Source organism: Nelumbo lutea, chromosome 3 (assembly GCF_056320005.1).
Source record: "Nelumbo lutea isolate HS-2025 chromosome 3, American lotus-T2T, whole genome shotgun sequence".
NCBI lineage: Eukaryota > Viridiplantae > Streptophyta > Magnoliopsida > Proteales > Nelumbonaceae > Nelumbo > Nelumbo lutea.
This window is the reverse complement of record NC_142686.1, coordinates 11103392-11228819: the sequence shown is the minus strand read 5'-3', so window position 1 is coordinate 11228819 and position 125428 is coordinate 11103392. Positions and strand designations below refer to the sequence as shown.

Below are 125428 nucleotides of genomic sequence, written 5' to 3'. Positions count from 1 at the left end.
TCCCACTATATGTTTCGTATACGGTTTTATACACCTTACATTTTTTCCCTGCTCGTTAATTAATAATTAATTAATCGCTGGTCGAAATTTAATATTTAAAACAAATCTCTAAAGACCTCTTGCTTCCAGAACTTTAATTAAATTAAATTGTTACCAAACAAAACAACCAATATCTTATCAATTAATTTTTAAACCACAAGCGCCGGGATTTCTTTCTTTCTTTCTTTCTATTTTTTCTTTAAGATTTGCGTAAAAGTTTCAAACTCCAATGAATTGCAAAATTAGACAACTAAAATATCATAAAGACGCTCTTCTAAAAACATAAGCAACTTCTCCTTTAGCAGGATTTTATAAAAATTTGATCAGTCTTCCACTTTGCACATTGATGTGGAACAGATCATGGGAATCTCTATTCTGACCAAGATAACTTAAAAAAAATAAAAAAAGATATCGGATCCATTTAGTTTGGTTTAAGGTCAGAATCCAAATCAAAATCTTTTAGAATTTGAAATCTGAATGGTTTATCGCCATAATATGTTTGATTTAGATAGAAATCAGAATGAAAATTGAAATCAATTAGAATGGGATTTCATTATCAAGGGAGAGGGAGGAAATGACCATTCCCTCAAACCGAATGAGGTTCTGATTCCGCCCAACCAAACAATTTTCAAGGAATCATTCAATCTATCAGGTTTCAACTACAGACAATCGCTGGTTCATTCATACATTTATTAAAATTTAATTAATTACAATAATGACAGCAAGGATAAAACACTAGATCACTTGATCGAATTAAGAACCATTTAACGTTTTAACCTAAAAGCTTAAGTTCTTAGATGAGGGTCTGAATGGATTTTCTTCTCTAACAAATTTTTTCATTATTTGCCAAGTTGATCATGATTTTTAGTCCTTGTCTTAACAACAACCGGACCGTCAAGACTGATGAGATCAGTTCAGGGTCGCAGTAGACAAACCGGTAGTTACTGGGTTGTCTGCAGGCCAGACCTCTTGAGTCTTGTCTGCATCTGCAACAGAGAGGCCCACCCCCCATGAAATGCTAGCTAGACAAACGGAATTTCCTTGTTCATCTCCATTCTTTATGTTTATCGTTGGATTATGCGCAAAGCTGGATTGATTAATTGAGTACGAAGAGTGATCGAGCTGATCCCGAAGATCTTTGACTCCTGTAAATCTGCTGTTCACTCGATGCAGTTTGGCTGTATTATTGAATTTTATTTTGGTTCTGATTCACGAGTAAAACTTCCGCCCATAAATGTCGGTCTACGCAGCCATGTGAAAATGCTGGACATCTTTGGGTTAACAGGTTGAAATATCAAGGGAGGGATTGAGGGGAGATGACTCCCATTAATATTAAATGAATGCTCTCTTAAACTCTTCCCAGTAATATTTAACCAAAGACGTTATTTTTCAATGGTTGGAATTCACAAGTGGCTAGTATTCCACTCCTTTTGTTCATTAATTGTAGCACTGTGCCCTGAGGGGGCAACATAACCCCAATTGTTAATTTCTTGGCTTTAGCATTTTCATCAAACCCCCACCAAACAACATGGCTTTTTTTTTTTTTTTTTTCCTTTTTGGTTTTTCTCTTGTGGGGTGTTTTAATTTGATGTGATCTTGTTGAGGAAGATAACGTTCTTCCCTTTAAAATAAAAACCACAAAGTTATGTGATTTTCTTAGGATGTTAGACTATGATGAGTGATGACGACTATGATGATGGCCAACCCCAAATGAACATTTGAATCGACCACAAATGAAAGAGAAATAAGGCACTGATCATAGACCAATATTTATATTAATGAGGAAGATAATGATGGTGATGGTGATGGTGATATTAATTTATAAATATATTATAAAAAGATTAAAACCCAATTAATGCCTCTTCATTTTAGTTGATCCGTCGTGTCCCACAAGGTCAATGCTCCACAACCTCCACTCTACCTAGATTTATTACAACTTTTAGAATTCTGCATTCTTGACCAAACTGGAATAGCAGCTAGAGAGTATTCTACTATTCTTATGAGAATGGTCTGGTTTCAAGTCAGTTAAGTCAAAAGTTTTCAAGGTGAAGTAGTCTGATGGTTCTGTCTAACTAAAGTAGTTGGTACACAACAGACTCCATTGCTGTCTATCACAAATGCTCCATTCTTGTGAGCGATGATGACTGAATGGGTCAAGGATTTTTAGCCTTGGATGGTTTGGATGGCTGGGCTACAATTAAATTCAAGAGCTGGCTTGGCCACTCCTTGTTACAGTTTGTTCACCAAACAATTAATTGTTGCAGTCTACAATGGTACCAAGTGGGTGGAGTGGAGGTAGATTTCTTTTTTCAGTTTCTTTCTTTCCCTTTTCTCTAGTAACACTTTTGAGTTTTAGCACACATTTGCTGACCTAAAATTAATGAACGGCAGATCCATGACCTCTTCTTTATGCAATGACAATGGGGCTTTCTGAGTTTCTGTCTCTTATTTTCTACATACCAAATTAATCAAACACGGCCTTAAAACCATTTTTAAGCAACAATGAATGATCAAGACTCTAGGGCCTGTTTGGTTTACAGGAGTAAGGTTTTGGAACTGGAATGGAAATGGGTCATTCCAATCCCAACTGTTTGGTTGGATAGAATTAAAATCCCATTCTGAAATATCATTCCCCCTTTGAGTCAATGGTCATTCCCTCCCTCTCCCTTGGAAATGAATTCTCATTCTAACTGATTTCAATCCCCATTCTGATTCTTATTTGAACCAAATAGATTATGGGAATAGATCATTCTGATTCTGGTTTCAATTCTGAAGGATTTCGAGTCCAATGAAAATGAAAACCAAATTGATCCTAACTTTGAAAATTAGAAAGTTATTCATTTTGGCAAAAAATTGAGAGATTCTTAGGTACTAAACCCCGTGATTCCATATAAAATATCCTCATGGTGGAGGTCTTGATTGCTTTGCTTTAGCATATGTAGATAATCTTTAGGGTTGATTACGTTCAAAACTACTCTGTTTCATAGTGTGGTCTGGTCTCATATTAGATTAGCGATACCACTTAATAATTCTATACAGCATGGACTATAGTATTTTGAATCGCATTAAAATGGCAAGTGTAGGGCACCACATACGCACTTTATTAAGTGTAGGGCCTGCAAAAAGACAGCTCGTCATTTGAAATGAATGAATTATGGGTGAAGCCAGTCCACTTTTCAAATAGTAGTTGGACACAATGAGTTGGCCATTAAGATCATATCACATTCCTCATCCCTTGTGGGGACTAGCTGCCCCTTTACTAGTCTTTTTTTAGACAGAGAAGATAATAGTGGACTACTGAACTAAAGTGTGGCAGAAGCTAGCATTCAGACTTTGGCCTATCCAAGTGATTTCATCAGTTCACCACTCATCTGTTTTCTCTTTCCTTTTTTGGAAAATTGATCCTTCACACAGCTAAGGCTCTTCCAATTTATTGAAATGGTTTGCTATAAATCAATTCCCTCCAATACAATACAAGAGGTAGATAGAGGGAAATTATCTGCTTCTCATGGATAGTTTAACTTATCTTGGTGCAATATGATATGATAAAATCATGGAAGGCTTATCTTAATGCATTCCCTGGAAGTTAATTTGCAAAATAATCCCAAATCAAATAATTAAAAGAAGCCATCTAATTAAGCATGATTTTTTTTTTTTGGGGGGGGGGGGGGGGAGGGGGCATGGCATAGCTATTACATTGGTAAACATTAGACAGGTGGCAAGTTAAGGGAACCATAGATATTTATCCTGTTCCCCAGACCAGTCCCAAGGCAGGGTCCCTTGTCACTTCTGAAATCACCATCTCTCTTCTATAGTATCCACAGTAGCATGTTTAACAATTATCGTCTCAATAAGAAACAGGTATACTTCATTAGGGAACTTTTTGAGGTGGGCCTCATCTTCTGCACATGGGTCGTGTCTTCAGACATTAGGATTTGTATATCATCAATATGGGCCGGGCCTATATACTAAATTATATAGGGGCTTAAGATGATGTTCCATCCCATCTCATTCATTAAGATAAAGCTATGTAATACAAAGCAGAGAAGAACAGTTGTGGAAATGGCACAACAATGTATGCAACAAGTTGGTAAAAGCTTAAACCTTTCCAAGAAAGATGACCCACTGTGCCCCATTTGATCGCACATCAATTTGTACGAAAGTTGCAGTGGACATGACCATAAACAACCTTCAGTGGAAGGCTTAGATGAATCTTTCAAACAACTGGAGACTTATAAAGTGAGATGATCGCCATTTCGTTGCTGAGAAGATTAAGTTCAGTAAGGAACAGGTGAAGGAATCATCCAGCACTTGAATATATAAATGAAAGGAACAAGTTCAGTAACTCTAGTCGATCGACCTAAATGCTTACACTGCTACTGTATGTCATTAGTACTTATCTCATTTTCAATAATGTGGCTTGGTCTCCAGTCTAAACATTTTTTATGAATGCGAACTTGGTTGAGTGAACTGGATCAATCGAGTCCCAAGTGATAATTTGGAGTGTTTCAATGACTCAACAAGAAGCAAGGGACCGACCATTTGAATTATTGAATTGGCTCTCTCTCTCTCTCTCTCTCTCTCTTTCTCTCTCTAAGATACACACAACACATGCCTTCTTCCCCATCATTCTCAACCTTATCTTTCCCTTACCCCTCTCCATGACTCCATCCCTATCTCACCCACACACCCACACCCATGCCATTGGTCCACAACCGGACATACTGTAAACAAAGGATGAGAACAGGCAGCGACTGTAAACGTCATATATGACAATGCATATAAAAAAACATATTGATTATTGAGTTATTATAATTGTTTTGGTGCAATGAAATTGCCTATGGGCTTTATCTAGGGCTCAGAGGTGTATTTTGGGCCGAGTATTGAGGATGGACCTGGTCTATCACTATATTCATTGTGCTCTGAACTCTGTCCTTAACATTCTATTCAACATCCTCACCACCCGTACCCGTTAGGTAGATGCGTGTTGTTTTCTTATCATTTTCCACGTCACTCTGCATCATTCTATTTTTGGATTGGTCCGGATTGTGTGTTGCGACGATCCTGGACCTACCACTCTGCATCATTCTATCTTTTGGATGAATCTCTACAAATGCACAAATCAGAAATCAATCGATAACATAAATTTTATACTTATGGCACGAAGTTGGTAGGAAGTAATCCAGATAAATGTCACATGACTATACAGGCACTCTCCACACCTTGTGCATGTCAATTAGTCCACATCACACCTTTTGGTAATCATCAATTCACACCGCACCACTCTTCACAATTGTTATGAACTATGAACAAAATTGTATAGAGAGAAACTATCTACACCCATATGGGTAAGAATTGCAACGGGGTAGAGCGGGGCTGGGTTTTGCCTGTCCTATACCTTACCCCAAATTGGAATTCCTCGCCCCGTCCCTGCCCCACCCAGGTCATTCTTACTTGTATACTTATAAATTTATTTGTTTTTTTGAAACCTAGAACTATTTTATATTATGTAATATAATATACATTAACATATATTAACAATTTTATATGTATTATGTTATATAATATAGTCAGGGCAGGGTGGACAAATACTGCCCCTAACCCCTAGAGTTTTGGGTTTTCCCCAAACTCGCCCCAAACCTTGAATTGTGGTAAAAAAAACCCACCCCAACTGGGGTGGAGCCCCACGGGAACGGATCAAATTGCCATCTCTACAGGGCATTATACAAGTACCACACTTATTGATTCTATACATCTCACGTACAATTTGTGACATACATGGTTGATTATTGATGAATGCAGATTTGACTCTCCATTGACATCATGACACATGGCATCTCAGAACAGCTGGATGACACCCCGACATCACCTAGGTGATCATTGGCCTTAGCCAAAATGATGGAGTCCCAACTAGCGACCTACTTGCCCTTGCCGCCGACTTGGAAACTTGCCTCCTCCAACCTGGTGACCTGCCTTTGCCGCTGACCTGGCGACTTGCCTCCGCCATTGACCTAGCAACCTGCCTCCGCCAACCTGGCGACTTGTCTCTGCCGCCGACCTAACAACATGCCTCTACCGACCTGGCGACCTACGTTTGCCATCGACTTAGCGACCTAACTCAGGCACCGTGGCGTACACGGCTAGCAGCACCTCATCCAGGGCCGACCTATCAATACCGATTGAAGTGACCTCGATGTGAGGAGCAACCTCCCTTGAGGACTTTCCAACCTAATTGAGGTACAGTAGAAACCTGCGAGATGTGCTCGCCGACCAACTTTGCATGCATCCCATCACTCCCAGGACTCTCGGAAGTCAATTCTCACATTGAATGTTTCAGAGAAAACCGAGTAAGGTTCAAGGATTGGCCTATGTGCACAACTACCTCTGAAGACTTCGGACCAGTTAAGCACGTCTTCCTAGAGATCTCGGATAGGGTGCGTGATGCCCACACCAAACAATGCCTATACAAAGGCCTTACCTCCAACCTCAGAAAGTAGATGCGCAATTTATCTCTCACAATTCTCTATCTTGTTTTTAGTTCTCTCAAAAAATCTCCAACTCATTGACTTAAACATCAAAGTGCCCACCCCGAGTAAAGCAACTCGAGCATTCTGACACTAGTTCCTTGCAGGTAGCCTTAATAAGTTATATAGCTCATCACCATTCAGCTAGGCATCCGAGCCACCTTCCAGCTACGAACCATTTAGCTAGGCGTCCAAGCCACATTCGAGGTAGTGACTGTTCAACTAGACATCCAAGCCACATTCTAGGGAGAAAAATAGAAATTTTATTTCATTTAAATTTAAATGATACAAAGCATGCAATGGTTGGATAAATGAAATATGAAAATTGGAAAATGGAATAAAATAATACAATATAGTTATAAATTGAAAATAAAAAATTATGCTATTAAAAATATCAAATAAATTAAATAAAATTAAAACAAAGTTTACAATAATTTGAAAAAAAAATGCTATACAACTATTGAGTATACAAAAAATATTGGCTTCATCATTTTCTCCTATTGTCATTGACTTTAATCATCTGTTCAGGTGAAACATCAGTGTAGTGCCATGCTCTCATTTGTCTTGTAATTTATCTTCAACATCCAACCAATCTTTAAAACAGATGCACATCTCTAGACTTTCATAATTCATATAGCTTATTTTGTTGTCCAACACCCTAGTACCTACATTAAAACAAGACTTCGATTGAATTGTAGACACTGGACAAAAGGTGTAAAATGTGCCATGTTGGGGTTGGCCCAGCACGACCCACGGCCCAAGCTTGTGTAGGCCCTGGGTCGGGCGAGTTGCAAGTTGTACTGGGCTAGGCCACATGCCGGGCCTTGGGCGTGGGCCGAACTAAGCTAAACTGGTTTTTTGTTTTTTGTTTTTTTAACATTTTTTTTTATTTTTTTTATTTATTTGCTAAGTAAAACTAAAATATTTAACTTTCATTTGGAAACTATTTGAAAAAAATAAGAAATCTAACAAGGAAATGAAAAAAAAAATACTTAACCAAATAAGAGGTCAAAGAGATAAAGACTCAAAGTGAATAACAAATTGGAATTTTATTTCATTTAAATTTGAATGATACAAAGCATACAATGGTTGGATTAATGAAATATGAAATTTGGAAAATAGAATAAATTAATAAAATATAAATAATACAGTATAGTTACAAATTGAAAATAAAAAATTACGTTATTAAAAAATTAAAACAAAATTAAAACAAAATTTACAAAAATTTGAAAAAAAAATCTATAAAATTATTGAGTATACAAAAAATATTGGCTTCATCATTTTCTCCTATTGTTCTCGACTTTGATCATCTGCTTCATGTGAAACATCAGGTGTAGTGTCATGCCCTCCTTTGTCTTGTAATCTATATTCAACATCCAACCAATATTTAAAGCATATGCACATCTCTAGACTTCCATCATTGATACAACTTATGTTGTCATCCAATATCCTAGTAGATTATGTGTCTGCACTAAAATATGTGCCATGCCTTGTTTTAGTACCTACACTTAAACAATACTTCGATAGAACTGAAAACACTGGAGGGGTTAATAGATTATGTGCCATGGTGGCAAGAACTGGACAATTTTTTGCATGTTCACTCCATTAGGCTAAAATATCAAAACTATTTATTCCCTTTGAGGTGAAGGAAGAATCACCTAAAGTAGACAAAATTGCTTATAAATAAAAATTAAGTTCAATAAATGAACTTGTTTTTGAGGCGGTGGATTTTTGCCTCTTACTTATTAAATACAAAATTTTTCTTCCACTACTGGACTCAAGTTTAGAAGTGGAAAAATGCAGTTGTACAAGTTGTAGAATTTTTATTATTTCCTATTATTTTAGATTCATATAAACTATACATTTCAAACAATAAACTATTAATTTCCTCTCTTTTTTATTTCAAATTTCAATATTCATATTTTCACAATATGTTTCAAGTAAAATATTTAAACCATCTTTCCTAATCCTAGGATATAATATTGTAGTTAAGCAATAAAGAAGAAAAATGTTCTTCCAATATTTTTTAAATTTATTTTCCATTATTTCAATAATACTTTTAAATTATGAATTCTTTTTATACTTTGCAAAACAATCACTAATCATCATTAATTGATAATCTAAATTACAACTATTTGGATAATAAATGTCTGATAATTTAGTAGTTTCTTCATAAAAATATTTTAAAAAATCTCTTATAGAAATTGCCATTTCCTAGTTTTCTTCAAATATAACATTAGTAGGCATTTTTGTAATATAAAAACCACTAAGAATTTGTTTGTGGGAAATACAACTTTTTAACATAGTATTCCATCTATGTTTAACATATAATAAAAAACGTTTATATTTTAAACCATGATTTTTACATAAATATTTAAATTCTTGTTTTCTTGTTCTAAAACTTTTAATGTATATAATACAATTTCTAATTTTAGAATTATGAGTATAAATAATATTTAAAGCATCATGAATATATAAATTTAAGATGTGACATGCACATCTTATATGAAATAGTTTACCGTTTAAACATGATTTTAATTGAGTTTTTAAAATATTTGTTGCTAAATCATTGTTACTATCATTATCAAAACCAATATAAAATAATTTATTGTCAATTCCATAAGCATGCAAAGTATTTAAAAATACTTGTAGCAATAGCTGGGCCAACATCTAGCCATTTAAGCCTAGTAAAACTTAAAATTCTTTTATTTTAAATCTAATTTTCATCAAAAAATGATTGGTAACACAAATATAACTTATGTTAAATTTAGAAGTCCAAATATCAGAAGTAATTTCATTTTAGAATTAAAATTTTATAACATATAAATTAAATTTTATTTATATAAATAAAAAAAAATTAAAGCATATAATCTAATAGTATTCCTAGAAACTTTTTTAAATTGTGGATTTACTGAATTACATAACTATTTTTCAAGTTTAGTATCTTCAGCATGCACAATGTATTTTGTTAATTCTTGTCTCATTTTTTATTGAGAATATTTAAAAGTACTAACCCCCCCTGCCCAATTTGTGTTTGCATTGTTTCTCTCCCTTATTCTTCTTCTTCCTCATGGGTGAGCAAATGTCCACCCAAATGGCCAGTACCACCCTTGCTACAATAGGTAAATTCTTTTATACATTTTTAGAAAACAACTATTTTTTCCCTTCCCTTGAACCTCTTATACTTTAAATATTTTCCAAACCCGACTAATCAACTTAGTGGCATTCTTTTTCTTTCTCATAGTCTCAGTACTAGGGGTGGAAGTTCCATCAATATCAATAGCATACATATCGGTGTTAACACTACCATGCTGCGATTGAATATTGTCAACATTGAATGCATTGGGGAATTGGTTTCAGGAGAAGCCAATCATTCTTTTAATTCTGAAAAAAACAAAAATTAATTTAATTACACTTACCCGGATTGCCAGTTCAGAATCTTAGCTTGATTTCAATGGTTGAAGACTTTCAATTCCAAGAGTCAAAGCCTCCCAAATTGCTAACTTGAGATATTTGATTTGTTAAGCAAGCATTCTTCTTATTGAAACTTCAATGAAGTTAAGAATTAGAGAATCAAATAATGTATGAGAGATTGAGAGATTAAGACTTGAGAGAGTATGAGAACTATTGATGAGAATGGTGGAGGATAGAGCTATTTATAGGAATTGAAAATAATTAAATTACCCAAAATACCCTAAAACCTAACCATTTTTTAGTTGTTGGGAGGAGTATTTTGGTCATTGTAAAGTTTTTTATCACTTTACCTAAAATGCCCTCAAACTAGTTGCTATATAGTTGTTGGGGTCATTTGTGTCATTCTTTCTCCACCTAATACCAAAATACATAAATGCCCCACCTATATAGCTATTTACTCAGTTCAATTTTCAGTTTGGTTTGCTTTTAAGATTCTAAAATTCTCGGTTTTCGATTTTTGGTTTGGTTTGAGAAAAGAATGCAACCCGAAAACCAAATTAACCAAATATACACATATATTTATATTTTAATTATAAATATTCATATTAATATTAGCATTAATATATATATATATTAACATTACTATTTATATTAATAATAATATATAATATATATTTTAATTATAAATGTTGTTATATTTTAATAACAATCATTAATATAAATATAAACTATATTTATATTTTAACCAGATGAGTTAACAGAATTAAAACCGAACCAGACCGATTTAAATTCGATATGTCAGGGCGGTGCCTGCTGCTGTGCGGCCTATTGCCTATGACTGCGCCGCAGTGCACTGCCGGATGGTGTGTTCATAATATTACACCCCCTCCTGGACAATGAGCTTGTCCTCAAGCTCGAATTCCAGATACATGGCTTGGAACTCTACCAATGGGTCAAACGGCTGCACACTATCTCTTAGTCCACCAACAGTAGGAACAACAGGGACTGCCCCGTAGCTCAATCCATAAAGCTGGTTTAGTCCACATGGCTCAAATCTAGAAGGCATGAGTAGGATGTCTGCACCAATAGTTATTCGATGGGCCATTTTCATAGAGAAACCAACCCAACCCCTGACTTTGTCATGGTGTTGATGCTCAGAATGTTTGAGAAGTTGTTCCCGGTCAGGTCTCCCAATGACCAACATGACTAGTTGCACATCCTGGTCCACCATCCAAGGAATGGACTCAGCAACGAGATCAACACCCTTCTGATGGTCAAGCCTGCCAATGGACCTAATAAGAGGAACATTCTCTTGAAGAGGAAGACCAAGCTCCATTTGTAGAGCTGCTTCGCATTGAGGCTTGCTAATCTGAGGAATCTGAGTAATTGTTGTAGCCATCCGATTCCAGGTAAGCATCTAACTGTGGGTTCCCTTTGTTTGCATCAATCCCATTTAGGTTGGTGAAAGTGATCTTCATTTAGTCTCTTGTTAACATCAGTCTTAGAAGAAGTCTTAGAAGAGATGAGCTCAACTATTGATTCATATGATCTAAAGTCTGTGTCAGATTTGCCTGCACCTTTTCGTTCAACTTTTGGTTTCAGGTGCTATTCCCAATCAATTGTATTTTATCACCTTCACATTGGATCATACAAATAATCTGTTATTTTGGTCATGTATTGTTTTCTGAAAATCATTTGCAAATGTGTATTTGGACTAAAGGGAATTTCCTGCATAATAATAAAAATTGAATAATCTTTTTATTTCAAATAACATAGGTTAGGTGCATTTTCTTTGAAACCAAATCTATGGTGGGCCCAAACTTTATAACACAAGGAAACGCCTTCGTATTCTGATCCCTTTAGACTTCTATGGCATTATTTGTCCAATTGAAATGTGGTTTTCGTCCTTTGTATTCTTGTCAGTACCAATTATATATAGCTAATGGTGTAAGCTAAATAGATGATAACTATGTAAGAATTTAATTGCTAACTTGGCTCTGGCAAAACATCAGTTCCAGCTTTAAAATATTAATATTCTATGTATTTCATTTTGGCTTGAATTTGAACTGATTTGGCATCACTCTTAGATGTGGTGATATCGAGAAGCATTGCAGCTGCATTATGATAACAAATGGTTACTGCAAATGCAAGATGCTCATGTTGAATTGAAATTCACAGAGATTCAAATGTTTGAATTAATATGGGTTTGTTTCTTCTGCATGCAGATATTTTAATTCATTGCAGAGTGAGTGCTTCTCTAGATGTTATCTCTCTGACATAAACATGGTCATTTCAGCACCAACTGGTAGTGGTAAAACGGTCTTATTTGAACTGTGCATTTTGAGGCCCCTCTCAAAGGAAGGAGAGTTCATTCATATAAAGGGAACTATCAAAACAGTACGTTAACTACCTCTAGATTCCTTAAGACTCAAACGTCCATAATCAAGCCCTTTTTCAATCAAGTTTTTCATTTAAGAGTTCTTGATATTTTATTCTATTGATTCTGATCATGTCTAAACTAAATGTTCTCAAGGTAACTCTAAATCCCAGTTTTGGTGCATTTATCCATATTACATGTTGATAACCGATCTCGATTAGTATTTAGTACCTTCTAATTGACATAGAACAGTTTACATCTTGAGTCTTTGAACGTGCATGCTTGAGGGGAAATCTATGCCTTTCTGCCTGGTATTTTATTTCATTGATAAAATATATTCCCTTACAAAGACTGACACCCTCTTTCATTTGCTTGAATGTTGCAAAAAAAGATCTATATAGCTCCATCACAGGCCTTGGTACAAGAGAAGCTCCGGGATTGGAACCAGAAGCTTGGTTCATGGGGGGGTCAATTGTTTGGAGCTTACAGGTGACAGCGATTCTTATAACATAAGAAATATACAAGAAGCAGATATTATTCTAACTACTCCCGAGGTAAATAATTGGGGATTTTGCCCTTTTTTACTAACTTGTCATCTGCTTGAATTTTATGTCCTGCTACGGCATGGCTTATCATTTGCACAGAAGTTTGATGCAGTGACTCGGTACCGTATAAGAGATGGTGGCTTGAGCTTTTTCAGTGATATAGCACTTGTGCTTATTGATGAAGTTCACTTGTTAAGTGACACACGTGGTGCTGCTTTGGAAGCAATTGTTAGTAGAATAAAGATGCTTGCATGCAACCCCGAAATGAAATCAAGTCCTTTGGCCCATGTTCGCTTCCTTGCTGTTTCTGCCACTATCCCAAATATTGAAGACCTTGGTAAATTTTATATTCGGTAAAATTTAAGTGTTTGTAACAAAAATAGCATGGGGTATATTGTATTACTTCATCTGAAATAATCAAAACTTCATACATTTTGAGTGTTTCTTGCCCCATATTGATCTCTGCAGCTGAATGGCTTATGGTTCCAGTGCATGGGATCAAAAGGTACTCTTTGATCTTGACGTTGTCATGCTGACTAATCACAATTCTTGGTTCTTCACTGCAGAGCCCATTTAATTTTTATTTTATCCTTCTAACACCTCTTTGCAGATTTGGAGAAGAAATGAGGCCTGTTAAATTGACTACCAAAGTATTTGGTATGCATAGAACCTTTACTTTTCCTTCCTAAAGAATTTGCTTCTGCTTAGTGGTGTTGCTCCATTATACTAATAATTTGCAACAAGCTACAATGATAAGAAAAGATTATAGTTAGTTCTAAGAAGTGTCTCAGAGGGTGTGTGAACCTCACAACTGGGATCAAGGAAAAGGACTCCAGTTGCAGCCTCATCTGAAATCCCTCATGTTAACCCCTCAAAGTCTGAAATGTATTTGATGGGCAGGCATGATGAACTATTAAACTATTACTCATTTTATATCCAGGTTATGCACTTTATAGATTAACTGGAAAAATGATTTTTGTCTCAGAAACTGAAAAAATAAAACCACTACTCATTTGCATTAATTTGTTCATATTAGTTCTTCATTTGTTATTTTCAACACAACTAGGGCTAAGTAGACTCCATACTCCATAGGGCAGTCTATCTCACATGTTTTCTCTTCTAGGCATTGAGAATTTCAAAACCATCAGGTACTTACAGTTCTTTCCCCATGATTTCTTTGTGACAATTTGTTGAAACACAAATCCACAATTTCTGTTAGATTTTTATATGAATTTATTACAACATAATTTAATTTCAAAGTTTGATGTAACAAAAAAGTAAATTTTGTAGTTGCAGTACTTTCTTCCTCCTAATTTAGTGGGCAGACTTTTGATGTGACATGACAACCAACTACAGTATGAGATCCTTTTTCCCTTGTTTAAATGAATGATTGTCCTGAACGACTGAACCTTGCTGCCTTTTGAAAACTATTTACCACTCTAATTTAAATTTAAATGAACGATCGTGAGGATAAAATTAAAACGGAATTACCTTTTCTTTCTTTTGTTAGTTTCTTCCCTCTTGAAATTCTTATTGATAGTACTATACAAACATCGGCTATGTTTGGATAGACTTCTAGTTTTGTACTTTAATAGTACTAAAGTACAAGGTACATAAAATTCTTTTACTTTGGTATTTTTGCTTTGAAAACCATTTGGGTAAAAAATTTTGTATACTTTCCAGAACAGAACTAAGAACCATTTCCTATTTGGTTAAAGCACATTAACAATCATGTGATTCAGTTGTTAAGTCAGTAATGGGAATGTCAAAAAGCAGGGAAATAACAGTTCGTTGACAGAGCTACATCAAGGAATCCATTAAACACATGAAGTGGGTTCCTTTCAGATCAGAGATCGAATAGGTAGAGTGCATAGCTATAACAGGAAAGGAGGAAATAGCAAGAGCTTTTGTGGATCACTTTAAATCCATATATGATAGCCCAAGAAGAGAGAGAGAAGATATTCCTGACTTTGATTGGCAATTGGAATACAAAGATCTGATGGCTGAGCTAGAAAAAGAATTTTGAGACCCAAGCAATACAAAATGCTGTGTTTTCAATGGAAAGATCTAAAGCCCCAGGCCCAAATGGATTCACGGTGGCCTTTTACCAAGATTGCTGGGACATTATTGGTGGTGACTTAATGGAGGTTTTCTCTAAATTCTTTGAGAGAGGTAAGATCAATTCAGGAGTCAATGTTGCTTTTATAGCTTTGATTCCTAAAAAGGCAAATGCAAGTCACCCAAAGGATTTTAGGCCCATAAGCCTAAGTGGTAGTATGTATAAGGTAATCTCAAAGGTTTTAGCAGAGAAAATCAAAAAGGTGCTACAATCTATGATTTCTCCAAACCAAGGAGCGTTTGTGTCAGGAAGACAAATTATTGATCAGATCCTTATTGCCAATGAATGTGTGGATTATAGAAAAAAGACACAGAGAAAAGGGGTTAATTTGCAAACTAGACTTGGAAAAGGCCTATGATTTGGTGGATTGGGGATTTTTGCTTTAACTGTTGAGAGTTAGAGGATTTGGAGAGAGGTGGTGTAATTGGGTTAAGGGTTGTATCTCTTCTTGCCACTACCCCATCTTGGTTAATGGGGTAGCCAGGGATTTTTTTCCCTACAAAGAGAGGACTAAGACAAGAGGACCCTCTCTCCCCTTTCCTTTTCACTCTAATAGTGGATGTTTTGAGTGTTCAAATCTCTATAGTTGATGCTATAAACTTGGTTAGAGGGTGGAGAGTATAGAGGGAGGAAATAATTTTTACCCACCTTCAATTTGTTGATGATTTGATCCTATTTTGTGAAGGAGACCCAGAGGAGAAACCTAAAGTTTCTAGTAGAGGACTTTGAAAAGGTCTTCAACTTGAGTGTAAATTGGATTAAAAGTTGTGTAGCTGGAGTTAATAAACAATAAGCAAAGGTGGCATTTTTGGCTAGATCTCTAGGTTGTGAGATAAGTGATTGGCCCCTAAAATACGTAGGTTTACCATTGGAGGGAACCTGAGGTTAGAAAGTTTTTGGTACCCAATGTTGGAGAGATTCTCTAAGAGGTTAGCAGGATGGAAAAGAAACTACATTTCTTCAGGGGGTAAAATCACTTTAATTAAGTCAACACTAATGTTAACAGCTGTTATTTTTTCCTATGTATAGTACCACAGGGGTACTATTGTACTTTTGCTCCTTTTTTATTTTAGTTGTTGTCGCCCTAGTATATATATTAAAAAGCTGCACCGCCAACGGTAATCTTTTTGCTCTCAGTTCTCTCTTCTCTCTTCTTCTCTCTCTTTTCTCTCTTCTTTCATTCTTCTCTCCTGCATAATATGGTATCAGAGCAGGACAACCAGATCTGAAAGGAGAAGTCGAGCAAACAGTCTTTTTTCTTCTTTGCACCAGATTTCTAGATCTGCCGCCCTCATCTGCTGTTCAGCTGATTGAAGATCTCACACATTGAAATAACCTTTCTCTCCTACCTTTTTTTTCTGGTCGTGTGCCAGGGCAGAACCTGTACTAGGTTTGCCGATTGGATGTGAGGTGATTAGCACCTCTTTCTTTCCTTTTTTGTGGGGTCGATTGATCCTTGTGAAACTGTAGGTCGTGAGGACCTTTTTTGTGCTGCAACAGTAGCTTTTATGGTGAACTGTGAGTCAGAAAGTGACCAGTACCTCTTGTGTGCTGCAACAACAGCTTTTATGGTGAACTGAAGGTTAGAAAGTGACCAGTACCTGCTGTAACAGTAGTCCTGTTGATGCGTATGTCAAGAGATGACCTGTATGCACTGTGGCAACACTAGTGTTGAACTAGTAAGTCAAGGGATGACCTGTTAGTGCTGTAACAGCACCTGTAACAACACTTTAAGGCTGTGTACTCCATTTAAGAGTTGTTTTTTAATCTGAAATCATGACTGGTGAAGATTCTGCTACATCCAGTGTTTCCTCAATGCTGAATGGAATGAGTGGGGGTGTGGACCTATCCTTTCCCATGGTTGTTATCCCTCTTGAAGGTTTAAATTATTTAGAGTGGTCAAGAGGGATCAAGCTGTACATCACTGCAAGGGGAAAGATAGGTTATATTAATGGGAGAATCAAAGAACCACATTCTGGGAGTGCTGAATATGACAGATGGAACTAGGAAAACAGCATGGTCATGTATTGGCTTTTAGTATCTATGCAACCTCAAATAAGAAGGAAATTCATGTGGGCTGAAGCGGCAAATGAGATATGGGAACAAGCAAAATCAACATATTCGGAACTGCGACACTATGCAAAAATCTACCAACTACAGGCAAAATCGTCTACTTGTAAACAAGAAGAGAGGTGTCTATCCGTGTACTACTTAGACTTGACCTCTGTCTGGAAGGAGTTAGATCATTATCAGAGTGTGGATTGAAAGTGTGATGTAGATGCAAAATTGTACAAAAAACTCGTCTCCCAACAGAGAGTGTTTGCTTTCTTACATGGTTTAAACCCTACATAATAATCTATTAGAGTCCAGATCCTAGGTAGCAAGGATCTTCCATCAGTTCAGGAAATTTATGCTCTTGTACAATCAGAAGAAAGCAGAAGGAATTTGATGAACAGTTCTGGAGGAGATGCAGTTGTGTTGGTAGCGAAAGGGAGTATTACTACCGGTGGGGGAAATACTTCTAGGAAGGTAGATCTTCAAAAAAAGATGGATGACAAGGACAAATTGTGGTGTACTCATCGCCAGGAACCCCGACACACCCGAGACACATGCTGGGATCTTCATGGGAAGCCGAAATGGGCTCAAGATCTGAATAAGAAGCAAGGTTGAAATATGAATAAAAAGTCAGGACAGCAAGGTACAAGAAAACACACTATGGCAAACATGGCTACTTAGGAGAATCAGCCCCCCATTCATACTGTGACTCAGACACATTCATCTGGATCTGACCCAAGGGAGGATATTATAAATTCCTTCTGTGACCATTTAGAGCTCTATGGTAGAGCAATTCGTCAGATGGATGCTCCTCCCTCAACTTCATTCGCGTCTACATCAGGTAACTCTGCCACAACTTTCCATGTTGCTTCTCATAACCCTGACACTCCCTGGATCATTGATTTTGGAGCGTCAAAACACATGACTAGTACGTCCTCTTACTTTCAAACCTATCACCTTCTTTCTGGAAGAGACAAGGTGAGACTTGCTGATGGATCATATACTACCATAGCTTGTCAAGGAACCATTTCTCTCCCTCTCGGCCTTACCCTCTCTGATGTTTTACATGTTCCGAAATTTCCCATTAATTTGTTCTCTGTTAGTAGTATTACTAATTCCTTAAACTGCTCAGTGACCTTTTTCCCTTATTGTGTGATCCAGGATCTGGCCTCGAGGAGGACGATTGGTAGAGGATGTATGGTTGATGGACTTTACATGCTGGAGAATAAGGCTGGTTTTCAAGTCACAGAGTCTAAGAGCCAGTCCTATAAGAGTCAAGTTTATTTATGGCATTGTCGTCTTGGTCATTTATCTTTTGAGTCTTTGAAAGTGGTGTTTCTAGAATTGTTCAAGTTAATGTCCGTTTCAGATTTCTCTTGTCAAACTTGTCAATTGAGTAAACAGTGTAGAACTCATTTTCTTTCAAAAATAATAAATCTGAATTTCCTTTTCACATTGTTCATTCTTATGTGTAGGGCCCTGTTACTTTACCATTTGAGAGTGGTTACAATTATTTTATTACCATTATCGATGATTATTCTAGATATACATGGGTATATCCCATGCCAACCAGGGATGAAGTACCAAAAATTATCCAAGATTTTCAGCAGATGGTCTTCACCCAATTTCAAACTGAAATCCAAATTTTTTAGTCAGATAATGCCAAAGAGTATTTTCATAGTGATCTCACGGAATTTTTTGTGTCATGTGGTTCACTTCACCGTAGCTCTTGTGCTCGAATGCCACAACAAAATGGTGTTGCTGAAAGAAAGAACTGACACCTCCTTGAAATGGCCCGGGGTTTACTACTCTATATGAATGTCCCAAAATGCTTTTGGCTTGAAGCTGTCCTTTGTGCTACCTACCTCATCAATCGTATGCCCTCTCGTTAGATAGAGTACAAAGCCCCACATCAGCTTCTCTTTCCTAAGGCCCTCCTTCTTCCCATTCCTCCTCGTGTGTTTGGGTGTCGTTGCTTTGTCCAAAATTTGTCTCCCACTCGTGGGAAATTGGATCCTCGTGCTATTCCTTGCATATTCCTGGGGTACTCCTTCACTCAGAAGGGATACTGTTGTTTTTATCCTATTTCTCGGAAATTCTATGTTTCCATGGATGTCTCTTTCTTTGAGAGTGAGCCTTTTTTCCCTGTTTCTCCTCAAGGGGAGAGTAGGAATGAGGAGAAACTGGTTCGGCTCCCTCCTCTTCTTGATCCTCCTCCTTTTTGTGTCTTCTTCCGTCGTCACAAAGACCAACCAAATTCAAGAGCTGTGAAGAATCCAGAAGCTATACCTCCAGTGCCATTAAAATCTTCGGGGGTGGATCATACTCACTCAGGTATCTTGGTTCCCATTGATGTCCCTGACCCCATTGCAATTGATACCTCTGTTGCTAATGACCTTGACCTTCCTATTGCTCACAGGAAAGGTGTTAGATCGTGCACCACTAAACACCCCGTGTCCCACTTTGTTTCCTATGAAAACATTTCACCCTCTTTTCGAGCCTTTCTCACATCCATTGACAGTGTCCCTATCCTTAAGAATGTGGCAGAAGCTCTTTCAGTACTTGAATGGACAGATGCTATAAAGGAAGGAATTAATGCCCTTCATAAAAATGGCACATGGGAACTTGTAGATCTTCCTAAGGGAAAGGATCCGGTTGGATGTAAATGGGTGTTCACAGTCAAACATAGGGCTGATGGCACGGTGGAGAGGTATAAAGCTCGTCTAGTGGCAAAGGGGTTTACACAAGTGTACGGAGTTGATTATGCAGAGACTTTTGCACCCGTTGCCAAGATGAACTCCATTAGAGTTCTATTCTCTCTTGCTGCTAACCTTGATTGGGATCTACATTAGCTTGATATCAAGAATGCCTTCTTGAATGGTGACCTTGAAGAGGAAGTTTACATGATACAACCCCATGGTTTTCAGGCTCAAGGCAATGAACAAAAGGTGTGCAGGTTGAAGAAGTCTTTATACGGGCTGAAACAATCACCGAGAGTCTGGTTCAACAGATTCCATGTAGCGGTTCAGAAGAAAGGATACAAGCAATGTCAATCTGATCACACATTGTTGTGAAAAGAGGAGAAGGTAAAATTGATACTTTGATAGTATATGCTGATGATATAATTATCATTGGCGACTGGAAGGATGAAATCCAAAAGTTGAGGAGTTTTCTTGCCACACAGTTTGAAGTAAAGGATCTAGCTCCTCTAAGATACTTCCTAGGAATTGAATTTGCCCGCTCAAAAAGGGGTATCTTCGTTTCCCAAAGGAAGTATGTCCTAGATTTACTCTAGGATACAAGAAAAATGGGAGTGAAGCCAGTTGATTCCCCCATTGATCCTAACCATAAATTAGGTGACAGCCAAGGTGAACCTACCAAGGATGTGAAACAGTTTCAGAGACTTATAGGGAGATTGCTATATCTTTCTATGACCTGCCCAGACATTGCTTATGCAGTTGGTGTCCTTAGCCAGTTCATGCATGCCCCTATGACCACTCATCTTGAAGCAGCAAAAAGAATCCTCCGATACCTTAAAAGGTTTCCAAGTGCTGGCTTGTTGTTTCAAAGGCACAAGCACTTGAAAGTTGAAGTGTATACTGATGTAGATTGGGCATGATCCCTAAATGACAGAAAGTCAACTAGTGGCTACTGTACCTTCATAGGAGGAAATCTAGTTACCTGGAGAAGCAAAAAGCAAAGTGTGGTGGCTAGATCTAGTGCTGAAGCTGAATATCAAGCAATGACTCATGGAGTGGCTGAAATTATGTGGATAAAGAATCTGTTGAGTGAGTTGGGTTTTCCAGTGGACAGACTTATGACCCTATTTTGTGATAACAAAGCAGCCATAAACATTGCTGCTAACCCTGTGCTACATAATAGAACTAAACACATCGAAGTCGACAAGCATTTTATCAGAGTGAAAGTTATCATAGGAGAAGTGTGTACTCCCTATGTTAGCTCTGAGGATCAACTTGCAGACATCTTTACAAAAGGATTACACCACTCAAGACATCATGGTTTATGTGACAAGTTGGGCATGATTGACATCTATGTCCCAACTTGAGGGGGAGTGTTATCAACTCTTATTTTTTCCTATATATAGTACTGCAGGGGTACTATTGTACTTTTGCTCCTTTTTTATTTTAATTGTTGTCACCCTAGTATATATATTAAAAAGCTGCGCTGCCAACAGTAATCTTTTTGCTCTCAGTTCTCTCTTCTCTCTTCTTCTCTCTCTTTTCTCTCTTCTTTCATTCTTCTCTCCTGCATAACAACTAACAAACCTGCTTGTGTACTTTTTGTCTACCTTCAAAATGCCTGTTAAGATTGCGGACCAGATTGAAAAAATAATGAGAGATTTTCTTTGGGAACCTAGTGATTCTAAAAAGGATCATAGGGTAAAGTGGGAAGTGGTGTCTAGAAAGAAAGACAAAGAGGGGTTGGGGATTGGCAGTATAGATTAAGAAGCACAGCATTGCTAGGCAAATGGTTGTGGAGATTTCCCAAGGGCTTCTCGCTCTACCCCATGGAAAGACATTGTTGGTGTACTGCCTGTTTTCTCACCTTTCATAAGGTATGATGCTTGCGTAAGTAATAAGGTACTCTTTTGGGAGGACACTTGGACCGGGGACTCTCCCATCAAGGATGGTTTACCAATCATCTATTCCCTTAGAAAAAGTTTCAAGTTATTTCTTCCTTTCGTTTCTCTGAGGACTTTTGGGATCTGGGACTAAGGAGAGGTTTGAGGGACTCAGAAGTGGTATTGGCAGATGATCTTTTTTTATTTACTCCGTTCAGTTTTCCTGGGCCCTTCTTGTCCTGATAGTAGAATTTGGACTGAAAACCTCTTCAGGCTGTTTCTCTTGCTCTTCCTTTTTCAACACTCTGGTGCCCCCTATAAACCTATCTACTTCCTGCAAGTTTTCGGCTGTTAATGGCGATTCCAGCAAAGTAGTAGTGGCGACAATTGACCATGCTTCCAGCAACAATTCCTGGTGGTTGGTGATCAGAGATAGGTGGCGACAGAGCAAGTTGAACAGCAGGAGGTAGGGCCGTGGCTTGAAGACGACAGTCAAAGGAAGAGTCTTCAGTCGAGGGGTTTTATCTAAGGGTGGTCACATGTGACCACCGTTCACACGAAAATGGAAGCACAATTTTGCCAAAAGCATTAAGTAATAAAAGCTAACTTCGTGCTTTTAAAAAGTATGAAAGCATAAGTACAAAGTATGCAATCTAAATGATATGTAGTGCTTTTTGTACTTTCGTATTTTCAAAAGTACTTTGTAAAAGTCTATCCAAACAGGGCGTTAGGCTTTCTCTATTTATTGATATATGCTGTGCTTGTGTCTAATTTGTTTAGTGAATTAAACTTGTAGGTTATGCTCCTACCAAGAATGACTTCTTATTTGAAAAGGTATTTGGTTACCTTAGGTTGGTTTGTTTTGCTTTCTATATTCAGTGTTTTGGATCCTCTTAAACCCTATTTTCATTTATCAAAAATAATTCTTTGATTTCTACTTCCAAGTACTATGTAGATTCTTAGTCATAAATGGAAAATTGAAATTCTGATTGGATGATCCCTGGGTTCATTGTTCAGCGTCTTCAAAACTTCATTTTTGGTAAGCAGGGATCACATATCTTACTGTAATGTAGATCCAATCTCCCCTCTTTTACCTCTTTTTACACTCTCTTACTTTCATCTTAAAATGTTTGAAAATAATCTGATGCTGAGATTTGGTTTGAAGACATTCTTATGCAACACTCAAGAGGAAAATCTGCCTTGATTTTCTGCTCCACCAGAAAAGGAGCACAAGAAGCTGCACTCCGTCTCTCTCAGATGGCAATGGACTTAGGCCATTCAAATCCATTCATAAAATACAAAGAACAACAGGAGAGGCTAAGAGAAGCTTCTCTAGCATGCAGTGACAAGCAACTTCAATCATGTATTCTTTATGGTGGTATGTTCTTGGCTTACTATTCAATATTGTCCTTTCTCTTTTCAATCATGTTTTCTTTTATCTAATTTTCTTTGTCATCTTAGGCTAGCTGCTTGATCCTGGAGTATCTACTGATAACACTTGGAAATGGGCTTTATAATATTTTATCTTGTTCTTCTTCTTATTAGCTAGTTGTTGTTGCAGTTAGTTATCACAATGGTGGACTTTGCTTAAAAGATCGCAACCGAATTGAAGGTCTTTTTCTTAGTGGTGATCTTCAAATTCTGTGCACTACAAATACTCTAGCACATGGGATAAACTTACCAGCATATACAGTAGTCATTAAATCAACACAATACTAGTAAGTCAAAGTGTTGAACTCTATTCATATTTGGAGTTTAATTCTTCTGAATTATAATGATCAAAGAGTACCATAAGTGACATCATGTTTAGACACTAAAAAATTTTTTCCCTTGTTCAGCAACAAGGAGAAAGGCCTTTATGTGGAATATGATAGGTCCATGATACTACAGGTATGCCATATCACAGTCTTCGGGTTCAGTTAAAATAGATTTCTTTCCTTGCATTAGGAATATAGTGGAACTCCTTGCATATCCATTCCTAAAATTTGGAAATAAGATAAAATTATTTGGTCCAATGTATTCATGTAAGTCTTTCTCTTTGACTAAGCAACTGATAGCTATGGTTAATTCCTTTTTGTAATATATCCTGCATCTTATATATTTAGTTTTTCCGTATAGTCTGTGCTTTGTTATTTACATGAACGTATAAATGGAATATAGATGCAAGTGGAGTCCAGCACTGTCAGAATGGAATTTCTTGCATATAATTTTATTTTGAGAAATGGTAAAATTTGAATTAATGAAGGAAATGCATTCCTCAGAACATCAGAGAAAGGCCACAGAGGTGCCAGATGGAACAGCCCATCAATAACAAAGTATTGAAAGAATTGTTCCATAGGATTTGAAAAATACATGGAACATGTATAAGAGCCTTTAAGAACTAATACACAAAATATATACATGCATTCCTTGGTATTCTTGCACAATTAATCCTTCTTTTAAAGATGAATCAACTATTTGGAACCTGCAGATGTGTGGAAGGGCAGGTCGCCCACCATTCGAGGATACTGGCATGGTTATAATAATGACAAGGAGAGAAACAGTAATTTGTTCACTCTATTCTTTGTAGTTAAGACATTTTCTTCAAAATTGGTCTTATTTTTCTTAAAGTTAATCCTTGTTTCTATATACAACCCCTTTGCTTCACTCTATGAATCCTTATTTTTAATTTCAGGTTTATTTGTATGAGAATCTCTTGAATGGGTGTGAAATGGTAGAATCTCGGTATGCCCTTGGCTTTATTTTCCTGGATATGCTTGGTGGCTGGGGCTTTGTGTCATGTTAATATTATTGATGTAATGTTATTGTGTTCAAAATAGATTGCTATCATGTATCACGGAGCATCTAATTGCAGAAATAGTTCAGCTAACTATCTCTGACATAACTCGGGCCATTGAGTGGATGAAGTATTCCTATTTGTATGTGAATGAAAAAGGCATGTGTTCATTGGAATCATTTTAAAGATTTCACATGGGTATTCTTTCCCTGTCCAAGCATGTATCTTATGCTCTGCTGTATATTAGAACCCTGAGAATTATGCTGTTAAGAAAGGGATTCCCAGTGAACGTCTAGAGAAGCACATGCATGGTAACCTTGTATACTCTCTTAAAAGTTCTTGGCTTTTTTTTTTTTTTTTGTATTTTGCCAAATTGATTAATTTCATACAAATTTATAGAGATATGTGTGAAGAATATTAATGAGCTGTCAAGACATGACAGATGAATATGGTTTTCTCTTGAAGCCGCTAGGTATCTTGAGCTTATAATAGTACGGTCATTATTTTCATGATTTATAATAATGTCATTAATTTTTTATCTGAGCTTTTTGCCATTCTTTGTTTTCACTAATTCAGAACCTGGAAAGCTGATGGCAAAATACTATCTGAAATTTGACACAATGAAACACATTATAGAAGCTCCTGAAAGCTGTAGTATGGAAGATGCACTTCACATTCACATTCCAGTTAGGGATTGTTCAGCTAGGCATCGAGTCACCTGGCAGCCGGGAGCTACCAAAACGCACATCATCAATTATGAATAAAAAATCATAATTTAATCCAAAAATAATTTGAAATAATAATGGATAAATAAATATAAAATAAATATATTTGTCATTAATGTCAATTATTAGAAGATAAAATGTATATTATGTGAATTTATGTAATAGTATAAAACCACTTTGATGGATAAAAATGGTGATAAAAATAATTAAAAATGGTTCAGTGTTTAGAAAAATTATGATAATATTATCTTCAGCAATAAATAATTTAAAAACAAATTTAATTATAAATAAAAATATGTTAAAAGATCACAAAAATGAGGGTGATTGGACTGGTGCAACACAAATGCATTACACTGAAATCCTTCTCACAAACTGTCCACGCCATGGTGTGGCCCATCCATGGTAAAATGCGGTTGCCGATAAACAGAAATGTGGTTTGTCCTTGTCCTGTTGTCCATGCTATTTTGTGGGCAGGAACGGTCCACATGAAACCAAACGCCCCATTCTGTGATGAACAGCACAGTATCAAACACCCCCATTAGTTTCCTTTCCCTTCCTTTCGGATATTGGTGGAGGTCCAGGTAATTTTTATAGATGATTTAATGTCCAGTTTGCTTAACCTTCTTTTGTTGTTGTTTTGCATTTGTCCTCAGTCGGGCTTTACTCGCTGTATATAATTAGAAGAGTGATACCTAACATTTTGGCACAATTAGATTTGTCCTCTAGATGACAAGCTATGGCCTCGGACTCAAATTTTCGTTGATGTTGAACAGTAGAGCGAAGCATTTGAGCTCTTAGCGAGAAGATTGATGGACTACACCTACACCTGATTGATAAGAAAATGTAAAAGATATAACCATATTTCATTTTCTAGCTCTTTTATCTTTTGAATTTAATTTTATAAAATAAACTTATCCATCAAATAAACACTGGCCTTTGGTTGGTACTTGGTAGCAGTATGAACAAAATCCCTTGGACAAGGGAAAGCAGAAAGCTTTCTTGGGTAGCAAGTGATACAGACGTTGTAAAAAGGAAATTCCTTAACCGGGGAATGGGGACATGCTTAAACTAATCTCATCCAAATCAGAAAGTAAACACATTCATACCAAAACCCCGGATTCAAGTTTAGGATTTGGATAGCTGGGTGCCCCCCAAAAGCCAAGGTTGGGGTTAGAGCCAAATAAATAATTAAAGAATGTAAAATACGTAAAGCATATTTGAATGTGATTCTGTCAGTCAGGGGACTGAATTGCCCCCATCTGTGAAGAAGACAAAACATCGGAAATTTCAATTATATAAAGCTGGTGGACTTGAGCAATCGATGTCCATCCAGTATCCACTGTTTCATGTTTGTAATAGCATGAAGATGAATCTTCCTTTTTACAAAATTATTTATTCCTAATTTAATTACCAGTAACTCATTTGATAGTTGTTACTCGTGGTCATGACTCATGACTGGCCTCATCCTTATCCAGTCATCCTGAATCAGGCAAGGTTCAAAATATCAATATGCTGGTAGGGGCGTATGGGGTAATATTGATACTTTTTTTTTTGAAATTGGTTCAGAGGGGCCGTTTTATGGCTCCACCCTTGAACCGGTCAAAACTTTGATACACCCACTGTAAAAGCATATCGGAAAGGTCTCGAAACGATACGTATCAGCTGATACCTGTTGATACTTTGAACCTTGGAAACAAGTGAGGATGGCAATGCCATTCTTAATTTCTCCTAGTTCCACATAGACCAAAATACAATGTGACTGGTCCCTACGAGTTTTGGTCAAATACTAACAACTCCCTTGACTTTCACCTAGCATTTAATGTTTCATTCTACCCTTTTTTGGTAAAAAAATTATTATTCTAGGGATAAGTAGACTGCACTCCACTCAGAAATCTGAAATTACAGCCCTCTCCTAGTCTATTAGTAGACCCCCTATAAAGTATAAACTACATCCTGCCGGTAAATTTGGCATCCATCCACAGTCATGATTCATCCCACCTCTACGGTGGGGTTAAGATTTCTGAAGTGGACTGAACAATAAAAAGAGTTCGGATCTCCTATCCACGAGAACCATGCCCATGTCTACCCACAACACACTACCCCCATGAATTGGGAACATCTCCCCCTGCATAATACTATACAGAGGATGAGAAGTTCTCCATGTGTGGCTGCGATAAACATGGGCAGAATTCTCGTGGACAGGAGATCCGGACTCCAATCCTGCCCACGTCTACCCACACCACACTACCCCCCATGAATTGGGAACATCTCCCCATACATAATACTATGCATAGAATGAGATATTCTCCATATGTAGTTGTGATAAACATGGGCAGGAAATCTGAACTCCAATAAGAGTTTGGATCTACCCACGTCCTCCCACAACACACTACCCCCGTGAATTAGAAACACCTCCCCTGCATAATACTATGCACTATGCAGAGAATGAGATGTTCTCCATGTATGGCTACGATAAACATGGGCAGGAACGATTATTTTCACCACATACGTTCATAAATAAGTGTGCTTGTATAAATTATTACCAAACAGAAAAATAAAACTATAACTTTACCAGTAATGGTTGGCAGTCAAAGAGGGTATAAGTTGTTAGGTAAAGTCGAGGGTAGATACATCAAACACATGTACCAGTAATTCAGTAGTATTTTATTTTATTACTTCAAAGTTCAGAACTCAGAGATCAGATCCACTCCAGACCAGCCTACCGTCGACACTCGACAGATAAGGCTCAATTAATGCGCGTCCAGGGTAAGAATATATGCGCTCTCTCTCTCTCTCTCTTTCTCTCTGACAATGATACCTCCCAGTTAAACCTTCAAGAGATCCTACTTTATATACATTTTCGCATGACCAAACAAGACTCGTTACGGACTTCCCATGTTAATTTAAAAAAAAAAAAAAAAATCGCATGTGGATGTGGATCAAGTATCAAAAGAGTGGCAGTAGCCATGGGCGCATGGCAAATTGACAATAACATGCCCCATACAGAACAAAATACAAAACCGAGAGTGGTAGGTAGAGCTAAACTTGTTTCCCTACTCCAGAGTTCAAACTTAACAAAGTTCATTTCACCCATTTGGATTTACAGGGAATTAGAAATAATAAGATTAACAAATTTATTCTGATGCATGCTGTAATACTAAAATGGCCGGATCGTTACACTTACACCATTTCCGCTTACCACTTGACCAATATAAAGAAAAGGAAAAATGGAAGGTAGAAGAAGAGATAAATAGTCCACCAATCCCCCAGCCTCCACCCTCTCTCGGTCTCTCCCCCAATAGATATTGGGCAGAAGAAGAGATAAATAGGACCAATCACCCATTCACCAGTCCCAGAGATCACACCGAAGGGAAGAACTTGTTGAGGTTAAAGGGCAGGGAATAGAATTCCTCACTTCTTGTATCCGTCTTGAAGGACCGGAATTTGTCCCACCAATGCAGCCCCCTGTCCTTCCTGGTTGAACTGTCTTTGTGCATTGTGATGTCCAAGAACAATGCCAACAACCCCGCTACAAATGCTTCCGATGAGAAGGGCACATTAATCATGTCGTTGAACTGCAAAATGAGGCACATTTTGTTAAGTGGATCCACTACCAACTACCAAGTACCAAGTCCCAAGCCGGCATGTGAATCAATTAACTGATTTCAGATTAAGAGACATAAGTTGAGGTGTTTCTATGTTCTGCCATACCCATCTAGCTCCTGTGTGAACTGGGCCATAACCATTTACTGCCGTGTACTCGTTGAAGTATTGAGGCACCGACAAACCCAAGAAAACAGAAAAACCTAATATGAACTTCGTTCTAAAGCTGTTGAGATTGCAGAACTGTAGGAAGCTTAAACCTACTGAACCTGCTCATGACAAAATATAACCATGACATTAGTTAATCTCGTCTAAACAAATTTATCCCATGAGAACAAAGGGTGCCAAGTTTTCTCAACACAACGTACCCACATAAGCAAAGAACACACAATAGAAGGCTGCAATGATTGGTGCAGGAATTGAAGCAAACACTGCTCCAAATTTTCCTACATAGAACCTGCTGTCAGAACTCAAACACTTATAAAATTGCAGAAAATGATGATTATTTGCGAGTGCAAGGCCAACTCTAACTCACCAAGCACTGAAAAGAATAGCATAAATCCAGCCGATATTTGGATCACCCTTCTGCTACCAACACGTGTCAAAGCTAACAAACCAGCATTCTCACTGCAGAAGACGGTGGATTCCTCATGTCTGTCAGAAAACTTTATATAAAAAGTACAACGCTCATAAAGCACAAAAGTTTTCCTCAAATCTTACGGAGACACAGAAGATCCATTTACAGTTCCAAATATGCCAGAGAAGAGAATTCCTACGCCCTGAATCAGAAAGAAACCAACTCAGCCAACAAGTACAATATCCAACTATAGTTAAATCATGAACGATTGGCTGCACCATGCACCATGGAAGTTCATGTTGCCTTCTGATATTGTACACATCACCACAAGCAGCACAATCAGTGAAAACCTCTTTGATTGATTATAGCCTATTTTATTGTTACAGACAATGCATGAAATCTCCTAATATCAATGAAAAGATTTACTTGCCATCTGGATATTATATACAGATTGTTCCAGTTTGATGAAGGATTTACTAGTATGATTATTTGGGAATGGCAACTGACAAGATTAATGAATGAACTGCTCATATGAAAGGTATAGGGAAAAAGTTTCACTGGATCTGTTCTACTAGATGCTTCATGTTCTTTACATCCTGCTTTTTTTATCAATACTTCACATCCCAGCTTTTATTAACTTGTTTATTTGTGTATTTCTTCTCTCCCTCTCTGAAGTTGGGGGCAGGGGTACAGGGATGAGGGATGTAATGCCTGGATTAAAACCCACCATCCTGTTCTTGCAAAGCAGGGAAAAATACTGTGTCTCAAATCCTGCTGAGTTTATATGTACTATAAAGAAATAGATGGACATGACACCTATAAGCATTTTTTAGGGCAAGATGTACACTTTTAACCATTATTACCTGCCAGCCAACTCCACGGCTGAGAATAGAAGGTGGTAAAGGAGTTGCACTTGCATACCTTGACACTGCAATGAAAGTACCAGTTGACTGCATCGATAACAAATTATTTGTAAGCAACTAACAAACGCTGAAAAGACCAAATAATATTTTTTTAATCAGTAAAGATTAAATAATAATTTATTATATCTGACAAACTATTAGATAACAACTTATTGTGCATTTGCAGCACATATTACAATACCCACATTGGAGCATGTCCCAGCTAACCCAACAAGCTGTAGTTACTTGCAAGCCAGAGGAAACCTAATGTGTATTTTTCTGTTGAAAATGTGGGAAATCTAAAGGGTGAGGGTGAATGTCATGTAGAACAATTGTTTCCTTTTTATCAACTTAATGATGTAACATAGGCAAGGGAACCAGGAAAATAATTAAAAAGAAATTCTGCTCCGTCTAGAAAGAAGGGAATGCTCACTTTACACTTGATGAAAGAGCCACATTGCCAATGTTTGAGAGAATCTTAAACTTTTCATGATATTGTCCATGTGGCTTTGTTATTTATTGTTGAAAAGAACATTTTCTCCTTTCTAAAATGAATGCAAAATGAACTTAAAAATGATAGGGAGGTAGAAGAGTTCCAACCAAAATAAAAAGCGGGAGATAAATTAAAATTCTCAAGACACCACATGATTATAATCATTGTTGAGAAAAGTAGACCTCGACAAGGGCCACAAATGAAGCCATCATCATGGCAAATGCTTCTCCTGCATCAAATGTAGGTGCTCCCCACTGGAATGGGTATGGAACTCTTATCCTGCATTTGTAAACCACATAAATCACATCCAAATAACAATTTGTACACATTTATATGAATTTATTGCTATAGCTGCCACCACATGATTATTGTGTAAACTAAAACATCAATAATTTATACTGCCTAAGCATTGGATAAACAAAGCATTTCTTTTTAACTTTTATAGATCTAGCAATAAAATGTGCACGCAATTTTCCATGATAAAGCAACAACTAAAATGGACAAGGACTAAAGAGAACCAAAAGCTTGCCAAGAATACATGAAACACTAGTAATGTCAAGAGAAATGTCCATGTAGATCATGGTTTTTAAAACCGAACCGGTCAGGGGTCCGGTTACTGGGTTGAACGGTCCGACCGTTTCGAACCGAACACTTGGCCCGTTCTGACAAAAAATAAAAAAGTTCAAAAAAATAAAAAACAGTCAAAACCATTTGAACGGTTAACTGCCCGGTTCAGCGGTTCACTGACCAAAATCAACGGTTTTGGGGGGGAAACAGACCAGTTCCCACTTTTTACGGTCCGATCATCCAGTCCGGTCCGGTTTTGAAAACCATGGTGTAGATAGACATACATACGTGGAACACATCTACCTTAATAACATTGAAGAAGCTGATTCTGAGAATCACTTAGGCAATTATTGTGAAATAGAAGCAGAGTTTTTCTCATTGATACAATACATAACCACTTTTTCAAAGAATCATACCATGTGGTTTCGATATGCAAACTGCATAAATAAACCAAGTAGCAATCCAAAATAACGCTCCCATCCTGTTTTGATTAATCAATAGTTGTTACATTATTTACTAACATATGCTATGGTGCATACAGTTTCAAGTATACCACTGGTTGATGACAAGGAATTACAAACAAAGCTAACCAGTTATCTTAATCCAAACCCAGAGAAGTAGCATCCAGTTTTCATGGCATGCAAACACTATACAGGAAAACTAAATATAATGACTACAAAATGGTGATATTACTGAAAGTCTTACCATGGAGCAGATTCCACAAGCCCTGAACGATCAGTGCGACAACTAGATTGAGTCTTTGGTGGTGCATTCTTATAGGCCCCACCTACAGTGAGGAGGTGAGCGTACACCCACACAATTATAACTGAGAAAATAACAGCAAAGCGATCGAAAACATGCCTCGTGCGAATCACATGGGGTATATACTGCAAATAAGCATTGAACATTAATGCTATTTATGTAAAAGAATCCTCCAGGGAGAAAATGAAGCATTAGTAATCAGTTTGAACTTTGCACCAAATAAGTAAAACTGGCAAGTTGCTACATGATACGACTACAATTGCTACAAGTTTCTAATAAGGAAAATCCAAGGATAATACCTGTGAGAATACTACTAGCAGGATGAGTTGTGGCAGACCAATCTCCACGCATTTAGCAACCTAAAGATCAAGGAAATAATGATCATTAAAGGCCATTTCGTACCGATGAAGGTGAGCTTAAAAATAGTAATTTAGAAACATCATAAGCTAAGGTGAAACATCATTTTTCTGGAAAGAGTGAAAATACAAGACATGGTATGAACATTGGCATGAAAGGAATCATTTTTAACTCTCCTTTATTCCAGTTCTAAAGTTCTTCCAAAATGCTTACCCCAGGAAAACCAAGCTCGTAGAGACCAAATCCAGCTAAAGCTACCAAAGGTACAGCTGAAAGTGGACTTATGAACCTGGGCAAACAAAATAAGACAATTATGAGATTAACAAACATAAATTTCAGAAGCTCTAATGGAATTTTGCAGTGACAAGCAAGTATTTGAAATTCAGTTGTTTTATGCCTATCTTTTGGAGACAAAATTTAGTTGACTACAGAAGATATTGGATGAGTCGGTGCAAAAATTGTCATGAAAAGCCATGGGACCCATGCTGACTTGGAGCAACTTCTTCAGTGCAATGCACCACTAAACCAAAAGGAATTGTGGTTTGAATGATAAACATACACCTTCAAGTTCAGTGCATTGCACCATTAACACATAAAAGGCCCAATTAAGTCATATGGTCAGCATTAAAACAACATTTATATCTTCTAAATTCTAATACCCTAGAGTAACCTTGTGATATTACGCCAAAGACCACTGAAACCAATAACAATCTGAAGTGTTGATGCAACAATAAGGGCCCCTTGGATTCCCCTCATGATCCGCTCAAATTTCTGCAGCAGCATTGGAAGACAGATCCCATGGTTAGAACAAAATATACATAAATGTTGACAGTTTGACATACTAAAGTGGTAGTGGAATCATAATACCTCATGGGGATCCACAATACCACTATATCGACCTGCCAAAATTATTGAAATGGTCGGTACCACAAAGGTATAAGATCCCCCAATGACAGCAGGTAATCGGGTCCCAAACAATGTTTGGGCAAGTGTGTTCAAACCAGCAACAAAAAGCAGTGTCTGAATCACCTTTGCTTTCTCCTCCTAAGAACAACAATAGTGCAGATAGCAAAGATTAGAAAAACCTGTAGAAAACACCAAGAAAATTATTTTGTAGATATGTATGCGTGAGCTTACATTTCCTCCACCCATCTGCGGAACAAGAGCAGTGGGAATGATAACTGTTGTGCCCAGCATAACAAGGTAATGTTGGAAACCAAGGAGGATGGCTTCGGCTGTATTAGAATACTAAAGAATGTAAATAATAGAAAAAAAGGTTCTCCAGAACTAAAACTAACACAAGAGTAGCAGAATTCAACTCCCCCCCCCCCCCCCCCAAAAAAAAAAAAATATCCGAATCAATGTAAATCCTATAAACATAAGAAAATTCATCGAGATGAAACAAATACAATATGTGATTCCAACACAGAACAAGAAGAAGTAAACCAGGAAAAGGCAAAGGAGCCACTAAACTTTACAGATAGCCAACAATAGTAAGTAAAGAGACCAAAATAATCAACCATAAATGGAAAATACATCAGGTACCAATCCAACCATAAACAAAAGTTACAAAACATGACAAAAGAAAAGCAGATATGAGTCTCAGGCTAGCAGCAACGATATACATTACCAAAGAAAACAAAAATGAAAAAGATACCAGTATCATACAGTGCGGAAAGTACAAGATTAGTAGAAGTTTTATCAAAAAAGAAGAAAATAACAACATAACTACACAAGGGGGGAGAGACTCACGCCACGGAGGCGGACTTGTGATACAGTAAGAAATATTCGGCAGCTGATCCTTCACCGGATGTGGATGCAACTCGTCCTGTTTCGGCGGCGGCGCCGCTCCTCCACCACCACCTCCAGCCATGATTTATCCTCCTCCCCTTCTTCTTCTTCTCTTCCTCTATAAATAACGAGCAATCAACCTCCACACACTACAAAAGCTAAATATCAAGACAACCCAAAGCCCAAATCTCTCAGAGGCCGACAAAGAAAGGCAAATAGATAGCACCCATAAATCTCATTCTCTTCTTAGTTACCACTCCTACATAAACCAACTTAAAGCTAAAAGTTTACCAGAGTAGAGAGAAGGAAAGACTGAAATGCAAACGGAAACTCAGACACCTAAAGAAGAAAACAAAGGAACCGGAGAACAATCAAGAGGAAAAATATCAAATGGCAGGCATTGGAGTTAAAAACCCCTGCAACAACACCGTCTTGAAGTTCACCGAAAAAAGAAGAGAGGAAAAGATGCAAAAAAGGTTTTACAGCCTAAAACTTACTCCAGAAACCGAGAGAATAGAGTGAGAAAAGGCGAGAGAAATGACCAAAAGCGAGAAAGAAACCAAAATTACCTCCCTTCAACCTAAGGAATTTCTAATTATAATCATTAAAAAATGAATTAATAATTAAGTTTTAATTTCCTTTGCTTTCACTGTGCATAAAGATAAAAGATATAAGCATCAAAACCGTCGCCTTCAGCAATCTTACAATTCATAAGCTCGAATTTTTTATTTTCTCAAAAATAAATACTCGGAACTGATACATTAAAATAAAACAAATGAAAAAAGAAAAGATGTAAGAGCTCTGTTCTGTTTCACACCGAGACAGAGAGGATAAAGGGTAGTTTTCACACTCCTTTCAAGTGCAATCAAGATTTTGATTTTTGAAGAAAAATATATAAAAAAAAAAAACGACAACCCAACCGACACACTTTTTTCTTCCCTCCCTCCTCGCTGTCTCCTAACTATTCTGTTAGACTCAATTTACTGTTGCAGAGTTGGTTGTAAGTAACAAATAAAGAGCAGCTGAGCTCTGAGCCTCTGAGTAGGAAATCCCGTTTGTCAATAATACTACTAATAATAAAATAGTCATTAAATAACGAGTAATGTTTCAAAAATGGTAAAAAAAAAAAAGCTTTTTTTTCGTATAGAATTAAAATCTTTATATTACAAATTTACAGGAGAGAGCCCAACAACAACAAAGCAGAACGAGACAAACAGAAACCTGCTTGGTAGAACATTTTAGGGGGTATGCGAGATGAGATTAACTGAACGTACGAGCTGTTTAGCATTCTGTGGAACCAATGACAATGCCCCACGTCATTGATAAATACATGGGCCCCGGTTATTTAATCCGAAATTATACCCTAAGGGCTTTGATCAACGGTTCGAAATAAAATATCAATGTTTTCATCCCATTGTTAGACTTAGACTCCCATGATCGAACCGATTGAACCGTCTCCTAATCTCTTTTTATGGGTTCAGCTTTTCTAAACTCTACAAATTGACAGAAAAAAAAAATCATTTGGTGAAAATCCATTTGCCCCAAGCGATTAAACCGTTGATCTGTTCAACCTCCTAATTGGGTCATGGTTTACACACTGCATGTGTAGCAAAGTTTTTAGAGGACACAAGTGTGTGCTCAGTTGTCATATTGAGATGGTCTTGCTAACTTCTTAAAATCTACTTCTTTCAAAGAGTTGGAGGCACCGTGTTTGGTTCAATTTTTAATTTTTAAAACACCAATATATATCGTCTAATTGGTTACCACTTTTATGACATCTTTCCATTGATTATAATTTTTTTCGGTATCATGTGTTTACATCTGCACCCCACGCCTCGCAACCAATCCCGGCTGTGTATTGAGAATATCTCCTAATGACAAATTTAGAAGATGTTTCCAATGCACATTGAGATGTGTTGTAAGATGTTTTAGGGGCACGCTAAGTGAACTCTATGTATTATTGGTAACTATAGTTGAACCCCAACATGTATAAAAAGAAGTTAATGAAGACTAAAGGTGGCGTTTCATAAATTTGAAGTCTGATGTTTGAATAGTTAAAAAGTTATTATTTAGGTTTAGAAATCTGAAAAGAAGTAGAAATGGTTCTATGCTTTATGGAGGTTATGAAAAAGATAAGATCATTTGAGTTTGAACAATTCTCCAACATCTGAAATTGTGAAGTTTACTATTTTACCTTTAGAAATAGACTATTTGATAATATTATAAACAATAAAAGGACTATTAAATAAAAATAGTATTTTATTAATATTAAATAAATTATTATTATCATTGTTAAATAGATGACAATGATAAGGGCACTAATGTCATTTTAACATGTCTAAAATGAGTTTGATTCTGATAGACATAAAACTAGGTCTTACCAAATTCAAATATGAATTTGTGGCATTTGAAAAACAAAGATTATAGATCTTAGATGTCTGAAAAGTGTTTACCAAATTAAAATGCACTTCATCTGGTTATGTCAAAGTTAGGGGTGGACACGTATCAAGCTTTTCAGGAGTTGTTTGAGCTTGAGTCATGAAAACTTGATTTGTCTCAGTCTAAAATGAGTTTTAAGCCAAACTTGAGACCAGTATATAGTGAGATGACCCTAAATAGATTACTTTTAAGCTCAAAAAGAATATCTTTCAGTTCTCTACCTACATTTTATTTGTACGAAAGTCCTATCAGGCTTTAAAAAATTGCCTCAATACAAAACAAAAAACACTTATATGAGAAAAATGAAAACATTGAATTATTAATATTATGTTAATTGTGGAAACCAGCAAAGCAATTGGTGGTGGGACATATGATAGGGGTGACATTGATTGTGGGATTGAATATGTGGTCATACTACTAGTCCCTGTTGGGGATCTGCTTGCTATACATGGCTCCTGTTGCTATGTACAAACCCGCTGTACATGATGATGCAATGCAATCAGTATATACACATCTATTATATCGTGTACTGAGTATGATTGCATGTGCAAAAGCTGAGAATATTATGGTGTATCAGATCAGATGGATTGCTTACGTGGCAAATGAAAACCACTTGTCCAACTAGATTAGTCTTAAGTCTCGCGCATATATAAGGGTACCCTATGCTCAGTACCATTAGCATGAATACCGATCAGGACCAAAACTAGCCACTTATTTTTGCACGCAAAAGCCTAGAGTCTAGCCCCTAATATTAATAGAGATTGGATCTGTTATTCACACATGTCTCTTCACACGCATATCATACCTCTTATCAATGGAATATCTCCCCTACTAATAAATTATTATTTATAAGAGATGTTCCTATGATGTATCTGTGAGGTGTCCATATGTGAGGAATAGATCCTATTCCATATTAATATATATATATATATATATATATATATGGCGCCTCACACCGATCTCACAGGTGCATCCCACCATATAGGGGAGATGAGCCTATGAGGTCATTGTGAGAAGTGCTCCGCGAAGAACAAATCCCAATTCAAGAGTGTATGGGATGGGACCTACACCTACCTGAAATTAAGGTGCCAAAGCCAAACTAGGATTGGTTACAACGTTATAACAAATTAAAGTAACGAAACATACCCACAGTCCCACCTTGGTAGTGGAAGACTTGTAGCATTTGTACCTGTGGGCAATGTTCAAAGTATTTATACGATATGAGTTTGATCATGTCGTATGGGTACTTAGAAATGGTCAAAACACTTGTTTTTTTTTTTTAACTTTGGTTTTTTGGAAAGATTATAAACTGTTTTTTATTATTACAAAAATGGGGGCCCAAAACCCCTGGAAACAGGCGTTTTGGACGATATCATTTGTAAAAAATATGATAAGATATATCCGATACGAAACATATCATATCATGCGTGTGGAGTTCGATTCAGGAGATCAAATTAGACTTAAACATAATTAATTTCCATTTATTTATGTAGAAGAGAAAGATTAATGTCACTGGGACATACATCAATATAACCTTTTGAAGACCTTTTCAATTTTTTTTTTATTAATTTATGTTATAAAACAGAATTAGATTTAACTAGTAGCTAAAGGATATCAACCAACTATCTAATTTGAATTAAGAAACAACATGAATTTAGTACTAGCTAGGCTGGGCCCATTTCTTTCTATATAGATTTTTACTATGAATTAAAATTTAACACCTTCGGTGACGCTAGACCACGGTCCGCACTAACATTGCATATGGGTGATTAATCTATGTTATTAGAATCGACAATAATCTGGTTTAATGTTATGCTTATCTTAGCTAGAATAAAGTTCTTTTATAATTGTGATATTTAATTAGGACAAGTTAATTATATACTAAAAAATATTTTTGAACACAAACAATCAATCAGTGATAAAGGGATCGATGTAAATTCGATAAAGATCACTAACCAACCAACCAACTAGCTAGTGATTTATCACCACCACTGAATGCAAACATTTCAAGAGATTATAGCCTTTTGATTTTTTGGTCAGATTATAACAATAGTTCTGATGATAAGGATTGCCATACAAGGGTTATAGCTAGAGTGCCTCTAAGTCAAATTAAAAACAAAGCGTCCACTCCATTTGAAACCGTATGCAATTTCCCTTTCCTTTCCTTCTCTACATTTATTACACAAGTTTAATTAAGTTGTTCGTCCTTGTTTTACTCTTTTTGAGATACCGAGATGGTGCGATAATTGACAACGCTCCAATGCATCCACTGGTGGTGGCAAATTTGTCCACGGCATTTGGTTGTTAGGCCATTGAATGTCACACATTACCTAACAGCTGTCGGCACAATTCCATGTATGGTGCCATTTGTCCTCTCGTTTTTTTTTTTTTTCTCTTTTCAGCTTATAAGGAAATTACTATTCACAAAATACGTACTCACGATACAAAACAAGTTGCTACAATCAACAGAAAAGGTCAAGATAAAGTGACAAGTGGATATTGAAACGTTGATAAAACAAAAAATAATTAATAACCACTGAACACTGGAAGGAGAGTAAATTAACGCGCAGGAAGGTTTATTATATGCCCTTAGCGTTAACATTTATTTATTATTATTATTTAACTAATTTTAATTGTTCCATTTTTAAAGCCAACATATTAGAGGAAATAAATATGTAAAAAACTGTGTGCATTTGGATGAATTATAAAAAGGGTGAAGGTCAGAATTGACAAGGACATAGATCCACAGTCATCTGATGAATTCTGAAAAGAAAAGTTGGTGGTCAAATAAGCATAAAATCCACAGTTACTATCATTATGTATGGTATTATGAAACAGAGTTTAGTTTATTATTATTTTTTTCTCTTCCTATTTATGGAATTTGAGACCTTCTCTTTTTCATCTACAACTATTACAATTGATCTCCTCATTCTTTTTTTGTGTCCCCACTCTTTATTTCTCACCCAAGGCTTTGTATATCAAACCTAGTTTTTAATTCTTTCTCACGTACATGGACCCTCTACTCTAATTAAGTGTTCATCACTTCAACTTTTATTTTCTCTTTATCAAAGATTACACGTGTGAGATTTAACACGGATCCCATAATCCATATATATATATATATATATATGAACATGGAATAGTTGAAATTTGGAGGTAAATAAGGACCAATCATGGATTTTATTTTATATTAATATTATTAATAAAGGGGAGCGGGGGAGGTTGGAGCAGCGTCCAGTCCAAAGAAAAGAACAAAAGAGTAACGTGGGTGTTGCTTTCACTCCTTTACACCACACCCCATGCCCACCCACCCCCACGTGGAGGGCCCACTCTAGGCATAAAAGCCCTGTGGGCTGTGCGGCTTCTTCCTTCCTTCCTCCACTCCCTCCCTCCCTTCCTAAGCTATCTCATCACTCATCACGGATTGTGGGGAGGAGATTTTGGGATTTGAGTATTTGAAATTTGGTGTCCGTTCAACTTTCATTCATTCTCCCAAAAAATAAATAAATAAATAAAAACTTTCATTCATTCTCTTTCTCTCCTGCTCTCTCCCTCTCTCTTTCTTCTAAATTCTAATTCAGGTGCAATTTAACGCTCAGACCACTTCCACATCGTTGAATGATTGACCAACTCCCTCTATCCAAAAAATTAAAATAAACTTCACACCTTTTCAGGATCATCATATACTGTTTGATCACATGTGGAACCCCATTTGGTTCCAAAGTATTTGGCATCTTTATATTGATCATTGGATCCATCCATCTCTAAGACCAGTACACCCCACTCGATTTTAATTTCTGAGTTCATCAGGGTCAAGATGTTGACTTTGCCTGCTGAGTGGACACACAAGCCCATGATATCTCACAGACCATTCCACACGTTCCAAACTCCAAAGCATGGATTCGGTTGTGTGACTGTGAGGGCATGTTGATACTAATAAACACATTTTGTATAATTTCAATGCATTGGAAAGATCAAAAGATTGGTACTATGGTTTCAACTTCTATATCGAATGGCTTCTTTTCTTTTCTTTTCTTTTTTTTTTCTTTTATAAATATGTAAACAAGAGGTGGAATAAATTAAGATGTAAGAATATCAAATGAGGAGAAGCTGAAGTTGGGCCCTAAAGAGCTCCCACATGCATGTCGGCCACTCAGCAATTTGTTCATGTGCCTTGTTTTTGTGTTTGCCACAAAAACAAGAAATGCTCTTCTTACTTCTAAGCCAAACACAAATATAAATTCAATTCAATTAAAACAAAAGAAAACTCAATATGTGAACATGGGGAATTCCACTGGAAAGGAAATTCTCTCCATCTGATCAACACCCACTCCATCTCTGATCTTAATTTCATTTAATTGGTGGTTGACATATAATAATAACATAAGATGGAGGTGAATTGGAAAAGTGTATTAGTAGAGCCTTCTAAAGAGAGAAATCTTGATTTAATTATTTAATTTAATTTACTGTGGAAGGAAAGGAAAGAGCACTGCATGAAGGAGGAATAAAGATAAACCCAAAAAAAAAAAAGAAAAAAAGATTAATTATTAATTAGGTGGTCAGTTTCATGGACGCTTGTGTGGAAGGGCAAGGGATTCACCTAAAAGACTAAAAGTGACTCCCCTCCACCTTCCCAATCAAATCAAATCATAGATCCAAACTATTCACTTGGCGAGACCTTTTGAAAGAGGCGTTTCAGCTCACAGTATGTATATATTAACATCCATCGATACGATGGATCAACCTTTTTCTACTTTCTTATTCTTGTTATTATCATTATTATTTATCTAAAAATGTGGGCCACTGGGGCTTTAAAGCCCTCTATTAATTTGAGCCTACCAAATGATTTTAAGGCTCAGTTTAAAACGAGTACAGATATGTACATGCACAATGCAAATGTATACAAATTGCTAAATTAATGAAAATTGAGAATAGATTGGATTGACAGAGTAGTTATATATCCACGGAATACATGCAATACAAAGGTATAAGATCATTGAGGACGGTGGAACTTCTTTTCTTCCGTGTCAATTATTAATACCTTTACAACCTTTTTTTTTTTTTTTTTTTCTTTTTGAAAGGTTGTAGTGTTTTAGAGAGAGAGAGAACACTTAGAGAAGACGGGAACATAAGACAAAAGGATATCAGTAACCATATGATTTGTAGACATTTCTTCCACCGTTAGTTCAAATGAATATGGTCAAAATATGTAATTGCAATTTGTAACCAACCCATCATTTTTTGTCCGTTTATCTCTTAAACTCTTTTTCTGGCTTCAGTCTATCTCTTAACTGGAATTCAGGATAAGTACAAGTATGAGAATAATAATCATAAATATTTTTATTTTATTATTATTATTATTATTATTATTTATGGTGGTCATCATCATGTTCTGAGTTTTGTTGCAAACAAGGTTTTGATTGCAAAATAACTCTCGTTTTAAACCGTATACAAGTGCAACTCTGATTTACTTTGAAAGAATTAAGCTCTCCCACTAGACACAAATGGCAAATGGCTTTTATTTGTGCAACTGCTCTTGGCAGTATTGCTCTTTTTATCTTCTTTCTTCTTAATATTTTAGTAGTAGGTGGGGTGGGCTTGGCTGGAATTTTCTTTTGACAATTGGGAATGAAACACAACAAAGTAATAGATGATATCCAGAGCCACTAGAACCATCTTTTTTTTTTTCTTTTGTCATAACCATATATCCTCAAATAATACAAGATATTGGTGGAGGGAACCTTCTATTCTGCATTAATGATAGTTGCTTTCAACATTAATTTTAGTTGTCCATCATGAAAAATGTTTTTATTGCTTTTTCAAATGGGGTTCACTGTTTAAACTTAACTAAGCTCACAGTATTATGTCTTCTATTATTTTGCATGGTTGTAATTGGTGAGAGCTTTGTGATGGATGATGATCATCTCCATTCCACCTACGTACGACCATCTGGCTTGACATTCAACTCTCAAATAACTAAGGTCTCGTTTGATGTGTCTTTTGTGCGTTCTTATATGTCTTACAGATCATGATTCGGTCTTTTTTCGTTTGTTTTACGATAGATTTAGCCACCAAAAGTTGATGCATCGAAACGATGCAAAAAGCCTAAATTGGATGATTTTTGAGAAGCTCTGAATGGAGGTTTTATGTTTATTTTATTCAGGGGTTTGAACCTACAGCTACAGGGCGTCCCCCATTAGAATGAAGTCCTTCTGACCCTTGAAGCAACAACTCGATGACTGTGTTTCCAGTGATTGAACAATTTGAACTGATCAGATATAAATATAACAGATACGATTCTGAATCTGATTCTCCTTTTTCTTTTGCTTTTTTTTCTTTCCCTTCCCTCTGGAGTTTTCACTCCAAAATGAAACAGTGAGATGAAAGATCCCTCCCAATTCATCAGCAGCTTTATTCTGAGCATAGTGCAGTTCAGTCAGGACACCAAAAACGAAAGCACATTCATTATTCTTCTTCATCAGCCTCAAGGGAAGACACTGGAATTGCTTAGTATTGAAAAGAAAAACAGCAAAAGGAAAGAGGAGACATTAAATGCTCAGCACAGCAACTGACATCGATTAAAATCAAGTCCGACACCCATCTGTGTATATAATCTGTACATCTTTACTATAACTTAATGCAATATTGTTAGTGCGTCATCCTGTTCCTGTTCAAACTTCAAAGCCGGAATGGCTAGTCGCTTTGATTTGATGTTAATGGAATTGGGGTGTTCATCATTTCGTTGCCAAGATGCAGGGAAAGTCCATGTCTTTTCTCTTCTCATGGCTGAAGCAATAACTACTTGCAAACGTTGAGAATTGAGAATATACTGATAACGAGGTGATTGCAGCGTTGCAAAGGAAAGGGAAGAGATGGGCTTTGTTATTATTCTCGTCTTTCATTTACACTTTACAGCCTTTGGAGTCTTGCTTTATTATTAGTGTTGGTAGGGATGATAATGGTGCTGGCCACTTGTTGAGTTGAGGCCATCGATAGGGTCAGACTTCCATACCTTTACTTTCTTGAATTCTAGTTGTTTCTGCTCCTTTTAGTCCCCTTTTATATAATGCTTAAAGCTTGAATTACCAGAAAGAAAAAGGGAAAAAAGAATACCTGAAACCATATTCTTTTTGAAGCCTGAAAAGACCAAATTCATTGATAAACTCACAGTAATACTCAGAAAAAAGTCACGGCAAAGTCAAAAGAAAACAGAGAGATAAACAGTCATTTATTTTACCTATTTAAGACCATTACATTACTGATTCACGACCCCCTTTTGTTTGTTTAGGTTGCATTTGGAGGAGTTTCAGTTCAGGGTTTGTGTTTAATTTCAAAGTTCATAAGTACAGGACCCCAACTTTGAGCTTTATGCTTTGGGGCTTAAAAGTATTTTGGCACAGGTTATAATGTTTTCACTTTTCAAAAGCAACTCTTCTTAAACTTTTAAAGCACTTTTGGCTCAATTCCAGAAGTTCAGAAGCGAAAACGCTTACCCAAATAGTGCCTTAATTATCTCAATATTGATAAATTTGTAAATTGTGTGTTAATTTTGTAAAATCTAAATAACTTGTTCGCTCTCAATTGATATAACAAATCCCTTGTGTCCCAAAATGGTAAGGGAAAAAAGATGTGGGCATACATCACATATTCACATTGAAAGATTTCTTCATAATGGTGAAGTAGAGAACCTCCTACACTACTACATGCCCTACTTACTTTAACCATGTGGAGGAATCATGCAGACAATTCAGAGTTCAGACCATTCATAGAATATCCTCTGAATTGATCATGCATTTAATTCTGCAATCCAATCCACACTAACCCTATTTCAATCCTAGATTGATTAGTTAATAATAACCTTCTTAATTTTTAATGTTTAATTAAAAATATTTCCATTAAAGAAAGCTTGTCTAGAACACATGACTTGTCCTTTATAGGTGAGTTTCATGTTTATTATTAAAAAATTATAAATTAGAATGGTTAGTCATCAATACAAGGTACGATATAGCGATGATATTTTGACTTTGGGATTAATTGAACATGTGGCCGATCTAGTGAGTCATCTATCTGATGGATGGTCTGAATCTTCCGTCCATGTGGCAAAAATAGGAGGTATCATGTGGGAAAGCTCCATCCTTGAAATTTTATTTAACTTCATACGTACATGTCATACATGTTATGTACCTAATACCTCATCACAGCTAGAATAATGCCTTAGTGATCTCCATACATATGCAGGGAATCAATGTCTTTGTTCATTCGAGTTTGGATTTACATGAAAGTGATATCACCAACACCATACACCAACCATGTCTGTGTAGGTCAGGGCCGAAATTGGCTGATTCCTCAGTGATCCACATTTTAGACCAAGATTCAAAGTATCAAACGGATCCATATTTGAACGAGTGTTTTCTGTTCTGTTTTTTTGGGCTTTACATGGCTGTTAAAAGCATAGCGTCCACGAAGCCAAACGTGGGCCTGGTTAGATCTACAACACAGGGCCCAGGCTGATAATCAAGGCCTCCAAATTCAAGCAACCTTAGATGGAAGATAGAACTGTTCTGGACCTTGGGTCCAGCAGTAGCAAGTCTATTGGTTATTTGGTTTCTTGCCTTTTCGATTCAATTGGCCAAACTGTTCTGGACCTTGGGTCAAACACTTGATCTGGACCTTCGGCTAACTAGAAAGTTGATGTAGGAGTATGGTTCAAAGTATCGGTTCGATATGTCCGATATGAGACGTATTGTATCGTATCTTCTGAAAAAGATACAGTTTAAAATGCCTGTTTTCAGGTGTTTCGGACCTCCAATTTTTTTAATAATAAAAAATATGCTAAAAGCTTCCCAAAAAACCAAAATGTTAAAAAAAAAAAAAACTAAAGATTTAGCTGTTTCTAAGTACCGATACGATACGACCAAAACTCATATTGTATCGATACTTTGAACCTTATGTAGGAGTTGTTTTGAATTTAGACTTCGGGTTTCTGTTGCAAAATGCATGTATATGTAGGATGCCATTGATAGGCGTGAAAATGCAAAGTAAAAGTTAAGATGGTGTCCAGTCTATTCGTTTCAAGACCCCAAATAGCTATGACCAACATTGATAGGCCTTCTTGTGCCATTTTCATATATAAATCCAGGTCGGAGGATCCCAAATCTAATATATCCAAATTCACTCTCTTAATTAACAGCAGTGTCCATCCTGAACAGATCAAATTTATATACTAAATTTCTTATGCTGTTAGGGAGCCGTGAGAAAACATGAAAGGGCTAAAGTAATTCTTTTTGAGGTTCAAATTTAAAATTTCAAGAAACTATGTCTTAATAATTCCCAAGGGAGAGAAGAGTTCTTCTTTTTACCTAGTTGTCATTTCAACACATGGTTATGATTTACTTTATGGTACGCCAAAAGAAGGAAAAGAAAAACAGTCAACAGTTGGTTTATTATATGGAGAAGTAAAAGGGCATCGGATGACTTATTATCAACCCTCAACCAAGAGTCAGATAAAAAATTTGGCTTCTTGAATTATTTTATGAGCTATCCTATTCCCATGGCAACCTACAGCGTAGGTAGGGTGTCAATTGGATTGGATTTGGTCCAATTCGGTCTAGTCTGATATGAATCCACCATTTATATGTATGTTATTATCTTCTATTAATGGATTGGATATTGGCTCAATCCAATATAAATTTATTATTGACGGACCAGGTCCATTCTGATATGTTATGTTGGTCTGTCCAGTTTGTCCAAATTCAATATATTTTATTGGTCTGTCCAAATGGATTTTGACTTGGATGGACCGGTCCATTGGCACCCCTAAGTGTAGGTGTTGTTAGACTAATGTGAATAGTTTTGTTTTTGTTAAAAACAAAAACAAGAATTGTTAAAAACATATAAATACAGAGATGTTTTTGATGTACAGCTGCAAAAATTATAAAGTGGGTGAGATCACATCAGCGCCCCACAAACGCTCCACATGCACATCTCAAAGTGCATTGGAAAAAAATCTTCCATATTTGTCATTGGTAAATATTCTCAATGTACAGTTGAGATGTGTTGTGACACATTGTAGGGCACACCCTGTGCGGTGCCGGTGTGAACTTGAAGTGGGTGTGAGTACCTATTTTATGAAGAGCAAATCCGAATTCATGAAAAACATAAGGACAAATAAACCTCAATACAGTAAAAGAAAAACTTAATTAGCATAACATCTCTCAAGTCTAAATATAGTTATTCATATGAAGCGTATTAGTCTGGAGAGGACCAGGCTCTTCAAAACCCAGTATTGAGATAGTCCAGGTTTTAGTGGACCAGGCATTCTAACAATCCGGCCCAATCAAACCAGTCCAAGCCTGTTGATACTGAGCTCACTTTTCTCATGTCTAATAAGCAAGGTTTTAAAAAATGATCTAGAATTAGAATCGTTTTGGCCATCGGTTTTTAGGTCAATGGTTCAATTGTCTGATTTGAATAGATGGTTTGTTCCAACTTACAAAAAAAAATAATTAATTAAAATAAGTCAAAACTATTGAATGGATCAAATGGGTCAACAGTTCAATAGCCCAGATCAGTAGGTCATTGACCAAATCAATGGTGTTTTTTTTTTTTTTCAAAAGACCAGGTTAAGGTTAAAAAGGAGTAAGTTGTCTAGACAATTCTCGAGCCAAACAGTCCAACCATCAGAATCAACGTGGTTTGAAAACACTCCTAATTTAAGTATTGTTCTGCTTTCGTCATCCATTACATCCTTGTATGCTATTGGTTCTGATTTATTTATATCATAAGACGCCCTTCTTAATTTGCTGACTGGAGACCCTGAAATTCAGGTGCACGATCAGACGAGCCCATGTTACCCACTTACCCCTGGACCATGGCGTGGGAGACTAGGACTAGCCAGGCCTTAATTTCTAAGCATCCTACCTAGTCTCGTAGCAATAGCATAACTTTTCAATTAGGGGTGCATTCTACAATGTGAATGTTTTTTTTTTTTTTTGTTTTTATTTGTTTTTAGAATTGTCATATCAGCAAAAAAAATAAATAAATAAAGACTGTTTTTTTTTCAAAAGAAAAAACAAGTTGATTTTGTTTTAAAATTAATATATGTTTTTGGAATAAAAAATAATATTGATTTTTAAAGCAAAAACAATTTTTTAGTATAGAAATTATATGATTTATGTGGAACAGGAAGTTGAATAATCAGATGAAAACATATTTTTGAAATCAGATTCAAGAACTTGTTTTTTATTTCAGTTTTGAAAATTAAAACAGACACAACCAAGAACATGTTTTTTGTGTTTTTGTTTTGAGAAATGACTTATTTTCAAATTAAATAATTTTGATTTGCTTTTGAAACCGGCAACAAGAAAAACAATTCATGTAATAGAATGTCCCCTAAATCTTCATCCATGCGATCATTCATTTGAAGCAAATCCTAATAAATGCCCTCGCCTCGATTAATTTGCCCCAAGTTTCGCTAAAAAATGTAAAGTAGGTTGGGCCATATAAACTAGGACTTCTCCATTTTATTTGGTGGGTAAAAAGGGTTAGTGGGTTGTAATTAAATTCGTAGACCGAATCTAAATTCCTTAACTAATAATGGTTAGTTTTTTTTTCCTTTTTTTATTATTTGCCTTCTACAATGGAGTTCAAATCAGCCCCCACAAGATAGCTCCCCACAATGTCCCACAACACATCCCCGCTGTGGGGAACAATCTTGTGGGGGGCTGATTTGGTCTCTCTACGAGCATAAATTTGACTCTAAATTAAAGTGTTGGATTTGGATTATTGAAAGGGTTTGACCACACTAAGTAGAACGAGTAACGTTTGGTCACTCGATCCTTTAATTATTAGGCATCGGTTTCAATTCCATTCTTCAGCTCATGGGCTGGGCCCTTGTCTTTAAGGTCCTGATGCGTGAAAATAGACGCGCACATGTGAAGCATTTCTGTAATAATTGGGAAGAGAAAAATATGGGTCAGACTAGTCCAAAACTAACAATGCATGAAGTTAGCGTCAACTATATCAAGGTTCATTTCATAATTAGTAGTCTCATTATTTTGAGCCACCCCATTACCTGACAAAAGGGAGACTTGAAAAAGAGAGAAGGGGTCTCTTTACACACATAGGGGAGGGGGTAAAAGGCATAAGCCTATATAACCATACATTAGGGGTGAGCAAATGCATAGGTTTTATTCGGAATTCAATGGAATCAATCTTGAATTGATCCTACCCAATCTTTAGTTTGGGTAGAGTCTGGTTTCAAATCCTTGGAACCGATCTGGAGGGTTGGCCTTGGTAGAACCGGCCTTCGGACTGAACTTGACTTGAAATAAACCCCAAAATATTTTTAATGATATGAAGATTTGAACCCAAACACTCATGTTACAGAAGTCATGATCTCACTTGACCATTGAGTTAAGTGATTTGACCATTTGTTTTTATTATAATATTTGAATATGTATAATAAATAATATAAAAGGTAATATTTACAAAATTTAAATTATATTAACAAATTTTGAACCATATATTAATATATTATGATAATCTACATATTAAATTATTCAATTCAATCAATAAAGACAATATAAGTGTAAGTACGGTGGTAAGGCAATAGAGAATGGTATTCTTGAAAGACAAAGATGGGGTTGGTCTCGAGTCAAAGTTATGAGTAGGCTTAAATCTCTAGAGAGAGAAGATTAGGGAGTTTTCGGCTAGGGAATTGTGAGGGTTTTTGTGTGTTTTGCGGCTTGTATCTTCTCCCTTTTATAGAAGAGATCCCAAGACTTTAGAGAGAAGAGTCCAAAAGAGATCTTTTCCCATTAGGGAAGGGGATCTTAGATCATCTCATGTCAACCATCAAGTAAACTCCATTGGGGTTTCACCAGGTGTCTAATGAGATCTTTTAGGAATAAAGTTTCATTTTCCCTGAGGATTATTGCATAACATGGGTTGGCTACATCCCTTCATGGGTTCTCTTGTGGCCATGTGTTAGGGACAAAATTTTAGTCGACTGACGTGTTTAGGTATCTTAGTAGCCATCCTTGAGACACCTTGTTATAACTTGTTGTGACTGCAAGAAGTGTAAATTGCCTATGAATAGGTGTTTAAGCGTTAGTCACTTGAACAATGCCCATCATTTTCCATAGGTGTGTGACATTGTTCTATGATTATCACACTTTTTGACTATCATTTTATGCTTATCGCAAGTCCTAGATGACATTTTATTCTCATCTCAAGTGCATGACCCTTGCATTGCCTTTGTAAAGTGTTATTGTGTTGTTGCAAAGTTATCTTAGTCGTTTTGGTACCCTAAACATTATCTATCGTCTTGCCCAACTTGACTGTAGCATTCTTCCCGTCTAGGGTTTCTCCATACAATTCTTATCTATGATTTCTTCTATGATCCTCATGTTATTGACTTACATATACTTACAATAAGTTTTAAACTATATATTATCACTATTGAAAATCAAGTTTTTAAAGGCCAGGTTTCCCCTTTTTTTTTCCTTTTCTTTTTTTTTTTTTTTGAAATGGGAGAGTAAAAAAATAACAAGTTTCACAGGTAAGCCTTGGAACCAACCCCAAATTAAACCATTAAGGCTAGAACCAACCCTAGAACCGACCTTCACAAGATAGGTTCCAGTTCCAAAAACCTGGAACCGACCCCTATAAGGTAGGTTCCAAGTTCTGCCATGGAACCAAATTGAACCTACCCATGCTCACCCCTACCACACATGGGACTAGGCATTGGTCAAGTCGTAGAGGGCCTCTGATTAGAGACATTTTAAAGGGCATTTGTGGTGCAGCAAAATAACAATTGGAGCCCAAGCCCCAAGTTGAAGCTAAAATTGCTCCCGTTGGACCAGATATTGCACCCCCATCTTTGTATAAGGTTTGGCTTATCTATTTTGAAACAAAAAATCTTAGACCATTTAGGGGATTTCCCATGAAATTGACCCCATTGAGTGGGTTTGATTTCAATCTTTTCTTGGAATAAAAAAAAACATCAATACATTCTTCAATATGAATTGATCCTCGTTATCTAAGCGGGTTTAATTCTTAAATACAGATATACTTGTATGATTAATAACCAGTATAGATTGGGAAGAGGTTTCTATCAGTCCAACTGGTGAGTGGTGTAATCTCTATACGTACATATTCCCTGATTATCTCTATATTTACCGAAATCCAATGTTAACCCAAGTATGAAGTGCTGTAACTGGAAATGGATCCGACAGTTTCAGCAGTAGCTCTAGCAATATCTGTGGCACTGAACTCCAAGTAGAAAATCTGCTTAGCTGACCTGCTCCCCAATCAAGTCCAAGCCCACAACAAGAAATGACAACCCTTGAAACAGCAAGAAATAGAAATGCACACCATGAGCTGATAATAGGCTTCTTGCAGATGCAGTGAGTAGAAGAAAAGCAAGCGCAAGCTCCTTTCTGTAGAGCTTGTTTCTCTTACTTGCAAGAGGGACCTTGTTGGTTTCCTTTAATTTGTTCAACAATGTCAAACCAGATTCAGAAGCCCTCCTTTGTAGGTGCTTTTCATTCAGAGTTTGTAATTCCTTTTCAGCCACTGCTAATAAACCAGACTCTGATGATCTCCCAGTCTTTTTAGTCACAACCCATTCATAAGCACTTCCCAATTGAAACAGACCTGAAACCATGGCACTGAACTTTGTCACGGACATGGTGTTCTCAAACAGAAGGTATGGTACTATGAAAGGGAAAGACTTGGGGGCTGGGAGAATGTTCAGAAAGGACATGAAAATGGGAACATAACAGATCACCCAAGTGGGCAGTTCAGCCTCTGGTATAAACATTGTCAGTGGCAGGATAATGCAAAACAAGGTGAAGGAGTAGAAGGGAAGAATCAGTTTCCTTAGAAGGAAGAAGAGAAATATCAAGTTGGCCTTCTTCCCAATAGATATCTGCACCAACACAAAAATAATTTGATCAGAATTTTATCTTCTGGCTTTTAAAGTTAAAGATGGTTTTCAAATGTAATGAAAACGAGAAAACCTTGGAAGTTATAATACTGGGAAGACATAATCGAAAGAGCTGCATAGGACCCGAATGCCAACGGTGCTGTTGTTTCTTGTATGCTTCATAAGATTCAGGTAGTTCACAGAGTACCTTGACATCATTGAGGAAGATGAACTTCCAACCATTGAGGTGAGCCCGAACTGCGATATCCATATCCTCAACGGTGGTTCTCTCAAGCCAACCTCCAGAGTCCACAAGAGCTTTGATTCTCCACACTCCTGCAGTTCCGTTGAAGCCAAAGAAGTTGAGGAAGAGTCCATTAACCTGCTGCTCCACCTCAAAGTGGAAGCATAGGTTGATGTTTTGGAGCCTTGTAAGCAAGTTCTCATCCTTGTTCACAAAACACCACCGAGCCTGGACAAGACCTAGCTCAGGATTGCCCTGGAGCGACAGTAGTCACAATTTAATCAGCATGTGTCCATTGGTAAGACCACAAAGATGGGAATTGCTTATCATGTATTAATTACCTTGAAGTGAGGAATTGTTTTCTTAAGGAAATCTGGATTTGGCTGGAAATCTGCATCAAATATGGCAACAAACTCGTAATTCTTGATGTAGTCACAGGCCATGGCTGACTTGAGGTTGCCGGCTTTATACCCAGTCCTGATGAATCTGTGTCTGTAAACTATTTTAACCCCTTTCTGGTTCCACGAGTTAACTTCTTCTTTAATTAGAAGCTGTACAGTCTCTTCATCAGAATCATCTAGGACTTGAATTAGGAGTCGATCCCTTGGCCAGTCCAATTGACAAGCAGCAGAAATGGATTGTGCGTATACCTACATGTGATACAAACCTCATCAGTTCTTCAGTAAGCAATTTCAGAAGATGGCATAGAAGACAACTTGTAAAGGAAACAAGAAAGTGAGCAACCAAAAAAAATGTACAGCAGGAATCCTAAAATAAGAGGATTCCTGGACTTCACCTTAAAGAGGTTTATAGTTGAAAGATTTGTAGAGACACACTCACCTATAAAAGTGAAAAGGTCAAGGTTGACAAGCCCGCAAGCATGTTGCAAGGAGATTTAAATGAACTATCATTCGAAAAGGACAAGTTTATAATGCACTCTAATTTGAAAAACAAAGATTTGAAGTTGGTGGAACTCAAACTACTGTTCTATAATACACCACTGTTTGAAACTGAAAGTAAATGTTCACTGTTGAAAGACGCACCCAGAAGTTTATTGCAAACTCCAGGATACAGTATATTTCTGTATGGGGGTTCTAGATTTTAAAGGTAACAGATTTTCGAATTCATTCAAAGTTCTCTAATTGGAAGTCTTTTTCCTCTTAATCTGATTCCTTCTGTCTAGAACAGAAAACCAACCAAAGGACAGCAAAACTCACCAGATTTTACTTATATTACATCTATGAGATCATAAACTAGACAAATATACACTGAACCAACAAATGCTTTTCAGAAGAAAATTTTAGGAATGCAATTTGGATTAGTTTTCTTACCTCTCTCTCATTGCACATGGGAATCTGAACAAGAACCATAGGAAAACCAGAAGGGTCCTCAACGCCAAATGCATCTACTTCTACCGTGGGCTTTAACTTGTTATATTTAATCCAGAAACACCCGATACAGAGAAGTAGTCGATCGAGTGATTGAACCATGAAAAGTAAAATGCAGAATTTTGAAAGCGCCATAACCAGGGGAGCAATATAATCAGCTCTGAAAGACAACCAAGCCAGGTAAGACCAATGCACGATTCCCTGAACCTCCAATGATTGAATCAGACCCAAATCCCAGCCATTGAGATAGGCAAACAGTTCCAAGAGGAGAGCTGCCACTGAAACAGCAAGAAAAGCTCTGATAAACCTCAACAACCTTCCCCTGTTCTTAGGCTCTTCTGTTCTTCTCAAGAAGACGATTCGTTTGTTAGCAGTAGCAAGCTTTATCCAGAAAGTTGTGGCTAACCAGCAAAGGCAAGAAGCAGCTCTGTGAGCTCGGAGGAGAAGAACCCACGTAAACTGCTTAGTGTTTTTAGCCTTTGCTTTTTCTGGAAATACTGATGAAGAACGACCATCGATCTCCATTACAGAGAAGCTGTTGGGATTCTCCATTGTTACTACAAGTGAGCAAGGAGCCATCTCTTCAAGAGAAGTACCAAATATAAAGAACTGAATGACTTTCTTTACGAAACAACAGCTGTAGAGCAGATAATGTAATCTAGAGTATAAACCGAGCCTGAAACATCATTATCCCTGAGAGACATACGAGTGGATGTGGGTTAAAATTTCTGTACATATTTGATCTTGGAGAACAAGTAATAGAAAGGAAAGGGTGAAATTAGTTACAAGATTCCCGCAGAGAAAATAAAAAACAAAGATAAGTCCATCATTTCGTTGGAATCTGGATTTTGAACTTTGAGAGAGAGAGAGAGAGAGAGAGAGAGAGAGAGAGATTGTCAAATGGGTGGCCGAGGAACTGGTTAACTGAAACATCAAAGCTTCAAGGGAAAAGAAAAAAGAAGGCCTGAAAAGAGCTGAAACTTGAAAGCAAGAGAGTACAAAATAACCTCGTCTGCTGGGCTTATGCTTACCGTTGAGACTTGAGAGGCAAGTGAAAAAGCTAGCTAGTGCGTAGCTTCTTGTTCACTCTCCCAGTGTTGAGAAATGGAAGGTCCCATTTCATCCATTGGTATTTATATAAGTACAGAACTGAGGGAAGTGGCAGCAAGATGGAGATACAGCCAAATTACAGATATCAATCAATCCCCTTCCCCTCAAAGGCCCAAACAATACCCTGAATACTGTTGCTAACTATCGAGATTTCCAATACCATGAGTGGGCCCCATATGTGAGGTTCCGCTTTTAAGTTTTAACCATAGGATACAACAAGGTGGTTATGGACGTTAACGGTTGGAAAGATTCTAGTCTCACTCACGTGAGTAGGTCCCTCGTCAATATGCAGGAAAATGGTAAATAATCTGTGGGAACTGCCACTCCACCCTTTGCTTTTTGAAACCTACGTTTGGCATTCCTTATTAAAAGAATTTATTTCTTTTTTGCAGTTAAAATGCCCCTGTTAATACTAAGTTTTTAACTGCAAAAATGAGATAAGTTCTTAAAATAAGAAATGCGAAATGCAGCCTAAGTTGAATAAAAAGTATATCTTCTTTTAGAATGCACCACTGTTTTGGTTGAATGGATGGGCCTAAGGCACCATTTGGCAAGAGCGCAAAGACAAATATATAGAGACCATTCAAATGAAAGTTGGTTTAATTTTGCATTGATAAATTTACTTTCTTACCAATTGATTTTTTGTTGTGACATGTACAAACACAAATCCCAAAGACTGGAGTAGATCATTTTAACATTGATCAACTTTGAGTGTAAAGGTTGGATGCAAAATTGCAAACATTGTTCTCAATTTGATTGTAAACATGTCTTGGAATCTGTATTTTCTGTTACTGCCAAGACACAAATGCATTCTTGATAAATGTATATATACATTTAGGCTCTTTCCAAATGGAGGCTAAGGACTATTTACAAAAAAAATGTATATATACGTTAATATGCCTACGATCTCAAAGATTCTGAAATGGAACCATTATGGCCATCGATTTTCAGGTTGATGGTCCGATTGCCCGGTTTGAATGGACGGCCCATTTTGACAAAAAATTTAATTAAAAATAAAAAAATGGACAAAAACCATTAAACGAGTGGACGGTTCAACCACCTGGGTCAATGGATTGTTGACTTTTTCAATGGCTTTTTGTCAAAGACCGAATTTGGAGTAAAAGGGAATTGGTTGCCTGGATAACTCCCGGGCTGAATGGTCCAACCGTCCAGATCAACGGTGGTTCAAAAACCATGCCTAAAATATCATTTCTATTAGATGGTTACTCAAAAAATGGTGAAACAAGCACTAATGGTAAAGCAGTAGAATACTTAGCTTGACTAGAATGAAAACCGTTACATGGGCAAGGATAAAAGCAATCAATTTCTTATTAACCAGATGGGGTCTGATGTTGTTCTGCGATGGTTATTTATGTACTTATGTACCCTAGCAACTATGCATTGAGCGTACACACTGGCACAAGAGAGAGGATAAGGCTTGAGTTTGGGTGTGAATGAAGTTGTTTTGGGCTTAGACGTTTGGTACTGTCACATGGGATGATGGGATGAGAGGGATTCCTGTCCTACTACAACTCCCAAGTGATCAACTGCCCCAGCCTTGTCTGTACATCTCCTGCTCTCAGATACTCAGCTTGATGTATGAATTATGATAATGTACTCAGTATATAAACTTGTCTTTGTACCCCACATAGGAATTCTTTGCCCATCTCCAATATGACATACACGAGCATTGATCACGATCGTTGAAAGCCAATATTCAATGCTGATCATCGATCAACGAAGTTTTTTGTCAAATGAGAAGCCCACAGAAGACAGACCTTTGCTGGATTAAAGGTGTCTCAATAAAATGACTAGGCATTGTGAAATTTTGAGTTATGACCTACCATGTTAGTCGGCCTACATAGCTGTACAGTCAACATTGATTGGCCATGTCTGATACGTGTACAGAGTCCAAGTCGAAACAGGTTTTACATCGGAGAGGAATAAGGGGTGGGTACAGAGTAGGGTTGATAACAAAACATTGCTGCCACATTCACACAGTCGTACATCGGATTCTAGCCAGTAATGCGTTGTGATCAGCATATTCATATCTAGACTCTTTTATTCACCTGAGATCCGCTGATGTTATCCAATAATTATCACAGAGAAGTTGCATTTACACAGGTTTGATTTCATAACTACATATTCGAAGGGACACCAAGTGACCATCTCAATTCAACTATGATGCAGATTGCCAATGGCGCCATTCCCCTGTAAGAATGACGGGTCATAGTTGTACTGTGACCTGCTGTTGCTGGTGAATTATCAAATTCATGGGTGGTTTTTGACTATTTACAGCCTTTTTTTCTTTTGCTGCTTGCTGCACTCTAGCATTATTTACCTAGTATACACATTTGTCTATTTGGACCATGGGCATCACAAAGACAAATAAACTCTAAGTCCCATGGTAACTCAATAACAGATAAGACACGACCATCAAAAGCTTCGTGAGTTGACTTCAAGATAGAAATGACGATATCTAATATTTTGATCCATCAGCACATCAAGATGAACAGTTTGATTGCCAACTAGTGGCAAGAGACATACGGCCTTGAATTTGATCAATAGGCATATGGGTCACATGTATATGACATTTATATCATATGAAGAATGGCCCATGGGAAATATATCTCTATAGGTCATTCATGATCCATCATCACCATTGGATTTTGGAAACAAATACATTGCCCATGAAGTCGGATGCCTTGACTTTATTTGTTTTGTTCCTGATGGCCTTATCCATTCTCCTACAGCCTTTTCAGCCATGCAATGGGAATATTTCAATGCAATGTCATTAAGGCTATTCCAACCGGCCTTGCATTGACCGAAGCTGAGTTCTGAATCAATTGGCAAGTGGTCCGATTCGATTTGATAATGTCCTAATAATAATCGCCGCCTCACTTATGGTTGTATGGTTGCTAATTTAGGGGTCATTTGGCAAGTCTTTTTTGAAAAATGTTTTGGAAGCTTTGACAAGCAAAAGATTATATGAATTTTTTGCATCAAAATCTTACTAACTTGAAAACCGTTTGGTTAAAACGTGTCTTTCTGCATGAAGATGAATTGAAAAAAAGACAAAAAACTCTATTTCAAATTTCTTAAAAATAGTCCAAAACGGGTTTCTCGTATCTTTTCAAGGCTATAACTTTTGGTGGCTAAATCTTTTTCCCAACAAAAAAAAAATGCTGAACTTCTAAAAAACCAACAGCACACGTAAAAAGACACGCCAAACAAGGCCTTATTTAAACAACCAAGATATGCCCGACCAGACCTTAATATCAAAATTCACACCCGCGCACACGAAAAGAGGAAAAAATTTTCCGTATGTCACAACCATTAAGGTTATCTTATTCATGTAAAACTTGCCCCATTCAACCCAGTTGCATGTTGGTACACCATGTGCATTTAGCTTGTCCAATTCCAATGATTTCAATTTAAGTTAGTTTGCCTTGGTGAAAATGGGAATTGATTTACTTTTAACAAGCAAACTCAGGTCAGACTAGTTTGTACAGTCAAGGCGAATTGGTGCAAGGATGTTCAACATGAAAACAAATATGGATAAACTTTGCATAATCCATATTCTTGTTCCTTTCAATTGGTAGATGAGGGTCCATAGTATGCTGCGGCTTAGTCTTTTGACGGTCGGTATCGGTGGCTGAAAGAACATGACCATATGAGCAGTGGAGCATATAACCTCAGGAATGGAAACCATGCATATGATATAACAATAAAACTGAAACTGACAATTGGAGGAACACAGCAAGTTATATCACTGGTTGATTTTAACCCACACCGGCATCCCACCATCACCATGGACCGTTGCCACCGCAATGTTTTATTCATTTCATGAAAGTGCTGAGTGGTCTGTAGTCTAGATCAAAGTGGGTAAAGGGCATTGTCAACCAGATGAACAAAGCCAATGTTCAAAATCTAACAAAAACAAGGCACATGGGAGAATGGCAATTAGACAACATAATTCAAGATCCCGCACATGCATGGAAGCCGAGCACATCAGACAATGTTAAAGGGTGGATGGGTTAAGGAAAACGGAAGGCAGGTAGGCTACTAACAAAATGCCCCAGATGGATAGAGCATGAGTGCATGACAACTAAGCCCGTGGATTCTGCGCCCAAGGTCTGCCATGGCCAAAGCTTGGTGAGAAGTAGCACTCTCTACCACGAAAAACAAGTTCACAGATCTCAGGGACCAACTTTTTTCTGAAATAAGCCAAAAACATTCTGCAAGTAAGTACATCGTTTCAAGTTCTGGACATTATTACTGGCTCAAACCTGTGTTAGCCACCTGGACAAGTTAAAGAGAAAAGCAGACCAATACCGCATTTTTTATTTTCATTTCGGCATACAATTTTGGTAGCTATAGCACATTCAATATGTTCACTTATTGTTTCAGGAAAAGTTGGGATCAGGGGGCGGCTACACTTATCATGGATAATTAGCCCAAGGACTAAGGCTATCAACTTTACCTGGTCATCTCATCATCCAAGTTCGAGTTCAAAATTGGATCCACTTAAACTGGATTTGGATCTAAAAATGTTCATTTTAGCTGATAATTCCACTAGGGAAACCTAAACAACTGCAATCTATAACAACCTCTCCATCTAGCACCTACAATATGAGTGCGCAATAAGACATGTTTTTCCCTCCTTTTGTTTGCGTTTTATGAAAACCTACCTGTTAACAAGGTCAGAAAAGCCTTGCATGAGTCCCCAGGCAATATACTACAATCTGTCATATTCAGAACAGAAGGAGCAAAACAAAAGGAAAGAATAAATAAATTTATGCAAAAAAAAAAGTGACTTGGTGCATATTGTATACAGTTTATGACTGAATAAAAGGTTGCTTAGCAATTTTTTTCTTCTGAGGTAAACTTTGTTTACAAGCAAAAATACCCGGCCAGCACAGCACATACCTCAAGGCACAATGACCAAATCATATGAAATCTAGTATGACTTGTAGTGGAGAGATATCATCATTGACCATGACCATGGGATTGAAATCACTTCCTTTCTAACTCAAGCTACAAATTGGTAAAGAAAGGAAAATTTCTCATCAACGTTTACTCACATTAAAAGATTCAATGTCAGTTCATTGTCAATAAGCCTCACTATTTTCTTTGCTCGCACATTGGCAACATGGGTTGCTCCACTAACATTTTCAGGGAGATATGGACGGCTAACTCACACTTCGTTTGTCACAATTATGACAGTTTTTCCCAGTGAAATGGAAGCCTGATCATAAAAGGGAGATTGCATAACCAGAATGCATGGGTTTGATAGAAAGGATGCACATGTTAAGCTTAAGTGGGTAAAGTGAATGTCTATTTCATGCATAGACGTTAAGACTCATCTTCAACCTGCGAGAAAATGAAAAATGATATATATGAATAAACAAATGCAAGGTAATCATGAAGTCATGGTTTTTTTCTGATAAAACAATATCCCAGAAGGAAGACATGCACCTTCAATACAAAATTCATTTTATTCCTAGTTAAGTTGCATACTATAAATACCCCCAAGGGAATGAGAAGTAATATCAGCAGTAAAACAGAGATCACAAATCTTGATAGACTTTTGTCCCTTTCTGAAAAACTTATCAAGCACATTCCAGGGACCCTCTTCTAAACTAAATGGACCATAGAACTACTACAAAGGTGGAAAAAAGTTTGGTTGAGTCACAAAATGCCCAACCCAACAAACTCCAAATTCAGACGAGGTTAGAAATAGCCAAATTGAAATTTACTAAATTCAATTATGAAAGAGACAGCCCCAACCCTAACCAATTGACTGATCCTTTGTGGATATCCTACACCCAAGATTGTAAAACAACAAAATCTCAAAAAAAAGGAAAAGAAATGCCTACTATAAAAGGAAGAAAATAATTAGAAATTCAGAAGAGACAAGAAAAATAATTATATACTTAAAAACTGCACCTTGCTGGTACAAATGGCAAACCCCTGATTTCTAATTGTGTTGATTAGTTGACGGAGCCAGAGCCAGAGCCAGACACTATCTATCTGGTCCAAACCATACACAGGCCCTACTAATCAGGAATAAAACATTTCCTCCTTAAATGTAAGAGAGCCCAGAATTCCACTTTGACATATTAAGGTGTGCTACATTTATAATGTGCAAAGGTTCCACTAATGTGTCTGTGAACAAATGTCCTAAAACCATTATCTTACTGATTCAGAGCAAGAGCATAACAGGCGGCACCTTAGCTTCATCAGAGTAAAAACAAACCATTTCATTTCAAAACCTTAATCCAGTCCTCTATACGTAAAAAATTGAATTATGTTGTGGTAGTTCACACCCCCCCCCTTGTGAGTGTCTTATATGTGTAAGATATGGGATATGGATACCACCCCCTCATGTTATTCAAATCTATTGCTTTGTGAGCTTCACAGGCAACAGTCATCATTATAATTCTTTTCAAAGATCATAATTAAATTCCAAAAGAAATTTACAATCAAATGAAATTAATCCATATGAAGCATTTTTAGGAAAATATCAGAGAGAGATTTCTAGAGGTCCCTTTTTTTGTTGTTGTAAATTAATCGGTATTCTAGGAGTAGACAACTTTCTGTTTTTCTAATTGAATGTTCCAACAAAGAAATGTTACATTGGTATCCTTAACAGTTAGCACATCAGTTGATGGATCCTTTTATGAAAAGTCTCAGACATGATATTGATATGATAGAGGTTTTAATCATGCTTACCCCCTTTCCTTTTGGTACTTCTCTCCTGTGTAGTTCATCATCTTTCAAATGGGATTTTATCATAGTACATATTTGTGATTAACTTTCAATTTATCACAAGTATTAACTGACCAAATTGTTGTTATGGAATAGAAAAAAGGATGACAACATCAATTGAAAGACCAAATGCCTATATAAAAGAGTGAAATAGTTACTCGCACGCATGTGTCTGTATATTATTCATGCCACGTAAAAAAGAAACTAAAAAATGCTTATTTTCTACTATCAAATTCTAATTGTCTAGTGTTCAATACATTATAATAATCAAGATATTTTTGGTAGGATCCATTAAATCATCTCTCAAGTGTCCAGAAAGTAAGGCACGTAATAAATTTTTAACCAAATGATTAATGTCTTTAACTGAGATGAAACTTAGATTTATAAAATATTGTGTGGAATCAACCCAATAATAGTTCCAAGATGGAAGTGTCCCACTCAGCTATTCAGGTCTAGCAGGTGAAGGGATGTCTTTTAGGGATGAACTTCTTGCCCTTCTCCAAGGATTAAAATTGACACACTTATCCATCTGGACTGATGTGATTGTTGAAAGAGACTGCCAGGTGGTAAATGGATGGCTATCATTATGCACACAAGGCCTTGGGCCCTTACATTCATGATAAAGAAAGAATAGGATTTCGTGCATGAACTACTTGTTTGAGTGGACTCCCAGATCAGCCAACATCTTTGCTGTTGCCGACTCTTTAACAAAGACAGGTGGGTAGAGATGAGCCATTTTATGAGGGCACCAGGTCTGGGACCCAAATTTTTTGATCAGAAAAAGGTTGACAGAAATTTTATTAATAATAGAAGAAGGCATGCTTAGAGCTAGCTAGCAAGACCCAAAATACAGTCATGAAAACCCAAAAGACAGCTCCATGTTACAATTGTCTGCTTGCCAAGTCAGGGGCCCAGTAGAACATTATTCCCTTCCCATGCAGAGAGTCAACCATGGACTCTACACTCCTAGGGATCCATTTACATGAAATGTTCAAAGTAGTTGAAAGAGATTCTGCTTCCATCATGTGGAGGGAACTGATCTATCACCCCTTAGCCGGCCAATTACAACTCCAGAACCCCTTCCAGTTCCATTTCGTAAGTTTCCAAGGTTACCAAGGTTGCATCCATCAAAATTAAGCTCGACTTTACGCATTGCAGGTGGTTCCCAATCTTGATGGACACTCATGAGATGAAAGAGGAGGAGAAATGCTGCCATTCCCTCAAGATGTTATCCAAGTCAAAATGCCTGAATTTCTCTTGTTTTCTGCCAACTTACCACTCTGGCTGAAAATAGATATACCACCCTCTCAGCAAGTTACGGTTTTCTCTAAATATTCTTAAGTTCCTTTGTTCCCATATTATTCAAAGGGTAGCTGCTCTGAAACACCTCCACGTGACCTTACCTCTTTTTCTTTTTTAATCAGTAAAAAGGAGATTTCATTAATATCAAGATCAAATATTACAATTAGGTGGGGGTTTTTTGCACCCTAGAGCAACTTTTTCATTTATAATTTTTCCCAAAACATTTTGTGCCTAGCTGCCCCTTGTTTAGCCAAGACATCCGCCATCCCATTTGCTGATCTTCTCACCCATTTAAGACAACATCCATCTCCCTTGTTATGCTTTCTATTTCTCGAAAAGTATGTCTATAGATCAATGAGATTTGGAAGCTACATCTTGTCCATAAAATGACCACGTGATCTTACCTCTTCTCCTTGGGCGGGTTGGGGAGGGGAAGAAAATTGGGTCAAGAACAAGCTTAACATCTGCAGGGAGTAGCTGCCTAACACCACATAAAGACAGGAAATGCTCACAAATTCAAGAGAAGCTCAGGACCCAACTTGTAAATTTGCTTTCTATTGAGGGATTATCAGCCTTTGGCTAACTTTTTGATGGTTCCCTGCATACCAATCTCCTTTAAGTATCAGCGGTTTTCCCTCTCTTTCTTTGACCATAGTAGTAAAATTCTGATTGATGTTGCTGATAAAAAAAGGTTGTTCCAAATTACCTCTCAATTGTCTTCCATGTTTATGACATGGAACATCCATTTAGGTCTCTACCCCCTTCTCTGCAAGTAGACATAACTACTTACCCACACTCTTGTATCTTTTCACATACAAAATATTGTTGTTTTTCCCTTTTTTTTTAATTTTTTTCTGAACCTCTGTCTCTCTCTCTCTCACATTTTTGTGGATGCTTTTGGTTGCGACTTCAACTAGGAGAAAGACTAACTCATCAAAAGGAACTAGGCAAACTACATATAAGTTTCTCAATTTTTATAAAGGCCATTACTTGGGTGGAAGCCAAGGTGACAAGGTGCTTCCCTATAGCCTATCTTTGCCTTTACACAAGGTACTCCTCTAATGCAGCAGCATGTGCTTGGTTATATTAGTTTGGAAGCCCAGCCAGAAAGAAGGATATGAAAGGAAGGAAGATATAGCGTGGAAAATAAGGATCTCATAGAATTCCATGGGAGGAAAATTGATGAAAACCTCACAGGTGATCAGTCTTACCAGATTTCTTATCTTCTTTTATTGTAAGGGGCATCTCTAGAATCTCTAATGAGTCAAGTTGAATGATATTTACCTACGGGCTTTTAAAAATAGAAGGGTCAACTTAAAAAGAAAAAGAAAACAGAAAACATTTACCATTCTAAACATACCTAGGGGGAACAGAACAAACGAATGAACCATCCAACAAACAAGCCAACCACCCTCCCAAGAAGTCCACCTCTGATCAACCTGACAGACCAGAAAACGACTGAACCAGCAAAGAAACTAGTCACCAGCAGACTACCCACCCACCTCCCCATTTCTCCTTCCTCCTCTAAATCTTGTGGACTTTACCTTTTGCTCAAAAAAATCATTAGGAAGTTGTCTAATCTCCTTGGGAGCATTTACAGGAACCATCTCACCAGCATGCTCCACTTCTTATGCTGCAATTTTTTTTCCAGCCAGCTAAGCTCTAGCTCTTTGTTCCAATTCTCTTTAAGTTGAGAGAGACAACCCTTCTCCCCCATGAGAATTGTAATCAAGCAGATCGGTCTTTTTCAGTTTCAAATAAGATAGGTTAATCAAAGATGGATAAGAAAGGGCATACCTAAGGACCTCGAAAAATAACCTAAATGCTAGAAATGTATAAATAATCTTCCACTTGTTGTAAAAGTTGGTGGCCTTGGAGCTGAGGTTCTCTCATGGTTCAAAGTATCGATATGCTCAATACACAAAAAATTGCATATTGGGTGTTTCAAACAGCTAAAACATATAGTTAGAAAATAATCAAGGTTCAAGAATTGAGTCAGGATATCTGCAATAGGGGTATTAACCTTTACAAGTGGTCAGATGTCCTGGTTTCATGAATTTAGCGTATAGAGGACCAAAAAATACAATATGCTATGCCAAACCAGTGTTTTAAAAGCGAGACACATAATCAAAGTACTTTAAAAAGTCTATTAGCTTAATGGTTAGAGTGTCGTGTTTTTAACATGAAGGTCAAACCTTGTATTTTCAAGTAATTATCAAAAAATAACCTTGTATGTTCAAGTCCTACACAATAAAATGTCCATATATTTCCTAAAAGTTTTTTGAGAGAAGATAACTTCTATTAGAAAAAGAAAGAGGAGTACATGAGATGATGTACAACAGAAAAAGCAAGCAAACTCCTTAAAGATTACAAAGGCATGGTCTGATCACATCCCTAGGAATCCAAAAAGGACTACAGACATGGTAGAAAGGATATCTCTAGCCTCTGCCAGTTAGCTAGCCTCCATGGATAAACGCCCTTTGCTCTTAGCCACTTGATTGTATTTGCAAAATCACCTTCAATGGCTAAGGTTGAGCTGCCCAGTTCTCTAAATATTCGAATCCCAGAGAGAACTGCCAAGACCTCAGCCTTGGTAGAAAATGTGATCCCAATTGAGCCACTAAAAGCCCAGCACAAGTTACAACCTCTCCCTCTGATTACACCTCCTATTCCAGTAACACTCGGATTACCTGAAGCCTTTCCATCAAGGTTTAATTTCGTTATCCCCTCTAATCTTGTTCCAATACCTCGGGGGAAGGTTGGGCTCATCAGAGAGGAGTGTAGAAAGTTAAAAGCATTTCTTTGTAGACCAGTCAGGGGCATTCCTTTGAAAGCCTCAGAGTTTACACCCCACAAATTACGAAGGCATGAAATGTGAGAAATTAGGTCTTAAATAGATCTAGCCTTATTCTTGAAGATTCAATTGTTTCTTTCTTCCTACACCCCCACATCACTGTTTCGGCTACTATGTTCCAATAAATTTTACCTCTCCTACCAAGACCTCTGCCTTGCCATTGTCAAAAAAAGTCCAAAATATGCTTGGGAGCAACCCAACTACAACCAATAAGGTTTAAGAAATGGTACCAGATTTTTCTGGTCTCTTGGCAATGTATAAGAAGATTTTAAGCGACTGCCCATCTTGAAGACATAATAAACAAACATGGAGGAATTCATAACCTTCCCCTATTTTTCTTCTAATATGTGTTAAGTATCTTCAAGTAAGCTTCCAGACAAAGAAACAAACTCTAGTAGGAATGTGTGGACTCCAAACCTTCTTTGTTGGGAAGTACAAGGTTTGCTCATCTGCAACAAGAGCCTTAAAATAGGACTTGGTAAAGAACTTGCTTGCGTGGTGGAGTTTCCAAATGTGTTGGTTAGGGGAGGAGGGGGAAATGTAAACCTCCCTTAAGGACTGGAGGAGATCAGCAATGTCTCCAACCTCCACCTCCCTTAAGGGTCTTCTAAGGTTTAGGTTATAGGTAAGGAAACAGGGGAAGAAAGGCAGGAAGAGATGATGGCTTCTTGGTTTTGGGAAAGGCTAAAAAAGACAAGGGTAGAAATTTGCTAAAGTGGAATTGCCCCACCAAAGTTCAATCCAAAATTGTATTATACTCTCATTTCCTACTTTATATCATGAAAGGAATGAAATAACAGTAGGTATAGGTTATACCATTCCAAGGATTTGTTGCTTTCACCCGGTTTAGATGGATATTGCTGTCCCAACCATTTGCATCTTTCCTATATTTGCTATTGATGACAGCAGTCCAGAGTGCATTTGATTCTAGAGAATCTCCATAACCATTTACCAAGGAGTGACAAGTTCCTTTCATTGATGTGACTGATTCCTAGTCCACGCTCTTCTTTAGGCTTACACACTTGCTCCCAAATTACTAGATGATTTCTACTTTCACCACCTCCATCCACAAAATCTCCTGTTTCAACTTCTTAATCTGATTTCTAATCTTAACTGGAATTCAAAGCATTGAGAGATAACAAATGGAGAAGTAAATCAGTCCTCTAAAACTGATATAAACTTAATTAGAAATAGAGAAGAAAGTGGAAGAAAGGTAGAAGACAACAAAACAGAAGAAGAAAACGGAGAAAAGAAGAGGAAGAAGAAGAAGAGTTCAATAATCCCCTCTCTCTCCCATGTCCCATCACTAATTCTTTTGTTAATCTTCATTTTCTAAGTTAGTTACAAGTATGCCCTTAAGTGGGCGGCCAACTAAGCAAGAACTTAAAATAAACTTATAAAAAGAAGTAACAGGCCCATTAACAAACAAAATAAATAATACACTGAACAAATAAAAGAATAGATATCGGGGCCCATTCGGCCCAACCTCTCTACAAATGGGAAGATTCCCTAGAGAAGTTTCTATAAAGGTAATCTGGCCCCCTTTGAGAGGTAATTTTTCTTCCACGCTCATCTGGAAAGAGAAGGCTAAATGGAGTTTTGAAACCCAAAACCCGGGAAGGCATATGGTTAATCAAAAAGGTAGCAGTAAGGACAACATCTCCCCAAAATTTAATAGGAACATGAAATGCAAAACGGAGGCATCTAGCAACCTCAACCACATGGCGGTTTTTCCTTTCTACCACTCCATTCTACTGTGGAGTGTAGGAACAAGAACTCTGATGAATAACCCCAAAAGTCTCAAAGTAGGATGAAAGGTTCTTCTCAAAATATTCCTTAGCATTATCAGAATGGAATATTTTGATCCAGGTGTTAAATTGGGTAAGGATAAGTTCATGAAATTTTCGCACAATAGTCAGTACTTCATCCCGAGATCTCATGAGATAAATCCAAGTGCAACGAGAATAATCATCAATAAAAAGGATAAAGTACTTGTAACCCCCCATAGTAGGCAAATGATATGGCCCTCACACATCGGAGTGCACAATATGAAAAGGAGAAATAGATCTTTTATTGCTTACTAAACAAGAATATCTACAATGCTTTGCAAGTTCACAAGACTCACAATGAAGACTCGATAAAGACATTCCTTTAAATATATCGGGAAACAAATGACTCAAAGCAGAAAAAGACAAATGACTCAAAGCAGAAAAAGACAAATGACCAAACCGGAAATGACATAACATGACTCTAACAAAACAGACTCCAAAGCTACTCCATGAGGTGGTCCAAGATTCCTATCAGGTGTGTCCAACAAGTATATTCCATTCGCCTCATGGCCACTCCCAATCGTCCTCTTAGATTTCAAGTCCTGAAAAAACACAATGGATAGGAAAAAAGGTTATGCTACAATTCATGGATTTAGTCAAGCTGCTAACAGGTAAAAGATTGGTATTAAGTTTGGGGACATGAAGGACAGAGGATAAAACAAGGGTTTCAGAGGTCTTGATATCCCCCTTGCCAGAGATGGGAGCAAGAGACCCATCAGCAAGAGATATCTTCTCTTTACCATAGAGGAGATGATATGAACAAAATAGGTTAGACAAACTAGTCATATGGCCTGATGCACCAAAATCTATAATCCAAGGGATTTTATGATTACCTAAAACAAAAGCATGATTTGTAGAAGCACGAATGCCTGAGTGAGCAAATGCGGATGATGATGTGTTGCCCGAAGAGTGGGATGTTGATGCAATGGTTTCCAAGTGATTCAATAACCTTCCATACTTTTCAAACTCTCCTTACTCCCTCCTTCAGGCAATGTGGCAACATTAGCATTCTTAGGCTTTCCTGTCTGACCATTCTTCTTAAAACTGTTGTTATTCCTAAACCTATCCGAGAAAAGATCTGGATGAAGCTTCCAGGCTCCAGCAAGCGTCCTTAGTATACCTCGGTTTCTTGCAGTATTCACATATCACTTCTTTCTTCTCAGTCAGACCCTTCGGCTTTATTCCAACATGTGCAATGTATTCTGTAGGTGGAATCTATAATTGAACCTACCGCCCACTCTTTTCATTGCTTACCATAGCATATGCCTAGGCAAGAGTGACCTCATCCTTGGCCAGAATATTCTACCTAGTAATGTCCAACTTAGGGTTGAGTCCTGTAAGAAACTCAAACACCTTGTTTCGTCCCACCAGTTGCCTAAAAGTCTCTACATCCTTAGTATTTCCCGTACAACTATCTCCATAACATCAATTTCCTACCATAGTGATTTCAACATAGAGTAGTAGATTGCTACACTCTTCTCCCCTTGTCTCAGATTTTTCACATCACTCTTCAGCTTATAGTCTCTTGCACATTCAACTTCTGTGAATAGGTTTCTGTAGCATTGTCCCAAACCTCCTTGGCTGAAGACATCCAAAGATAATGCTGACTTATATGGAGCTGCATAGAGTTGACCAACCATTCGATTACCGTGTAGTCCTCCTGCATCCATTTCTCATATGCAGGGTCTATCTCTGCAGGTTTCACCTTATTGCCTATGAGGTACCCTAATTTACCTCTACTACAAACATAAATCCGTATAGACTATGCCCAAGCTAGGTAGTTGGTTCCATCTAACTTAATTGTGGCCACTCCAGTCAAAAAGGAATCTACCAAGCCAAGCCCGGATACCGGCATCTGCTTGGACTCACTTCCATATTGCTCCATTGATCAAACAAAAATTAAAAAAAAAAAAACTAGATTTTCAAACTTTATAAACTTAACTAAGGTCAAAACAATACCCAGATACTTGAAAACTATGGTTTCACTGCACTCAGCTGTCAGGGAAGGAGAGAGAAGAGGCAGCCGCTCCTACCAGAGCTTCCCAACCTCCTTCAAGTCTTAACCACACACTTCTAGGAGTCAAAATACACTTCCCAAACACTGAGTGCCACACCAAAAGCTTCTCCTTGACCTATAACTTCAAATCTCTCTAGTCGGCTAGGGTTTTGGGCAGAAAAAATACAGCATTACTTCTTGGCATTTTTCGGCCAAACTTCAACTCTCCAAACCCTCTACCAACTAGGCAAAATATCCTCTTATCTATAGGGAACTTATCTCTCCATACACTCCTAATCAAAGGGTGTATGGGAAAAGAGAAAAGAAAAAGAAGAGAAGGGAAAAAAATTGTTTTGATACCAAGAAGTAAATCAGTCCTCTAAAACTGATATAAACTTGAATAAAAAATAGAGAAGAAAGTGGAAGAAATGTAGAAGACAACAGAACAAAAAAAGAAGATGGAGAAAAGAAGAGGAAGAAGAAGAAGAAGAGTTCGATAATCTCCTCTCTCCCATCACTAATCCTTTTGTTAATCTTCATTTTCTAAGTTAATTACAAGTATGCCCTTAAGTGGGCGGCCAGCTAAACAAGAACTTAAAATAAACTTATAAAAAGAAGTAACAGGCCCATTAACAAACAAAATAAATAATACACTACATAAATAAAAGAATAGATACTAGGGCCCCTTCAGCCCAGTCTCTCTACAAATGGGAAGATTCCCTATAGAAGTTTCTATGAGGATAAGCTGGCCCCCTTTGAGAGGTAATTTTTCTTCCACGTAGCCAACTTTTTTTTAGCATTTCTCCACCATTGTGTCCCAAAAGTTTTGACTCTTCGGATTCCACCAAGTGGCATTCCAAAATAGGACATGGGGAAATTCTCCACTTTACAACCTGATGAAGGAAGATTTGGCCCGACCTCACAGTTATGCGACACGTAGCAGAAACGACAGCTCGGCAAAAGGGCCAAGCCTAGGCGTGAACAAGGGGACACCAGCGGACCGAACTCCCTACGGGGGGCCCGAACTCACCCTTGGCCCAAAACCAGAGTAATCCGAACTGGCCAACCTTATAACAGCTCAGGATATACCTCGCCGAACTGACCAACCTTGTAACAGCGCGGGATATACCTCGCCGAGCTGGCCTACCTTGTAACAGTTCGGGATTCACCTCGCCGAACTGACCAACCTTGTAACAGCTCGGGATATACCTCGTTGAGCTGGCCAACCTTGTAACAGTTCGGGATTCACCTCGTCGAACTGACCTGCCCTATAGATACCTCCGAACTCAAGACTTCGCCTCGCTCACCACTCCGCATCACCTTCTGGGCACCAAAACCAAACAAGTCGTACCATGCCTGACACTGAGGAAGTCCGTGCCCGAGGGCGCCGCACCTGACTTGGGATCTGACGCTTGGTGGCCACACTTTAAACGGCCACCTGCCACCGCCACTGACACCGCCATCTCCAGTTAGAAAGACGGTTAGGCAGTGACGGTTCTGTCCCAGCAGAAAGGATGACGGCCGAATTGACAAGCGCAAGGGTAATCATACCCGACCTGACAAAGGCCTCAGAACGAGTGGGCGAAGTGATTATAAGAGCCCCCTGCCCCCCAACAAAGAAGGTATGCAAACTTTGCGCTATCTGGTATTATCTTGCTTTTGAAGGATTCTAACTTGAGCTTCGGAGCCGCTACACCGGGTTCCCCCCTGGAGCTTCCTCATCTCCTCCGTTTTAGGTTCCCTGCTACCCCATTCAGAAGTAAGGTCGTTGACAGCTAAGACCGGCCGGATCGCGCTCTATCACAACCCAAGACCTCCTTTCAGCTTTCCAAAAGGTTTCCATCATTGATATTTATTCCCACAATGCTGCTCTTTGAGAAGTTAACTTGGAGCCCCAATGTTTTCCAGCTTTGCATCCAACAAAAGAACAAAGATATGCAAATCGAAGATGTGATATATGCACAACTTCTCTCCCCACTTCAAAACCCTTCACCAACACCAAACTCTTTGCTTTCTCAACAAGATAACTAAAGACGTCAACCACTAGAGTGAAAAGAAGAGGGGAGAGGGGGCAACCTTGTCTGAGGCCCCAACTAGCATTAAACTATCCTTTCAATTCACCATTAATCATCATCGAGAACCAAGAAGAGCTTATACACCCTTTCATCCACCGAATCCACCTTCAGACAAACCTTTTTAGCCTCATGATCTCAACAAACAACCCCAAACTATTTTGTCATAAACCTTTTCAGGATCAAGCTTAATGATAATACCCAGAGTGCCCTTTTTCTTTCTATCTTCAACCGTTCCAATGCACTCACTAGCTACTAATATGTTATCAACAATTTGGCACCCTTTTATGAAAGCATGCCAATTAGAAGAGGTTTTTCCATCACTTCTTTCAATATCCCTACTAGAAAATTTGCTAAAATCCTGTAGGTACTTCCAGTTAAGCTGATAGATCTAAGTCTTTTGCCTCCAAAGTACCTTCTTTCTTCAGAATTATGCTGATAAAAGTTGAATTATTGCCTTTGTTTACAATACAAGCTTGGCAGAAGTCCTTAAAAACCTCCAACAAATACGACTTGATGGTGTCCCAACAGAGTTGGTAGAAGAACAAAGGAAATCCATCCAGCCTTGGAGCTTGGTCCCTGCCCATATTGAAAACAGCTTCCCTTATTTCTTGTTCACCTTATCTTCCAGCAGCATCAAACCCTCCAAATTACTTAACTTAAAATTTCTTCTGCCTTCCTTGGAGCACAGATCTTTGGAATGGTTAAGGATTGCCTCAAAGATCTCTTCAAAGTCCCCCACTTCCCTTTGCCCAACCTTTAATTTTTAGATGTAATTATTTCTCTGTCTCCTTGTAGCATATGTATGAAAGAATCTGGAATTGTTGTCTTCCTCTTTTAGCCATTTTACTTTTGATCTTTGTCTACAGTATACTTCCTCCTTCCTCACTATCAATTCCCAATCTTTTCTCAAGGCTGCCCTTCTACTTCTGCTTTATGCTTCCAACAAACCATTCTGCTCTTTGAAGCAAGGTTCAAAATTTCGACGCAATACACTCTATCATATTGTTGGCTGACCAAAACACCTTCTTTAAGGCTTTTCCATAAACTTAGATTTTTAAGTGTCCCTTAAAACTGACCCCTCTGTGAAAATGTTAGAGTTAAAATTAAAAACAAAAATGTTTTGTAGTATCAAAACACCCAATGCACATGTTCATGTATATTGAGTGTATCAATACTCTGAACCTTGCTTTGAAGTTTACCCAACTGTAGGAGACTTTTGTTTTTTTTATCTTTTGCAAAAGATTTAAATTTCTCTTTACCCCCAGCCTTTAAATTCCTTTTCATAAACTTCAATTTTCACAGAAATCAAAACCCCACCCAGCCATCCACCCTACACTTCTTCCACCAAACAGCTACCATTTTCCAAGTCTTCATGTAGAGTCCACACCTTCTCCAGTCTAAATGGTGCTTTTCCTCTCTCACCACATTTATTTGCAGGGTAATTGGCCAGTGATCCAAGTGCACCAAGGAATATCTTGTGACATTAAATAACCATAATGAACCAAGGAACATCACTGTGCTCATTTATGGAGTCCAACTCCTCCCAAAATATGTTTCCTTCAGTAGACGAATTAGGCTCATAAACCCTAATAAGAATCCAATTGAATTCTCTTTTGTTAGCAAAAAGAACTGAAATGGAGAATTCCCTAATGTCTACTTCCATTCCCGACACCTCCTCTTCTCTCCAAGCAAAAATTATTTCTCCCAAGGTACCCATAGTAGGAAGAGCTGCCCACTTTCTACCTATTATTCCCCAAATTGCCTCAATTAATTTCCTGTCAACCAACTTCTTTTTTGTTTCATGCAAAATCACAATATTTGGATTTTCTCTTTTAAGAGTATCTTTTACTAAACATCTTTTCATTTCACCTCCTAAACCCCTCACATTCCAGATTAAAATTTTCAATGAATCATTGCAGCAAGAATCCCTAACCAACTTACTTCTAACCCAGCACAAAATATTACTGGAATTAACATATTCCCCAGTGAAAAAAACAAGTGTTATGTAGAGCATAAGAGATGGTGATATGGCATAAATTGGAACAATATTGTAGATATGTAGAGTATCAGTATTATTGCCTGCCAAATGAACATGATTACCACTTTGAGCCAACTTGAAGTTCTTCTCAAACAAGAAGTTAAATCTTGGTTTTTTTTTTTTTTGTATAATAAATTATTTGGTTGCTCTAATAGAACCATTTACAGTTTATATAAGTTAAACTTTTGCTTGAACTCATTCTATTATGTAGTTTAACGGACAACTTCGCAGCATTTTTTTTTGTCTATTAACCTTAGTTTCTCAGCTTTGTTTAATAGTTTGGAACGAAATAATAAATTAAAAGGTTGTACCTATGTTTATTTTATCATTTCATAAAATATCATACCATATTTTCACATATTTCACAATGTTTCCACCATGTCTCTAATTTTTACAATATTTCCATATGTCATTTCCAACATGTTTCCTATATTTTGATAACCGACATTATCACCAACACTGACATTTTAAACCTTGGCCGTATGTATGCTAAATTTTTTAACTCTAAGCATCATAGGCACAACCTATAATATGCTAAAAACTGTGTGATCAACATCAAATTCAAGGTCAACTCATCAAAACATGGCAACAATCCATGTAAGATGCAACCCACAAAACGAGCCTCACCTTTGAGACTAAACACCCTAGGCATGCCTCTAAAAAGACTGCTAAAATCTAGGTAGTAAATACCTAAAGGCAATTGCCCAATGTTGGTCCCAGCTATCTAGGGTCTTGGAGGGGTAGACTAGGTATGGTCCTAACCTCTGGTATTTTTTTCTGCACAAACCAGCCACCCTCAGACTCGAATCTGTATCCTCACACTTTCCAGACCAAGATTTTACCATTACACCAAGCTAGGCTGGTTAGTTTCCGCTCACCTCGGAAACCTCTTCGAGGGAGGCTTGACCTCCTGAAACAGAAGATGGAGAGAAAAGAGAGAAGGGAGGGAAGGAATAAACTGGACTCAGGGAGAAGAAAATTGAGGGAGAATCATTCATTACTTTCATTATATGATGATGGCCTTATATAGCTGGCCTACAGGTGTAATATCAGAGGGAATATCCTCTGATTTCTGGATAACTAACTCTGGCAGATAACATGGGTGGAATATCTTCAGGTGGCAGAGTAACCAACTCTGAGTGTAACTAATTCTGGGGCTCTGCCGCCTGTCTCCTCTGTCTTCTTGTGAATGGCTGATAGGTGATGGCCTGCTCCACTCCCCTAGTGGGCTCTGGAGGGGGTGTTTGGGTCTCAACATAGGCCATATGTATGGTTCATGAAAATGCAAACTTGGTTTAGCTTTGCATTAATAAATCCCATATTCTTACTAAACATATTTGGTTGCAAGCACGAATTCCAAGAGTGGAACCTACCTTCTTTACATTGATCAACTTTGAGTGAAAAAGTTTACTTCCAGTTTGCTCCTGTTTTGAATGCGAACATGTCAGAAAAAATAAATTTACTATCATCTTCAGTATGGACATATTCTTACCAAATGCTTACAAAGCTGAACTGGAGTGCAAATTCGCTTCAGTTCAGCATTTGCACTCTTTTGTATGCAATGTTATTTTGCATTGGTATAAATGCATGGGAGTGCAAATAGGCTGAGTGTAAAATCTGGATTATTTTTGCTTCAGCATTTGTCTTTGTCTTATGTTTTGTGAGAAGTAAAATTATGTGGGGTCCACATTATACAAAAGAAAATGGAGATAGGAGGAGAGTTATTTGGTTGGGAGCTTAGCAAGATGATATGGTCTCCACTTTCTATGAGAGAAAATTAAGATAAGAGGAAGGTGTACAGATTTTGCATCAGTTTTTAAGATGCAAAATGTGCACTGAAAATGAGTGCAAATGAGTCAAAAACTACAAATTTTGTATCAGATAGAGTGCAAATCATAATTACAAACAAACAGATATAAAAATTTGTATCTGGTTCAGATTTTGCACTGCAAATAGAGCCAATGACCGGACAATTTGTTTTGTGGGGAGGGAAAGAAAAGACCAGCATTTTCATTGGCTACCGCAGGGCGAAAGAAGTTAACTGTGCTACGCTTTATTAATCGGGAACACAACATCAAGTCATCAATACATCATGCATCCGGAAATGAGAAAGCTAACAAACTTGCTCTTGTTTAAAACAAAAAAGATGTAAAGTTGGATGGAAATAGAAGAAAATCTAAATTTTGCGGAAAATGATACCAAAGATAAAAGGGCAAGAGAATTACGTCTTGTACAAGGCAACGAAGATGTTCTGTGCCTCGCTTGTAAAGTTGTAACGCCCACGCCTATGCCTCTATCTCTGCTTGTCTGCGATCACCTCTCAACCTCTCATGAAAACGTTGTAATCATGATTAGGAAAAAAAAAACTAAACATATTCTCCAAAACGCTATAACCTTATAGCAGATTCCTCCCTGGCTTGAAGACTATTAAGGTCGAGGTAGCATTTCTTTACATCGAGTAGGTCTTCTTCCTGCCTTAAAAGGAATGAATTCTTTGATATAGTTAGCTTTCAAGAACCGAACATTTCGACGAGGGCCAGCTTTGGAGCCCTCCTGTGCTGATGAAAGCTCGTTAGAGAATAAAGTAATGGACTATAGAAAAGAAGAAAGGAAAATCTATGAGTAATGGAACCACCTAGAAATTCGTACCGTAAAGGATATGAAAGAACGAGAATGTTGGAATGTCTGCCGAAACTGATAATCTGACATTGGAACTCTTCCCCTATCGTAGTATTCTAAATGTAAATGGCGAGCAAGAAATAACCAACTGCGAAGTGGAGCATTTAGTTGAGCTGACGCTACACGTATCAACGTCTCCCTTCACGATTCTGGGACGAGAGTTCCATCTGCTGCGATTCCCTTCAATGAAACATCAACACGCCAGCAATAGAAATAAATTCAAAATATCCCGTGAACTACCCCCTTTTTATTTCCATCGCTGGTGTGTTGGTATTTGATTGGACTCACAAGTCAGAAAGCAGTGCTCTGACCGTCCGTAATCGCAGCAGATGTACACACAGGACCGACTAACGAGCCTAATCTGAGGCTGAGGCAAGTATCAGTCTATCAGATCAGACCATGGTTTTTAAAATCAGATCGGATCGGTCAGGTGATTAGTCCGTTTTATTCCAGAATCATTATTTTGCAAAAAATTATTGATTTAATCAGCAAATCATTTATTCAGGCGATTGAACTGTTTGAACTGTTCAATAATTTGATCATTTTTATTTTTTTAATTTTTTATTTTTTATTAAAACGAACTATCTATTTGATTCGAACAATCAAACCGTTCAACCCAGGAATTGGACCCTGATTAATTCGTTGTCGGTTTGATTTTAAAAACTTTGGATCAGACTCTATATATAAAAGAAGGATTTAAAACTAAATTGAGGCATATATTAAAGCCAAGAAGGGTGTTTATATGTGGTGGGGCCGGCCCTATTGCTAGACATGCTGGTAGATGCAATTTTGGCATATCCAAATCAGACTTAAAGAGTACGACTTGCCTCGTTTATAAGAGACAGGGACAATAAATTGAGGTATGAATTTGATGGATGTCGTTTGTCAGGCCCATGTGAGGCGTGATGGATGTGTGGGAATATGAGATGAGAGGGCTTATCTCTCACTATAATATAAAATAGAATATTAAATATATGGTGAGGTGAGACCGTGAGAGGTTATTTTAGTTGGAGTTTACTTGCTCCAAATCCAATAATTCAAACTCTGAATAACAACAACCAGTCTTTATCATGAGGCAGCATCAGTAATGCTGTCGATAGAGATGGTTCTAGAGATTCCACGGACAATAATCAAATTCAATATCATTGGTGGGACCGCCCACATCAGCTTTGAAGGTGGCCCAAATGAGTTATAATATTGTATTGTTTCTTACTTTCTCCACCTGTCCATCTCACCTCACTGCAGAGATGGGCCAAGCGGCCCAAGCAAATTAAGCCCAAAACAAAAATAAAAGTCCTCATGCCTTAAACGAGCTATTCTCCAAACTACAAAGTAATGTTTTCAGAACCAGACCGGATTGGACAGTTGGATAAAGTTTTATTTGGTCAAAAACCGTTGATTTGGTCAATGAACGACTGACCGAGGAAGTCAAACCATTGAATTATCCAACTGTTCGATTTGAGAATCATTTTTGAACATTTTTGAGTTTTTTAATTATTTTGTTAGAATAGACCATTTTTTCGGAACGAACAATCAAACCATTTGACCCAAGAACTGAGCCTATAATGATTCCCTGTCCGATCCAATTTTAAAAACCTTGCTCCAAACTACAAAGTACGGTATCACCTCCAATTTTGTCCCAATTCCGAGCATGGAGAAATATGCGTCAGCGTCCGGCCAAAATACCAAACTTTGACAAATCATCTCTAATGTTTCCATAAAATGTCAGATAGTGATCTCGAGGGTTTTAAGATCAACAAAAACACCTTAAAAAAATAATACAAAATTAGCTGGGAGGAAGAGAAATACTCAACCTTTGGCAAGGAGAGTCAATTTCCTTATATTTATTATCTTCATGGTTCCACAAATTTGTAATGATAGCTTTTAAATTCTTTAAATTCTTGTGGGGCAAGAGCGATGAGAAATCTTTTCACCTAATCAAATGGAATGTTGTATGCAATAGGGGTGGCACCGAGCTCGTCAACCGAGCTTTGAGCTAAGCTCGAGTCTAATTCACTGGATTGATTATGAAACGAGCCAAGCTCGAGCCTATTAGAGTTCGGTTCACGAACCGGTTTGAATATATATATTATATATATATATATATAATAAAAAATATTATAATTATTAATTATTATAATTCTTACTTTTTTAAATATCAAATAAAAAATATTTTTATATATAATTTTTTATTTTTATAAAACATTTTTTTCAAAATCGAACTCGATGTTATGGATTTTTCACTCGAACCAAACTCAAATTCAAGGTTCTAGTTCAAACTGAGTTCGAACTCGAACTCAAACCTTGTAAAACAGTCTCGAGCCGAGCTCAAACCTTGTATTATTCGACTCGACACGGCTCAGCTTGAATTCACCCCAATGCAAATGTAAAAGTGACGGAGAGTGGGGAATTAAAAACCTATGGATGATGAATGAGTTCAGCCGGTGTTGCAAAACTAGGATAGAAAATCCTTACCCAGCCTAACAGGTTGTAGGTTCAAGTAATGAAAAATAAATATACATAATAAAAGTAATTTTTGAAAGTGGAGGGCCTGGAGGTTAAAAGTGGAAACGGTTGTGCTCAAATGTCAAGGGTAGGTGAAATCCTAGAATACATAGCTAGGCTACTATGGCAGAACAGAAATAACAAAACTTTTAATAATAAAAGTTTGCAATGGCGATTGAGAGGACAAGATACTGAATTTTCTCAAGTGTTCCGCAACAAAGAACCTACCTCACATGCTTCAAGTAAAACTCCAGTTCAATGGAAACAACCAATAAGACAGCAGATTAAAATTAGGACAAATTTTTTAAATTACATTACTGTTTAGTTAATTGATAAATTGTATCTTTATTATTTAATTATTGTCTTAAACCACTTCTATTGTTTTTGGCAATTCATTAATTCTAACCTTCTTCTTAGCATCCGCTAAAGTTTTGTTAAAATCCGTGACACCATGTGATTTATAATTTTTTTAAATTAAATATTACCCTCCTCCCTCTTCTATAAGTCGAGTAAGAATCGCCTTCCATGAGCGGGACTTTTACACTGGCTCTCCTATTAAGCATTTCCATCCAGAGGTGTCTTCGACTATGGTAAAGCCGGTGGCTTCATATCTATTTCCGGAAATGGCTTCAAATCTGCGGCAAATCCAAGAATGCAAACAACCAAGAGAGAGAGAAAAGAAAAAAGAAGAGAGAGGGGAGAAAGAAGGAAAAGATAAAGGGAGAGAATAAAAGAGATAGAGAGGCTCGAACTTGAAACAGAGAGGCCATCGAGCTCAAAAAGGAAACAGCAAAGAGCCTCACCGACCGCCCTCCAAGCTGTAACATTGCGCTTCTATTTTCGGTGCCCAGTCAAAACCGCCGCCGCCAACCTTCGCTATTGGAACGGCCGCTCTCTCTGACAGGAGGGGGGAGACATTGTCGTTGAAGTTGTTCAAAGCTCCTGTATTCTTTATTGCTCAGCCTTAATTGTATTCCTTGGTCCATCTCTTCACCCTTAATTTTAGGAAGACCCGGTAACCTATATTGGAGAAGACAGTCGGTTAGTCTCGGCTACCGTCTAGTGACATGGCAATCAATTCTTTGTTCTGAACAACAGATTATGTATATATTTGGTTTGGTTGGTGTTTATTGAATAAATGTTTTGTACTTGATGTGGTTGTAAAACTGAGAAAAATAATTAATGGGAGAGGCGCACAAAAATTGATGTTTGCTTTTGCAAACATTGATACTTGATGATAACAGATTTGGCCCTCCAATGATATTGTGATACACGACACCTCGGAACAACTGCGTGACACCCGGAACCACTTAACCAACAACTTGCCTTAACCAAGTTGATGGTGTCCCACCTGGCGGCCTGGCCCAGGCGCTGACCCGGCGGCTTGGCCTAGGCACGACCTGGCGGCCTAGCACAGGCGCCAACTTGGCGGCCTGGCCTAGGCGCCGACCTGACGGCCTGGCACAGGCGCGACCTGGTGGCCTGGCCTAGGCGCCGACCTGGCGACCTACGAGACATGCTCGCCGACAAATTCGGCATGCATATCCTAACACTCCCACGATCCTTGGAAGTTGGCCCACGTGCCGAATGTTCCGGAGGGTGGTCAACATGCATGGCAGTTGCCTCTGGGAATCTTGAACCACTTACATGACCTCGTAGAAATCTCGGATATGGTGCGCGAAGCCCATGCCAAACAATGCCTATATAAAGGCACCAACTCCAATGACATGAGGGGGGCAAATAAGCATATTCTAGCTCTCATACTTTGTGATTTTTAGTTTGTAGTCTACTATGAGAATACTAACTTAAGCATCGGAGCGACCTCGCCGGGTTAGCCACCCCGGGTCCTCTGACATTGATTCCTTGCAGGTCTCTAAAGAACTACGAAGCTCAATAATCAATCCAGCTCGGCCCTCCAGTCGGTTCGGCACCTAACCTGCCCAGCTCGGCCCATTCAGTTCGCCACCTAACCTGCCCAACTCGGCACCTAATCTGCCCCCAACTCGGCATCCAGGTCCTCATCTAGCAAAAGTTCTCCACTTCAGCCTCTAAGTCATCGGCCACTTGGAAGTAGACCAAATGACGAGGTACTTAGCCAAAAAAAATTGATTCATCAATTGGCGCCATCTGTGGGAATCACTACAAAAAGCCTAGTTCTCATCCTTCGAAAGGCTGGGCCCTCTTCTTCTAGAAAGCTAAGTTCTCACGTTTTAGAAACTAGAAGCTCTCACTTTCTAATTTCCATTTTTTATGAACTCAAAGACTATGCAAGAAGTTGATGGCCAACCAACTAAGCAGCTCTACCAACTTTATTTCAACTCGGATAAAGCCTCATTAGTTCTCTTCGCGAGTTAACCTCTACAAAGATGTTCTCTTCGTGGTTTTCGCGGGAGTAGGCGGCCAACAAACTACATGGATGCCCCTTCCGGTCGAGCCTTCCAAGGCTCCCGTGCGAGCTGGTGACCTAAAGTCAGTAGTGTTGCCCCCGTAGGTCGAGCTCCTAGTAGCTTCTTGTAGGAGTGGGTAACCGACGTCACTAACGAGGCTGATGTAGTGCAAAACGTAGCTCTAAGGTGCCAAGCTAATAAAAGACCTCGGCACCACATAAGACCCAGTCGCCTCTTCGGTATGGGCAAAATCAAAGGTCAAGGAGAGTGGACTACGAGTCGCTCCCAGAGCTTAAGGGTTAAAGTGTCGAACTGGCAAAGACTTTGGCACCACATAAGACCCAGTTGCCTCTTCAGCATGGGCAAAATCAAGGGTAAGGAGAGTGGACTGCAAGTTGCTCCCAAAGCATAATGAATTGAATCGTCGCTTACGAGCTCATCGAATTAGTCATTTCAGGCCAAGAGGAGCAATCTACTTCTTTCACCGAGTTACTTTCAGCTCGGGAGTGGAGGGCAAATGATGAGGGCGGATTTGGCCTTCTAATGATATTGTGACACTTGCCTTAGCCAAGTTGATGGTGTCCCACCTAGCGGCCTAGCCTAGGCGCCAACCTAGCGGCTTGGTCCAGGCGCCGACCTGGCAGCCTGGCCCAGGCGCGACCTGGCGGCCTGGCCCAGGCGTCGACCTGGCGGCTTGGCACAGGCACCAACCTGACAACCCGCGAGACGTGCTTGCTGACAAATTCGGCATGCATATCCTAACACTCCCACGATCCTTGAAAATTGGCCCTAGTGCCGAACGTTCCGAAGGGTGGTCAATGTGCATGGTGGTTGCCTCCGGGAATCTCAAACCACTTAGACGACCTCGCGAAAATCTCGGATATGGTGCGTGAAGCCCATGCCAAACAATGCCTATATAAAGGCACCAACCCCAATAACATGAGGGGGGGCAAATAAGCATATTCTAGCTCTCATACTTTGTGTGATTTTTAGCTCGCAGTCTACTATGAGAATACTGACTTAAGCATCGGAGCGACCTCGCAGGGTTAGCCACCCCGGGTCCTCTAACATTGATTCCTTGTAGGTCTCTAAAGAACTACGAATCTCAACAATCAATCCAGCTCAGCCCTCCAGTCGATTCGGCACCTAACCTGCCCAGCTCGGCCCAGTCAGTTCGGCACCTAACCTGCCCATCTCGGCTCAGTCAGCTCAGCACCTAATCTACCCCCAGCTCGGCATCCAGGTCCTCATCCAAAAAAGTTCTCCACTTCGGCCTCTGAAGTCATTGGCCACTTGGAAGCAGACCAAATGACAAGGTATTTAGTAAAAAAAATTGATTCATCAATACTTATGGATGCGCATAATGAGGCCTTTGCTAATAGAATACCTGTGTGGCAACGTTTACTGAATAAACACCAAGTAATCTTATATATATATATATATATATATATATATATATATATATATATATATATATATATATATATATATATATATATATGCGTGTATATAATTAAGATTATGAATATATACAAAATTCCTTTTCTTACTCTCTGTTTTGATACACCATCACATCAAAACCCAACACCAATCCTACAAATGTCTCCTAATGGCGGTAAAATGAACTACCAACCCCATTTTGAATTTCTCTTCTTCTTGTTATTTTTGTTGTTGGACATCCTTATTCTTTAAAGCCCACTGTCGCGGTCTCGCCTCACTCAAGGTTTTTTTTTTTTGTTCTCTATCTCTAGTTGTTTATCTCTTCGTTTATCACTCTTCTGTTGTGTTTATGTTGTTATTTAAGGAGAATTTGGGGCGATTAATGAACTGGAGCGACTTCACTATCGTCTTCTACACTCCGTTAATGCTTTGGAGCCCCAAAGTTCAGAGGTCGTCTGATAAACAGGTTTGCTATCTCATTTGGGATTTTTCCGTTATTGACGATTTCGTTTTAATCACCTAGATTTTGGCTTATATCTGTTGGTTTGCAGCTGACTGTGAAAACTGATTAGGAATTTCAACGACCTTTGAGACAAGAGGAAACACTTGCAGATATTCAAGTCTGAATTGATCTCTTACTTCTTTCGTTTCATTTGACTGTGAAAACTGAGGAATTTCGTTTCCAGCCATCAAACACTTGAAATCTGGGTTGTTGTTCAAGCCCTTGGTCAATGGCCGTATGTGTTTCCTCTGCCACGTGTTTTCTTGAACTCCTTATTCTTCTCTTCTCTTTCCTTAACGCCCAAGCTGGTTTCAATAACAACAGCACGGTGGAATACTTGAAAATCAGTCAATGGCGGTATGTGTTTCCTCTATCACGTGTTTTCCTTGAATTTCTTGTTTTTCTCTCCTCTTTTATTAAAGCTGATTTCACCAACAACAGCTTAGTGGAATACTTGAAACTACAATTGTTTGACAGAAACTCGTTTGTTTCTCCAGCACGTCCTGTCTCTTTAAACTCTAAGTGTCTTTTTGTTCTTTTCGCCTTTTTAGGAAATCAGTTTTTCATTTATTTTTTATAAAGTTTTATAAAAATTTTCAGAAAAATAAGCTCTTGTTTTCAGTGGCATTGTTAAGTCTCTCCAAGCCCTTGGTCAATATATCATCCCTAAGAAATCTTCGTTTGCCTTATCTCTCGTCTTTGAACTGTGGAAGCAGTGGTTGTGGGGAGGCAGAGGTGTTGATGACGAGGAAATGAAGTATGTAGCATTACCCAGCATTTCTTAATGTGAATGTATAAGAAGTTTAGGAGTGTTCTTTTTTTGGATTGTGAGAGAGGGGAAAGTTGGTTAATGGAATTTTGGTTCTCATTTACCAAGAATAATCTTATGTTCTTTTTTTTAAATTTATGTGGGGACCAGTTTATCACTTACCTCGTGGGTTAACATCCATCTCCTATGTGGGTTAATAACTTTCCCACTTAGGGGGAAAGTTGCCAACAATTGAATAAGACATAAATATCCCTTTTAAAAATAGATTTTTATGGTTAAAATGGTTATTTCCTTATTTACATGAGAAATAAAAGAACATGTGTAAATGCACTTACCTGGGTAAGTAATTTTCAGGAAAAATTTACTTAGTTAATTGTATTTACACGAATAAATAACTTACTAAAAAGCGAACTAAGTCTTAATGAGATCTATTGCCTGTGACTTGAGCTCCCTAGTGGAGAATTAGGAATTGAGGCCAAAGCTAGTGGCACCTGCCCCTAAGGAAGTTTGGATGATGTGCTCTAAGAACTTTATATGAATCATTGTAAAATTTTGAAGTAAATTAATGGGTAAAATAATCTTTTTAATATTTTCATTAATGTCAAATAGGTTTAAGACAATTGTCAAAAAACAGGGTGGTTTAAGGATACATTTTGTCAATTAACTAAACAATAGGAGTAGTTTAAGAAATTTGCCCTTTTATTTATTTATAAATAAATTATTTATATTTTATAAAAATAGGAATATATATGATGAAATAAATTAATAAATATTTGCATTTTTGTTTTTCTTTATTTAAATTGGTATGTTTTATTTTTCTTTTAATAATTTATTAACTTTTAAAGAAAAACAAATCGGATAAAATCAAATTAAAATCTGACTTTCCAGTCGTATTTATAATTAATATATATAGAGAGAGAGATAAAGAGAAATAGCTTCATATGTGTGTGTTTTTCTCATGGGTAAACTTCTTTTGCCACGTATTAGACAAAGACAAGGTTTCTTGGGATCGGTGCATTTCACAATAATTCTGTTTTTACTGATGGATCATGCATGTCACATCAGCAAATAAAAGGAATTTGTAAAAAATGGCAATTAGTAGTTAAGAAAACATTTTTGTAATAATTAGCTTTGTGATTGGGAAAATGAGGGTTTCTTGAAATGCTAAATTTTCGTTTCTTGAATCGCCTTAATGATACTGAACATGATACATTGGAATTTAAAAAAATTGAGCACTTTGACATATGAAACAGTTATTATTATAAATATATTATAATATTAAGCTAAATCACTTTAAACCTCAAATCAGCCTATATTCCATTTTTTTATTTTGTGTGTTTTCAAAAGGATAGATGAAACGACTCACTTATAAATCGAACAGTCGTGAAACGCACCGGTCCCTCTACATTTTTCAAAAGCTTATTTGAACGAGACCTATAATTTAGACTCTATTTGTCATATAGCTCACGTGTTGCCAGTTGTCACATATAACCATGTTAGACTGTTAGTTTCAGATTACACTTTGTATTTGTACTCCTCCCAAATTGAGCCCGTGGTTCTTTTGAAAAATTGGCAAAAAATAAAACCTAATGCAAACCATGCCAAACAGTGCCTTGGTGCATGCAACCTTACACTTTGTGCAATGTTAAAACTAGGGAGTACTTTAGAGGTTAAAGTATTCGCATACAATTCTCATATATATGATGAAACCTCAACGAGTTCCCTGGCAAACTTTGCTAAGCGTGACGATGTAGTTATACTCGGTCTCAATGTAATTTTTATTTTGTCCTAGTTCAGGTTCAGTTTTTTTTTTTTTCTTTTTTGGGCAGTGTAATTTCCATTTGCATTGGTGTGGAGTGCAAATAAGTTAGTTTTAAAATCAGGTTTACTTTTGCTTTGAGATCTGTTTGTGTGAAGTAAGATGATACGATCCCCATTTTATATGACAGAGAATTGAGACAAGAGGATGGTGGTGCAAATTTTGCATCAGTCAATAAATGCAAATGAACAAAAGTACAAAATTCACATCATATGAGAGTACAGATCATAGTCGCATACAAATGAAAGCAGATAGAATAGAGAATATCTTGTAGAGAGAAGAGTCATTACCCAATTCATTTAAATCAACGCAATAGGGCGATTCAACCCATTTCTGACGAGAAGTTGTTCGATTTATCTCTAGATAAGCCATTCTATTCCCAGATCCGCTGCATTTATCTCCGGTCCATTTAGGCCTCGTTTGGCTCATGGGAATAGGGGTCTGGAATTGGAATCGGAATGGATTATTTCAATTCCAACTGTTTGATTGGACGGAATCAAAATCCCGTTCTCATTTCTGCTGGAATGGCATTTTTCTATTTGAGGGAATGGTTGTTCTGTATCCCTTTTTTGAGAATAAAATCTTATTCCTGTTGATTTTAATTTTCATTCTCATTTTTGTTTGAACCAAACAGATTATGAGAATGGACCATTTCAATTTTGATTCCAATTTTAATTCTGATTCTAATTATGAACCAAAAGAACACTTAATCTGTGACAGAAATCTCATTAATATATATATATATATATACACTGTCATACTGAACGGAAGTGCATAACTGCATCAGTTCCAGACAGCTGACTCTGGAAATAACCCATTTTGCTCCTGACTAACAATTAATAAATCATAGCTTTCTTATTTTGATATGTTCAATCGACTGGAGGCCCTGGACCAAATTTTTGCAAGCAAGATATGTTAATTAGAAATTGTTTCTACCATGCTGTATTATATATTTGGCAATTAAGCAAGTAATGAATGTCGTGTTTAGAGGATTGATTCTAGATCCCAGTAAAGTGCATGTCTATTTAATTTGAAAAAAAATATTATTGGATCAGCTGACAGTATACACTATTTTTCTAATTAATATCCAACAAATATTATTGGATCAGCTGAACAAGTGCAGGTAACGTTTGATATCCATGCATCCTCCATTATCATGACTCCACATCAACCGCAAAGAGCTTGACTTCGACAATCACATCCCTTAGTTGTCAGTCACATTGTTCTACTTCAAATGGTATTTTCTTATATATATATATGCTAGTTTTGTATATATGCCTAATTTCTTTTTGGTAGAGCGCAATTAAATGTACCAAACAAGTATTTTGCGTGCATACACCCAGTATCCACATCGGATCCAGTGCGTTTGAATTCGAAGGAATTTTCCCTTCTAATCCACTTATTTTGTGACACCTTAATAGGGCCTAAACTTTTAATCAATTATTCTTTTTTCTTGAAAAATAAAATATTGTAATTTTATATTTATTTTTACGAAGAATCCAACGTCATACAAATCATTCGAAACCCTTTCACAACATTCTTCCCCACCGTTTTCTCTTTCCTTCTAAAAAAACAAAAAATAAATAAATAAAGTAGGTTAACAAAAGGAAAGCAGGGTGACCTCAAGTGGTAGAATCAGAGATAAAAGAACAAGTTTAATACTTTTTTTTTGATAATTAAAGAACAAGTTTAATATCGTGAACAACATCCTCACTGAGCCCTTCAATCAATGTAGGAATCAGATGATCTAAGATTAGAAGCATGTTGAAGCTCAATGGAATTGAACTAGCAAAACAACAGAAAATTCGAAACATCTGATTCAAACCTCTTGGGTGCATTTGGAATGATTTGTTGTTCATTACTGTGGTAGTTCTTATAAACCAAGATGACCTACGTACATAGAACATATGTATAGATGGAGGAAGTGATGAATAAAAACTACTAGGTCTAGAATGTGGTGGCCCGTGGGACACAACACAACAACGATGGGGAATAAAAGATTTTGCCAATGAAGAGACCTTTCAACAAAGATTGTTAGAGTAAAAGAAGGAAGAGTTCTCGCTTCTTTTTCATTTAATCCCTCTCTTTGATTTTTTTGTTTTTTTTGTTTTTCTGTTTAGGTCTTATTCACTTTTCGATAAGTCACTTACATGGGTAAGGCTTTCATAGAAACACTTACCCAAGTAAATGCACTTACCCATGTTTTTTTTTTCCATGCAAATAAGTCAAGAACCATTTTAGTCATAAAAATCCATTATTAAAAGGGGCACTTTTGTCCCATTCAAGTATTGACAACTTTCCCCTTAGGTAGGAAAGTTATTTACCCACCTAAGAGATGGGTATACTAAACCGAGTAAGTGATATCCAATAAATTAAACTTTCCAATCACTACATAAATTTGAAAAAGAACATGGGTTTCTCAGTAGTGGGAATCAAAATCCCATTGACTAACTTTTCCTCTTTCAAAATCCAAAAAAAAAAAAAAAACAACGCCCTTTTAATGGTAAATACATATACAATTAAAGAAGAGGGAATTCATTGGGCCAACAAGTACCCCTTCTCTTATTTTTGACGTGTCATGAAATGGTTGGAATCAAAGGGAAAATTCCTTTGAGTCCAAACGCAACGGATCCAGAGTGTCCATTATCCGCCATCCGCCCACCATTTGGTTAAGTTAAATGCACAAGGTGGTCATTTTAGTCTTTTCGTTTTTGTTTTCTTTAATGAAATTAAATTTGCCTAAAAAAGTCGCTAAATTAATGATTTTGGCTAGGCATTTTATTCTAAGTATAGACCCAACATCTCATCACTTTTGCCCCTATTAGTCCAAAAGTTGGTTAGTCACAGCGTTTTTTTTTCTTCGGATGAGGGAAAGCTGGTCAATGGGATTTTGGTTCCCATTGACCAAGAATCTCATGTTCTTTTTTCAAATTTATGTGGGGATCAATGAAAGTTTATCCCAGTGGATTAATATCTATCTCTTAGGTGGGTTAATAACTTTCCCACCTAGGGGAAAAATTGTTAACGCTTGAATAAGACAAAAATGCTCCTTTTAATAATGATTTTTTATGATTAAAATGGTCATTCTTTTATTTACATAAGAAATAAAAGAACATGAATAAATACACCTACCCAGATAAATATTTTTTAAGAAAAACTTACCTATATAATTGCACCCAACGGAGCCTAAATATTGCAACCACAACCCAAATTACCTGACATGAAATGATGGTTGGGTCACATAATTATGCTGTCATTTGTGTAAACTAGATATCCCCATGCATACAGCTTGACAGAAAACACTCTACCTTTAAATTGAAAAAAAAAAAAAAGCACATTTTGATTGAATGCTTCAAGAATGATGTTTCAAAAGAGTAGTGTATTTAATTATTTTCTAGAGTCTAAACCTTCAAGAATGATTCAATGTACAATTAGTTGGTTAATTGCCCAATATTGGAATTGTATTTTGGTGTCAGATGAGGACATTTGTTCAAACATGATTCAGCATGCATCGAACACGGTAGCTACAATTTCATCAATTGCCACCGCTAAAACAGCTAGCATATATGCCGTGATGACAGAACACCCCATCTATTCAGATCACCTTTTAAGTGTCTGTATTCATCAGTTTGGGATCAAGAAATAAAAGGTTGTCTCTTTAATCAAAGAGAATAGATAGAATTCCTATCAAATTCATAATTCTTTCAACATCTCCTATGTGAGCACATATATTACAGCTATTATATATCAGCCTCTGCTAAAATATGGATACACCCAAAACGATCCGCAGGGGTGCATCCCTGCATCAATACTTTAAACCATGTGCATTTTATTTATTTATTTTTGTTTTTTTTCAATGTTATATTTTTACAGATACTTTTATATTAGTTAATACAATAATGAAAAGATTTACTAAGAACACTTTTATACAAATGTATTAGAATAACCCTCATGATACAATACTATACATCCCGACGTATCATATAAATAATACTTTGAACCTTGCTAAAAATGCAAGGTTAAGGAAAAATGCTATATCAATACATAATATATAATGAAGTATGGTATTGATCATTTGTTTTTGGTAAAAATGGTATTGATCAATTATTCTACCCTAATTAGCTAGCTGTATGATACGTACGTGGGTCCGTGTATATAATGTCTATGCAACCAATTCAGAGTCTCAGACCGATCGAGTTGTTTCTTGTTTATGGGTGGTGGTTGTCTTGTTGAACCAGGCCGGGCCACCACGATGATTCTACTAGAATTTGTTGTTGGTGTCCCGATCTTGATCTACGGGGGACATCATCATGAGGGCAGGCTAGGCCGGGCTATTGGTGGCTAAGCTTTGAGTACTCCGTAGGTGTTTGGAATATTGCATTGTTTTCTGAAAAAAAAAAAAATCATGTTGAGAATGTGAAGTTGTAAACTGTTTATTTTTTATTTGTAATCAGTGCTGTTATATATGTGTTCTTTTCAGAAAGCAACATCGATTTTGTTTGGCATCAGGATTAATAACAACACACCATGTCACATTGGTTTTGTTGGGTATCAATACTGGCAACAACACACCATTATTCCCAAAACTCAACCAAACAACAAAATCATGAAACATTTAAAATAAAAAAATATAAATAAACATTTAAAGTGAAAAAACACAATCACCCATAAACATAATCTGAACCAAACAGCCTCCAAATCAACCGTACTCGGCTAAGAGAGTGAGTTTTCTTCGGAATCGGTGCCATGTCACGTCCGACCGCAACTCATAACTGCTCTTAATTCTTGCTACATATAACAATTATAGGTATACTTGGCCAGAAAAGGTGGTGTTGTGTATAATTACGCGCACGAGCAACACCAACAACACATGTTTGTGTTAAATGCCATGCATTTTCTTTTCTTTTCCTTCCCATCACCTTAGCTTCATAAATCATATTTTACTGAATTATTATTATTATTATTTTGAATAAAACCCATAGGGCTATTTCATTCGGCAGAATCCCTTATAATAGTTGAGCATAGAAAATCTGGTAAATCTAACTAATAAGTTTTAGAAAGAGATAAACTGTTTTTTGCTAGTACGCGGTCAGCTTTATTACCATAGCAAGGGACATAGGAAACTGATCAAGGTGTCGAAGTAAAGCCATGCAATCAGCAATATCGATTTGAAGTCCCCATGGCGGATTAGTATAATCTGCCTGCATAAGCTTAACAATATACTAACCATCACCTTTAATCAATGTTTTAAAAAATGACCCAGAATTGGAATGGTTCTGGTCATCATTTTTTGATTGATGGTTCGATTGTCTGGTTTGAATAGATGGTCCATTTTGACAAAAAAAAAAAAAAAAGAACAATAATTAAAATAAAAATGATCAAAACCATTGAATATGTCAAATGGGTAGACAATTCGATCATTCGGGCCAATGGGTCGTTGACTAATTCAATAGTTTTTTGCCAAGGACTGAGCCGAATAGGTCCAATCGTTCGGATCAATGATGGTTCAAAAACATTGCCTTTAATTTAGACTTGAGAAAAATGCAACTCTTCATCAAAGAGAATACCTTTAAGATTTAAAGGCTATGTAGAAAGCATACCCATGAAGACCTATTTTTGTATATGCTAATAAAACCATGAGAATAAAATTGGCCCATAACATTACACAAATGCCTCTTTCTTTCTTTCTTTCTTTTTACAACGAGGTTATGGTCATCAAGGTTTTAAAAACCATGCAACCCTGAAATAGAATCACTATGGCCACTGGTTTTTTGGGTTAATGGTTTGATCGTCTAGGTCGAATGGTTCAGGCGGTTTGGATTATTTGGGTTACTTTTAGACTTCTATCAATATGAGAAAAGAGAGACTATGTAGTTGTCGGCTAGAAAGAAAGAAAGGAAATGAATGAAGGAAGGGAAGAGGGAGTGAGGAGGAGGAGGAGGAGGAGGAGAGAAGAAGAAGGAAGAGGAGGGGGAGGATTTGACATTCATTGGCCAACGATGATGATGGCAACAATGCCAACAACAGATTGTTGCTGATCTTAGATTTGAGATCAGATTTTTCTCCAACCCCTACTAAAATGCAATTCTTATTCTTCTTCCTTCTCTCTCTCTCTCTCTCTCTCTCTCATGTGAAGGCACACACACATACACTCTATTGTCCCTAGGATTTAGTGATCTTAGATCTAAGATTGGTCTTGTCTTAGTTCCTCCCCTCTCTAATCTCCTTTGATCCTTTATTAAATTGCCAACCCCTATTCGGGTCAAATGGGTAAATGGTTCAACTATCAGGTTAGCGGTTCTTTGACCAAATAAACATTTTTTGACCCAATAACAGGTTAAGGGTAAAACAAAACCGGTTACTTGGATAGTTTATGGGCCAAATAGTCTGACCATATGGGCCAATGATGGTTCAAAAGGAGGGGGGGGGGGAGGGTTCATTCCCAAATGCATAACCCCAAACCCTAGTGTATGTAGGTTTTGATCCAAGTGTCCACTACAACTGGTCAAAAGACCTTAGCAACTATCAACTGGGGCATCTTGACTTGTGATTTTCTTAATTTAAAGTTCTAATAACTAAATGGACCAATATATTTCAAACTTTTTTTTAGAATTTTCTTTTATTGACTACCCCTTGGACCTTAGGATATAGGGAATTCCCCTCAACCACTCCTTTAATACCATAGAATAACTATTCAAGTTTCTAAAGTGTAAATGGTTGGTTTGATGGAAAATAAGAGAGAAATAGAAAATTGAGGCAAAGTTGTCATGAAGGAACTTTACAAAATTTCATAGGCTCAATTTGGAAAGAGTACAAATACAAATATGTGAAGTATAAATACATACAAAATAAAAGGTTTTGCACTCTACATATTTATATTTGTACTCCTTCCAAACTAAGCCTTAAGAACATTCTCTTAAGAAACTTAACTACATATTCTGCATTTTTGAAAGGATTTTAGATGTTCTAGAACGGAGTAGGGGTGAGCATTATTCGGTTAAAAACGAAAACCGAATGAAAAATTATAGTTTCAGTTTTTTTGATTTGGTTATTTTGGTTTTTGATTAATTCGGTTCATTTTATTTTTCAGTTTTTAAATATTTTGGTTTCGGTTTCGATTTTTAGAATTAGAAATTTGGTTAACCAAAAAAATTGAGTTCATCGAACTTTGCTATATACCATGTAATATATAATATATAACATATTACATTAATATATAATATATTTATATATTAATGTATAATATAATAAAAATTGATTTCATAATATATATTTATATATTATATGTTATGATATATATATAATATAATATAGTATATATATTTGAAATTCGGTTTTAACCAAAATAACCAAAAATCAACAGAAAATTTTGATTTTCCTCTAATTCAATTTCAATTTAATTTTTATTTTTCTAATTTGATTTTTAAAATTTCGATTTATTCAATTCAATTTTTAACAGAATAAACCGAATATTCAGCCGTATACGGGAGGATAGTCATTTGACTTCCATGGGATGGAGGGCATTTGAAATTCAATTCCATCGTCGGAGAGTGGAGAATTCACGCTAACCATTGAATTGGTTCCCCCTACAGAAGATCCCAATCACGTGGCCACAGAATCTACACGTGAGAAAATGATGATGTTTGAGGTAGGCAACTTCTTGGGAGAATGGGAGGGACCCATTCATTGATTCTGATAACATATGATGCATGACAAGTTATGAGGCCCACGCTCCAGTTTCTTAAATTGTAGTACCGATGACGATGTGCAAAATAACATGTCATCACAGAAAATTTATAACAAGACGGTTGTAAGTAATTATCAAACTTTGGGGACTTTATGCCGATAACTTTTATAAGCAGGCAGCAAGTGATACTTTTGCCAGAGAAACATGCAATAAAAAGAAACTGGTAGTTGAAATTTGACCATCCTTCCTTCCATACTCCCTCGCTACTCGATAGTCGCTTCACACCCTGACCAAGATATGGGACTTGGGAGAGACCAAGAGTAATATGCTAACTGCGCACGTTAGTGCACAATCCCTGCGCCCTGCGCTGAAATTCGTGGACATAGCTAAATTTCGTAAATGTGAATGTATTAAAACAGAATAAAGAAGGGGTCTGCCCGTCCTACCCGAACTGCCCGTGCTGTGCTACCAAGTACACCCTTCGCTTTGCCGTCTGGCTTGGTCTCAAAACACCATTTCGTTCGTTTCTCTCTCTCTCTCTCTCTCTCTCTCCACACATACACAGATCGCGAAATACTCGCATGAAAGGCGGCTTGAAATCTCTCGATTTCGCTCTTCGAATTAATTTATCTGTCTTCCTGGATCTGAACTAGGGATCAGGGGGCGTTAATTCGATCGGCAAATCCATCTGTGCCGTGTGCAAGTTGGAGCCCTAATCTCGTAGTTCCTTGTTTCGAGGCATCGACCAAGCCGAAGTTAGGGTTTCTGTTTTCGGTGAGGCTCGGAGGTGGTAATAGGTGTTTTGAGGACGGATCTAGGGTTTCCTGCATCGCGAATTACCGGAGGACTCTAGGGCTTTGTTGTCGATCGGGTGGTGGAATTACGACGGGATTGATGTTTCTCGTTCGGGACGAAGGTGGGATCCAAACCAAAATCGGCGAGGATGCAAGGCTATGCATGGGCGGGAAGGTGAGGAGAGCAAACGGAGACGGCACATGTGGCCGGTCCCCGCGCTCGGTACGACGACTGTAGCTTCTGATTCTATAACATCTACCGTTGATTCCTTCTGCAAGGTATCCCTCCGACGCCCCTTCATGTATTTTGGATATTCATCATTGTCCCGATTCTGCTTTCGGTTGATTTGGTCCTGATGCTGATTGGTTCGCGTTCTTTTTGTTGGGGGCTTTCGTTAGGTGGGTATCAGGTAGAGAGATGAAATGGATTTTGGGAATTATAGGATATCGCCCATCGCGGATGGTTATTGAATTCGCAATTGTCTTGCTTGCTTTCCTTTTCTCTTATCCGGTGGATTTTGAGGAAAGGTTTGAACTTTGTTCCGTGGATTTTTTGATTGTAAGGATTTCTGGATGGCAATGAAAAATTTCAAACGTTTTATCTTTGTTGCTCTCTCTCTCTCTCTTGTGTGTATTGGGGGGGGGGGAGTTTTGACAGGTTCCATCAGGTAAGGAACATCCTTGGATCTTTGGTAGGTTTTGCTGGAGCTATTTAATTGTTTTGGGGATTAGGGTGAAAAGCGACTTAAGAATTTTGTGAGTAGTAGTTGGGTTCTCTGATGATTAAGAATCTGCAGTAGAATTGCTTTGCTGATACCTAGATTGTTTTGGGGTTTTTGTTGGTTATCCTCTGCTGGGTTAACTTTTTCCATAGGCTTTGATGGGTTTTGATCTGTATGAGATATTTGGAGTGCTTGAATGGAGATTCTTCACAGTGGAGAAAATTCAGTGAAGAACCGCATACTTAAATCTTTCTTCATATTCACCCCTTAAACTTAATTTTGATGGATGCTCAATAATATGACTCTTGGAATAGCTTCCTTTTGGAATGTTGGTGTATGGTGCATACTTCGTCTGACCCAAGTAAAACTACCAAATCTTCCTTATGGTTGGGCCTATGAAGTAGTAATACTATCATTTAAGTGATCATTTGGTTCTGATTTCTCATAGTTAGTTGATATTCATTTAGGAGGTTATGGATTAACCCTACAGATTGTGGATCTCATCTAAATGTGTATGGGAAGGCTCTTATTGTAGAAGGTAACTCAAAGATAATAGTAGGTTAGCTGAAACAGGACAGTTTGGTTCCACAAGGCATAGACACACGAAAAGAGAAGCAAGAAATATAGAAAGGGAGTTGAAAACAACCTTCACATGGGTGCTTCCGTCAGTAAAGGAGATGGATGATATTCTGCCAAGATGGGACTAGTAGAGAGCAATTTTTTCTGGGGAAACACTGAAGTAGGTGGTGAATGATGTAATGTAGAGAGGAATCAATTGAAGGTTAGGCAGGGGGCAAATCTTAATGAATTAAAGGATGAATGGGATGTTACTTGTATCAATTGTACTGTAAATATACTCTTTACACATACTAATTAAATGTTGATGAGTCACCAATCAAAAACAAAGTTCTGCATAGTGACATTTTTAGAAAGTAATACTTCTTTTTTTTTGATAAATATATTTATGTTTTAGAAAGTAATACTTCATCATCTTCTTCTTTTGACAAAAGAGTTGTTCTATCACTTCCCAATCTAAAAATATCTATACAAGATGATATCCAATTCAAACAGATGAAAACTTCTGAATTCTGAAGAAATTGCTTCTTAGTGGCCAAATGTGATTGTGGAATACTTTTGTTTTGTTATTCTCTTTAGACATCCATTATCTTTGGTTTATCTGATTTATTGAATTTTAATGTGGATTTCTGGTTTTCTTTATATCGTGCCCAAAGTTCATATGTTCCAATCCCATTTCTGTTTATTATGCTACATTTTAGGTTCACCATTCTGCTGTTAAATATTCTTTTTCTTTAGAAAATGCAGTGAAAAAAAGAAATAAGAACATGGTGGCACAACCTTTATGGGAGGTAAAACTCAATGTAATCAAGGGTGCTAGTTGTATTATTCACAAAGGACATTCATCAAAATGCATAGTCTTGAAGGATCATATAGATGGCTCCTTCCACCATGTCGGGGCCATTTGAGCATTTGAAATTACACAGAATATGTATTTCTATCATTCTGGACCTTTCAAATCGCTTGCTTATAAGCTTATTACAGGGACACAGCGTGAAGCACACACATATGCACATACACATGATAAGTAGGTCTTGGTAAGTAAGTGCTGCTTTATTTGAAAGAAGAGCAGATTGGGAATGATAATGTACTTTATCAAATTTGTAATGATGCATCTTTAGGTTTTGGATAATTACCTTCTTGTTTGATGCTTCTATGTAACTAAAGAGTCTAAGTGAGCTATCTAAAGAGGTATTGATGGCGTCTTGGCATCAATAAGAAGTCAGAAAGCATATAGAACATTGTGTTGTGTTAGGGATTATTTGAGGTAGCTATTTCCTGGAGGAGCTTATAAGTTTCTGGGACGAGAGCTTGATTTTTTTCAAACGAGTAGGAACTGCATTTTGCTCCAGTAGATTAAAATATTCCTTAAATTGATTTTCATGTTGGATTTCTTAACAATATTGTGAAATTTTCAATTAATAAACTTATGGTTTGTTGTTTCTCTTGCAAAGCGTAACCTAGAAATGAATAATATGCATTTTCCAGTTTAGAGAGTATTATTGTTGATAGGTAACCACCAAAGTACCTAAGACAAGACATTTTGAAGGCTTAGAGGAAATTATGCCCTCCCTTTTCGTAATTTTTGTTAAGGGAGTTCCTTCTTAATGTGTTGTTATACTGATTAAACAAACTAAAAACCTTCAGGTTCTAATATGTTGGGCTTTGCTGTGTGAATGGCATAAAAATTAAGCAACTTAATCCCAAAGTGGTTTTTACTAATGAACTCTATCCCCTTTAATAAAAATTGATCATGCATGAATGAAATCCCTCTCATGGATTGGTAGGAGCAGGTTGTATAAAAGAAAAGAAATGGATCATATGGAGATTCTCTTTTCTGTATAATAATTAAATGTAGGCAAATAGAACAGATAAAGTAACCTGCCAAGATAGGTATGTAATGAGAAAACACAAATGTTGATTAGAGGACAAACATAACCCCACTTGAGGGTCAACCTTAGTGTGACTGAACATAAGCAAGATTGGGTACTCAAATTCTTTAGACATGTGGTCCTGAAAGGCACTATGTGAATCCCTGGATTTCTTGGCAGAGATGTTGTCTTAAAGATCCAATTGTGTCATTCTTTCCATAAGAGCCAATGAATGGTTAACTCCAGGGTTCAAAATTTCGACATGATATGCCCTGTATTTGGTGTATCACTGTATTGTATCGTATTGGCACCTTGTTGGTACGCCTTTATAAGGCTGATCCCCAAACCCCTTGTTTTATATGTTAAACAATGCTTAAATGTTCCCCTTGTCATATTGTTGAAAAAAAACTAAAAAAAAAGGTGATCCGTGTGGTACAAAGTACCAATACATCCCTTCCTCCATATCAGGGTGTATTGGTACTTTGAACCATGGTTTGCTCTCATCCTTCTGATCATTTTTTAATTGAATACATCCTGATATGCCAATTTTAATCCATGTATGTTTAGTGGAACGAGAATCTCAATATTTGCAGAGTTGTGTTAACCTATAAACGTTGTCATTTAATTGGGATACATTGAGAACGACATTGTTATTTGCATATTGCATCGTAGTTGTCAAGGTGTATAGGCAATTCTAGACAACAGTGTAGTACTCAACTAGTACTTAGTCATCTAGATGCCTATCTAGGTAGTACAAAGAAGCAAAATTCTAGTTTCATAGTTCTAGTATACCAAAAAGCATGCATAGAAATTGAACAAATTCTAGTTTTCTACCAGGGCCTCATTGTTGTTTAGGCAATACATTGACAACTATGATGAGGATGGTCATTATGAATGTTGTAATCATGTGTGCGTTTGTTTACCTACCTAAAACAGAATACTGTCTAGCTCATGGGCTGGCCTATTTTGCTTGTAAATATACCTAGCCTATAAATACAGATGTTTGTAATGCATAGAAATTGAACAAATTCTAGTTTTCTACCAGGGCGTCATTGTTGTTTAGGCAATACATTGACAACTATGATGAGGATGGTCATTATGAATGTTGTTATCATGTGTGCGTTTGTTTACCTACCTAAAACAGAAAACTGTCTAGCTCATGGACTGGCCTATTTTGCTTGTAAATATACCTAGCCTATAAATACAGATGTTTGTAACTGACTTTATAATTATGTGAATATATAATTATTCTATTGTTTGCGTAAAAAAAACATGTATGCTTTGAAATCGTTTCGTTATGCACTTTGTCCTTGCACCGATCTCAGAAAAAAAGAAAGAACGAAAGGTAATAAGTTGCCATTGCTGAATTGCTTATATTTTAGGTGGATTCATAGATTTGCAATGTTTGCCATGGTTATGTGGCTCATGTAGCTTCTTATCGTGTGGAATATGCTTGGGAGCTTTATTACAAGAAAGTGCAACCATTTTCAAATGGTTGTGATCCTCATGTTTGATAACTGAAGAAAACTATTGCCATATATTGATGTTATTTTCATGAGAACAGTTATTTACTTATTTGGAATTATACTTAAAGGGAATATATGATACCCTGGAACTTGTGGTTGCCCATAAATATGTGAGCCATAAATCATCATTGATGATTTGTATATGATGAGTTCATTCTTCTCTACTTGTACTATCTTTAGTTTTTCTACCATACTACTCCAATACAATTATCTATTGTCTCAGTTGTGAAAAGGGTGTGGTTTTGTAATATCCTCTATTTGTATCACTTCGTATATTTTTAACCGAAGTTTCTCCTATTTTGTAGGATGGACGCAGGATTAGTGTTGGTGACTGTGCTCTTTTCAAGCCCCCGAAAGAGTCCCCACCTTTTATTGGAATAATTCGTTCACTAACAACAGGAAAGGAGGATAATCTAAAATTAGGAGTTAACTGGCTTTACCGACCTGCTGAAGTAAAGCTAGCTAAAGGCATTTTGCTGGAAGCAGCACCAAACGAAGTCTTTTATTCTTTTCACAAGGATGAGATACCTGCTGCATCGTTACTCCATCCGTGTAAAGTTGCATTCCTTCGTAAAGGTGTTGAACTTCCTTCAGGGTTATCCTCATTTGTGTGTAGGCGAGTGTATGACATTGCAAACAAGTGTTTATGGTGGCTAACTGATCAAGATTATGTCAATGTAAGTGCTTAAATTAGTACTTGGTTCTTTTTATTAGTTTTTTTAATGTCTTATTATATCTATTAAATTTTCTGCAGGAACGACAGGAAGAAGTGGATCAGCTACTAGACAAAACACGGCAAGAAATGCAAGCGGCAGTGCAGTCAGGAGGGCGTTCTCCAAAACCATTGAATGGTCCATCATCAACATCGCAGTTAAAGCCTGGTTCAGATAGTGTACAGAACAGTGCATCCTCATTTCCTTCTCAAGCGAAGGGTAGGAAGAGGGGGGAACGGGGTGATCCGGGCTCTGAGCCTATTAAACGAGAACGTTCCTCAAGGGCAGATGATGGGGATTTTGGCCATTTTAGGTCAGAAAACATGCTTAAATCTGAGATTGCCAAAATAACGGAGAAAGGAGGACTTGTAGATTTTGAAGGGGTTGAGAAATTCGTTCAACTTATGCAACCTGACAGAGGTGAAAAAAAGATGGACTTGGCTGGTAGAATAATGCTTGCTGATGTGATTGCGGCCACAGACAGGTTTGATTGCCTTGGGCGCTTTGTGCATCTCAGGGGCCTTCCTGTGTTGGATGAATGGCTACAAGAGGTGCATAAAGGAAAGATTGGTGACAGTACTAGCCCCAAGGATAGTGATAAGACTGTTGAAGAATTTCTCCTGGCTTTGCTTCGTGCACTTGATAAGTTGCCTGTTAATCTACATGCTCTACAGGCATGTCAGATTGGCAAATCTGTGAATAATTTGCGCAGTCATAAAAATTTGGAAATTCAAAAGAAGGCTAGGAGCTTAGTTGATACATGGAAGAAACGAGTTGAAGCAGAAATGAATATAAATGATGCAAAATCTGGGTCTAGCCAAGCTGTTTCATGGCCTAGCAAGCCCGGTTTTTCTGAAGTTTCTCATGGAGGAAATAGACGCACAGGAGGATCTGCTGAAGTTGCTATTAAGAGTTCCATTGCACAGCCTTCTGCATCTAAAACAGTACCAGTTAAGCTTGGCCATGGGGATTCTGTTAAATCAGCATCAGCGTCCCCTGGATCAGTCAAAATGTCAATGCCATTGTCAGCATCAATGTCTGTTAGCTCAAAGGATGTACACTGTAAAATGGGAGTTGGTGGTGGCACATCAGATCTGCCTCCAATAACAGCTAGGGAAGAGAAGAGCAGCAGTTCAAGCCAATCTCAGAACAATAGCCAATCTTGTTCAAGTGACCATGCAAAAACTTTGGGATCTTCTTCAAAGGAGGATGCTAGGAGTTCAACTGCTGGATCCATGAGTGTGAATAAGACCTCTGGTAGTGCTTCTCGACATCGGAAATCAAGCAATGGTTTCACAGGAGCATCTGTCTCTGGAGTTCAGAAGGAAACTACATTGGGCAAATGCAGTTCCTTGAACAGGAATGCCAACTCAGAAAAAGTATCACAACCTGCAATAACATCTGAAAGAGCACATGATATGCCTAGTGTTGTTGATCATGGCAATAGTCATAGACTGATTGTTCGATTTCCAAACCCTGGCCGCAGTCCTGCACGCAGTGCTAGTGGAGGTTCTTTCGATGATCCCTCTGTCATGGTCAGCAGAGCTTCCTCTCCAGGACTTTCTGAGAAGCATGATAACTATGACCGGAAAGTGAAGGGGAAGAATGATGCTTTACGTGCTAATAATGTGACAGATGTAAATACAGAGTCATGGCAGAGCAATGATATGAAAGATGGATTGGTTGCATCTGATGAGGGTGATGGATCACCTGCTGCTGTTCCTGATGAAGAGCGTTGCAGAAACAGTGATGAGACTGGGAAAACAATGGAAGCATCTAAAGTGACCTGCTCATCATCAGGAAATGACCAGAAATCAGGGAAATTGTTTGATGGATCTTTCAGCTCTATAAATGCTTTGATTGAAAGCTGTGCCAAGTACTCTGAAGCAAGTGCAACTATGTCAGCAGGTGATGACATTGGAATGAATTTGCTTGCCAGTGTGGCAGCTGGAGAAATGTCAAAATCTGATCTGGGTTCTCCAATTGGTTCTCCTGGGAGTAGTTCACCTGTGGCAGATGACTATGTGGGTAACAGTGGGAAGATGAGAGTGTCACGAGAAGATGTTGGGGCTCTAAATCAAGGTCATCCTGATGATAGCACAGATGGTGACATTGATAAGCATGGTAATGTTATTGTTTCTTCATGGGTTATGTGGGAATTACCACATGTTACTAATGTATTGACCTTATTTTCCTTTCTCCCCAGGAGGCCGCAAAATGACATCAGCTTTGCTTGAAGAGAAGCCAACAGTGGAGTGCAATGAGCAGTTTCATTCTTCCAGTGTGGCTTTGCAACAAATTGCAGACTCGTGCTTGAAGTCGGATGGGGGACTTGATGAGACAATGGCTGCTGCTTCTTTGGATCTGTCAACTGCAGAAGCAATGGAGGATACTAAGGAGTGTGAGGGAGCCGATCAACTTAATGATAAAAAGGTGGGTTTGGTTGGTACTGATGCTGGACCAGATATGAAATCAAAGGCAAAGAATCCCTTGGATGAAAAAAAGAGTGATAATCATGCAGATGAGGAGATTGCCGATAGTAGTAGTATGCCAACAGCATCAGACTTGGTTAGAAATTCTGTAGGTGTTCTATGTGGTCCTGACAACACTGTTTCAGTTGTGAAAGCCAAGAAAGAAACTGTTGATGAATCATCAGAGTGTCCAGCTTCTGAAATGGATGGTGAAAACAAGAATCTTGTGCATGAAGTGTTGAATGCTGGCATTTCAACAGAGCAGAAGCTACTTCTTGTTGATGCAAATTGCATGGAGGCTACAGGTGAGAGAAGCAATGATGCTGTCCGTCCTTGTTCTGGTAAAGTTTTGGGTCCAGAAAATATTGATGAAGTTAAGGCTGAAAGTAGCATGGAGGTGAAGAGTCTTGTTGAGAAGAACGAGAATCAGAGAAAGGAAGATGCAAGTAATGTCCCTCCGCCACCTCTTGATGATCAAATTACAGGTGTAAGTTCTGTTGGTTTAGATCAGAAAAATGAAAAGGCCGAGGAGCATTCACAGGATAAGAATGTCTTCAGTGGGTCATTAGCTCCTCATGGAGAGCCACCTACAATTCCTGTGCAAGAAACTGGTCAGGGTGTTAAATCCACTGGTGCTGAAGCAGATGATATGGAGGAACGCACATCTGCTGCAGAAGCCTCTTCCTTATCTGTTGCAGGAGGCTCTGATTTGGCTATGAAACTGGACTTTGATTTGAATGAAGGCTTCCCTGTGGATGAAGGGCACCAAGGGGAGCCAGTTACTTCTGCTGTTCATCTGCCTAGCCCTCTACCTTTCCAGGTTTCATCCATGTCTACCAGTCTTCCAGCTTCCATTACAGTGGCTTCTGCTTTGAAAGGGCCTTTTGTTCCTCCAGAGAACTTGATGAGGAGTAAAGGAGAACTTGGTTGGAAAGGATCAGCTGCTACCAGTGCATTCCGTCCAGCTGAACCTAGAAAGGTTCTTGAGATGCCACTTAGTACAGCTGATATCTCTCCAGATGCCACTGCTAGCAAACAAAGTCGTCCTCCCTTGGATATTGACTTGAATGTGGCAGATGAGAGAGTTCTTGAGGGCATTGCCCCTCAGAGCTCTGCACATGAAACAGGTTCGGAATCTGGAATGGTTAACAGTCGTGATTTGGGACGTGGTGAGATGTTCAGTTCTACCCCTTCTCGTAATGCTGGACTTGATCTTGATTTAAACCGAGTTGATGAGGGTATTGATATTGGGCAATTTTCAGCAAGCACTAGTTGTCGAGTAGAAGTCCCTCTTTTGTCTGTTAGGTCATCATCATCTAGTGGGCATTCTAACAGTGAGGTTAATGTATTGAGGGACTTTGATTTGAATAATGGACCAGGCCTTGATGAAATGGGTACTGAACTGGCACCACGAAATCAGCATGCCAAGAGCAGTGTGCCCTTTCTTCCACCAGTTGCTGGGCTTAGAATGAATAACACTGAACTAGGAAACCTCTCATCATGGTTCCCTCCTGGGAACCCCTATTCAGCTATTACCATTCCATCAATCTTGCCTGATAGAGGAGAGCAGCCTTACCCAATTGTTGCGACTAGTGGGGCACAAAGGATATTGGGACCCCCTATTGGTGGCACCACTTATGGTCCTGATGTATATAGAGGGCCAGTTTTATCATCCTCTCCTGCAGTGGCCTTTCCGTCTGCTGCTTCATATCCATATCCTGGGTTCCCTTTTGGTACCAGTTTTCCTCTACCTTCAACCTCTTTTTCATGTGGTTCAACAGCATATGTTGATTCTTCTCCTAGTGGAGGTATTTGTTTCCCTTCACAGTTTCCTGCTGGGGCAGTGTCATCTCATTATCACAGGCCCTATGTGATAAGCCTCCCAGACAGTTCAACCAATGGCGCTGAGAGCAGTAGAAAGTGGGGAAGGCAGGGCCTAGATCTCAATGCAGGTCCAGGAACTACAGATTTGGAAGGAAGAGATGAGAGATTGCCTTCAGCACCAAGGCAACTCTCAGTTGCCAATTCTCAGGCCCTATTAGAGGAACAAACAAGGATGTATCAGGCAGCAGGTGGGGTGTTGAAGAGGAAGGAGCCTGAAGGAGGGTGGGATGTGGAGAGGTTTAACTACAAACAGTCCTCATGGCAGTAGGAGACTTTGGGAGAACAATTATGCAAACCCTAAGGCCTGGTAAGATATGAATCTTTCTTCTCTTGGTTAAACATTGATGCTATAATATGCTATCACCAAGTGCTGACTATCAAGGTTGCACGCACTACATGCAAATATTTAGGGATCTCATCCAGTCCTAGTATCTGGGCCAATGACTTGCCACATGGGACATATGCAGAGGATCAACTTTACATTAGAAATACACTTGCATTCATGTCTGCCTCTTGTCTCAGTTAATCTCTTTGTCAGAGGAGACATTGTATATGGACTAATCTTCCAAATATGTAACATGTGGCAAGTTACGCAGGTTTTAGATGATACCTACACTTGGGCTGTACTACAGCGTGGAAAGGAAAGTATTGTGAAGAAACTTCCCTCGCTGAAATTTGCATATTTTCCTGATTTGTTGTCATTTTTGTGATTCCGTATTTTGCTTCCAAGATTTTCATTCCTCGTCTTTGTCGTCCCTTTTTTTACTCCAGCTTTACCAGGATGAACATCAGCTAACATAGGAGGATCTCTGTCTAATTGGTGGGGTCTTGGAGGATGGGTGGTAAGTGAGTTCCTTCTACATGTTCATAGTCTCCGACCACCACCTCTTCCGCTGTACCAACTGTAACTTAAGAGAGAATTGGTCGGGGTCTGGAAGCTGCTTGTTCCTCTAACATGTTCTGGGCAGGTTTCATTTGCAGATAAGTTTCCCTTTGTAGATATTTAACTGTTGAAAAGCATTTGAGCTATGTTGCCCAGACACTTTTTCGAAATTGGTTCTCCACACTGGTGTCAATGCCTCGACTGTTCCCCCGTGGGGTCACACCCTGCTCCCTCTATTGGTGCGGACCTTTTGTGAACGGGGTTCGATGTATAAACTTGCCTGATGAGAAGCCCCTTTTTATATTCTCTTTGCTGTTAATTTATATCTTTTTTTTTCTTGCTTATATAGTTATAATCTAGCCTTTGACCCAACCAAATTTTGGTAATTGAAAGTTTTTGGTCCCGTGATATTCCATGTCATGCTGATGATATATATATTTTATTTTCATTTTTAACCCTACCAAAAGGTACTTGTTTTGGATGCTATCTGGGTTACATTGTCGAATGTCAACTTCGCAATGAACGTATAACATACTCGATTTAATTGGTCTTGCTGGTGTACGCCGCATCTACACTATTCCCTCGTATTTTGCTGTCTATGGGAAGGTGATATGTACACAGGCGAGTATATTCTGATTGAAAGTTAAAAGGAATGGTGGTGATGGAGTTCTATTGGTGGGTGAAGATATTCAGGAATCGTGACCGGAAATTTCACTCAGACTAAATTTTATTTTTGTTAGAATGAAATTGGGAAGCCTTGCTTTGGCTCTCGATTTCCTTAAATTCATTATTGTGCATTATTTTGACAGTAATTTACAAGGGTAGGAAAAAAATGTATGAACTATGAAGCATCTACATGTTTTAGTCTCGGTGGAAAGAGTAATCCCTCGGGAGATTAGTATATTCCCTGATTCGCTGCTTGTTTAGAGAGGATCTTTAATCAATAAACCTCAACTGATTGCTTCTGTAGACCAGTACCTTCAGAGTGTTCCTGTTACGACTCAGAATGAAGAGATGGAGGCCATCGACTCTGGTCTTGTTGCCAAGGTGAATTGCAGTCCATCAAAATTTAAGATATCTGTGCAGATGGGATATACGATTATACGAAAACCCAGATGGGCTGCTGCAGCCTGCATGAGTCGAGGGACGATATGCGTAGATGCTAATGCTGTCCACATAGTGAATGTAAGAAATAAGAATGCTTGTTAGGATGTGGAGGTTTTCTCTTGTAGAGACCGTCATTCTTTTGCCGGATGAGAGCAAAGTAGTAAAACCGAGGACTTGTACTGCTTTGGACAGAGATCAAACGATGGTGTATCTTGCCCTTTAATCCTATTCGGCTATTCCCCCACTTTTGCTCTAATTATATGCAAACCGCATGCTAGTTTGATAAATGAATGCATGGGAGTGAAGCATGACAACCAACCCAGCTCCACCGTGACAATGGTAGGCAAACTCTGACCATCGGGCTGGAAAAGTTGTGGAAATTTCTCATGTGCAGATGTAGGGTATTGTAGCCAGTGTGTAGGGCTTTAATCAGATCAGATCCAGTTGCATCCACATCTAATCTGATTATCAAATATTTGGATCTAAAATCGGATACAAAATCTGACAAATGTGACAAGACCCATTTGTATTTAATCTGCATCCCATCTTATTATATTTAAAATGACAAACGAATTAAAAAATGTTAAAAAAAAAACTGATTACTTTTTAACTTGTACATGTACAGAAAATTTATGTAAGTTTATCAGTTATAAGCTTCATACAAGTGTACGTAATATCTTTATATGTAATATATTTTTATATGCAATATCTTTCCCATCTTCTGATTTATTGCCCTTTGGAAAGACATCATTGTGTGAACTGTGAAGTGGAGGTGATGCACAGACTATTAAGTGAATTTGGGAAGTATTCAGACTTCAGGGCAAGATATAAACTACTCCAAGCTGGGGACATTTTTTAGCAAAATTGTTTCACCAGAATACCGTAGGATGATCGCAAGAAGTTTGAGGGTGAGTTGGGTGGACAAGAGAAAAGCATTTGGGAATGCCTTTTTTGGGGGTAAAAATAAGAAAGTGGTGGATAGAGTTAAACCACGACTAAGTGGTTTGGAAGGTGGTCCCCGCCTTCCCTTTCTAGTTCCATGTTTTAATTTATGAATTAAGACATGAACCTGGTCATTGGTCACCGTCCCATGTTGGTGTATCAATGGACCGGTTTTGGGTTGGATAGGTCAAAATTAAATTAAATTTGGAGGGATTGGGCGGATCAATGAAGATTGGATATATTTATATTGGATTGGTCGGATTGAACCAATATATGATCCGAAGATAAAGATTTTTGGTGTATGATGTATCACCTCGTGTCTGTCCATGGATTTATCATTGCAGGAAATGGTCAATCACCACGAACTTGATTTGTCCCCTCCAAAATTCCAATTATACCAAAGAAGGGAAAATAAATAGAAAAAGAATACAGGAAGAATTTGAAATTGGCCATATCATCCCTTGCCACGTTTTATAAAGTTAAGCTATTAATTATTAATGTTATTATTAAATAACAATAATGTGTGGATTGAATTTGCCACGTGGCTACAGTTTTAGGGGCTTCCCTGCTTGGTGGGTTTACTGAAAATTTTGCCCTATCATTTCTTTTCTGCAAAAGAATTCATCTCTTTGGAATTAAACCTGAAATGAAATGATGTCATGATATTAATCGGGAATAGTTACATTTTAGATAAACAACCTATCCGTTCCGATTATGATATTATAATGGAATCAGTTTAAATCAAGTTTCAAAATTTGGATACGGGGTGTATTATATCATTTGGGTAGTTTAACTCGATACACCCTTACAAGAGTCGTATCGAGGTTTGACATGGTTCAGTACGTAGATCAGTTTGACATGGTTCAGTACCGACCCTGAACCAGTTTCAAAGAAAAGAAAGGGAGGAGCAAAATTTTGATACAGGTCGATACGCCTGTACCGATATTTTAAACTTGATTCAAACCTGTGTGCTATCCTAATTATAATAATTGATTGACACCCATTTGAAAATTTTGAATGCTGGGGACACATCGCATACACATCTGGAACAGGGAGCATTTATATAAATTCAACATGATCGGGGATCGGGTCTGCCATTTGGAGCCGGCTGCCGCTGCTACTGCCAAAGCCCAAATGTTGAAGGCTTGCAGGTTAAAGGGAGTAAAAGAAAAGAAAAAGAAGCAACTTTTTATGACTATGGTTTAGTTGGTGAAAATAGAGCATTTCATTTTAATTATTATTAATATATTTGTATAAGGGTATGCAAACGACCGAACGTTAGCTGGTTTGGTAGCCAAACAAAAAGTCAAAAAGTTGTCAGTAGTAATAGCTGTTTTAATTGTTGTTGAATAATTCATCATCAACCCCATGTGATGCGATTGTGATTTGTGAGCAGGTGTTGAATTATGAGCTTTTTGGTCTTTAAATATTAATGAATTAATGAAGAATCTCCGGCATCCTGATTCCTGAGGCTGGCTTGGCTGGGCTGGGCTGGGCTGGCACCTGGCAGTAGAGACATTTATATATTTATATCATGGAAAGCAATTAAACAAGGATGAAGGAGAACGGCATCAGATCACGCAAACCACTGAGAATTGGGTGAGAAGGCTAGATGGTGATTGGTGACGAGGACATGGAAATGGAGGCTAATAAAAGCGCGATAGATGAGTATTGAGTAGATGACAATTGATGCACGCAACGAGTATACAGAGTCCAAACTCCAAAGCAATGGTCAGCCTTCCATTCCATTGATTCCATCCCTCCTCCACCTCCACTTTTAGGCGGATTACGCTTTACACGAAAAGGGCAACTTTTTTTTTTTAATAAACTATCCTTATGGTTTTAACTTTATGAAAAACCTCCCCTGTGCCCTGTGCTGTCGTTAATTTTTCGGTCCTAACACTTACTCACATATAACATCACGCACGATACTTTTGTTCTCTCTCTCTCTCCTCACTTCCCGGATTGTTAACTAACGTAGGCATTGTTTAAGCAGTGCTTCTTCTCTCTCATCTCTCACTCTGATTTCATCCCCGTTCTGCTCCTCTTATTTGGTGTGGCTCTATCTCTTCTCGAGAAACTCAAAGACACCTCCGGTGGTTCCATCTCTATCGTCCTCTTCACCCACGGCTGTAATTAGCGGAGAAACAGAGCATCATCGCACCCCTGATTTTCTTCATTGGCTGAACTGATATGGTGATGGTGGCCATCTGTTAAATCTATTTTCTTCATTGGCTGAACTGAGACCCCCTGTTTTCAGGCCAAAACACTATTTAGATTCACTGAGATGACTGATCATAGCCATACTCGGGCAATAGTCATCCATTCTATTGTCGTTGCAACTCTAGCTCAGATAAGCCACAAGAGCGCAGATGTGCGTCTGTGATTTGCTCCACTAAAAAAGAGGCCTGCCATAGCTTACATCACGTATTGGCCAAAAATTGGGGTTTAGGGTTAATCACAAAAAGGATATCTCAACACCGAAACTAGAAAGAATTTAACAAATTATTGATTAAAAAATAAATAAAAACAAAGAATCAATGTTTACCAAAAGAAAAGAATCGATTTAACCGTCCAATACTCACTTGGGAGAAAGGGCTCTCCTATCGCCTGTGGACATGGGATCAGTGGATGTACAGCGGCTGGTTGAACTCAAATTCGGGAGAAAGGGATAGCGGCTGGTGGACGTGTTCACTCCTACCTCCTATAGTCCCATCCCCTGTTGCCCTTGCCCCCTTCGTCACCTCCGTCCGTATTGCAACTACAGAATGACTCAACCCCATTCTTCCCCGTATTGCAAAACCGCTGACACCGTAACACAAGAACGGTCCAACCCCTTTATTTCTCATATTGCGGTCACATCTCTTTCCCCTGCTTCTCCCCCGTAGGTCATCTTGGAGGAATTGAAGCATCAAAGATTCATTCGTTCATATTCAGAGATCTGATTCCGTTCTTACCTGATGAACATAATTGACGGCAACTGCAACGACGATTTTGTCGATTGAAGTTGTCGAACCATAGGTTTGAATGGGTTAAAGTTTCATTTTAAAAATTTAATGGAGAATAATAGGTAAAATAGTCTTTTTATTCTTTTCCTTAAGGGATGTTAATGGCTTATGACAAGGAGGACATAGTAAATTGTCGAAAAACTTAGGAATACTCTTAGATAATACGTGTAAAATAAGGATAAAATCAATTAGTTAAAGCATAAGGGTAATTTAAAAATTTTGACTGAGATAGTGTAAGCCCAGTCAACCAAAGATATGAGATTTCGGGAGGAGAGAGAAGGCCAACTAAACCTGATGAGATTCCATTCTCTGTGTCCTCCGCTGAATCACCGCGTAGAGGTATAAACCAATTACCAACCCCTTTGTAACCTCCACCCAAAAGCCCGCTTGATCACTTGCCTCTCTCTCTCTCTCTCTCTCTCTCTCTCTCTCTCTCTCCAGTCTCCATTAATCCAGGAAGGTTGGCCTTCTTTCAGGAGAGCCGTGTCCTCTCAAAGTCTCAATCTGGCACTCGACGGAACAACACCCGGGACACGGAAACGCAGAGTAAAGAAGAAGAATAAGAAAGAATGATATGAGATGAGATGGGTATAACCAGTCAATATTTCAAACCCCAACCTCACTACTCCTCCCTGGCAAAGAAGCTCCTAACCCTGTCTCTTTTTGCTCTTCTTCCCTTGACTCTCCTTCATTTTTACTTCTACCATGTTCCCCTAACGCAATCTCTACCCAATCAAGTCCCCCAAAACGAACACATCATCGTCTCCTCTCAAGGTAAAGTTCCATCAACCCTAATATAAAACTGCCCATGTGTCTGTTCTGTTATTTTTGGCTTCTCCATTGCAATTACCTTTCTGAATGTTTAGCTCCCTTCTCCTGATTTAATTTGCCATGCATTTGTGTCACTAAGAGGAGGATCGTCTTCTATATTTGTTCCTTTTGCAGCTCAAGAAGAAAGGTCTAACGAAACCCCATGTGACTACACCGATGGCAAGTGGGTACGCGACAAGTCGGGCCCTCTCTATAACGGCACAAGCTGCAGTACGATCAAGGAAGGCCAGAATTGCATCAGCCATGGAAGACCTGATGTGGGTTACCTCTACTGGAGGTGGAAACCAAAGCGGTGTGCGCTCCCGAAGTTTGAACCCACAACCTTCCTCCGGCTCCTCAAGGACAAACATTTGGCTTTCATCGGCGATTCCATGGCCAGAAACCAGTTGGAATCGTTACTTTGCCTACTCTCCACCGTCTCTACTCTTGATCTTGTCTACCGAAACGGCGACGATAACAAGTTCCGGAGATGGTACATTCCTTCTCATAACATCAATGTTTCAATTTATTGGTCGCCATTCCTGGTGAAAGGAATCGAGAAATCGAACACGGGTTTCAATCACAACAGACTGTATTTGGACTCCGTTGACGACCGATGGGCATCGGATATAGATGGGATGAACATGATAGTATTATCTGTGGGTCACTGGTTCCTCCATCCTGCAGTTTATTTTGAGAGGGAAGTAGTACTAGGGTGCCATTATTGCCCTGGTCTCAATCACACTGAGATTGGTTTCTACGATGTGTTGAGGAAAGCTTTGAAAACAACACTTGAGGCTGTGTTAGACAGGCGTAGTGCAATGGATGTGATTGTGACCACATTCTCACCTTCGCATTTTGAAGGGGAATGGGACAAGGCAGGGGCCTGTCCGAAGAAGAAGCCGTTCACAGAAGGGGAGAAAGAGCTTCAACCAATGGATGCAGAGATGAGGAGGATAGAAATGAAGGAGGTGGAGGCGGCCAAGAAGAAAGCGAGCCAACTCAGCGTCGCCGGGTTGAGGTTGGAAGCATTGGATGTGACCAAATTATCGTGGATGAGACCTGACGGCCACCCTGGCCCGTATATGTACCCTTTCCCTTTTGCCAATGGCATCCCGGAGCGTGTGCAGAACGACTGCGTTCATTGGTGCTTACCGGGACCCACTGATACGTGGAATGCAATACTGTTAGAGTTTATGAAGAGATGGGAGGCTCAGTCAAGCTCAAGGAGAGATGGATGAGACGACGGTCGACGGGGTCATGGCATGCTCATGCTGTTGGGAGTGAGGCAGAAAGTTGGTGCATTTTGGTTCACAACACTCATGGCTCAACAGAGAGAGAGAGAGAGATTCTCTGTGTCTGTGATCGTGGGTATGGATAATTATTGCTTTAGAAGAGGAAAGCGGAAGAGTGGTTGGCATTGTATTCTTGAGCTTTCATTTTCCGAGTTAAAAAAGCAAAAGTAGTGACTAGTGAGACAGAATTAGAAAGGACAGAGCTTTAATGACACAAAGGAAACATTACAATCTTGCTAAAGAAGGCTTTTTGGTTCCGTAAGGTGCACAAATGATGTGAATTGGATGTTTTTACTTTCACAAGCGATCCTTTTTACTTTTCTAGGGAGCTATATATTCTCGAGTTGTATATTGTGCTTGGACCAGGGAAGTTGTAATATCTAATATGAGTGAATTCCCGGTTTCCCACCACAACACTCATAACTCTCCCAGTCTCCCCTCTCTTTTTTCCTTGCTCTGGTAAGCTCATTAGAGAGACTACTCATACTCATCATACTCCATGTACTGTTTCGCTTTAGTTGTTGTTCTGTAGATGTAGAAAGTGTTTGTCATCAATCATGGACTTTGGGTCGATCTCAAATGGTTATAGCAATCCAGTTCCATCGCTTTTGTCCATTTGTCCAATGCATAACAGCTAGCTTTTGGGACAGACAACAGACAATCATTATCGACACGGTCTGGATTGTTGAGGTGGAAGTTTGGCGCCACCGCATAGGGCACTTTCGTCGTTGACGCCTTGACGGACAACACCACATCACTTCACAATGCCTCATCATCATAGATAATGTTTTGGCCATGGCCATTACTCAAGGAGCCTCAGGATGGCTCGACAAGATTCAGGCATCCCCAATACACACAACTTTTTTATTTGCAGCATTTTCCATGTGAGGTGGTGTACTTGGACATTGGACTGGACTGGCCTTTCCTTGGCCCGAGAAGGTAAGGGATCCAAAGCATCATATTATTACGCACCTCCAAACAAATACACCATGTCCAGTCCAGAACTCCGGCCGGGGTAAGAAAATTGAGTTTAAAAACTTTGGCATTGCTATTGGTATTTTGGAGCTTTAGGAGGAAACGGAAAACGTAACGGAGACAGATGTTTTTACTGTTTAATTTGGAATCCACCACTCCACGACACAAATAAGGATTGATCGTTCATGGATGAAAACTTCATCCCTTCTTACAGGTCACAACTTCATCCCTTAGGGTCAAACCCATAGTGCCAGGATCTAGGAAAAAGAACCACAATGCAAAAAGACAATGAAACGATTTCTTGAGAGTTGATACTACTCCCAGGCTATGAGGCTAACCTCTATGAAATCGATGTAATGAGAACGATTTACAACTGTTCTTCCTTTCTTTGCCCCGTTGACTGTTTCTTCTACCTTCCCTTCTTATGTCGGTTCACCATTACTCATGCAGGTAAAGATAGAAAGGTTGTCAAAGATAAGAAGCCAGTAGGCATAGTTCAGGTTAATCTGGTCTGCTCAGATGTTTAACGTCTTACTGATGGTTCATAGTCTTCTACATCACTTGGTTTTAGAATTCATTGGCCAAGGGCAGTGGATAATTCCTAGTTAACCCATGGTCTTTCCTTACGTGCAGCAATCTATGATTTCTGACATTTAGAAATTATAAGACTATAAAATAATCTTTTACAGTGATTAACAGTGGCATGTGCAATAAATAACTATTACCATTATAGAATTGAAAACCTTACCCTTTTGGTGATCCATTTTATGGGACTCCATTCTTCATTCCTCCCACTGCCCCACATAATTGGATTCATGGCACACCTCTCTACACCAACATGATGCGGTGATGCCATTAGTGCTTCACCCAAGTTGGGTTGGAAAACTGCTTATGAAACACCTGCACTCTTGTTTTTCCAGTTGGAGACCTTTAACTAGGAACAAAAAGTTTTCCGAACCCCAATTTGCTGACCTTTAGATAATGAAACTAAAATACTTCTAACTTTTCTCCTTCAAATAAGTTTATAATGCTCACCCACGTATAATTTGGTCATGGTGGTCTGTACTGCAAACAGTGGCCTTGTATTAAAACTTTTCTTAACCACACAAACTTTACTGGAATGAAAAATATGACAAAATCATACAAGCACCAAATCATACTAACAGAATCACAAGCTGCAAATACCACCTTTCATTTTTATCCTTGGAAATCCCTTCCCTGATGGGAAAAGTAAAATTTCTAGTTACTGTCAATGTATTGTCATAGTATATCAACAATGTTGATGCCATAACAGTCACTGTATGTATCCAATCAACAAAATCTTCCCACTTCATGCTACAGGAGAGGAATAGTCAGGAAAGTCCTTTACCCAAAATGCAATTTATGATGATTAATAGAACCAGCTGATACAGTATTTTTATTTGTTAGTTGACAATGAAAGCCCCTTGCTTCTAATGCTTTGACCTAAAATTTTCTCTCGTCTCCCATTACTTGGCTACCACCAATGGACACCACCTGCTTTGGAATGCTGACAATGTTTTCAACTTGAACTGCTCAACTGCTGTTGTACTACCCAACTACTGCTTTGAACAGCAACCCCCTAATGCTTTTAACGGTCTTCTGGTCTTTTTGCTTACAAGTACAGGTCATGTGTGGTTGTGAGGATCGTCAATTCCTTTTAGAGAGGACTAATAGATGGAAGTGAAACCTTCTCATACCTGAGTAATAATTCAGAATTCTGTTAAAATATAACACTTAAAAAAGAGATAACGACTCAACAAAAGAAACCTTTGAAAAATCCCTATTTCTTATTCACCCTAAAAGGTGCAAATTTAATAAAAATAATTCAAGTAGGTTTGAATACTTACTCAAGTTACCAGGAATAAGATCAAAGCTGAAAGCAAGAACAGAACCCAAATTATATTAAGACAGACATTTCTGCTATTTTGTAAGGAGGTCCAACTTGGCACAGCTCAAGCCTCAAGGCCCTCAACATCTAGGCCATCAAGTGCTCTCTACAACAACTCAGGCACCTAGATGATCCATTTTGCCTGGAATCACACAGGGAAGGTAATGAATGGTATCACCCTTAATACTCCCTGAGCACCTTAGGATCAAACTTGAAATACTAATCACCAGTCTATTTCATTCCTGGTATAGAAAAAAAGGATCCATATCAAAATAAACATTAATAAATATGGAAGAGTTGTATAACAGTTAATGATACATAAAATTTACTTCTAAAATCTAAATATAATAAAGAAACATGCTGGTATAGAGAGAGATTTCAGCTTCCTGTAACTCTATTGTATGTAGGTAATCCCCCCACAATGAAAAATAAATAAATAAATAAGGACTCTTTAAGGACTACTTGACACTGGGTAACTTCATAACATTAGTGACTTTAGTATGTTTATACCAAAAAAGAGGGAAATTTACTATTTAGTAGTTAGTTAATTGACAGGTAAAACATTTCATCAATTTGGGTTATATGGGAACACAGGTTCAGGCCTGAGAGTGGCCACTTTGTGCCCAAAAAAAATGACAAAAGGTTAGGACCATATCCAGTTTACCACTCCCAAGACCCTAGATAACTGAGGCTGATGTTAGGTAATAGCCTTATTAATCATTTTGCAGTTTTTACTATTTCTTACATTCATGACTTCTTATTTCCAGTCGGAAATCTTCTCCAATAAATTCAAGCTACTGTACTTTTCATGCCTGAAGAAAGATCATAAGCATATCCTTGTTTTAATACAAAACAGCATATACCTCATAGTTGTCATTCTAGTTACTATTGTAACCAATATAATATGTGAGAATTGCACCTGACCAATTTCTATCATCATGAGGAAGTTCAAGTATTACATTGAAACATAGAGCAAAGTTTCAGTGGACATGGTAACCACAATCAACAATAAGTTGTGTGGGTGCTTGAAGTAAAACTTGAAGTCATTTGGAGGGAATGAGGGATCTATTAGTTTCTAGAATTTTTTTTTTTGATAAAAGATAAGGTAATACCTATCTTTGTTTAACATGTTTTATTGTTTTAAGTCTACGAAATACCTATCTCTTGAAACATCAACGCCATCATCCTCGTTATAGATACCATAATCTAATTAGGTGGACAAACACCAAGTATTTTGGACTAGAAGGCCTCGTTCATTTTCAGGAAGTGGGGCTGGGTAAGTTGGTGGGTGCCACATTAAAGAAATAAACCCGTTTTTGTATTTCGGTAATTAGTGGGCCCCACGGAAAAGAATGATTCCTGAGCCAGCTTATTTACCCATCTGCACCGAAAATTGCTAATACATGATAGGACAATATTGTCCCTTCAATAATGTCACTTTTTTTTGGATAAAAAAGTCATTGTACAACTTTACTTGGGGAACAAAAGAACACTGGTAAGTACACTTATCCGGGTAAGTGTATCCCAAGAAACACTTGAACGGATAAGTGCATTTATCCAGGTAAATGACTTGTCAAGACACGAATGAGACCAAAAAGGGAAAAACACAATTGAGTGGAACTTATGCAATAGATGACTCCATGTTTCCCCATTGTTATTTTAAAGAGTAAAAAATAAAGATGGGGGGGGGGGGGGGGGGAAGACCCCTTTTTCATTTTTACATAGAAGAGTTGACCTTAAGAACTCCACAAGTTTGCAATCAAATGACTAAAACTTCACAATTCCTGTCCCAATTCTCTCAGGGTTCTAATGCTAGACCGATTGATTGTCTTTAGCCTTTGGTCCTTTGTCTTCTTCCAATCACAGACACATTTCTACCCCTAATCTCATGGTCAATGCTGGTTTTGCAGTGTCAATAGTTAGGGCATACACCTCCATGGATTTGGGCATCTGGGCAAGAGATACACACCTTTTAACCTTCAAGACTTATGTTTTGTCTTCATTTTGTGAAGCTGTTGAAGCAAGGTGAAACAGCCTGCCTCACCTTGAGACATACACTTCTTTGCCTCATCTCACAAGCCTTTAAAACCAAGATACAAAACCAATGCATTGGGAGGGTTATAATTTTAGGCCAAAAGTGAACAAACTAAATCCACAAAAGGCTCATAAGAGCTACACAATGGGTAGAGATCATCTGCTGGCTTGACAAGTTATCTGAGAGAAGACAAGATAACTTTTTTTCACTCTCCTTGCCCTAAAAGTTCAGTATGTAAGGTGATATAAAAATTAGGATCTGTATTTGATGTCCAAGCAAAAAAAGCTGCATCAAAATGAAACAACTAAACAACTCTGCCCAAATCTTGGGTGGTAAGAAACCAAAAACTATACCATCATAGAAAAGGTATTAAACCTCCAAATACAGAAAGCCTAATCTAGCTCCACTTTTTGGACTTTATATCCCTGCAGCTGAAAAGATGATCCACATTCAAAAGAAGAAGAATCCCGCACACCAGATAACTCATCTAAATACTCTCTTGCAACAATCCAAAAGCAAGACATACTTATTCACATTAATAACGCAGAACATGCCAAGAAACTTGGCCCATCTAAATACTCTCTTGCAACAATCCAAAAGCAAGACATACTTATTCACATTAATAACGCAGAACATACCAAGAAACTTAGCAAGGTAATCCTCATTTGGGATCCTCGTTTTGGCTGACGCTCAAGCAAGAAAAGAAACTAATAAATAGAACAACTTCGCCTACATCTTGGAGTATCTGAAACCATAGACTATACCATCTCAGAGGAAAGGCATAAAAACTCTGAATACTGAAGAGACCAGAACAACTCCACTTCCAGCATATCTTGGCCTTGCAACTGAAAATAAATGGATTCACATTTGAGACAAAAAAGAAAAAGACTGCTAAAGGCTTCTAGAATCTTGAGTACCAAAGAATGCCTCCCCTACTCTCTTGTAATGTTCCAAAAGCATGGTATGCTTGTTTATATCAACTGTACTCATGCCAAGAACGAGCCACATGAATTGACCTTCCCTATTTAAGTCTATAGCCATCTTAACTCATCCATCCATTGGAGACTTTGCTAGACAGATTAAGTTAACCATTAAAATCTAAAATTATTTTACCAAGGAACCTCGATATTAAAGAAGATAAGCAAAAATTAAGTACAGCTAATGAACATACCAGGTGTCATGAAGCTGACTATGTCTCTTCATCAATTTTACCAACGGCCTCAAGTATTGATGAGTAAGTAATGAGATCATATTCAAATCCATTTGATTTCATCTCTTTCATAAGTCTTGCTGCCTCTTCAAACATACCAGCACGGCTGAGAGAGCCAAGAATGGTGTTGTAAGAAATAGCATCTGGCTTAATCTTTGAATTCTTCATTTTTGTGAACATCTCTATTGCCCTTTTAGGGCCACCTGTCTTTGTCAATCCATTCAAAATGATATTATGTGAGTTTATATCTGGAGCACAACCTTCTTCTTCCATTGTTTGAAACAAGGAATGGGCTTCATCTATCATGCCAGCCCTCACCATCCCTGACATAAGTGCATTATAAGCATAAACATCCGGCTTGCACCCAAGTTTCTTCATCTCATTAAAAAGATCGACGGCCTCACTGAGACGCCCACATTTTCCAAAGTGTTTGATCATCACAGCATATACCCGAGCGCTTGAAGATCCACAATTCTCTTTCAATTCTTGGAATAACTCATTTGCAGCTTCATACCGTTTTGCTTTGCCAAGAGCATCAATTAGACTACAATAAGCAGCTGGGCAAGGAGGAAAACCTTTCTCATCCATCTCTTCAAGCAAGAGCAAAGCTTTCTCAACTCTATTTGTCTTGCAAAAACCATCAATAAGAATTGAATAAGTAAAGGCGCTAGGAATGATTCCATTCTCTTTCATCTTCTCAAACCAGGAGGAAACCTCTGATGCAGGAGCTCTGGATTCAAATAAAGATTTCATTATAGTGTTATATGTCACCACATTTGGAGTGCATTGAAGAGAACCCATAACCTCAAACAGCTTAAGAACATCCTTTAATCGCCCTGCCTTGCCTAAAATGTTTATTAGATTGTTTATGAGCACAACATCCGGCCTACAGCCATCTTCTCGCATATTGAGGAACATCGAATAAGCCTCTTCAACTCTTCCAGCTTTTCCAAGTCCCTTGATCAACTCAGTGTAAGTAAAAACAGTAGGCATACAACACTTCTCTTTCATCTCAGAGAATAACACCAAAGCTTTCTCAACCATACCCAACTTGAAGAAGATTCCAATCAGAGTGGTATAGATCTTTGCTGTGGCTTGCAACCCATTCTCTTTCATTTCATCAAACAACCTAATGGCAGAATCCTCATGACCCAGTTTGCTGAATGCAGATATAAGTGCACTGTAGGTTACTGTGTCAGGGTAACAGTTACCCTCATTACACATTTCATTATAGAGCTCATGGATCTTGTCATGGTGCCCCTCTTGCATAAGCATCAATATCATGGAATTATAAGTGCTTGCTGTTGGTTTGCACTTACGAGCCTTGATCTGATAGAAGATAGAAAGGGCCTTATTCACCATTTTTGCCTTGCCTAATATCCTAATAATCTCCGATAATTCAGTAGGTCCAATGAGGCATGTGCTCCTAACCATGTCTTGAATTGTCTTCCACATTTCACCGATCAATCCAGCTTCATCTAAGCAACGAATCAGAGCCATATACGTAGTTGAATTGTGCTCAAAATTTTTTCTCTTCCCAGCCCATTTGAAGAATTGGATTTTAACACTGATCTCAACATTTATCTTCATAACTTCACGAACCAGTCGATGATCCACCTTCAACATTAGCACTTCTAAAGCCTTCTCTGCATCAGGTCCCCATTTGAATATCTTCAAGATCCTTATGAATCTCTCATCCAATGTTCGAACGGAATTATCTTTCCCAGATAATTTAGGATTTGTTGGAAAATTTGGGAAGCTACATTTGGGATTTGGCGGTTGGAACATTTGGACAATTTCACTATCTGCACATAGGGAACAAGTTTATGAAAATTTTTCAAAATTTAAATTATGGAAACTTAAAACAGGTACACATTCTTTTTCAGAATTTGTTCAATCAAAACTAGACAGATATGGCAGATAACATTATGAATTAATTAATAAGAAATAGAAAGCCAACATTATTATTTGATAGTATTAAATTTGATATGAACCAATTGGCAAAGATTGAATAATCTTGTAAAGAATAAATATAGAAAATAATCAAGGTGAAAAAGGAAAAAGAGAACATTACCGGTTTGCAGTATCCTCTCACATAGGTAAGGCATAGTGGTGATTTCTCGCCTCAAAACTATGAACCTTCGTATCATGTTTCCACTGCAAAAATGGTCTAAATAGAAGGGAACTCTAACCTTGATACAATTCCTGCTTGAAATGTAAAGAGACAAACGTTTATGCTCAACTTCCAAACGTACAGATAGAAAGTCATTCTCAAGGTATAAAAAATGTGCTATAAAAACAATAATTTTCTGTGTGTGTGTTGTGAACGAGGGAGAGACAGAGGAGGAGGAGGAAGCTATGCACTCGAATACAAGTACGAAATGCTAACGTTCTGTGTGGAGACCTAAAAAATAATGGCTGAGATACAGAGCAACAGAGCAACAGCCTGCACTTGTTGCTTGATAAAAAAATAGTGTTTTCAAGTGGAGGGATACATGTCGCTTAGCTTCAATTTCTGAAAAACAGGGCTTTCAAGTGAGAAAAAAAGAAGACAAGAGTTTTCTCCGAAGAATCTTACTATTTTCCAAAGGTATATAAAGCAATGGTTCGGTTGCAGAAAGAGAAAAGAGATTTTACCTGGTTCTGGTTCCTTTGGTGGAAAACCCTTTAGGTTTCTCCTTTGTTTCTGGTTTTCTCCACCGAATACTGGAATACGGACTGAGGGCAGAATATTTTTTGTTTGGGTCATTTACTAAAACCCCCTTCATAGTTTTTGATAATTATTAAACCCTTCATAGTTTTTGATAATTATTAAACCCTAATCTTTAATTTGTGTTTTACTAACACCGCCTGTATTTTACCACCATTTTACTTAATCCATCTTCCGATCTTCCATCAGAATTCAGAACTATTTCTATTGAATTGGGATCTGCCGCCATCACTGCTTCCTTTTAACTGCGCCCTGTTGACGGTGATGTTTCTGCCGTCGAGAATCTGCCCTCCAGATCTACCGATTTAGATGACGAACCCAAACCCCTAGATCTACCGATCTGCATAATCCTCAATTCACTGCTCATCACAGAAAATGACGAACCCAAACCCTCTATATCTTCGATCACCGATGACCTTTAATTCCAGAATTTCACTATAGGGACTGAAAGCTCTCTCGAGAGATTGATCGTCGGTGGCTAAAAGCATTGGTACCGTGTTCAACAACCCTGTTTTGGCCGCAACCCTTTTCCGACATTGGGTCATCCTATTTTGGTGATTACTAGTTGAACGTTCGGGAACCCAAGCAGCGGAGGTGAAACAAGAGAAAGAAGGAGAAAGTCAGAGAGAACTAAGGGGAAGGACTGAAGGAGAGAGTGTGTGTGGGAGAGGAGCCGGAGGTGGAGGCAGCTAATGCAGCGGCAGGTTAAGGACCCAGTTCGGTTTGCTGTTGATGGTGAAAGGAAGAAGACTGTAAGGGTAAATTGGATTAAAAAAAAAGTATGTCACTATTCATGAACGCAAACGGTAAGGGTAGAACTAGTCAATTGTCATAGATATAGGATAGCATTGATTAATTTTTAAACAATAAGAATATAATTAGTCAATTAACTAAAATAGTTTAAGAAATTTATCAAAAAAAAATATTGTCATTGCCGTTGCCGTTCAAACAGTAGGGGTATATTATATTTACCCAAGAGTATTTCTTACGAATACTCTTGATGCTTGAAGCTTTCCGTTAACACTGTTGCTGTTGCCATTAAAATCCACAGTGGTTGTTCTGTTGCAATTTGAATACCGTTGATGATGGCTTGTTGCTGTTAATGGTGGGATTAGGGGAGAAAGGTGTAAATCAGGCTATGCCGTCTGTGGCCCAACACGATTTTGAGCTGATTTGGCCTGGCCTGATGGTCCATGGGTCATGTTGTGGCCCAATATAATTGTATGGGTCATGTTGGGCTTGGGGCTTGAGGTCAACGGGCCGAGCCAGCACAACCCACATTGTCGTGTTGTGCCGCCTATGGCCCGCAGGTTGGCTGGCCCAACCCATATATTAATATATAATATATTAATAAAATAAAACATTTTTTTTTTAATTTATTATACTATTTTATTTAATTATTGTCTGTATAAGCAATTGTGTACATCAAAATTCATATAAAATTAAAATTTTAAGTTTTTTTTTTAATTTTTTTAAATAAATAACTTTAGCCTAGTCCACGGCTTGGCTTGGCCCAAGGCTCGATCCATGAACCAGCCCAACCCAACCCAGGCTCGAGAGGGCTTGGGCCATGGGCCGTGTTAGGCCAATCCCCCAAAATATCCCAAGGGAGAGAGGCACGACCTAGGACGGCCCGTTTTACACCCCTAGGGAAAGGTTAGAATCTGAAAACACAAAGATTTTGAAATGGGGTTCTAATCGATAAAGACAACTTTTGGCCCCTAATATTAATAAAACTAATACTTTTAATATAATAGTCAGCATTAGGTGAGGATAGCCTTTTTTTGAAAAAATATCAATTAAGGGCATTGTGATAGAGATGTATGCACTTATAAAACACATTTATTACCAAACAACTCTATTCCCTTATTCTTTCTTTTGCTTTCTTTGGCGAATGATCCATTCACAACCATTCACCTGAACTTGAGCACTAAAAGCGAAATTCATCTTCAAATGCATGCTGAAGCCACCGGACATATCCAATCACTCCAGAACCTCAGAGAAAGTATTATTATTTATTAATGGCATCTCGTTTACTTTGGCATAAATAGAAAGCAAAAACAATAATCAAAGATAAATTAAATGATTATAACGAAGAAAATTACGATTACAGAGAAAGAGAAGAGTGAGGGAGGAAAGAGTGATAACATATATATGTAGGTGTTGCGTTGGGGAATGAAACTCGAGATGTTGTTGTATTTGAAGTAATTAGGGAGCAAATCTTGGGCGAAATCTGCAGGTTTCCAGACAACGAAAGTGGTGTCGTTGTCGTTCCACGAGATCGCATCGTCCGTGCTTGCATTATCCACTAGCTGATACGTCTTCGTCAGAAATGACGCCAGCATGACAACCCACCCAAAGACCCCAGCAGAAAAACAAAATGAAGCAAAATATGTAAAACAAGATAGAAGATTTCATAGAATCCAGATTTCATGCGATGAGCACAACTGAAAAGCAAAAGGGTAGTCAAGAACTCCCAGCCCCAACAATAGAATCCAGTGACTAACAACCGAGAGTTCATGTGATGCCAGTGAGATCGAGAATAACCCAGCACCCCGTTGCAACGTCACTCTCTTTCCATTTACAACTCCAGAAGGCGAGCTCGAATCAACTTTCCAGAAGTTTTGGTAAATTCCCTTTGGATTAAAGAATGGGGAAGAGGAAGAAGAGAGAGAGATGATGAAGAAGAAGAACCAGGGTATAGGGTAGGCATGGTCCAGTGGAGGGATTCTAGCCGATAAGAAGGAGAATAAGTTTGCCCGCCACGGTTTGTTCTTTTAGAGGAAGAAGGAAAATTCCCGATTGGTATCCTATATTTTGGCTCAGGTGACAATTTGGTTCCCGAACTTTTGAAATGCGACAATCTAGTATATGCCATTAATAGACCGTTAGTTATGTATATATCATGTGACCTAATATGTGATTTAAGACTTGAAAATGTTAAAATTACCCTTGAAAATAAAACACATTATTCACAAACACTAAAACCCTTGCAACAAAGCCCAAGCTAGATCTCTATCACAAACACTTGCAATGATTTTGCCTTTCTCACAAAGTTGTACCAAGTCTTTGCCAAGAATAGAAAATTCCAGGTTTTATACAACTTATTTTTATTTATTTTTAACTTAACACAGTGATATTTTATTCCCACATGTAAAAGAGAGGAGAAGAACCGGAAGCTTTGTCTTGATACTTGAAAGAGAGAGAGAGAGAGAGAGAGAGAGAGAGAGAGAGAAGTGATGGTGGCCGGAGACTTTTCTCTTTTTCCATTTTTCAGATAAGATAATTATAGTAGTTAAAGGAAAACTTTTCCCCTAGAAATCATGGTTTTCGAATCGACGTTGACCTGGACAGTCAGATCGTTCGGCCCGAGAACCGTTCAGGCAACCAGTTATGTTTTACCCCAAACCTACTCCCTGGCAAAAAATCGTTGAATCAGTCAACAACCCATTGACCTAGGCGGTCGAACTATCGACCCATTCAACGGTTTTGGTCTGGGGGATGAAAAATTTAGAGAAGAAAGACAAAAGTATTATTGTCGCAAGGAAGAAAAATTTGATGGTTGGTTCCGATTTTAGTGAATTGTTGATAAAGAAAATTAGATGACACTTGAAGGGAATTTGTGTCTTTTCACATGCCACTTAACGATTGGTTAACGACAGGTACTTGATTATTGTGTTTCGAAAGTTTGGATACTGGATTGTCGTATTTTAAAGTTCAATGACCAAATTGGGTCTTGATCGGGAATTTTCCCTATTGGTTATTATATTAAGAGTCTGATTTTTATTTATATTATGGGCCAAAAATTGCTATTATCTATTAGAATCCTTTTTGAAATTTTCTATTGGTATTAACTTAAGTTATCACTTTTTTATTTAAAACTAGTTTTGTCAGTCATAACAGTCAGTGAAGCACTAAATGAGGTGTTAAAACATTTAATGGACTCGAACAAAAAATCCCTTCGAATCCAAACGCACTGGATCTAAGTTCCCCTCATATCTGGTTGTAGGTATCACCTATGCAGTGGCACTTCTAAATCTTTGCAACCATAATACATTTGCATTGTATTTAAAGGGTTTTTAAAATATAGATGTGTTGTAAAGGCAATTATCATATAAACTCAACATTTACAGGGTCTCTTCTTCACCATTTTTTCCTTTTATCAATCCAAATATTACAACATTCCCTCTCTCCATGATTTTAGTTTTAAGGGAAAATTCTTGATCAGTACCCCTTATTTTAGGGGTTGTCTCTGAAGGAAAGGGAAATCCATCATATGGATGGCCAAACCATGTAGGATGGTAGGGCGAAATTTCAAAAAATTTTTCTTACCCTTTTGGTAATTGTATTACCAGTTTTAGAAAAATTGCATTTTCAATGATCGTTCTTGCACTGAACCGGACCAGATCTGAAGCCAAAAGAAAGGGAGAGGAATACCTGATATGGATTCCACATGTATAGTTCCCAAAGTGGGTGATCACGCCTAAAGAGAGAACCAAAACCAATCTCCACTGAAAATGGCACAACTTAAGGTGAAGCTGGTTCAACAATGCAGTCCTTCAACAAGAGTTGGTTATATTGGTCAGGTGTAAGAGATATTGGTGAGGCTTGGGAGGGGCCACTAGTTGCAGTAGCAACAATCTGTGAGCCACTAGCATAGTCAACACTTGTCTTGGTTCCACAACCTGGTTTCTGATCAATTCATAGCACCTATCCTTAAAGTGACCTTGGTGCTTACAATGTTCACACTGTATTTTGGACCTAGAGTTGAAATTTCGATCACCATTTCTGGAGACAACCAGGGTAGTAGCATCTAGAGGATAGGTGGTTTTTTGAGACATTAGAGTTTGATGTTTCTTATCTTGAATTATGAGTGCATAGGCTCGATTAATGGACGGAAGTGGATTTGTGGCTAGAATAGTGGATCTGACATTATTGAAAACATTGTTCAGTCCCACCAAGATTTGGTAGAGTATGTCTCTGTCTTGATCTGCTATTATCTCTTTGATTGCATTG

General features: G+C 37.9%; 6 protein-coding genes, 4 long non-coding RNA genes and 1 pseudogene across 19 annotated transcripts; 5 read left to right on the top strand and 6 right to left on the bottom strand.

Moving 5' to 3' along the window:
- Window positions 1–10854: 10854 nt before the first annotated feature.
- LOC148862921 (granule-bound starch synthase 2, chloroplastic/amyloplastic pseudogene) lies at window positions 10855–11455 on the bottom strand (annotated as a pseudogene).
- Window positions 11456–12176: 721 nt separating this feature from the next.
- Window positions 12177–24833, top strand: LOC148862920 (ATP-dependent DNA helicase homolog MER3-like; the record flags this gene model as incomplete). Its single annotated transcript, XM_088974809.1, is given in 14 exon segments — window positions 12177–12374; window positions 12746–12817; window positions 12819–12908; window positions 12999–13236; window positions 13368–13404; window positions 13510–13556; window positions 22452–22489; window positions 22673–22694; window positions 22821–23033; window positions 23217–23373; window positions 23494–23545; window positions 24126–24197; window positions 24330–24379; window positions 24475–24833. Coding segments are annotated over 14 exon segments (1428 nt in total), but the record flags the coding sequence as incomplete, so codon positions are not given.
- Window positions 24834–28190: 3357 nt separating this feature from the next.
- Window positions 28191–35438, bottom strand: LOC148862919 (nucleobase-ascorbate transporter 6-like). The gene is made up of 14 exons (XM_088975718.1): window positions 34170–35438; window positions 33555–33652; window positions 33285–33461; window positions 33088–33188; window positions 32631–32706; window positions 32360–32419; window positions 32004–32185; window positions 30914–31010; window positions 30200–30286; window positions 29480–29538; window positions 29295–29386; window positions 29128–29205; window positions 28868–29028; window positions 28191–28731 (listed from the first exon to the last, which is right to left on the bottom strand). The coding sequence occupies exons 1-14, from the start codon at window positions 34288–34290 to the stop codon at window positions 28516–28518; spliced, it is 1605 nt and encodes a 534-aa protein (XP_088831844.1). The 5' UTR covers window positions 34291–35438; the 3' UTR covers window positions 28191–28515.
- A 7051-nt stretch (window positions 35439–42489) lies between these two features.
- Window positions 42490–43396, top strand: LOC148862918 (uncharacterized). Its single transcript, XR_016110512.1, has 2 exons — window positions 42490–42628; window positions 42811–43396. It is a non-coding gene; the product is annotated as an uncharacterized LOC148862918 (long non-coding RNA).
- A 7202-nt stretch (window positions 43397–50598) lies between these two features.
- LOC148862917 (xyloglucan glycosyltransferase 4-like) lies at window positions 50599–54376 on the bottom strand. Of its 4 annotated transcripts, XM_088975603.1 has the most exons (6): window positions 54240–54376; window positions 53152–53901; window positions 52162–52470; window positions 51671–52075; window positions 51111–51579; window positions 50599–50993 (listed from the first exon to the last, which is right to left on the bottom strand). In XM_088975603.1, exons 2-6 carry the CDS (start codon window positions 53785–53787, stop codon window positions 50941–50943), a joined length of 1872 nt encoding a protein of 623 aa, XP_088831729.1. In that variant the 5' UTR covers window positions 53788–53901; window positions 54240–54376; the 3' UTR covers window positions 50599–50940. The 4 variants fall into 4 exon arrangements, with proteins under 4 accessions (XP_088831729.1, XP_088831726.1, XP_088831727.1 ...); XM_088975600.1 differs by having other exon boundaries at window positions 50599–51579; XM_088975601.1 differs by having other exon boundaries at window positions 50599–51579; window positions 53995–54333.
- Window positions 54377–58039: 3663 nt separating this feature from the next.
- On the top strand, window positions 58040–59205 carry LOC148862916 (uncharacterized). The gene is made up of 2 exons (XR_016109091.1): window positions 58040–58562; window positions 58729–59205. It is a non-coding gene; the product is annotated as an uncharacterized LOC148862916 (long non-coding RNA).
- LOC148862915 (uncharacterized) lies at window positions 58630–76083 on the bottom strand. Of its 5 annotated transcripts, none has more exons than XR_016109088.1 (4): window positions 75833–76083; window positions 75578–75658; window positions 75409–75490; window positions 58630–59009 (listed from the first exon to the last, which is right to left on the bottom strand). It is a non-coding gene; the product is annotated as an uncharacterized LOC148862915 (long non-coding RNA). The 5 variants fall into 5 exon arrangements; XR_016109090.1 differs by having other exon boundaries at window positions 75578–75654; XR_016109086.1 differs by lacking the exon at window positions 58630–59009 and adding an exon at window positions 59554–59691 and having other exon boundaries at window positions 75833–75971.
- Window positions 76084–93467: 17384 nt separating this feature from the next.
- LOC148862914 (uncharacterized) lies at window positions 93468–104866 on the top strand. Its single transcript, XM_088980059.1, has 5 exons — window positions 93468–94044; window positions 98766–99137; window positions 99215–101297; window positions 101380–103835; window positions 104300–104866. Exons 1-4 carry the CDS (start codon window positions 93925–93927, stop codon window positions 103794–103796), a joined length of 4992 nt encoding a protein of 1663 aa, XP_088836185.1. The 5' UTR covers window positions 93468–93924; the 3' UTR covers window positions 103797–103835; window positions 104300–104866.
- Window positions 104867–108179: 3313 nt separating this feature from the next.
- Window positions 108180–109896, bottom strand: LOC148862913 (uncharacterized). The gene is made up of 3 exons (XR_016110380.1): window positions 109760–109896; window positions 109046–109440; window positions 108180–108877 (listed from the first exon to the last, which is right to left on the bottom strand). It is a non-coding gene; the product is annotated as an uncharacterized LOC148862913 (long non-coding RNA).
- On the top strand, window positions 109024–112165 carry TBL27 (TRICHOME BIREFRINGENCE-LIKE 27). The gene is made up of 2 exons (XM_088979883.1): window positions 109024–110242; window positions 110414–112165. Exons 1-2 carry the CDS (start codon window positions 110053–110055, stop codon window positions 111517–111519), a joined length of 1296 nt encoding a protein of 431 aa, XP_088836009.1. The 5' UTR covers window positions 109024–110052; the 3' UTR covers window positions 111520–112165.
- Window positions 112166–113716: 1551 nt separating this feature from the next.
- Window positions 113717–121220, bottom strand: LOC148862911 (Pentatricopeptide repeat (PPR-like) superfamily protein). 3 transcript variants are annotated; one of them, XM_088979881.1, is made up of 6 exons: window positions 120340–121154; window positions 119777–119907; window positions 117664–119507; window positions 117131–117337; window positions 114417–114699; window positions 113717–114266 (listed from the first exon to the last, which is right to left on the bottom strand). In XM_088979881.1, exons 1-3 carry the CDS (start codon window positions 120468–120470, stop codon window positions 117682–117684), a joined length of 2088 nt encoding a protein of 695 aa, XP_088836007.1. In that variant the 5' UTR covers window positions 120471–121154; the 3' UTR covers window positions 113717–114266; window positions 114417–114699; window positions 117131–117337; window positions 117664–117681. The 3 variants fall into 3 exon arrangements, with proteins under 3 accessions (XP_088836007.1, XP_088836006.1, XP_088836008.1); XM_088979880.1 differs by lacking the exon at window positions 117131–117337 and having other exon boundaries at window positions 120340–121220; XM_088979882.1 differs by lacking the exons at window positions 117131–117337; window positions 120340–121154 and adding an exon at window positions 120107–120268.
- Between the last annotated feature and the right edge of the window lie 4208 nt (window positions 121221–125428).

Coding starts and splice junctions, on each gene's coding strand:
- LOC148862919 (XM_088975718.1), bottom strand. CDS start 34,290: ATGGCTGGAGGTGGTGGTGGAGGAGCGGCGCCGCCGCCGAAACAGGAC. Junction 33,189..33,284: donor GTATTGTGGATCCCCATGAG/GTATTATGATTC, acceptor ATGCTGCTGCAG/AAATTTGAGCGGATCATGAG. Junction 29,029..29,127: donor TGTGTTCTTTGCTTATGTGG/GTACGTTGTGTT, acceptor TGTCATGAGCAG/GTTCAGTAGGTTTAAGCTTC.
- LOC148862917 (XM_088975600.1), bottom strand. CDS start 53,787: ATGGCTCCTTGCTCACTTGTAGTAACAATGGAGAATCCCAACAGCTTC. Junction 52,471..53,151: donor CCATGTGCAATGAGAGAGAG/GTAAGAAAACTA, acceptor TATCACATGTAG/GTATACGCACAATCCATTTC. Junction 51,580..51,670: donor CCAGTATTATAACTTCCAAG/GTTTTCTCGTTT, acceptor GTGTTGGTGCAG/ATATCTATTGGGAAGAAGGC.
- LOC148862914 (XM_088980059.1), top strand. CDS start 93,925: ATGCATGGGCGGGAAGGTGAGGAGAGCAAACGGAGACGGCACATGTGG. Junction 99,138..99,214: donor CTGATCAAGATTATGTCAAT/GTAAGTGCTTAA, acceptor AATTTTCTGCAG/GAACGACAGGAAGAAGTGGA. Junction 101,298..101,379: donor TGGTGACATTGATAAGCATG/GTAATGTTATTG, acceptor CTTTCTCCCCAG/GAGGCCGCAAAATGACATCA.
- TBL27 (XM_088979883.1), top strand. CDS start 110,053: ATGGGTATAACCAGTCAATATTTCAAACCCCAACCTCACTACTCCTCC. Junction 110,243..110,413: donor CATCATCGTCTCCTCTCAAG/GTAAAGTTCCAT, acceptor TTCCTTTTGCAG/CTCAAGAAGAAAGGTCTAAC.
- LOC148862911 (XM_088979880.1), bottom strand. CDS start 120,470: ATGAAGGGGGTTTTAGTAAATGACCCAAACAAAAAATATTCTGCCCTC. Junction 119,908..120,339: donor ACCAAAGGAACCAGAACCAG/GTAAAATCTCTT, acceptor CATTTCAAGCAG/GAATTGTATCAAGGTTAGAG. Junction 119,508..119,776: donor TGAGAGGATACTGCAAACCG/GTAATGTTCTCT, acceptor CCCTATGTGCAG/ATAGTGAAATTGTCCAAATG.